This window comes from Gossypium hirsutum, chromosome A03, assembly GCF_007990345.1.
Source record: "Gossypium hirsutum isolate 1008001.06 chromosome A03, Gossypium_hirsutum_v2.1, whole genome shotgun sequence".
NCBI lineage: Eukaryota > Viridiplantae > Streptophyta > Magnoliopsida > Malvales > Malvaceae > Gossypium > Gossypium hirsutum.
Window position 1 is genome coordinate 103367364 of NC_053426.1, and position 144179 is coordinate 103511542.

Here is a 144179-nt window from a genome sequence, read left to right on the forward strand (position 1 = left end):
ACTTTTATGTAAAAAAAAAAGTACTTTAATATGCAAAAAAAATTAATTAAACCCCTTGGATTAAATTCAAACCCAATTAAGTCCCTGTCGTTAATTAAAATAGTCAATTAAGCCCCTCCGTTAATAATTTCCGTCATTAATCATATTGACTATTAAAATAAATTGGCGAACCATTTATGTGGTGACATGTGGCAACTTTTGGTTTAATCTAAATTATATTTTTTATAATTTTTATAAATTTATATGAATTTTATTTTTTTTAATAAATTTAATATTTTTTTCTTATTTTTTATTTTTAAATAATTATTATGATTTTTAATCATTTTATTGGGAAAATATTAGATTAAACTTGAAGTTGCCATGAGTCACTATCTGATTGGCCCGTCAATTTATTTTAACTACCAATGAGGTCAATAATGGAAATTGTTTACAGAAGGGGTAAATTGATTATTTCATTTAATAATAGTGGTTTAATTGATCATTTTAGTTAACAAGATGAGTGAATTTAATATAGGGGCTTAATTGATTTTTTTACATTTTGCTTTGGAGCTTTTTTGATATATAAGCCTGAATAATTTTTTTTAAAAAAAACTATCCCTTAGTAGTTGATTTGTTAGTATAATATTGAAATTAACTAATTTAATCTCCTTCTAAAATTTAAAATTTTATTTTATGTTTTCAAATTAAAATCAACTAAGTAACTCAACTTTAGCAATTGTCTAACAAACCCAAAAATCATTTGATTATATGATATTGAATTGTTCATATTAAGCCAAAAGTAAAAATAAAAAATATAATTAATTTTATGCTAAAGTACTAAAAAAGCCCCTTGAAAAAAATTTGAAAATCAATTATGCCCTTGGTTGAAAAGTGCAATCAATTTGACCCTTAATCCAAAAATAACAATCAATTGGACCCTCCGAATTGTCATTTTCATTATTTTTACAACTTTTTATACTTTCAATAAGTTTTTATAACTTTTTTATTAATTTTTATGGATTTTTTATCAATCTAATTATTTTTATATAATTTTCTATCCTTTCTAATTTTTTATAATATTTATTTAATATTTTCATTATTTCATAACATATTAATAATATTTTATAAAATTTAATAGTATCATTTTTTTAAATTTTATGATTTTTGATCATTTTGATAGATGTTCTATAATTTTTTTTTAAAATTATAATATTTTAATAAATTGTAGCTAAAATTTTTATAATATATTTTTTTCATTTTAGTCATTTTATATAATTTTTTATAATTTCTACAATATTTTTAAAAATTTTATAATTTCTTGAGAATTTTTATATAATCCCTAAAAATCAATTAAGCCCTTCACGTCAATATTTTCCACCTCAACCGCCATGTTAGATGCCATGTCAGCCATCTGTCACTTGCCACATCATTCGCCACGTCAACATTTAACAGTTAGTCAAAGGCCTTAACGAAAATGACAATTCAGAGGGCCCAATTGATTGTTATTTTTGGATTAAAGATTCTATTAGAATTAAATAACCCGAATCCTTATTTAAATAAAATACAGTGGTAAAATAAAATAAAAGAAGAATCCATATAGAATTACACTTCTTTTATTTTATTTTAGAATAAGGTTTTTTAAACCTTATTAAATTCCATCTATTTTATATTGATTAGAATAAGGTGTTTTAGTCTTACTAGAATATGGCTTTACAAGCCTATAAATAGACATAGTCTATTCTTTTTGTAATAATTAGAATTCGACATAGTAAATTTTCTTCTCTTCTACCCGTAGTTTTTTACCGAAAGGGTTTCCACATAAAATCTGTGTGTTTCTTTATTTATTTTTTTCACAAATTTGGTATCCGAGCTTCCGTGTTGTTCATCTCAATCATGGTAATGGCGTCTTTGAAGTATGAAATTCCGCTGTTGGATCGCAACACCAGATTTGCATTGTGACAGATTAAGATGCAAGCAGTTCTTGCGCAGATGGATCTGGAGGATGCTTTGCTAGGGATAGATAAGATGCCTTCGACATTAATAGATGAAGAGAATAAGCATAAGGATCGAAAGGCGTTAACACAATTACATCTGCATTTGTCCAACGAAATTTTACAAAATGTGATGAAAGAGAAGACCGCCGCTGCATTATGGAAGAGGCTAGAACAAATACGTATGTCGAAAACTCTAAAAAGCAAGTTGCATATGAAGCAGTGTCTTTATCTCATTATTTGGAGGAAGGTGTGTCTATACACGAACACTTAACAGTGTTTAAAGAAATTCTCTCAAACTTGGAGGCCATGGAGGTTCAGTATGATAAGGAAGATCTAGGGTTGATTCTACTTTGTTCATTGCCCCCATCTTATTCAACCTTTAGAGACACGATTTTCTATAGCCTCGAGTCTCTCACAGTTGATAAGGTTTATGATTCTTTGACCTCATATGATAAAATGAAGCACCTTATGGTTAAACCTGACTCTCAGGGAGAGGGTCTCATTGTTTGTGGGAGACAAGATTGGAATGCTGATGATGATCGTGGAAGGACACAGGAACGGAATCCTCTTGGTAAATCTAAGGGTAGATCGAAGTCTTCAAACAGAGGTAAAACTTGTAACTTCTGCAAGAAGAAAGGGCACATTAAATCTAAGTGTTATAAGCTATAGAACAAGATTAAAAGGGAGGCTGCGAATCAAAAGGGAAAACAACCAAAAAATTCTGGTTAAGCTGATGTTGTAGAAGACTACAGCGATGGTGAACTTCTAGTTGCTTCTGTCAATGATTCTAAAGTAAGCGAGGAATGGATACTTGATTCAGGCTATACCTTCCACATGAGTCCCAATCAGGATTGGTTTAAAACTTACAAAACAATGTCTGGAGGTGTTGTTTTAATGGGAAATAATGCTGCGTGTAAAATCGTAGGTGTTGTAACAATTAAAGTTAAGATGTTTGATAGAGTTGTCAAAACACTTAGTGATGTACGACATGTTCCAGAATTGAAAAGAAATTTAATTTCGTTGAGTACTCTTGATTCAAAAGGGTACAGATACACAACTGAAATTGGAGTTCTAAAGATTTCCAAAGGTTCTCTTGTTGTGATGAAAGGGCAGAGAAAGACTGCCAAGTTGTATGTTTTGTAGGGTTCTACTGTTACTGGTGATGCAGCTGTCGCTTCCTCTTCCTTGTCAGATGATGATATTACGAAACTTTAGCATATGCGACTAGGGCATATGAGTGAGAATGGCATGAAAGAATTAAGCAAAAGAGGACTTCTTGATGGGTAAGGAATTTACAAACTGAATTTCTGTGAGCACTGTATTTTTGGGAAGCAAAAGGAGTTAGATTCACCAGAGGAATCCATATCATGAAAGGAACGTTGGAGTATATTCATTCTGATCTGCGGGGACCATCCAGAGTGCCTTCTAGAGGTGGAGCTAATTATAGGCTAACCTTTATTGAGGATTTTTCCAGAAAAGTTTGGGCGTTCTTCCTGAAGCAGAAAAGTGATGTGTTTTCTACATTTAAGTCTTGGAAAATTATAATTGAAAAACAGACGAAAAAACAAATAAAATACATTCGTACAGACAATAGCTTGGAGTTCTGTTCTGATGAATTTAGTAGATTGTGCAAGTCAGAAGGGATCGTGAGACACTTGATAGTTCGCAATACTCCACAGAAAAATGGCGTTGTAGAACGAATTAACAGAACAATCATGGAGAAGGTTCGATGAATGTTGTCAAATGCCAACTTACTAAAGTCATTTTGGGCCGAAGCAGCCTCTACTGAATGTTTTTTTATCAATCGATCTTCATCCATTGCCATTGAGAAAAAGACTCCACAAGAGGTATGGTCTGGTAATCCTGCTAATTATTCTGACTTAAAGATCTTTGGGTGTCCTACGTATGCTCTTGTTGATAATGGAAAATTGGAACCGAGATCCATTAAATATGTTTTTCTTGGTTATAAAGTTGGTGTAAAAGGGTATAAGTTATGGTGTCCTGAAAATAGAAAGTTGTGATTAGCAGAGATGTTATTTTTGATGAAACTGCTATGCTGCCTAACTTATCTCTTAAAGACTCTTCCAATAAAGAAAATCAAAAGCAGGTGGAGCATCAGATTAATACAGAGTCGACTCCTTAAGCCAGTACAAAAATTGAGAATAGAGTTGTTTCTTCACCTCAATACTCTATCGCCAAAAACAGAACTAGAAGAGAAATTAAACCTCCAAAGAATGCTGAGGCTGATCTAGTTGCTTATGCTTTAAATGTGGCTGAAGATATAGATGCGAATCAAGAGTCATCTAATTATTCTGAGGCAGTTAGTTGTGAAGACTTAGAAAAATAAATGTTTACTATGTAAAAGGAGATAGAATCACTCCACAAAAATAGAACATGGGATCTTGTGAAACTTCCTAAAGGTAAAAAGGCTGTTCGTTGTAAATGGGTGTTTAAAAAGAAAGAAAGGTCTCTAGGAGTTGAAGAACCCAGATATAAAGCAAAGCTTGTTGTAAAGGGTTATAGTCAAATTCCAGGAGTGGATATCACAGGTGTGTTCTCCCTAGTTGTTAAACATAGTTCGATTCGAGCTTTGCTTAGTATCATGGCCATGCATGATTTGGAGCTTGAGCAGTTAGATGTAAAAACTGTATTTTTGCATGAAGAACTTGAGGAGGATATTTACATGCAACAACCAGAGGGTTTTACAGTCTCAGAAAAAGAGGACTATGTTTGTTTGCTGAAAAAGTCCCTTTACGGTTTGAAACAGTCACCAAGACAGTGGTACAAGAGGTTTGATTCCTTTATGACTTCCCATGATTTCAGAAGAAGTAGTTTTGACAATTTTGTTTACTTTAAGAAAAACAGTGATGGCTCTTTTGTATATCTACTTCTTTATGTTGATAACATGTTGATAGCTGCAAAAGATAAAGGAGAGATAAGAAAGGTCAAAACCCAACTAAGTGAAGAATTTGAGATGAAAGATTTAGGACCAGCAAAGAAGATACTTGGAATGGAGATTCTTAGAGATAGAAAAGCAAGAAAATTTTACGTAAGTCAGAAGGGGTACATTGAGAAAGTTCTTTGCAGATTCAATATGCAGAGTGCTAAGCCTGTTAGTACTCCTTTAGCAGCCCATTTCAGACTTTCATCGGCTTTGTCTCCACAATCATATTATGAGATTGAGTACATGTCACATGTTCCATACTCTAGTGCAGTGGGATCTCTCATGTATGCTATGGTTTGTTCACGTCCAGATTTATCATATGCAGTTAGTGTAGTTAAAAAATATATGGCGAATCCCGGTATAGAACATTGGAAAGAAGATTAGTGGATTTTAAGATATTTACGAGGTACTACTGATGTTTGCTTATAGTTTGAAAGAACTAGAGATGGATTAATTGGGCATGTTGATGCTGATTTTGCTGGAGACCTTGATAGAAGAAGATCTCTCACAGGTTATGTATTTACAACCGGAGGTTATGCAATTAGTTAGAAAACCACTTTGCAAACTACAGTCACTTTGTCTACCACTGAAGCTGAGTACATGGCGATTACTGAGGCTTGTAAAGAAGCTATTTAGTTGAAGGGACTATTTAGTGAACTTAATGAAGACCTTCAAATCAGCACAGTATTTTGTGACAGTCAGAGTGTCATCTTTCTTACAAAACATCAAATGTTTCATGAGAGAACAAAACACATTGATGTTCGATATCATTTTGTTCGTGATATTATTACTCGTGGTGATATTGTTGTGAGCAAAATTAGTACTAATGAAAATCCTGCAGATATGATGACTAAGCTACTTCCTATAACCAAGTTTGAGCATTGCTTAGACTTGGTTGGTGTTCATTGTTGAAGTTAAACCCTGAAGAGGTTTTATGGAAGAGGTGGAGAACTTGTTCGTTGAGAGTTCGCGATGAAGAATTTGTTCATTGAGAATTTGTGTCAATGTAGAGACTGTTAGAATTAAGTGACTCGAATGCTTATTTAAATAAAATACAGTGGTAAAATAAAATAAAAGAAGAATCCATATAGAATTACACTTTTTGTATTTTGTTTTAGAATAAGGTTTTTTAAACTTTATTAAATTTCATCTATTTGATATTGATTAGAATAAGGCGTTTTAGTCTTACTAGAATATGGCTTTACAAGCCTATAAATAGACATAGTCTATTCCTCTTGTAATAATTCGAATTTGAAATAGTAAATTTTCTTCTCTTCTGCCCATGATTTTTTCCCGAAAGGGTTTCCACGTAAAAATCTGTGTATTTCTTTATTTTATTTTTTTCAGAGATTCATTTGATAGCACTTTTCAACAAAAAACCTCAATTGATTCTTGAATTATTTTTTATGGACTTTTTTTAGTATTTCCTCATTGAGTGATGACTTACCATCCGCTAATTATCATTCGCTAATTAAAACAACAAAACATTATATTACTATTATAAATCCTGGTTTAATCTTATCTATCAAACATGGTTCATCTGTAAAAGATATTTATGGGTCAGAGATAATTACGTATATTTCTATTATAAATCCTAGTTTGAACATAGAAGCATGGAAATGAAGATCTCAGAGTATAAAGATCGTATTATTATACTGATTATTATTGGGACTACTTTCGGTTTTCCTCTTCTATTATGGAGTGCATTATTGATATTGAGGTATTATTCTATCTATATGGTTGAAACGTTATAGCATTATGGTTTGTAATCTATCTGATGGTTGCGGTTTTGGTATAGTTCAAAGCTTTGATGTTAATAATTGAAATAGCCTTATAATATATAATCCCTTTCTAGTTCTCGTGATAAGGGTTGACATCTGTAAAAGTGTAGATAGTGGAAGATTGAGCTCAAATTTATACATTAGTTTTCATTCTTCAGGCAATCCCGAATTATGTCAACAAGTCAATAACGAGATTTCATAATTCATTTTAGTTAATTCAGTTTGTGGTAATTTTCGGTTGGTATTCCGAGAGAATTATGATATATGGTATATCTGAATTGTCTTGACAACAAGAAGAAGGGATTATTCTAAAAAGTTATTACCTGATAGATAAATTTGATTCAATTATTCTAATCAGAGTAGGTTATTCATTTGAAAGGTTAATTGAGTTATACGCATTTGAGTCTATCCTCAGGTCCGAAAATAATTTTTTACGCATTCACTAGTAAATTGACGAACCGTCAGAATGAGGGATTCATATTCTACTAGACAAAATACAGAAATATATCTATTAGATTAGATATAATTGGGAAATGGTATTATGGATTATAGTTGTCCTGATAGTTGAAGCTATTGCGCTTGTATTAAACAATATTGCATAACGCTTTTCATATAAGCAGAAATAGATATAAGTTGAAAGATTTCAGATGCAGGCATGCCAGAAGCATTAGTTAAAGTTTGATAATTTGGGTTTCTCGGTTATGTTTTGGCGGAAGATTATTGGGAATTTCTCGATAATTGTGTTATTAATGATAAAGATGTGATAGGAGAATATCATGACCGTTCAGTTAAATTTAGTAAATGTAAAAATGTCAAAGGATTTCCCGCTAGCATTTTACGGAATAATTGTTCTTTGGTATGGAGATCACTCTCGAAAATTGGCATGATGTTAGTGGGAAAAGGAAGAACTGTATGCTTTTGGTCTGAACACAGGTGGAAATTGAAAGTGGAATGAATTTGCAAGTTACTTTAGCTGGTCAAACATCCTACAAATTGTAAGCATTCAACCACCATTAAGCTACCAATAAGTTTGTGGATAAACCACAAGTATTTGCAAGTTAATACGCTGTCCGTAGGTTGTAATGTAACCACTCCAACCTGGCCTAAACAATAGACCTGAGCCGAAGGGGTCACACTAATCACCACAATGATCCTGTCTTTTTCAAATCTACTCTCAATTCTAAACTTGCATTATAATAGTAAATAGCTCATATTAATCAATTAAAAACTAACATTAACTCAACAACAGAAAATAAATAAATTAACATTCTAAAATCATTATTAATAAATAATGTTAAGTATAAATCATTCCATCTATATAAAGTCTTATTAATAGCATGCATCCTAATTAATGTAATTGAAAGTATTTGGCTCATACCACGATTTTTAATAAAATGAAATGATAATCATAATAATAATAACTCTTTGGAGAAAACAAGCCGAGACCCTCCGCATGTTGAGTCCGCGTCCTAGTCTATTAGGTTATTTAAAAAGAAGGAAAATAAGGGGAGTAAGTTATAGAAGCTTAATGTGAGTCCCTTTACAATAAACCAATTCAATTTTCGAATATGTATAGTAATATCCAACAAATCCTTATTTAAAACAAATCATTAATTTTTGGGATATTAAAAATTCTAACCCCCCTAATTTGGGATGTTATAGTGAATGCACAATGTGTTTGCAAATAAAAGCTGCTAGTAAGTTTGTAGACAAACCACCAATGTTTGTAGATTATTAAACTGTCAGTACTTCCTCCTTTCAGTCGTCTCACCCCATGCAATGCAGTATGACATGCTAGTAATAATATAATACAAAAACAATAGACGTGCTTAACATGTATTCAGTTCAACTATAGAAGTAGGCATGCTTAACATGTATTCAATTCAACAGTAACAATAGACATGTTTAACATGCATCTGGTTTAACATGCATCTGGTTTAACATGCATCTAATTCAACACTGACAATATACGTGCAACCAATAAGATAGTGTTAAGAATAACAATATCAATATATCAGAAAGACAATAACAATAGACATGATATATACACATATCATCATTAATCACTAGCAGTTCAATCATTTAGTCACAATTTCTAGCATGCTCATAATATCAAGGACTCAATCGTGTGAATAAAATTTCTAAAAATAGCCCGAGGTTCATACAGGGACTAAACTAAATAATTCACAAAATTATGGGCAAAACTTTAAATCAGAGGTCACACGATCATGTGAGAGGCTATAGAGCGTGTGGAAGGGTTACATGACCCTGTTGCCAGGTCATGTAACAAACTGTGGTTGTGTGGCAATTGCAAAATTAACCTACAGGAGGGACACGACCATGTGGCAGGTCGTGTGAAAAGTTCTTGGTCATGTGAGATTCAAACTAGCTTCAGGTTTGCAGGGCACATGGCCATGTGAAGGGTTGTATAGTCCACCCATATGAGAGACCGTATGGCCCTATTCCTAGTCATGATTTGTCCCGATTCGCTTGTAAGAGAACACACCTTTCATCAGGATCCCAATTGACATTCCTCATGATCAAATTTGATTTGACACACCTAAAACAAGTCTTTCAAATGACGTTATACATGAGTTAACAATGGATATCAAGATTCAACAAGATCGATAGAAGATTTCGGCAAGAATCGCAAAAGATTGTGATCAAATTAAAAGATTAATGTGGATCGATGCTATTGCGAAATTTACGAGCTCTACAAATTGAAACAAGTGTATTTACCAAACTTGGATAAAAATAATTAGATGCTATCAATGGTGTAATCGATAATTTGGAGGGAAAATGATTTGAACGGGATTGATTTTGATTCAAGAAGCAAAAATAATTTCAGCAATAGAAAGAAATTATGATGCAAATAAGAGGATGGAAAAGAAATAGAGAAAATAAGGTAAAATTTTGTTTGAATTGGAAAAAAGAACAAAAATTCAATTGTAATTAGGAAAAGAGGGACTAAATACCTAGGGTTTTCAAACCCTATAGGCGGCATGGTAATTTACCCTATGTTTTCGAATAAAATAAAAAGAATGCATTTTGGGGATGGAATGGATTAAACTTAAGTATGAAAGGGGGAGAATAAGCATGTTAACCATTAGGTCTAAGCCTATTTCTTATTTAGTTTTTACTCCAAATAATATTTATTTTAGTATGTTTTTTATCCTAATTTGCTGAAAATTAAAGAAAAAGAAATGGGAGAGAAGTAGTTTGTGCTTAAGACTTGGAAGGCACTAACTACTTAACCATCAAGTCTAATTCATTTATTGATTAATTATTTTAATTAACCCCCTATATTTTGGGACATGACACAAACTACATGAGTGAACCAAGAAATTCTAATTGAAATATAAAATTCAATTGTGTTGAAATAAAATATTAATAGTTTTACAAATTTTAATGATCAAATTGTAAAAATTTTCAAATTAGGTGACTTAACTACAAATTTTAAAAAATAAAATGACCAAAAGTGTAACTATTTAAAACACATTTTAAAAAAGTTCTTAATGATACTTGGAAATAAGACATGATTATTTCAATAGTATATACAACGTGTTTATTTTTTCTTTTGATAGAATATAACATGTTTCAATATATATAAAACACATTATTTAAATATTTGAAAGTTTAAATTAAAATTTTAATGGGGAATTTTATATATATATCAAAATATTAAATACATTTTAAATTTAAATATTTTAAAAAATAGTTTAGTCAATCATTTTAATTATATCAAAAAATTTTAAATATATATTTTAAATTTCATATTTTAAAAGGTTATTTTAGTCAATTGGTTTTAACAATTTTAGAGTTGAATCTTATATGTTAGAAGATAGTTTTTTTTACAGAGGGAGTTTATTTTAACTAGTGCTTTAATTTATTTTCCTTAAAAATTATAATATTAAAAATACAAAAAATATCTTTTATAATAATATTTGAATTTTTAAAAGAAAATTTTTAAGTGTTTTCTAACTGAGTTTTATAATAGCATTGATTTTTTTTTATAATATATTAAAAAAAAACTCTTGTAACAAATTTTTTTCTTTTAGAAAATTTGGTTTTCAATTCTCTTCTTAACTAATTGATCTTTAGCCCCATTACAAGAAAAATGTTTTTTTTTTGTGATGTTTTAAAGCGTCACAAAAAACCACACAAAAAAATCATACAAAGATAGTTTTTGAGTTTACATGACGTTTTGGGCAAAACATAAAAAACGTCATACGTGAATAGTAACTAAAGGTCTTTGTGATGCTTTAAAAATGTCACAAAAGTGCTCTTTGTGACAATTTTAAACGTCACAAAAAGTCACAAATCTCAGTATAAGTATTATATTATCTTGCTTTTATAATGTCATTTGATTATTTATTGTAATGCCTTAGTATTTTAGTGATTAGTGAGGATACAATTGGCATATCATAGGGGTCATTAGCACGCCTATGTTAGAAGATGTGGTTTTAAACTGTGGTTAAAAGGTGCCTTCAGGCGTAGTACTTATGTGCGTTATGAATCCATTTCTAGGGTGTTCGAATGGATGCACTTCTAGGGCAGTGACTTAGGGTGATCGGTTGGGATCCCATGTATCTGAATTTTGTCTTGCTAATGTTTATTAATGGTAAAATGAATTAAAATTTTGATAATAAAATTTTATTATAAACATAAAACTCAATTTGTGAAATAAAATGATAAGCATTAAGGGTGGAGACTCGTAAGTAACGAAATGTGATATGAACAATGTGTTAAAAGACTTGGCTAAAGAGGAAATGAAATGACTGTTTAACATTTACTAACTTATGCATAAATATAAATGAGTCGTGTAATTGAAACTACTAGAGCTAAGTGGCTAAATTATAAAAATTATGAATAACTCAGATAAAAAGGTTGTAGATATAATGTTATAAAGGAAAGTTTGCTTTAAGAGAAAGAAGATCATAATTGGAACCACTCTAGTTATGTATTGAGAATAAATAAAAAGAACTAACCCAAAGTGGCTTGAGTACTAATGTTGTGCTAAAAAGGAATATGGAATGAAGTTCCCTTAACATATGATTTTGAGTGAACCCTTGCATAAAATTTATAAACGACTCAAACTAATAATGGTTGGGCAAGTTAGGCTAATCTTTGAGTACTTACTAAGCTCCCTGAGCTTGCCATGTTAGTTAAATTAAACGCGTAGGTGAAAACCTTCCCGTGGAGTTGGAACTAAAGGCATGGAAGCATCACATCACCACTTGAAGAGTGTATAGGTTGAACCATTAATTTTGTGTTAATGATGGCATGTACATAAAGCATAGACCCTTGGAGTGTTTGTAATTATTTGAGCTATGTTGACAAGTAACAAATGTATTAGAATTGGACTATCTATAAATAATATTTTGATATTTGAGTTTGTTGAGCATGTTCTTATGTTGAATGTTGTTTAAAAATATCATTTGAATGTGTTTGAATAGATTGTAAAAATTATGGATATGTTATGAAAGTGTTTAGGTATGTTTTTGAATGTTTTTGGACTAAGTTTCAACTTCAAGAGCCCAAGGTTCAATATCGTTATTATAGGTATCGTGTAACAGCCTAATTTTCAGTGGTATCGGAAACAGTGATTCGAGATCACTAAATCTGACGAGTAAGTTTGAAAATTTAATAAATTATGTTTATGAGTCAAATGTGATTTTAGAAATATTTTTGAATTAGTGAATTTTGTGAATTAAAAGAATTTATTAGGTAAATTGGGTCGAAAACGAGGTACCGAGACCTCGATTTCATAAACCAAGCCGTAAATATGTTTATAAATATTTACGAAGTATTAGTGAGTTAGTATTCGTTAGAAAATTTTAACGTTTTGATAGTTAATTAATTAAAAAGGACTAAATTAAAAAAGGTGCAAAACTTGCTAAAATGATTAAATAGCTCAAGTGTTAAATGAAAGAGGACTTAAGAGGCAAATTAGCCCAAAAATGATAGCTTGGGCGGCATGGGCTGAGAAAAATCACAGAAATCAGGTGAAATAAGGGTAAAATTGAAAAAATTAAAAAAGTTAACTTACAAACGAAATAAAAAGAGAATTCTAGAGAATTTTTCATAATTCTCAGCCAAAAACACCAAGAGCTCAAAGAAAGTCGTGGAAAAGAGAAAATAGTCGATTAGTCCCTGAATTTTCTACAACTTCTGCAAACTATTCTAGGTAAGTTCATATGGTTGAATTTTTGTGATTATTTGTTAAAATAGAAATGATACAATGTATTATTTTATATGTTTGTTATTAAATTATGATTATTACAAAAATATGAGATTGGATTGAAAGTTCAAATTGAGTAAAACGTAGGATTGAGTATGATTGTTTCGTATTACAAGATGAATTAACGGATAAGACCATGGTAAGACCATGGCAAAGCGTTAAATGTAAGACCATAACTGGGCTATGGCATTTTAGTGAAAAGACCCTAACTAGGTTATCGCATCGTGAACGTAAGACCATGGTTAGACTATAGCAGTATTTGTACAAGTGTAAGACCATAGCTAGGCTATGGCATCTTGATGATAAGACCATAATTGTGTTATGGCACTACGAGTGTAAGACCATGCGGGGCCATGGCAATACACGTGTAAGACCATAGTTGGATTATGGCATCAAGTAAACAATGTACTCAAATCAGTAGGACGTTCTCTAACTTGACAAAGATTGGTAATTGTTATATGGATTAAGTGATAGAATTTAAGTAGTCATTGGTTTCAAGCTCAATCAAGTGAATTCATCATTTGAAATTATGAATGGCAGGGAATATTAGTGAAATAATTGTTTAATGATTTGTTATAGCATGTTCAGTAAGATTTACATTCAAAACCTATGAACTTACTAAGCTTCTATAAGCTTACTCTTGTGCGTTTAATGTTCCTTGTAGATTGACGTTAGTTCGGAGGATCGGATCAACACATCGGCTCACAATATCCAGATTTCTCCGATAGATTTTGTAATATAACCTATGGTTTATATGGCATATATAGGATTAGTATAGATAAGAGTTAAACTTAAAATATGGTTGTGAATGATACATATATGTATGTTTGTATACACATACTTAGTAGTTGATTTTGGCATAACTATGAATGAGGTTACTTCGGTAAGTTCTGGATAAATGAGTTTTATGATGATATATTTTGTATAAATTATGATTTTTGACTTGCATTGGTTGCCTGTTTAGGATATATTGGTATATGAGAGTGTTCTGTGTAGGTTGATTTTGTAAAGGGTAAGAAAAGTGACCTTAAAATGGCCTATTTTCATCTACCGGCGAAGACACGGGCGTGTGTCTCATTCGTGTGTGACACACGATCATGTACATGGGCGTGTAGTTTGGCGATGTGTCCCCTGCATCTTAAAATTGAGAAATAGAATGCTCAAAATTGAGCACACGGGCAGAGACACGGGCGTGTGTTTCAGCCGTGTGAGGTACACGGTCTAACACACGGGCGTGTGACCTGTCTATGTGAAACCTGCACTTAATTTTCGAAAAATAAATTGACCACACAGCCTAGCACACAGGCATGTGGATTGGCCGTGTGACCTATGTTAGGGAGTTACACAGGGTAGGACACAGCCTGAAACACGGGCATGTTAAAAAGGTCACATGGGCGTGTCCCTTGACCACACGGGCGTGTATGGCCTACACCAAGGAAAAAATTTAGAATTTTGCAAAAAATTCTCTGAGTTCTTGATTTAGTCCCGACTTGTTTCTAATACTTAAATTGGGCCTTGAAGGTCCATTCAAGGGACGACATGATTAGTTTCAATTATGAATAATAAATGACATGAATTATATGTAATTGTTCTTTAAACTCTGATAATGCTTCGTAACCCTGTTCCGGCGACGGAAATAGGTTAGGGGTATTACATACCGAAATAGGGCAAGTTAATAGCTAAAAACTATAGTACAAAGGCTAAATATCAATACCTTGCTTCTAGGTATCGATACATAGCCTTAGGCATCGGTACCTAGGGGTTATGTACTGATACCTAGGCCCCTTCTAATCACTCTCGAAATGTTTTGTGAGTTCTAACTCCTATTGAAGCTTCTTCTTTTTTTTTTATCCTAGACACTTCCAATCGCTCTTGAAATGTTTCTAAATTACACTAAGTTGTTTTAAAGGCCTTCAAAATAATTTCACCATTATAATTTTATTAAACTGTTTTGAATTTTAAAGTTTTTGATAAACCCTACCTTTCTAAACTTGAAAGATATTGATTTAAGCTGATAAATATTGAAAACTTGTTTTGTGCCACAAACGTTTTCCATATGTGTTGGATGACCCGAATGCATTCAAGTTGAATCTAAAACTTTATAAAGTGTTTAAATTGACTTAAAGCACAAAAACCATACTGTGAAAGAAATACTTTTATAGAAGTATCAAATTTTGTATGAGTTTTGGAAACGTCACAGTAGCACCTCCTATTCTCATCGATTGTCAATATGGGTGAAAGGTGTTACAATTTGGATCATTCTTAGTTGTTACATTTTTCGAATTTTGAAATTTTGATCTTAATGCAAATGATAGTCGTTAAATCCATTAATTATTTTTTGAATAGTATGTGGAAATAACAAGCCAATATAGTATTACACATGTGATAATAAATTTGTCTCGTCAAATTTTAAAAATAGATGAACTTAATGAATTTAACAGTTATCATTGAACAATGACTAAATTTTTTTTAATTTAAAAAAATAAAGAAATAAAAAATAACTAAATTAAAATAGAGAAATTAAATTCACAGTTTAAACATAATATAAGGACGAATAATATAATTTAAACAATTAGAATTTACTTCAACCTTGTTAATGTGTTTTTATTAAACTCAACCTAAGGGTTTAGTGAAGATATTCAAATTATAGGAAGTAAGTATATTGTAATGTGTATTTTGCTATTTATAACGATCTTATTGGACTATGATATTGGTAATGATGAATTAAATTATCATAAGCTCCATTTAATATCACCATTATTATTATGAAAGTAAACAACATCGAGAAACCAAGTTATAGTCAAAGTTGAAAGCAAAAAGCAAAAGCGAAAGAGAGATGATGGTCCAGAGCTACTATACAACTTGTTCCTTCCAATAAAGAGAAAAAAAGGTACAACTTGTTTTTAATATTTTAATATTTGCTTTGGTAAAGCAAACAACTTCCAGAAACCACACCCAATTATCCCTTAATTCAATCAAATGTGTCACAAATATATTAACTTAAATTGTTTTAACTCGATTAATATTAATATTATGTTAATATAAATTTCTTTTTATAAATTGAGAAAAAGTTATAAAAAATTTTAAATATCATATTAAAAAGAATAAAACCCATAATAAAATTATTAAAAAAAATTTAAGGGTAAGGTGGCAAATACCATTTTTGTTTTTGCTTTTTATTTAATACATGATTAAATCTTGTTATCTCAATAAGATAAATTTAAATATTTTTCAATAATTTTTTTTATTTTTTATGATATGAAATTTTTTTATTTTTACTAATTACAAATAATTTAAAGTTAAAATTATAAAAATTAGTAACTACGAGTTGTGGAATGATGATTATTTTCTTCATCTTTTAGTCATGTGGTCTGAGGATGGATCACATTTTGTGATTAGTCATTTACCTCTTCACAAATTATCAAAAACAAAAAAAATATTAATCACAAAACAAACTAGTAAATATTGATTTAGAAGATCAACATATTGTATTAGTAATATGAATAAACAATGAGATCGATTCTTATGAGAAAGCATTGACAATAAGTTTAAATACTCTAGTAATCTGATTAGACATTGTGGTGGCAAGGTTAAAATCAATGATTAGCGATGAATTTGGATTCAATTATAGCAATGAAGGTGAGGTAGGAAAAAATCTCAAAACAACATAAATTTTGGTTTAATGTGAAATGTTATATATAAATTTTAAAATTGTGCAATTTATAAATAAAAATTTGGTTTGATTCAAATTTCACAAGCTACTAATACAATTATCGATATAGTTATCATTTTATGTTTACATATCGCAAACACAAAGAATTATATTTGCCCAATATAAAAATAAATCAATGTAGTTTTTTTCTTTAAATATGTAAGATTGAATTAAAATTAAAGTTTCACGTATACATTTGAATCACAATCAAAGTTTATACATCAAATCGTACATTCAAACAAAATTCATGTCCTATTATAGTGATAAGAAAAAATGATCATGAAAGATATTATATTAAATTTTTTATATAATAGAATTCTTAAAATTATTTAACATTTACAAAAGCTAACAATTATAAATTATTTTTTATAAAATATTTAATAATAAATTAAATTTATTAAAAACGATACTATTGTTTCAAATAATATGTGTTTTATTTACTTTAATTAATTTATATTAATTATATAATAAATATATTCGTAAAAAAATAAATTTATGTATTCATTGTTTAAATATTTTGGTATTATATTATGAATAAAATAATGAAAAAGTAAAGATTTAAATGGATAATTTTATCCTATAATATTGTCTTTCTAAAAGAAAAACTTGGTAAAGATAATTATAAAAGATTTCGGTAGAATAACAAAGTGTTTGATGAACAGATAATGAATAGTTGGATCTATATCCATTTATCAAATAAAGTAAATGAACAGAAACGAAATTTTAAAGCACATTTATTAAATCAACTAAACATCAACAACACTTGTTCAATTTATTTATATTAGTAAACAAGTTTGTTTGTATTTGACTAAATTTCCTTTAATAAATTATTTAAAATTTGTTTAAAACTTATTTATTACTTGATTATTATATATTAAAAAATTTATTTTATATCTACAAAATAATGTATATATATACGTATGTTTATTTATTGTTTGTTTGTTTACTTATTATTCATTGACATTATTAGTGAACATGTTCAATCATATGCCTGTGGATTTGTTCATTTAACTTGAATGAACAAATATAAACATACATATTTTTAAATAAATAGATACAAATGTAATTTTGAAAATTTTAAAGAAGATGAGTTTAAAATAAATAAACATGGGCAGATGTTTATTCGTTCAATTTTGGTTCGTTTGCAATCCTAGTGGTGTATTTGGGGTATTCAACGGATCTCATTGGGATGTTTCTTATACAAATCATCGAATTAGTTTTTAACATTAAATTCACTTCATTGAAGGTATCTGACATCTAGAAGGACATTTTTTTCTTCTATCATCTTTTAGACATTTTAATTTCCAGCATCATATTTAAAATAGACATTTTTACTTTTCATTGCAATTTTGATAATAATACCAAATACTTAAAATTACCAAATCATACTTTTCACATCATTTTTCTACAATACTTTTCAAAAAATATATATTTTTTCAAACTGAGCTTTTTTAAAAGCAACTCCCAATAATAAGGGCAATGCTAAACTGACACTAAATAAAATAAAAAGAGCCAAATTTGGTAAAAATGCCGATTTTTAAAGAAATTTAATTATCTAGGCTAATTTTTGTAATATTTATTGAAATAGATTGATGTTGTAGAGAAATTGCGAAAACGCGGCTAGAATGATGCGGTTTCAATCACCTTTTGACTTTTTTTTTGACAAATTATCTCTTTTGATTAGATAGTAAAAGTTAGTGTTTTTATCATTGAGTCTTAGGTATGATTTCTCTATTACTCATATTTGTATTTTTTATTTTATGTTGCTTTAAGTTTTTTTATTTTTATTTAATAAATATATTATTTTTAAGTTTTAAATTTTAAATTCATTATTTTATTAATAACTTTTTATTTAAAAAATTAAATAATTGTTACAAATATAAAATCAGCTTATTCTAATAAATATCACAAAAATCAATTAAATATCTTAAAAAATCGGCATTTCTTCATAATTGAGCCAGTAAAAACTATCGGTGATGATGATATCTGCTTAACTTGTTTACACAAATCTGAAAAAGAAAAAAAAAAAAAACGCAAGCCTCGTCAACGGTGAGCTTCACCTCTACGACAACGGCGTGAGCCTTGGATCTTATCTTGGCCGTCCGACATGCACCAGATTGAGATTTAGTGTGGAAGTTAATGCAGTTAATATAATAAGGCGTTACAGAGAATTAATTGAGGAAGCGAGGAAGACAATATTATCATTTTTAATAATAATTTTACCTCGCAGTACGCAATACTGTAAATAGTACACGTTACAAGCTTTTTCAGCTCATCCAGCTGGGTCAGCTCAATCAACCAGAAAATTAGAAAGGCCAGTTAATTAACTTCTTAATACCAATAAAACCCTTCATATTTCCCATTAATTACACCTTCACCCTCTTCTAACCTCTCTACTGTGTTTCTACCTAGCACTACTATAACCCTCAGCTCACGCTAAAGCTTTGAGGGAGAAAATCTCTTTCGCTCCCGCTCCACAGGGCAAATCATGGCCAAACTTTCTTCCCTATTCGCACATTTTTTGCTCTCCTTTTTGTTCTTCTCTCTGGTCTTAGCTATTCCAAACCCTGATTTGAAGCCATTAATGGACTTCAAATCAGCTGCTGACAAGTCCAACAAGCTAACTTCGTGGAACTCAACCACTCACGTATGCACCTGGAGCGGAGTCACCTGTTTCCGGAACCGAATCTCTCGGCTCGTACTGGAAAACCTCGACCTGACCGGCTCCTTCCAACCCCTTGCTTCACTCACCCAGCTTCGTGTACTTAGTCTAAAGCAAAACCGTCTCTTGGGTCCGGTTCCCGACCTTTCTAATCTCACTGCTCTCAAGCTCCTCTTTTTATCTCACAACCAGTTCACCGGTGAGTTCCCAGCTTCGGTTACCTCGTTGTTTCGGTTGTACCGTCTCGATCTGTCGTTTAACAACTTTACCGGTGGGATTCCCGTGACGATCAACCGTTTGACTCATCTTTTAACGCTCCGGCTTGAGGAGAACCGGTTTTCAGGGCCGGTTTCTGGTTTAAATCTTCCAAATCTCCAGGATTTAAACATTTCTGCTAACAGGCTTTCTGGTGAAATACCCGAGTCTTTGTCGAGTTTCCCAATGGCGGCCTTTGGTTCAAATACAGCTCTTTGTGGAGCTCCATTGGAGAAATGTAAGAGCATTGAGAGTTACCCGAAAAAACCAGGATCCGACGGGGCATTGGCGTCGCCGTTAATGCCAGGTCGAAACCCAACTGTTATAGCTTCATCCCCAAGCTCATTACCAGCAAGTGGAAACCCCAACAGAACCCCGAACTCTCAACGTCGTCATAATGCAGGCAAGATAAGCCCACTCGCTTTAATAGCAATTATATTAGGCGATGTTTTGGTTCTGGCTTTGGTATCTCTCTTGCTTTATTGTTACTTCTGGCGAAACTACGTTGCAAAAATGAGAGACGGGAAGGGTTCCAAGGTGCTTGAAGGAGAAAAAATCGTCTATTCTTCGAGTCCCTATCCAGCACAACCAGGTTTCGAGAGGGGAAGAATGGTGTTTTTCGAAGGGGTTAGGAGGTTTGAGCTGGAGGATTTGTTGAGAGCTTCGGCGGAAATGTTGGGGAAAGGTGGGTTCGGGACGGCATATAAAGCGGTATTGGATGACGGAAATGTGCTGGCCGTGAAGAGATTGAAAGATGCAAACGTGGGTGGGAAGAGAGAGTTCGAGCAACAAATGGACGTTCTGGGAAGGTTGAGGCATCCCAATCTGGTTAGCTTGAAAGCTTACTATTTTGCCAGGGAAGAGAAGCTGTTGGTCTACGACTACATGCCCAATGGTAGCTTGTTCTGGCTACTTCATGGTACGTTTCAGATGCCTTGTTCCTTTATTTATGAATAGGTTCTTTCATTTTCCGGTATTAAGTTGGGAAACATTTAGAAGTTTTAAAGCTCAATTCATGCAAAATTAATGAGTCTGGTCGTTATGGTGGGTGGGTGGAGTAGCCACCGCCACCTGCCAGATACATTTGTAGGTGGATGTATGGTGGGTCAGTTGTCGTTAGTACTGGCCTAAGCTGTTTGATTACGGAAGTCTTGATTTGGTTGAAATCCATTAACAATGTCATCCCGCTGCCTGAGGAAGAGTGAACAGTTTAGAGTCTACTCTTAGAGACGAATAGCGGGTTTGTTCTGGTTTGGCCTGTTTGGTAACTTCACACTGCCCTCTGGTAGACAATTATGTCTTCTTCACTTTTTCTTTTTGTTCTTTTCCCAATGACAGGCTTTGGCTTTTTTTTTTTCCCAGCGAATATGACCAAAAAGTGATACGATAGACACCGTTTGATCATGTAATAACACCTACCAGGGTGTCTTGATCAAAATCATCAGTTCTTCATCCATCACTTTCTTGATATGGATTGACCTACCTGACCCACCTGATATATGATCCATTTTACTTGCATGCAAATTTCCGGGATTACGACCTTTGTTTTGTAGCTTTAAGCCCTCCCCCCCCTTCTCCACAACGCCTTTTATTTTTATATTCCAATTTTTTAATATAGAATAGTATTAACCTTTGTTTCTTTCCCAACAGGGAACCGAGGACCTGGGAGAACACCATTGGACTGGACTACAAGGCTCAAAATAGCAGCCGGAGCAGCTCGTGGCTTGGCTTTTATTCACTACACATGCAAGGCTCTTAAACTCACCCATGGTAACATCAAATCCACGAATGTCCTCCTTGATAAATCAGGGGATGCACGCGTGTCAGACTTCGGGCTCACCATCTTCGCATCACCCACCAACAATGCCCCAAGATCAAACGGCTACCGTGCACCGGAATTATCATCTGATGGTCGGAAACCCACCCAGAAATCCGATGTGTACTCCTTTGGTGTGTTGCTACTTGAGATACTGACAGGGAAGTGCCCTTCTGTAGTGGATAATGGTGGGGCAGCAGTGTATGGATATGGTGGGCCCGTGGATTTGCCCAGATGGGTACAGTCTGTGGTGAGGGAAGAATGGACGGCGGAGGTTTTCGATTTAGAGCTAATGAGATACAAGGACATCGAGGAGGAAATGGTTGGGCTATTGCAGATCGCAATGGCTTGTACTTCCGCATCACCTGATCAACGGCCTAAAATAAGCCACGTAGTGAAGATGATTGACGAGATTCGTGGGGTAGAAGTGTCACCGAGTCATGATCAAGCACTTGACTCGGTATCCGACTCACCTTGCTTGTCTGAAGACACATGCGGCGGAGCTGTTAGCCAGTGATTGTTGCAAGTTTCCCATCAGTTAGGTAAAAAAAAGAAAAAAGGCATTGAAGTTGATGTAAAATCACATTTTTGCCCTTTGAAACTTAATGTTAGTTTTGTGCTAATTGAAGAGATTAAGAATATTAGCAAATTTGGATTTAATTAACATGAGCTGGCATGGCAGTGGAAGTGGAAGTGGAGAGAGCGCAAGAGTTATAGAAAATTCTATTGTCAGCATAAATCATGGAAGCATACTTAAATGAATTATTATTTTATAATTAGAGATAGAGAAGATGAGTTTACCATCAATTCGTACAGTAAAAAATATTTTATATCTGCTGCTTGGCTGGAGAATCATGAAAAGATGGGTCCGCTTTTTTACTTTGCAGTGGATTAAGAAGAAAAATGAGGGTTTAAAGGTATAGTCGGACCCTTATCATTTGAAATCATTGAAGAATGAGGGAAATTGTATGACTATGCGACAGGATTTAACCATAAAAAGATATTGGTTTCGCCAGCATTATTAGACAAATCCGCATGTGGGTCTGGCTTGATGTATGAAAAGTCTAATCATTTGCTTTTTAGTTGATTTAGTATAACAAATGGGGTAAACGGAAACATGATGAAAATATTTTAGACATTCAACATTATCATTTCCAAATCTATTTAACAAATTATTATGTAAGAAATTATATAAATATATAATATTTTATTTATGAAAAGTAAGGAAAACATTTCGTCAAAAAGAAAATGAAAAACATGATTTCAGCAGAATTTAATATATTCACAAGATTTACCCTATAGTATAACAAAATTATCAATGTGGTAATCATAGTTTCAATTTGTCTAATTTGGTACCTATACTTTTGTTCTGTCTAACCTTTTGGTACCTTACCCTAACGGTGCTAAATATTGACTTGTCAAGGCACATGGCCGAATCATGAGCTGCCATGTGGCACTATGTCAAGAAAACAATCAACTAGTTAGAAAAGTGGACTTCAATACAATTATACCATTTCTCCTTTTTAAAAGGCAAAAAGAGAAAATTAGACATATATGCCACTTTTAAAAAATATTTAGGGTTTTAAGTTGTCTTTTCTGAAATTTATGAAAATAGACCGTTTTTGCGAGATGCTAGTGCCACATGGCAAAAGCGGTAGATTTATTTTAAAAAATAATGTTAAATCAAGGACAATGGCTATTTGAAAAAAAATCCCCGACGGCTAAATTTTTTTTTTCTAATATATACCTTCTACACTTATGATTTTTTTTCGTTCAACCTTATTAATCTATCCTTTCAACTCTTTTATTCTTAGTTTTCTATCCTAACCTCTCAATTTTCTCTCAAATTCTCCTCTCAATTTTCTATCCTAATCATTTGTAATTTCTTAAAGATTTTATTCAGCGTCCAATTACAAATAGTAAGATTATATTTTTTATATTTTTATTTTAATTAATATCATTATTAAGTTGTCAATATTATTATTTTTTAAATTTTTTTATGTTTATATAATCAGAACGAAGATCGGATTATCGAAACATATATACACAATTTAGTTGCATTGGAAATAGTGGTTTCAGGACCACAATTCCAGCAAGTGAGTCAAATATTATTTATTTAATATTTACAAGTATTCATTAGTGTCATCTAAAATTTTGGTTGAGAAATTTTATCGTTTAGTTAATTAACTAAGTAAAAATGATTAAATTGTAAATACTAAAGAAATTAGTTTCTATTAATTAAAGGTGCTAAATAGCTTTAGAAATTTGACTTGAGGGCTTTAGGTGGTAAATTTACCTATTTCTTTATTAGTGGACGATTTTGGTGTTGTTTTATAAGAAAATATGTTTAATTTTTAAAGGGTAAAATAGTAAATAAATGAAATTAAAATAAAATACATGATGGAATAACAATCATTTCTTTTATTTCACTTACTCAAAAATTGATTCACCATTGTTGAGAAGCAAGAAGCTTCAGCCAAGGTTGTTTTCATTGTATGATCAAGAATCTCAACGATCGAAGGACGTATTAGGAAAAAGAAAAAATAATGATTAGTCCCTGATAGTTGAATCACTTCGACATGTCAGTTCATGTTATTTTTATAGTTATCATTTTGTTATAAATTGTTGTTATTTATAGTTATATAAATTTCTGAAATTTGAGTTGGATTATGTGGAAAAGAAGTAAATTCTGAAATAATTTCGATAGACTAAGTAAAAGTCTCATATATGAGATTTCTGTTTGATTCTCAACCCGGTCGAGCTCCAGCACTTGTTGTGGACTCTGATATACATGTGACATAGGTTTAGCCTGGACCAGTAAGCTATTGTCGTTTTAAATGTTTAGCCTAGACTAGTAACATTACATGTATATATAGCCCGTCAGGCTATTTTTCTATGTTGTCAATGGTTTAGCCCGGACGGGTAACCTAACACTTATATTTCTATACTCGACTAGCTCGAATGAGCATTAAATGTTTCCCCTACTCGTGTATTAAGTTCTTTTACAAAGTTTCATCGGAAACATATAAAAGGATGTACAGTGTGAGATTTTCTCATAAAATTGGACAAAATACGAACTCTGAATATCTGTTTATTATTTATTAACTCAGAATTGTTGAATTATGTTGTGATAAGGTTAATACTTCAAGTGGTTATTTATAATTAACTATTAAATAATTAAGATAAGTTATTGAATTGAATTGTATGAGCTTACTAAGTATTGTATATATTTACTTCTATTATTATGTTTTGTAGATTTTGGATAACTGAAATGTATCGATTGGATCAACGGAGCTCATATCTACTATTATCTTATATCAGAAGATTTTGAAGTCTTGAATTGTGGTTACTTGTGGCATGTATATAGGATATTTATTTTGCAAATGTTGAACATGTTTTCATACTTTAGTTGTAAGTGCACTTATATGCAATTTTGATGCATGTATTTCATATTTGGCACTTTGGTAAGGTGTTGATATAAGTCATGTTTGAATGGTATTTTGGATGCTTATGTGGTAACAAGTTTTGGTGTGCTTAATGTTAGTTAAGATTCTAGAATGGATGAATTGAATGGTTGATAAATTTTGATTATATATGGTGTCAATGAGGGCACATTGATTAGTCACCTAGGTTGGATGATTTGGTATGATTTAGGCATGTTTTAATGTGTCTTGAATAGGTAAAAATGATTGGAAATGGTTTGGCTTGGTACCTAAGAAATAAATGATGTTTTTCCTTATTTTGGAAGCCATTTTAGGTGCACATGGCCTGGGATACGAGCTGTCACACAGCCATATGCCACACTTGGCTACACTACACATCCACGTGGCCTATTAAATTTTTGGGGTAGGTTTGTCCCACATGATCACATGTTGCTACACGGCCTGGAAACACTGCCATGTGACCCTATTTCAAATAGCACACAATTTGACATACAACCTGCAACACAACCGTGTGACCCTGAATTGAATTGCACACAGTCTGGCACACGGTCTAGCGACACAACCATGTGACTCTATTTTCAAACTATACACGATTTGGCCATATGACTATGTTCCAAAGCCACATGACCATGTGACTACTATTTTTAATTTTTTGACATTTTTTGTTTTGTTTCAAATTAGTCCTTAATTATTTCTAGATTGATTTTTAGGTTTAGTAAGCTCGATAAAAGACCTGTAATTGTATATACATATGCTATGAATGATGATTGGTTTTGAATATTTAATATTTAAATTAATAATTGGATGGTTTTATGTTGTTGTTTGATTTGTTATGTATTGTAATACTTCGTAACCCTAATTCGTTGAAGTAGATGGGTCAAAGGTGTTATAGAGATTCTTACATGTTTCCTAAGAATTCAAAAATGTATCTCGTCCAAATTTTTAACAAATCGTAATATCTAGCACGTCAAAGTGACATTGATAGCTTTTGCAACGGTTTAGATGCATGAATTTGATCGAGTGATGCGCCATTTTAGGTTTTTGCAAGCTATTCTACCCTTACCTCATAACCTCAACAAACTTCACAAGATTGACTTGCGAGGGAGAATCGATGAAGATTGACCTAAATTCCGTACCAAATCTATCTACTTGTAGAAACATAGACACAATTTTATACCTATGCGCAAACCAATTGTCAAACTGGATTTGGCGACGTCTTCGAATTAAATGGCATGGTTTAAACTTCATGGTATGTCATATCCATTATTAGATGAGGAAAAGAGTAGACAAATTCGTCGTAGAAGGCCAACACGATACCATATGAGGTCGTGATCAAGAGTATATGCATTGAATCCATCATCATCAGCTGCAACCCCAAATTCTATATCAATAGATGTACCTCCCGATTAGTATGATTCATATTTTTCTAGTGCAATTACAAACCACGTGTTTTTCACACGAGTTCCAAATTATGCATTATACCATGCATCAACACTTTCTCCAGGATTTTTTTGCACCCTCTCTATCCGCAGAAACAAATTACACGCTACTGCCATCAACAACACCAATGTATTTGTCATCGCCTACAATTCCAACATTCTATGCACAACCAAGTTATTGGACACCATAATTTCTCCTCCCTTAGTGTTGCAAACATCGCCAGAATCACTGTTATTTAAAGGTGAGTCATATTTGCAACCACCTACTAATACAATCGATAATATACGATGGCAACCTAATATGCAAATGCAGTCAAACACCGAAGATGAAGATGAAGATAACATTAGAGATGAAGATGAAGATTGTAACGACTCGGAAGTCAGTGGTGTCGAAAAGTGTAGTTTCAGAACCCCGATTCCGTAAACTAGACTCATAAATATTTTTATTAAATAATTACAGAGTTATACTAGAAGTAAATTAAATTTAGGTTAGGAAATTTCGTTGAATTAATGCTTAATTTAAATACATGGACTAAATCACATAAGTGATAAAAGTGAAATTCGCTTAAGAAATTATAATTAGAATTCCAGGTAATGGATTTATATAGTAATTTTTCCATTAAGACATTAGTGGTTGGTTTCTTATTATGTTTGTAATAAAAAATTAGTTTAATTAACTATTAGATAAAGGTTAACAAAAATAAGAATGTAATAAAATAAAAACAAAATAAGTGAGTGGGATGAAAGAGAATTAAAATCTCTTTACTCTTCTAAACTCACGAAAGCTAGAGGAAGAAGAAGAGAAGTTCGGCCATCAAAGGTGATAAACCATAATATATACATATTTTTACCCTATCCTTGGCATATTTATGGCTGATTTTTCCTTGTTTCATTGAATTTGATGTTCCTAATACTTTAATTTCATGTTTTATACTCAAGAGAGCTTAAGATAACAAAAAGAGCGAGAAACAGGCCAAAAATAGACAAATTGGGCCTAAATCAGTGTTTCACACGGCCTAGGCACTTCCACACGGGTGATTCACAGGCCCGTGTGTGACACACGGGTAGACCACATGCCCGTGTGTCATGGCCGTGTCGACACTAAACCAAGTCAGAATTACACACGGCCTGAGCACCTTTATACGGGCGTGGCACAAGGCCGTGTCCCTGTCGAGCCCAAGTCTAATTCTACTCAGAAAAGGCTAATTTTGAGGGTTTGGAAGCATTCCAAAGTCTACATAAACACCCTAGAAGAGGATTAAATAGGATACGGAGAGTAGAACGCAGAAAACAGTCAAGGTCAGCCATCAGAATCATCCCGGAAGCAGGATCTCCTTCAAGACTGAAGATCGTCGTTCAATTTCTACCGAAGTTTTTGAGTTTCTTTATGTTTCGTTGTTTTCCCAATATTGAGATGTTTCCCTCTATTGTTATGAACTAAACTCCCTAAATACCTAAGGGAGATGAAACCTAAGACGAATCTTATTATTATTTGAATTATATGATAAATATTTGTTCTTATTCTTAATTGTGAATTTAACCCTTGCTTTAATATTCCAGGATATTAATTCAGGTTTTTGATGTGCTTATTCAGAAGAGGAAAATTCCTTATTTAAGGGTAGGTCGCCCATAATTAAGCGAAGTTGCATGCAATCCTAGAGATAAGACTACATAAATCTTCCGGATTAGAGTCAAATCTAATAAGGGGATCCATAGATCGAGTTAATGCGACAATAGGGGTCAAATCTAATAAGGGGATCCATAGATCGAGTTAATGCGACGATAGGGGTTTTAATTAGAAAGAGATTTCGATTAATCAACCTAGAGTCAGTTATTTTTAGTCTTAAGAGATATATTAACATAAATCAGGGATTTCTACGGATTAAGTCAAGTGAATAAATCGTCTAATTTAGAAGTGATAAGTGAAGTCTAGGTGGATTCTTCCTTAGGTATTGTCTTTTCCATCGGTTTTCTTAAAGTATTTTCCAAATTTTATCTCTGTCTTAATCTTAGTTAATTAGATAGTTAATTTTAGTTTTTAAAACATCCGTTCGATTCTCAGGCTAGATAATAAAAAGATAGTAATTACTAGTACTTTTAGTCCTCGTGGATACGATATTTCTGGTCTCACCTCAACTATACTACTGTTCGATAGGTGCGCTTGCCTTAGTCGAATTTTTAGTTAGTTTTATGACCATCAAGTTTTTGGCGCTGTTGCTGGGGACTAAGATATTAGGAACGCTTAATTTTTATTATTTTAGCCATTCTTTATTTTCATTACAATTTAATTTTGTTTTTATTTACTAAATTTTCTTTTCTCTACTTCTGGCAGGTTTTTATAGTTTGTGACTAGAAGAAACCCGTCAGGACCTCTACTTTTTGATAGCGAAATCGAAAGCACTGCTCGCAGAAACCGAAGAGAAATAAGGCGAAGCCTACAATACATAGAGAAAGATCGAGAGGCTGATATCCATACCACAACTGAGGAGATGGCTGATAATCAGAATAATCTGTTACCTCCTGTGGTTGCTACAAATCCAGTAAATCAAGATCCTGCTTCTCGTACTATGTATGATTATGCTAAACCTACTTTAATAGGAACTGAATCGAGTATAGTTAGACCTGCTGTTGCTACAAATAATTTTTAAATAAAACCTAACATGATTCAAATGATACAACAGTTTGCTCAGTTTGATGGTTTGCAGGACGAGGATACAAACACTTATTTAGCAAATTTTCTGGAATTCTATGACACTTTTAAGATCAATGACGTTTCTGATGATGTTATTCACCTTCGGTTGTTTCCATTCTCATTGAGGAATAGGGCTAAACAGTAGTTGAACTCGTTACCGCGAGGGTCAATCACCACTTGGGAACAAATGACAGAAAAATTCTTACTTAAATATTTTCGTCGGCTAAAACGACTAAATTAAGGAATGATATCTGTTTTTTTTAGCAGATGGATCTAGAAACTCTTTATGATGCATGGGAGAGATACAATGACTTATTGAGAAGGTGCCCTCACCATGGGTTACCTCTATGGCTGTAGGTTCAGACTTTTTATAACAGTGTGAACCCCTCAACAAGGCAACTGATTGACGGAGCCACTGGTGGAACTTTAAACAACAAAACACCTGAAGAGGCTTATGAATTTATTGAAGAGATGTCACTGAATAATTATATGAGAACAAAGCCAAAAAAAACAGCTGGTGTTTACAACCTCGACGCGGTCACTATGCTCTCTAACCAGGTAGAACTTTTAAATAAAAAGATTGATGGTTTGTATGGTTCTACTCAGGTACATACAGTGATGATGTGTGATTCAAATGGAGGAGGAGTGCACAATACAGATTATCCATTCTTCAACCCTAGCATCGATGAGGAACAAGTCCACTATATGGGTACTAATTTTAGACCTTAAAATAACCCATATAGTAAAATTTATAATGCAGGTTGGAGGAACCATCCCAATTTCTCGTGGGGTGGTTAGGGAAATCAAATGCCACAACATCCTCTAGGTTTTCAACAACCACCTTACCAACAAGAGAAGAAACAGAACCTTGGAGAGATGCTTACAAAATTCATCTCGGTGTCGGAAACTTATTTCCAGAATACCAAAATAGTGCTTAAGAATCAGCAAGCATCAATTCAAGGGCTCGAAACTCAAATAGAACAGCTTGCTAAGTTGATCTCTGAATGACCACAAGGTGGCGTACCAAGCAACACTGAAACTAACCCAAGGGAACAACTTCATGCCATTACTGTGCACAATGATGAAGGGTTAGTTGAAGATAAACCGAGCCCGAGGTAAGAAAATGTGGTGGATAATGGTAAGATTGATGTAAGTAAAAAGTATAAACCTCGTGTGCCATACTCCAATGCGACAAGGAAAGACCACACGGATAAACAATTCGGTAAATTCCTTAAACTATTAAAAAATTACATATTAACTTATCGTTTATTGAAGCTCTTTCGCAGATGCCAAATGACATTAAATTCTTAAAGGAACTCTTGGCTAATAAACGGAAGTTAGATGATGCGTCGCATGTGGAATTAAACGCTGTTTGCTCAGCCATTCTACAGAATAAGATACCCAACAAGTTGAAATATTCAGGGAGTTTTACGATTCCTTGCTTAATTGGTAGTTTGAATATTAATAATGCTTTGGCAGATTTAGGGGCGAGCATTAATGTCATGCCCTATAAAATGTCTAAACAACTAGGTCTTGGGAAACCCAAACAAACTAGGATGAACATTCAATTGGCAGATAAAATAATTAGATTTTCTAGGGGTATTATTGAAGACGTGCTGGTCAAAATTGATAAATTTATATTCCTAGTTGACTTTGTTGTTCTAGACATGGACGAGGATAGTGACGTACCTTTAATTTTAGGAAAGCCCTTTTTAGCAACTGCTAGAACTATCATAGATGTTGGCACAGGTGAATTGATACTTCGTGTGGGTGATGACACGATTAAACTTCAAGCTCGTGATTCTGTTAAAATATCTAGTAATTGAGATGATTGTTTAAGTTCTATTAATTTAAGTAATGTTGCAACTCGAACTTCTTTTCAGGAAACCCCTAGGAAGAACGTGATGGAGCCACATTCTAATCCATGCAACAAAAATAGAGCGACTTATAAAGAACGAAGGCTTCAGCTCGATGAATTAGACGAATGGCGAACACATGTCAAGGAGAAACCAAAAGCACATGATAAATCAAAACGGCACCACGATAGGCGTATGAATGAAACAATGCAATTTAAGGTCGGGGAAAAAGTATTGTTAGATGAAAAGGACCTTAGAATTGCTACTTTAGAACACAATACAAATAAGACGATTCCCTTCATGGTACTGAATATTTTCTCACATGGTACAGTCGAGGTAACACATATTGACTTCGGAACTTTCAAGGTAAATAATACTCGACTCGGACCTTATCTTGATAAAATTGATAACAGAGATGAGGAGTTTCAAGTCCTCAACCCAACGTGACAACACGAAATTGAGGAAAGTCGAGCTTAGACTCTAAATAAGCACTTCGAGAGGCAACCCGAGCACTAACACCCTAACTAGTTTATTTTAGCTATTTTTCGTATTTTTTATGCAGGAACAGTGACCCACACGGCCTGGACACATGGACGTATCCTTAGCCGTGTGGAAATAGGGCTAAAAAATCCCCAAGTATTGAGCCACACGGCCTGCAATAGATCTACACGGACGTGTTCTAGACCGTGTAAAAACTGGAGCTAAATTTTTAATTTTCAGACAAGTCAGAGAGTTACACGGGCAAGGCACACGGCTGTGTGTTCGATCACATGGGCGTGTGGGATACCACATGGGCGTGGGAGAAGCGAACAACGAAGGACACGACCGTGCGGTACTGCCGTGTGACGATTGGGCATTCAATTTTCGTAATTAATAAGGGCTAAACTTAAGCCACACGACTGTGCCCCTATTTTAACCCCTAAACCCTAATTTTTTCTCTCTTGTATTTTTCATCCTACCTTTCTCCTAGCCGCAGCAACCCTTTAATCCCCCTAATCCAGCGACCTTTCACTCCCCGTCTGGCCACCATCATCCCTTTTCACCTTCCCTTTCCTTTCATTTTCTTTCATCCCCATCTCTTTCCCCCTCTCTTTTCACTTCTTTCCTTCCTCTCCTCTCCTTCTCCCTTCACCCGTCCGAACCCAAGATCTACCCCCACGCCTCCACCACTACCCCGTGATGCTGACGCATCTGATGATGAGAACCTCTGAGTCTATTTATTTTATTTCTTTTTATTTTTATTTTTATTTTTCTTTTATTTAATTTTCTTAAGACTTATGTTTTATATTTTGAACTATGTTTATCTTAATGGTTATTATCGAGTGATCCCTTAATTCTCTTCCACAATTGTGTTTATTTTCTTATTAGTAACTCAGAATCATACCTTTCATTAGCCTTATCCACAACTCTGGCTTTTACTATTCCAATGATTTCATCCAAAACTTCAGGGTAGTTTCGCTTCTCTCCCTCTCTTCTGATATTATGCTTATATTATTATCTAACTTTGTACATTGAGGACAATGTACATCTTAAGTGTGGGGAGGTTATTTATGATTATCAGAAAATCCTTAAATTTTTATCTTTTTCTCAAATAAATCTCTCATATTACTATTAGAATAAATTTAATTGATTTATGATTTTTATTTATATGTTTTGAATTAAATTGTAATAACCCAAAATTCATAGGCACCGGAAAAGTGAGTTATAGGGCATTCGTCTTAGTGAAATAAGTTTGAAAATAATTATTAGAAATATTTATGAGTTTAGTGGTGTGTCTAATTAGGTTTTAATTAGGTGAAATTAGGTTAATTTAGAGTAATTAGTAAAAAGGACTAAATTGAATAAGGGGTAAAATTTTAATTATAAAGTAATAGAAAGTAGAACGGCAAAAATGGAAATTAAGCCATTTGCAAAAGATGAGGCGGCATATGTGTTAAAAAAATCTAAGATTTTATTATTATTAATTATTAGTATGGTTTTATATTAAATTATTATTATTATGGTTTCATATTAAGTTATAATTATTTAATTGGTATTATTATTAAATAAATTAAATAGTAGACAATTGTATGTGTAATAATATTTATTTGTACAAATGTAATATATTTAATTGATATTAAAATAGATATTTATTATTATTTTTATATTAAGTTAAAGATATTTATTAATTAAATAATTAATTTATGAGATTTTTGTTTGACAAACAAATTGAATAATGACAATTGTAATAAAAATATTGGTACATTTGTAAGAAATAGATATGTACACTTGTAATAAAATAATTAATTTGCTTAATATTAAGGTAAAAGATATTTGTTAATTGAATAATTAAATTATTAGATTTTTGTGTGAAAAATAAAATAAATGGTGACAAATGTATGGTATTGATGGTGTACACTTATGTGTATATGATTAAATACTTAATAGATATTTAAAATAAATATATTATAACATATGTTAATTAAATAAACAAAGCAAATAAAAGAATGAAATAAAAAGAAACAAAGAAAAGAAAGAAACAGAGAAATTCGAAACAGAGCAGGAAGAAAATGGGAAAGAAAAGAAAAAAGAAAAACTAAGAGTTTAAGGTTTAAAGCTTTGATTGGTAAGTCATTTAAGTCCTTTCTATTTAATTTTGATGTTTTAGAAGCTTTAAAACAAGATTTTGATGAAATTAAGTTGATAGTTCAAGAGTTCACATGTTTCCAAATAGGGTTCATGTTGGACAAATTATGGAATTAGGGATTTAATTGAATGAATTCTAAGTTAGAATCGATTAAGGGATTAAATTGAAAACTAGGCTATAAGTTTTATGTTGTAGGGACTAAACTAAAGAAATTTCAAAATTAGGAAAATATGCTGGAAATTTTATAGTTAAATATGAGTTTAGACAAATTTTGAATAGAAAAAGAGAGTGAATTGGATTAAGATGTATAGTATTGCATTTATTTTTGTTTTACATGTAAATGTACCGTAATGACCGGTAATACTCCGTAATCCTGTTCTGACGATGGGACGGGATTAGGGGCATTACATTTAGTGGTATCAAAGCTAACCGGGTTTAGCCGATTCTAGGATTAAGTCGTGTATTGAAAGGAGTCAAGAGGTACATGCCATTTTTATGTTAAATTTGAGTGGGATTGGATGTTGATATATATATACTGATAAATTAACTCTGTTTTATAGTGAGTAAAAGATGTCTGACGAAAGTATCGATGAAACTAATCAAGAAATGTACAGTAGAGATAAATCACTTGATATAAATGAATTTGAATCCACAACCCCAAGTGTAAACCCCGTAAGTAATCAACCACCGAATACTAGAAGGGATAATACAGAAATATTTAGAATGATTGCCGAAGCTCTTCAAAGAGCGGTAGGAAGTATGCCTGCTACTACTTCTACCCTGCTACCCGACAAGCCCCTATTAAGGAACTAAAAAAGTATGGAGCTACAGAATTTTTGGGATTAAAGGGAACTGATTCAACAACAGCTGAAAATTGGTTAGAGACTACCGAGAGAATTTTGAAGCAATTAGAATGCACACCACAGGAAAGTTTAGTATGTGTTGTTTCTCTGTTACAAGAAGAGGCTTACATATGGTGGGAATCAGTGATTCAGAATTTACCAGAAGAACAGGTAAACTGGGAATTCTTTCAACGGGAATTTCAAAAAAAGTATTTGGGAGAGACATATATGGAAGATCAGAAACAAGAGTTTTTAATGTTGAAGTAGAAGGACATGTCTGTAGTGGATTATGAACGAGAATTCTTGAGACTGAGCAAATATGCAACTGAATTTTTACCGACTGAAGTTGACAGATGCAAGCGATTTCTAAGAGGACTGTGAGATGAATTCCAATTGCAATTGATGCCTCTATGGATTACAGAGTTTGTAAACTTAATAGAAAGAGCTAAAATGATTGAGCAAGTACTAGGGAAAAGTAAAAAGTCAGAAACTGCCTGTTCAATTAGAAAACGTCCTGGAACTGCTAGTTCAAGTTTGCAAGTCAAACGATCGAGAGAATCTCGGGATAGTGGAAGATTCAGTTCAAGATCAGAAAGAGGAGATCGAAATCGAAAGAGACAGACTTCTGTATCTACTGGAAGTATCAGAAGCCCAGCTCAGAACATTGAAATTCCAGAATGTGAATATTGTGGAAACAAATATAGGGAAGAATGTAGAAAGTTAACTGGGGGTTGTTTCCGATGTGGTTCCACTGATCATTTTGTAAAGGACTATCCGAAGATTGGTAAGGCAACACCAACGAAATCACAAAGATCTGAATCTGCTTCTAGAGGTCGAGGGTCAGGCCAAAGTGGCCCAGTTGCTAGATGAGGTATTAGAAGAACTAGTGAAAATGCTACACAGCAATCTGAAGTAAAAAATTCAGCCCGAGCATATGTTGTAAGAACTCGAGATGAGGGAGATGCCCATAATGTGGTGACATGTATATTCTTATTACATTCAGAACCCGTTTATGTTTTAATAGATCCGGGACCGTCACATTCCTATGTCAATACAAAACTGGTTGAGACGAAAAACTTAAAACCTGAATTGTCTAAAGTAACAATAGAAGTGTCTAGTCCATTGGGGAAAACTATGTTAGTGAATCAGATATGTTGAAGATTTCCGTTAATGATTCAGGATAAAATCTTTTTTATTGATCTGTTGATCATGCCATTTGGCGATTTTGAGATTATACTGGGTATGGATTGGCTATCAGAACATGGATTAATTTTAGACTGTAATAAAAAGAAATTCATTATTCAGAATGAAGGTGGTGATCAGATTAAAGTAAATGGTATTCAGACCAGTGGGGCAGTTCGTGTTATTTCAGCAATTAAAACAAGTAAGCTTCTTAATCAAGGAGTGCTGTTTTCTTAGCATATGCTATTAATTCCGATTCAGTTGAGAGTCAGTGCAGTAAAATTCGAACTGTATGTGAATTTCCTGATGTGTTTCCTGAAAAATTGCCTGGATTACCCCCTGATCTAAAGGTAGAGTTTGTGATTGAAATATACTCGGGTACAAATCCAGTGTCAATATCTCCATATAGAATGTCACCTACTGAGTTGAAGAAGTTGAAGGTACAACTGCAAGACTTATTGGATCGAGGTTTTATACGACCTAGTACATCACCGTGGAGAGCTCCAGTGTTATTTGTTAAAAAGAAAGATGGTTTGATGCTGTTGTGTATTGATTATCAACAGTTGAATAAGGTGGCTATCAAGAACAAATACCCGTTACCTCATATTGATGATTTATTTGATCAACTAAAGGGAGCTTCTGTGTTTTCAAAAATTGATTTGAGGTCGGGATATTATCAGTTAAAAGTAAAGGAAAGTGATGTACCGAAGACAGCATTTCTTACACGGTATAGGCACTATGAATTCTTGGTGATGCCATTTGGATTAACAAATGCTTTAGCTGCTTTTATGGATCTTATGAATCGAATTTTTCAACCGTACTTGGATCAATTTATAGTAGTTTTTATTGATGATATTTTAGTATACTCAAAGTCTAAAACTGAACATGAGCAACATCTCCGAATTGCTTTGCAAATATTAAGAGAGAAATAATTATATGGGAAATTGAGTAAGTGTGAGTTTTGGTTAACGGAGGTTGTATTCATTGGTCATGTAGTATCAGCAGATGGGATAAGAGTAGATCCAAAGAAGATTGAAGCCATACTTTAGTGGAAAGTTCCCAGAAATGTCTCAGAGGTACGTAGTTTCCTTGGGTTGGCTGGATATTATCGAAGGTTTGTGAATGGATTTTCAAAAATAGCTTTACCGATGACAAAGTTACTGTAAAAGAATGTACCGTTTGTTTGGAGTAAGCAGTGTTAGAAAAGTTTTGAAATGTTGAAGCAAATGTTGACAGAGGCACTAGTGTTAACTTTGCCAGAATCAGGAAAAGATTTTGTTGTGTACAGTGATGCTTCCTTAAATGGTCTCGGGTGTGTATTGATACAAAATGGAAAGGTAATTGCTTATGCTTTACGGCAATTGAAACCGCATAAATGTAATTATCCGACAAATAATTTACAATTAGCAGCTGTGATATTTGCCTTGAAGATTTAGAGACTTATTTATACGGTGAAAAGTGCTACATTTATTGTAACACCCCTCGCCCCTATCTGATGCCGGGACAGGGTTCGAGGTGATACTAGATTAAACTCAACCAACTATATAAAATCGGGCCGTAAAATTTTAATCAATTTAAAACTTTTCATTTCACATACATTTTGTCCCTTAAACGGGGTCACGAGGCCCAAAACATGCATTAGAGACGGTTCGAGACTAAACCAAGAACTTAAGAAAAACTTGGAAAAATTTCATGCTTTAAGGCTTCACACGCCCGTATAGGTATAGAACACACGCCCGTGTGCTAGGGACACGCCCGTGTGCTAGGGACGCTTGTGTCCCGAACCCATGTCCAAAAAACTTGGACATTCTGCCAATTTGGTAATGAACAAATTGGAGCCGCACGGCTAAGGCACACGCCCATGTCCTATGGCCGTATCCTTCATACGGCTAAGACACATGGCCGTGTCTCTTGCCCGTGTGCTTACTACCATGCATACTGAATTGAAAAGCTTAGGTGCAGGGGACACACGGCGGGACAACATGCCTATAGGGACGGATCGTGTGTCACCCACGGCCTAGATACATGCCCATATGGATAAATACAAGGCTATTTTCCAAGCTATTTTGTCCCCCTCACAACATATGCACGCATACTTATACAATAGCATACAACATGGCAAAATTAGATACTTAAAAATTCCTAACATGTCATGACCATGGCAATTTCACATGCAATAGATATCATATATTTTACTCACATCTTTACCACATTCATGCCATAATCATTATAAACTCATCACGTAAGTCCATAACATATGCATGCATATTTAAAACGGGTTTACAACCCCATAACCAAAATAAGCCAATACATTTGGCTAAAATAATATCACATACTCGAATATTTAAACTCCTATACATGCTATAGACTCAAAGTACTTGAAATCACTTACACCAATAGCGATAGCTCGACAGTGTGATAGTATCTCTGACGAACTCCAACCCGAGCAAACCTGGCAACCTTAGAGAACATGGGAAAAAAAAGGGGTAAGATTTACGCTTAGTAAGTTCATATTAAAACAATAAGCAACTCATTAACATGTTTTATCCAAGTTCAGAACATATTCTCAAGTCCTGATAAGCTGTCTTCTTGTACAATAGTCAATAAAATATTTATTTCTGGAGCCAAAAAACTCTAAATTAAGTTTCATTAATTTTCTTTGAAACTAGACTCATGTACCTTTCTACCATAAAATTTTCAGAATTTTTGGTTTATCTAAATAGTACAGTTTATTCCTCAAAGTTACCCCTGATTCACTGTCTGATAGTTCTGACCCTTCTGCACTAAAGTTCAATTATCTCATAGCACAGGACTCAAATAATGTTCTTGTCTATTTCTCTTGAAAATATACTCATTAAGATTCTAAATATATAAATTATAACTCATAAATATTTTTTACAAATTGTAATGATTTTCTCAATTCAGAATAGGGGATTTCGAAGTCATTCTGACTCTATCTCACACAACTTCAAATATCTCATTATAGGAAATTATTTTTCCTACATGGTTTCTTTTATAAGAAACTAGACTCAATAAGCTTTAATTCCATATTTTATTAAGCCTCTCACTCATTTTTCACTATTTTTAGTGTATTTTCAAAGTAGGACTATGGCTGCTGTCCAAAACTATTTTAGTGTAAATTAACGATGCTAAGTTTATCACACCTAATTCATTTCCACCACATTGGTAAGGTTACATATTCATACATCATAAGTATAGACCTATAATCACAAGGTCATCACAAAATCATTCTCATAGGCATGAATAACCTATTTACATCTTCACCAAATGTGCATCATAAACTGAAATCATTTCTCATGAGCTTGGCATACATACCTGTGTTACTCAACATGCTCATATTCATTCCCTACTAATCATATAACATGAATTGAATTCACATCTCGTCCAATTTCATGTAAGTACCTGTACCACTCACAATATGGTCATAACCTTTCTCATTTAGCTTAAACCGTAACTTTCACTGTTGAACCATTTGGAAAGCTATCGAATATTCACTAAGCCTCAAACATAGGATATAATGCCGATGCCATGTCCCAGACATGGTCTTACACTAGCTCTTACATATCTGTGCCGATGCGTGTCCCAGACATGTCTTACACTAGCACATCTCACCGCCGATGCATGTCCTAGACATGTCTTACACTGGCTCACATTTCGAGGCCGATGCATGTCCCAGACATGTCTTACACTAGCTCTCGTCTTAATGCCGATGCCATGTCCTAGACATGGTCTTACACTGGCTCTAATAATGTGGCCGATGCATGTCCTAAACATGTCTTACACTAGCACACACACATCGCCCAATGTCATGGCATGAATATCAGTTTATTCCTATGGGTCAACCGGGAGGTTTCTCTACAGCAATTCTCATCATACATAATCATTTCCACAATCAAGCAATTTATGCTATATCAATTCAAATACTGTAATAACGATGTAGTTATATCATTTACATACGACTTACTCGTTTCTATGGGATATCATATTCCATTGAATTTCTAATGTCTTCTACCATCACGTGAATGTTATTAACTTTTGGCATCACTTTCATCATACTTAATATCATCAACATATAATTCAATATAACCAAAGCAAGATAGATTCAAGTATATTAACAATAACATGGATAACATGCTTATTTAGCCATACAAACTTACCTCGAAACCAAATTAGTAAAAGAGGCCTAAACATCAATTTCTCGTTTTTCCTCGTTCTAAGCCTGAATCTCGTTTTTCATCATCTACAACATCACATTATAACACATAAAATAACATCAAAATAATTTTCTCCGGCCTTGGAATAGTGGTTCCAAAACCACTGTTTCGACTAGGCCCAAAATTGGGCTGTGACAATTCTTCCCCTTTTAGGGATTTTCGTCCCTAAAAATCTTACCAGAAGGAGTTGCTTTCAACTTTCACGAGTCACTTTCACCTTTTTCTCATAATTTATAATTCATCTCAGTCTCATACTTAGGATTCTCTACCTTTCCATAATTGCGGACTAAACCTCGGAGCTCAATTCGAAATACTGAAGACTGACATTCTTAGAACTATAAACTCAGAAACATATAACTCAGTCACATCTGTCGAATAATATATCTGTACATACTAAAACAATCATGCGGACTTCTATCATCAATCTATCAAAATTCAACTTGCATCCCTCTTTTTTCTCGGGGATGAGAGATATCCCGATACGAAATTCATAACAATCCTTTCTTATTTTCTTCCCACTATCATCACTGACAGTAATAATCTCGACTACATTTGATATTCGGCTTTACCCTGTAGACAATTCAACATCCTTTGGAAGAATAGACAAGATGCTGCTGTAAACTCTGTACCCAATTCTCTGTATAACCCAGAGTTTCTCAGTGCTCAAATCTTACTCTGAAATAATAGTAACAGAAACCAGAAATCAAATCCTCCTTGCAATTCCAAATTAAAAGTCGAATCATGCTGTACTTGTTTAATTTACCACTTATAACCCCATTTCTATACTCTGGTCATCAACTGTTTAGAAACTTTACTAACATGAATCAAATGATTCCACTTCATAGATGTGGTCTCTTTATTAATCAGGACAACTTTACTTATAACAACATCTCTCGAATGAGAGAAATCCAACTAATATGTTTCTGTATCGTATTTTCAAGAATAAAATTTCTTCATCTCAGACTGTACGTGTACTTACCCGTAATTGCACAACATTATTCCCGAATCAAAGAATAAACTTAATACACATGGCTTAATTTACCTTTGCTGATAATATTCATTTACGCGAAGATTAGAGAAATCCAAATACTAGAAATTCCACACTCCCATAGTCGAACCAGTAGCATAATCATAATAGGCATTGTTATCGCATGTAAAAAATACCTTTAAAGATGAGCCAGACTGATAATTCTCGAAATAAGAATAATAGGAACAATCTTGATAAAGAATTCCAAGACATAACACCATACCAGAAATCCGAGAATATAACCCTGAAAAAAGTAATGAGGAAAATCTGGAAAATCTCTCAAAGAAAACCATAAGGAAACTACCATCTGTACGCTCTAGAATTCCATCATAACAGAGATAATATATTTCCCGCATATATATATAACCATAATCAATAGAAACATCAAAATGGTCTCATCTGAATTTTCACCATCGACTTCATTCCGGCATATCAGAAAAGAATTCCGAAGAGATAAGAAATGTTGGTCATAACTAACCAGATTAACAGAGCTTTTTAATATCACAATTGCTAACATTCTTATACAATAAAATTTTCACTAGGAATGAACAACCATACATATTCCCAAGGATAGAGGAAAATACAGAATACTCAAAAGAGAGAGATAGCTAAAGTTTTACTTAATTGAATTCGTCATACTCAGACATTTTTGCAAATCCGATATCATTCCTCTGATTAATTCTGTCATCACTAATCCCATAATACTCCATTATTGCACTCTTTAGTTTCACATTTGCAAGCTTATAAACATATCTCTCTTGAATTTCCTCATATAACTCTATTCTGGTAAGGGGGTGAAAATTGTAAAGCCTTTAAACTTTCGATTCTCACACATATACACATTTAACAACAACATAGTATCATGCACATCGATTCAAACATTTCAAATTTCCAATTTGTTATGAACAAACTTTCACATATCTTAGTAACACATGCAACTTTATTTCATATGAATACTAGCCAAACATTAGTGAACTTATCACAATATAAATTTTCATTTCTTTTACTCAAATTACCATTAATGTCTAATCAAGTTCCAACACTTAGCCTTAATTTACTTACCAACATTTACCAAATTAGAGAACGTCTTACGATTTTGAGTACATCATTCAATTGATGCATAGTCCAACTATGGTCTTATCCGTCAATTTATAATCGAACGATCGTACTTAATTCCAGCGTTCTACTCAATTTGATCTTTCGTTTCAGCTTTCATGCTATTATAACATTTATGACATCTTTAATTCAAAGATTTAAGACATCTTTAATTCAGAGATTTAAACATAAATGTCAATCACATGTACATACTGATTACACATCATTAAACAGAAGTACTTATACACATATTCTGTCATTTCGAGTAAATTTTTCTTTTCATAATCACTTGGCCAAAAGAGTTGGGCACATAACATCATATGAATACTAACATGCATGGAAAAGCTTATCACGGCTTATCTTTCATCTTATTTCATGTTTCCATATTCTTTAACTTATGATTATCACATATTGAGTACTAATTCATGTAAAAAAAACATGAATCTATTTTCATACCTTTCCAAATTTCAACATATCACAAGCACGTTTCAGTCATCTTAATATTACTTCTATCATTAACTAGATTTGCTCGGTTGGAAGTCTTTCTTGTCTTAGCAAATAGTTTCGTTAGAGCCAGGAGGTATCACACTATCACGAGTAGTACTATGGCATGTATAGCTAGACGCTCTTACGCTATATTAATCAGAGAACTGACTAAACCATACTCTAATACCACTAAATGTAACACCCCTCGCCCATATTCGACGTCGCGACAGGGTTCGAGGTGATACCGGACTTAAACTCAACCAACTATATAAAACTAGGCCGTAAAATTTTGATCAATTTAAAACTTTTCATTTCACATACATTTTGTCCCTTAAACGGGGTCACGAGGCCCAAAACATGCATTAGAGACGGTTCGAGACTAAACCAAGAACTTAAAAAAAACTTTGAAAAATTTCATACTTTAAGGCTCCATACGTCCGTGTGGGTATAGAGCATACGCCCGTGTGCTAGGGATACGCCTGTGTCCCAAACTCGTGTCTAAAAACTTAGACATTCTGCCAATTTGGTTATGAACAAATTGAAGCTGCACGGCCAAGGCACACACCCATGGCCGTGTCTCTTACCCGTGTGCTTACTACCATGCATACTGACTTGAAAAACTTAGGTGCAGGGAACACACGACTGGACAACACACCCATAGGGGCGGATAGTGTGTCACACACGGCCTAGACACACGCCCGTGTGTCTACCCGTATGGACAAATACAAGGCTATTTTCTAAGCCATTTTGTCCCCCTCACAACACATGCACGCATACTTATACAATAGTATACAACATGGAAAAATTAAGCACTTAAACATTCCTAACATGTCATGACCATGGCAATTTCACATACAATAGATATCATAGATTTTACTCACATCTTTACCACATTCATGTCATAATCATTATAAACTCATCACGTAAGTCCATAGCACATGCATGCATCTTTAAAATGGGTTTACAACCCCAAAATCAAAATAAGCCAATACATTTGGCTAAAATAATATCACATACTCGAATATTTCAACTCCTATACATGCTATAGACCCAAAGTACTTGAAATCACTTACACCAATAGTGATAGCTTGACAGTGTGATAATATCTCCGACGAACTCCAACTCGAGCAAACCTGGCAACCTTAGAGAACATGGGAAAGGAAAGGGGTAAGTTTTACGCTTAGTAAGTTCATATGAAAATAATAAGAAACTCATTAACATGTTTTATCCAAGTTCCCAACATATTCTCAAGCCCTGATAAGCTATCTTCTTGTACAACAGTCAATAAAATATTTATATCTGGAGCTACGAAACTCTAAATTAAGTTACATTAATTTTCCTTCAAACTAGACTCATGTACCTTTCTACCATAAAATTTCTAGAATTTTTTGTTTATCCAAATAGTAAAGTTTATTCCTCAAAGTTACCCCTAGTTCACTATCTAAAAGATCCTACCCTTCTACACTAATTTTCAATTATCTCATAGAACAGAACTCGAATAATGTTCTTGTCTATTTCTATTAAAAATAGACTCATTAAGGATTCTAAACATATAAATTATAACTTATAACTATTTTTTTAAAATTTATGATGATTTTCTCAAATCAGAATAGGGGATTTCGAAGTCATTCTGACTCTATCTCACACAACTTTTAACATCTAATTATAGGAAATTCTTTTACTTACATGGTTTCTTTTATAAGAAACTAGACTCAATAATATTTAATTCTATATTTTATTCAGCCTCTAACTCATTTTCCACTATTTTTAGTGTATTTTCAAAGTTGGACTATGGCTGCTGTCCAAAACTATTTTAGTGTAAATTAACGATGCTAAGTTTATCACACCATATTAATTCATTTCCACCACATTGGTAAGGCTACCTATTCTTACATCATAAGTATAGACCTATAATCACAAGGTCATCACAAAATCATTCTCATAGGCATGAATTACCTATTTACATCTTCATCAAATGTGCATCATACACTGAAATCATTTCTCATGAGCTTGGCATACATACCTATGTTACTCAACATGCTCATATTCATTCCTTACTAATCATATAACATGAATTGAATTCACATCTCATCAATTTCATGTAAGTACCTGTACCACTCACAATATGGTCATAACTTTTCTTATTTAGCTTAAACCGTAACTCTCACCGTTGAACTATTCGAAAAGCTATCAGATATTCACTAAGCCTCAAAAATAGGGTATAATGCCGAGCAATGTCCTATACTCAATATCATCAACATATAATTCAATATAACCGAAGCAAGATAGATTCAAGTATATTAACAATAACATGGATAACATGCTTATTTAGTCATACAAACTTACCTCGACACCAAATTCGCAAAAAATGCCTAAACATCAATTTCTCGTTTTTCCTCGTTCTAAGCCCGAATCTCATTTTTCATCATCTATAACATCACATTATAACACATAAAATAACATCAAAATAATTTTCTCCGGCCTCAGAATAGTGGTTCTGAAACCATTGTTCTGACTAGGCCTAAAATCGGGCTGTTACAGTTTATACTGATCATAAAAGTTTGAAGTATTTACTTTCTCAAAAATAATTGAATTCAAGACAATATTGGTGGATAGAAATTTTAAAAGATTATGATTGTGTTATTGACTATCATCCAGGTAAAGCGAATGTTGTAGCTGATGCACTGAGTAGAAAGGCTGCAGTTGAATTAAGAGCAATGTTTGCACGTCTCAGCATTACCGATGATGGAGGTTTTTTGGCCGAATTGAGAATAAAGTCGATAATGTGTAATCAGATCAGGTCAACACAACTGACAGATGACAAATTAATGAAGAAAAGAGAGATAGTACAGAACGGTACAGCAGGGAATTTTAGTATTGATGAAAATGATTGTTTGAGGTTTCAGAATTGGTTCTGTATTCCAACTACTTCTTAAATAAATGAGTTGATTTTTCGAGAAGCTCATAATAGTCAGTTTGCATTACATCCTGGACGAACAAAAATGTACCGTGATTTACTGGAACTGTGTTGGTGGCCGGGTATGAAGAAAGATATAGTGCAATATGTGGCTAAATGTTTAACATGTCAGCGAGTTAAAGCTGAACATCAGGATCCGACCAAATTACTTCAGCCTATTAATATTCCTGAATGGAAATGAGACTGCATCATAATGGACTTTGTAACCGAGTTACCGTTATCAGTGAGCAAGAAAAATGAAATTTGGGTAATTGTTGATTGGCTCACAAAGTTAGCTCATTTTATAGCAATTAGAACAGATTGGTCATTTCAAAAGTTGGCAGAAACTTATATTCAGGAAATTGTGAGACTACATGGTATTTCTGTATCGTTAATTTTTTTCCGGGATCCACGGTTTACATCGAGGTTCTGAAAATAGTTGCATGAGTCTCTCGGTACACGACTTTATTTTAGTACGGCTTTTCATCCACAGATTGATGGATAGTCCGAGCTAGTTATTCAGATTTTAGAAGACATGCTCCGAGCTAGTATCATTGATTTTGAATTAGGTTGGGAATGTTATTTACCGTTAGCTGAGTTTGTATATAATAATAGTTATCAATCAAGTATTCAAATGGCACCGTATGAAGCTTTGTATGGTCAGAGATGTCGATCACCAGTGTGTTGAACGGAACTGAATGAAAGAAAAATGGTTGGTCCAGAATTGATCCAAGAAACAGAAAGTATTGTTAAAAAGATTCGAGAAAGATTAGAAGTAGCTTTTGACAGGCAGAAATCGTACGCAGATCTGAAACGACGGGACATTGAGTATTTAGTTGAAGACAAAGTATTTCATAAAGTCTCACCTTGAAAGAAAATCTTAAGATTTGGTCGGAAAGGTAAATTGAGTCCATGATATATTAGACCGTATGGGATTATAGAAAGAATTGGACCAGTGGCAAATCGTTTAGCTCTACGTCCTGAACTACAAAAGATTCATGATGTTTTCCATGTTTCTATGTTAAGAAGATACCGATCAGATCCATCTCATGTGATTTCAACTGAAGATATAGAGATTCTACCTGATTTGTCATATGAAGAAGAACCGGTTAAGATACTGGCACGTGAAGTAAAGGAATTACATAATAAACGAGTTCCTTTAGTAAAAGTATTGTGGAGAAGTCATAATATTGAAGAAGCAACGTAGGAACCGGAAGATACAATGAGATCATAGTACCCCTATATCTTTTCAGGTAAATTTTGAGGACGAAATTTATTAAGGGGGAGAAATGTAACGACCCAAATTTTAAGGTTATCGGAAAAGTGAGTTTTTGGGTCTTCGATTCTAAAAATTAGATTCATAAATATTTATTAGAAATATTTACAAAGTTAAGTGAGAGGTTAATTATTTTAATTGGTACAAATGTATGTATATATATGAATTTACTTATTATTTAAGAAATAATAATTATTAATTATTAATTATAATAATATAATAGTTAAAATAAATGAAAGAAACAAAATAGAAAAAGAAAGAACAGAGAAGGAGGAACGAAATAGGAAAGAAAAAGAAAAGAGAAAAGAAAAAGGAAAAATTAGGGTTTTGAGGTTTGAAGCTTAATTGGTAAGTCAATTTGATCCTTTTTCTTGCAATTTTTTATGTTTTTGGAATCCTAGAACAAAGCCCTAATTGAATTATGTTGAAATTTAGGAAGATAGTGCATTTTTAGATGTTGATTAAGTTGAACTATTGACTAAATTATGAGAAAAAGTAATAGAAATTCAAGTTAAAAGTGGGAGAATGATTAAATTGTAAAAAGAGATATAAGCTTTGTAATAGTAGGGATTGAATTGAGAGGATTCTATAATTAATGTTTTATGCTGTAAAATTTAAGAGTTGAATAGTTTAAAGTGATAATTGAATGAAAATATAGGATTTATTTTGAAAAAAAGAATGGTTATGGTGGAATGACCTAATTGGAAATTATGTAAAAGTTACATGGAAATAAAAGAGTGTGTTATTAAATAACATACATTGATAATTTTAAATGTTAATTTTTATGTAGCTAACGTAGCACCAAAAAAGTTATCGAAAAAGGGAAAGGAAAAAGTGAACGAGGATATCGAATAAACTCAAAATTACGATTTGTATTTCTATAAACTGTGCTTAATAATTTAATAAATGTAATTATTATTTTTAATTGGTTAGTATGTATGATAAATGATGTGATAGAAATTGTTACTGTTTCTGTATCAAAATGAGATGATTCAAATACTCTATTAACAGTGTTGGGCTAAGTCGGATATAGTTGGCATGCCATAGGATTGGAAGTGTTCAGGGATATTCCGACTGTGTATCGATGAGACACTATATGTGTCGACTACTGTTACTATTTCGGATTCGTTTTGAAGAGGTACTCTGTACCTGATTGTTACTGTTACTGTTACTCTTACGTGTATTCCGACTTTAGCCGATGAAACACTGCATGATATCCCGGTCTGTAGGTTGAATCCGTGTATCCGTCTAGGTTCGAGTTATGTTAATAGGGGTAAATGAAAGTATTAAAGACCGACTGCTATTGATTATGTAACTGTGACTGTTATACAATTGTTGAAAGGTATCGAATGGTATGAAATATATATAAAGAATTTCTTAATTACATTTAAGAGCTATAAGATGAAGGCAAGAGATTAAGCTATTAAGACTATAAAAGTAAAAGTTTTGAGTTATAATACATATACATGGCTTGTTATTGTTCTAAGCATTAGTTTATAGAAATACCACTGAGTGTATACTCAGCGTACGATTTGTTTCCGTGCGCAGGTTAGGTACAAAGTAACTAACGTCTCAGCATCCAAGCCAACTCCCGAACTCAAGTACTTGGTGAAGTTTCTTGTCTTAAAGAATGGCATGTACCAAGGTTGTTTTGATGTTAAATTGTTTATAAGTGAAATTAGTGAAAAATGTTAGTAGATAGTTAATGGATGTAATGAGTGTGTTATAATATAGTCATTTTTTAATTGAATTGAATGGTAATTAAGTGCAAATTTTGAAGTAGTTTGTTTAAGGATTATTGAATATAAGTGTTAGACTATGGTATGATGGTTTAATGAGTATTAAGTGTGTTTATCATATTTTGGATTGGTTGAAAGTTCGAATATTAGATTGCTTGTTGTTTAAAGTTTGCAGGGTTGGTAAATTTGAATTATAAAGTTCATTTGGAGTCCACATGGTATGTCACAAGGGCGTGTGACCAGACCGTGTGAGACACACGGCTTGCACACGGGCATGTTATTAGGCCGTGTGTCCCCTGCACCTAAAATGCTACAAACATGTTGCCACACGGGCTGAGCACACGGGCGTGTGCCTTGGCCGTGTGAAATTAATTAATTTATAGGTGTAAGTCAGAAAGCCCTACGGGTTGATGACACGGGTGTGTCACATCAGCCACACGAGCGTGTTACACCAGCAACATAGGCGTGTGGTACTATTCAAAGGAAAAAAAATTAAAATTTCATGAAAAATTTTCTAAGCTTCTGGTCGAGCCCTGGTTTGTTTAAGATGTTCTTATTAAGTACTGTGGGCCCATTAAAGCTATATTTAGATGTATAGTATTGCATTTATTCTTGTTTTACGTGTAAATATTTGTTTTACGTGTAAATGTACTGTAATGACCGGTAATACTCCGTAATCCTGTTCCGGCGACGGGACGGGGTCAGGGGTGTTACAATTAGAAACTCACTAACTAAAGTTAAGATTTAATGTCTTGCATTTCTGAAATGAATATGGGCTTATTCATCCACCATGTCAATGATTTTGATATTATATGATTTTGGTAGATGCATCTACAAAATAATCACATATGTGTTATTAATTTGCAACCTGTCGTTTGCAAGATTACTTGTTTAAATAATTAATTTCAGATCATGTAATTAAGACAATTCATCTTGCTAATGTTGGTGAGTTTACATCCCAAGTTTTCAATGATTATTGCATGTCAATTAGGATAAAAGTTGAACATCCTATAGCTCATGTTCACACACAAAATGATTTAGCTGAATTATTTATCAAATGCCTCCAACTAATAGTTAAATCATTACTTATGAGAACTAAACTTTCTATTTCAGCATGAGATTATGTTGATTTATATGTTTTACGCATCAAGCCAATAAGTTATAAATACTCCCCATTACAATTGATTTTTTGTCAAAAGCCAAATATTTCCCATCTTACAATTTTTTAGATGTGCGGTATATGTTTTAACTGTTCCACCACAACGCACAGGTCATAATAAGAGATTGGGAATGTATATTTATATGAGTCTCCTTATAATATTTTTGTGCAATTAATTTGATATTTAATTATGAAATGAGTTGTCAGTTTTTCCAACATTAGGGGGATAGAAACAATAATTTGTAATGAGTTAGGGGGAGAATAATTTGAACCAGAAGTTCATTAAGGATAACTCATTACAAGTTAACTGTTAGATGTATTTACAAACTTAATGAGAATAACCAAGTGTTATATACCATCTAATATTTTAATTTGAATCAAAATCCCAGTAGGACAATCAGTTAGAATAAATAATAGATTGATCGGTTCCAAAGATGAAAATTATTCTAGATGGTCATATAGTGGAGGCGGGTGCTCCAGAAGAGACCCAAGACATAACTAATAAGTAAAATCTCAGAAGAGATTCAGGTACCTGAAACTGAATTTTAAAATAATGAAAATAAGAGATCTCAATAAGTTATGTCAATTCGAGAAAATGTGGAACCGAATAATAAAAGTGGTCGACAATGATTTTGCATGCAGTATTATTATAATGAAATAAAAGGAGGATCCTGAATAAATCTATTGAGAAATATAGATATAGAATAAATTGATTAAAATAGAAAGATGCAACTTATGTACAATTAAATTTGTGGAGTTTTTGGACCAGTAATCCAAATATCTAAAGGTATAAAGCCAGTGAGGGTGCAATTAAAGTAGTTTTGCAAAAGCGGAATAAAAATATGAATTTTTTCGCTAAGTCCTGGCATTGATTATGAAAAGATATAATATTCTTTTGTGGTGGATGCAATAACCTTTAGATATATTATTAAATTTACAATTCATAAAAGATTTAACTTGCGTCTAATGGATATTGTTACATCCTTTTATGAATCACTATATAGTAAAGTCTATATTAAAATCCTTGAAGGATTTAAAATACTAGAAGCATATTGAAGTTCTCGGGAAATTTTTCATTTATATAAATTGAAATAATTGGACATATGTGGTAAATTTAACTTAGTCAATAGTAGTTGAAAGAGGATTATAAAATGATCTAAAATACCTATTTGTATTTTTATAGAAGGATCATGATTAAAGTTTGCTATGATTATTGTTAAAATTCCTGAAGAGATCAAAATATGTTTCCCCAAAATTTTACCTCACTCGTGATTTTCAAAAGAATGGTGGTATAAATGCTTAGCAATACATTCAAATAGTCATTTGAAAAACTAGTATTCAAGATTGAATACGTAGAATATAAGAAAGTATGTTATGTTTTCATGAGGGGGAATAAATACGCGTTGGACTCTTTTTCCCTTAACCGAGGTTTTGTCCCATTGGGTTTTCCTGGTAAGGTTTTTAATGAGGCAGCATATTATGCTTATTATAGATCGTGTACTCTTTTTCCTTCATTAGGTTTTTATCCCACAGAGTTTTTCCTAATAAGGTTTTTAACGAGACACATTATCTACCAATGGACATCCAAGGGGGGTGTTATGAATATCTTATTAAGTGGATATCCATCATGATAAAGATAAAATTTTGATATACTTTAAATTCTAATAGTTATTAGAATTAGATCTCTATTTTTTTATACTTCTTATGCATATAAATAGGGACTCTAATGAAGTATTGTAATCATTCATTTGATTAATAAAGTACATTCTCTGTTGCTTTCATACTTTTTTTGTTCTTTATTCTCCCATCTCTCTTTATTTTATAAAAATATAAATATTTAATTTAGTTATAAAATTTTATTAAATCAATTTAAAATAATTAGATTTTTATATGATAAATATAGTATGATTTTGACAAGTGGATGGTGATAAAAATATACAAATGTAATAATAATATGTATACAATTGTAACATAAATATTTAATTACTTTTTATTTAAGTAAATAGATATTTATTACTTATTATTATTAAGTTAAAAGATATTTATTAATTAAATAATTATATTATAAGATTTTTATGTGATAAATAAATTAAATGATGACAAGTCTATTAATAAAAATACATACATTTGTAGTATATGCAATAATTATTAAATAGATATTTATTAAATTATTGTTATAATAATAATTATTATTAATATTATCAAATAAATTGAATTTTGACAAATTTAGGGTGGAGATAAAATACATGTGTAATAATATGTATAATACAATTGTAATACATGTATTGTTTATTATTGTTTATTAAAATAGATATTTATTATTTATTTATTGTTATTAGATAAATAATTTTTATATAAGATTTTTATATGACAAACTAATTAAAATGTGACAAATGTAATATAAATATTTGTTAATAAAAATATATTTATTATTATTATTATTATTATTAATTAGTATATATATAAGAAATGAAACAAAGGATAAAAGAAACAAACGCATTCGAAACAGAGCAGGAAAAAGGAAGAAAGAAAAGAAAAAGGAAAAACTAAGAGTTTAAGGTTTAAAGCTTTGATTGGTAAGTCAATTAAGTCATTTTTACTTAATTTTGATGTTTTAGAAGCTTTAAAACAAAGTTTTGTTGAAATAAAGTTGAGGTTTTTGAAGTTCATAGGTTTTTAAGCATGGTTCATGTTGAACAAATTGTTGAATTCGGGATTTAATTGAATGAATTTCAAGTTAGAATTGATTAAGGGATTAAATTGTAAAAGAAGCTATAAGTTTTATGTTAGATGGAATAAATTGAAAGAAACTTGAGATTAGGGTTTTACTATGAATATTTGATGGTTAGGGTGAATATGATTGGAAATTGAATAGAAATGAAGTATGAATTGAGTTATAAAAGTAAATGAGTTAATTAGGATCAAATTGAAATCAAGGTTTGAATTAAATAGAAATTCAATTATTTATTGTGAATTAGTGTTGTATTAATAGTATAAATTATTTTAATTTTCGTAGCTAACAAGGAAACTGAGGCATCTACCTCGAAAGGAAAGGAAAAAGTTGTCGAGGAGTAACCGAATAAATTTAGGTTTGTATTACTATAATTCAAGTTATTTTTATTAAATGTTAAATTTTTAATTATATGTATGGTAAGTAAATTATGAGGTAAGTATTAATATGGATTTGAAAAGGAAATTGAATTTATAATGGATAAGTATTGATATAGAATTGTATATTGATGAAAAGTGAAATTGAATTGATTCGTAAATGAATTGAAAGTGATATTGAATTGAGAAAGTGAATCGAATACCCTATTAACTAGTCGGGCTGAGTCGGATATAGTTGGCATGCCATAGCATCGGAAGTGTTTAGGGATGCTTCGACCTCGAGTCAATGAGACACTGGGTGTCACTATATTACTTCGGATAGATTCGATGAGGTACTGGGTACCAACTTACTTCGGCTTGGCCGATGAGACACTAGGTGTCAATTATTTGCTTCGAACTATATGATGAGGCACTGGGTGCCATACTGGAGTGTTTGGTTGGATTCGTGTATCCGCCAAAGTCCGAGTCTGTTAATAAGGGTAATTAACTGAAAGGTTAAACTGAATAAAATGAATTGGTTGAGCCATTGAAAAAAATGTGAAAATGGAACGTGAAAAAAAAAATGTGATTTGAATGTGAGTATGAGAATGGAAAGCATGAACCAATGGTTCATGAGATGGATATTGGCTCAACATGAATGTATATGATTTCAATTGTTTATTAGCTAAATTGAATTGTATGAATATATTGAGAATGACAAATTTATATTTGAATTGGTTTAGTAAAAAAAAAGAAAATAAATAAATAAAGTTATATGAATTAATGATATGATTATTATGTTTATAATTTGAATTATGGTAATACCTCTGAGTATAAAATACTCAGCGTACGGTTGTTTCCGTGCGCAGGTTAATAGGTATTCAGAGTCTCGGTTCAGCATCCTGACGATCCCGACTCCAGCGCAAAACTCGGTGATGTATTCTTCTTTTGGTAAAAGTGACATGTACATAGGTGTTAATTTGGTCACTTTAAAATGCTATATAATTTTTGTTGTAAAGAATGATATTTGGTATTTTGGTGTTTAAACTAATGAAATGGTATGAAAATTTATATGATATACATGGTATAATTGGTGCTAAATTTAGAATGGATGAATGAAATTCTAATTTAATTTTTAATGGTAACATAAATGTTCATAGAGTAAATTATCAAATTAATGTTATAGGTATGATTTTAATACGATTAAATGTGAAATTGCATTGGTTGAAATATTGGTTTTGGACTGGTCTCGGTTTGAAATTGTAGGGAATGTTAGATATTTATAAAGGGGTTATATTGAGTAAAAAAAAAATCCTTGGAGCACCTGAACAAGTCCTGATTCCTCTCTAATACGTATTTTGGGCTTTGAGTGTCCAATTAAGGGACTTTATAATTATTTTATAATATAATATGTTTGATAATTATTTGAATATTAATCGTAAATTGTCCGATTGTCTGGTAATGCCTTGTAACTCTGTTCCGACGACGGTTTAGGGTTAGAGGGTGATACATTCTAACAGATCTTTAGCATCAATGTCAACATTAAGCATGTGTAGTGGAGGTTCATATGCCGTAAAATTTGGTTGGGTTCCTTTTGCATTATGTGAACCTTCATTGTTAGAGTCACTCCTTTTTGATTCAATAAGAAAAACCTTTAGTTCAAAAAATAATGCAATTTCTAAATCTTAAGCCTAAACTCATCAATATTCATTAATTGTCAAATCAATCAATATTGGTTTATATTAATGAAAGGGTTTAATTAATTTTACTTTTTTTCACCAACAGTTTAATTGATACATTTTTCATTAAAAACTCAATTTTACTTTTAAATTTTTAAAGAGTTTTTAAACCTTTTGTCATATGATGACGTTTCACCATTTGAATTTGTATTAAAAATTATGGCATTTAGTAAAATAAATACTTTTGTTGAATATTTGTTGTATTTAATACATATTTAATATAAAATTACTTATTTAATGCCAACGCCACCTTAAAGATGTGGTTAAGGAATTTCTAATGGAACCCAAGAATAAGGATTCAAACTTTAGTGTTATCATTTCCTTGCAATATTATAACTGTCAAGAGAAAAACTTATTTTAATTTTGGTGTAATTATAAATTTCATCCCATACTTTATAGAAATTGAGAAATTAATCTTTTTATTTTAATTTGATAGAATTTAGTCTTTTTATTTTACAAAAGTTAATAAATTAATCCAATTGTTGGCATACACATAAACTTGAATTGTTGATTTTTATTAATTTGTTTATAAATGGTTGAACTGTTAATTTTAATAAGTCTGTATAGGGCAGGAATTCACTTATATCGATGTAAAACTAGAGTAGTTTTATACACTTTAATAACTCTTTTTGGACGATTAATATTTTAATAATCTATCTGTCATATATCATGTTCCATTCATATAGATAATGCATACCAAATTGAGAGTAAATTTAAAATTTCTATCTATCTTTTAATATAAAAAATTTTTAACCATTAAATATATATTAATATAGGTAATATTTTAAATTGATATAATAGAGATATCAGATCAATTCAAAAATTTACATGCATGATAAGTAAAAATATTTTAATAAATTTAACGGTTAGATTATTAAAATATTAATAGTAAAAAAATATTAATTTTAGTTTTACTTCATGCAAGTGGATCTCTCTCCCTTATATATAAATAGTAGAACAACTAATTTTCGAGTAAAAGATTTAAATTGAAAGTCCAAGAGTGTTATCTAATTGAGCTAAATTCTTAATTTTTATAAAAATAGAAGGACCAAATTGATTGCTACATAATTAGATTTACATTATTTTTTATAGTTTTATATAAACCTGATCATGGATCAGGACACTCGTCTAGGCTCGAAGGTCAACTAGAAAAGTGGGAGGATTTGAGAAAAAAGAGGCTCGAAAAATAGGTTTTAACAAAAAATAATGTTCGTTTTCTAAATGAGTCGGGCTTTGAGAGGATTTTATGGTTAATTTTGTTACTAGTTTAGAAGTATTTACTTGTTAAATTGTAATTAAGTTTGTGTTATTTAAGTACAAAGATTTTTTTAAATGTATTTTTAATTTGCTAAGAATTATTTATTTTAATATTTTTAGTGTATATGATATATTATATTTTTAAAAATTATTTTTTATATTAAAAAAATTAATACAAATAAAAAAGTTTAGATTTAATATTTTTAATATGGGTCTGAGTTTACATATAATTTATAGCAATTCTAGAAAATGGGTTTACAATTTTGCAACCCATCCGACCTATAATCAAATATAATTCTATCAAATATAATTCTATGGATCTAACTGGTTAAACCGATTTCAAGTAGTTTTACCGGTTTTTAAAACAGAAGCCATACCGGTTCAAGCGCGTGGGACCTCGAAGACCTGCAAATCTATTTGTTCTCCTCGAAATTTCCTTCCTTTGCCAGTAAGAAAACTCTCTCCTCTCTTCCCCCCCTTTTTTTTTTCCCATTTCGTTTTTCTTCTCATCGTCAATTCCACTCCTGATTAAACTCTGTTTCCGCTCACCTAAAATTCGATCTCCACCAACATCGCCGTCGCCATGGCCTCCGCGTCCTCCTCCTCGGCGACAGTCACCAACATCATGCTAGCAATCTATGAGAAAAAAACCAATTCCATCGACCTCTACCGCCCTCTCCGCCAATACATATGCTTCACATACTCCGAACGCGAAGCCGTCAACCTCGAAGATGACCTTTCCACCGTCAAAACCCTCCGCTCTGACATCGAACGCGTTCCCGACCCAGCCCCAACAACCCGACGCGACCTCCTCATCTCTTACTTCAAAGCCCTATGCCTAATTGAAACCCGTTTCCCAATTTCCTCCGATAGAGATCACATCAATTCAATCCAATTCACTTGGTTTGACGCATTTAAGCAGAAGCAAAAAGCGGTTCAACAAAACATCCATTTAGAAAAAGCCGCCATTTTGTTTAATCTCGGGGGTGTTTATAGTCAGATTGGCTTGTCTTACGATAGGGCTACGGTGGAAGGGAGGAGACAAGCGTCTCATGCGTTTATCGCGGCGGCTGGGTCGTTTGCCTTCCTCAGAGATAATGCGTCGACAAAGGCGTCCATGGGGAACAGTACGACTGTCGATTTGTCTGTGGAGTGTGCTGGGATGTTGGAGAGGTTGATGTTGGCTCAAGCTCAAGAGTGTGTTTTTGAAAATACCATCGCTAAAGGAAGTACTCCTGGAGTTTGCGCCAAGATTTCTAGGCAGGTTGGTTTTTTTTTTTTTAATCTTATTTTTGCTTTGGACCTGATTGACAATTGGAATCTGTATTTTTTGGGATGAATTAGTATATTTTGTTTTGGCGAGGGCTTATCAAGCACATGAGGTTAACTTCTAATTTCTAGTTTTTATGAAGAATTAAAAAAAAAATCATTTTTTAAGAATAAATACTTTTTACTGATTAGTTATATTAAAATTGGTTTTGCATTTTGATCGTTGGGGTTGTTTTTGATTAATAGTTATTTTTGCTGTATACTATTTCCTTTTTTCTTTTTTGAAGTAAAATCAAATCCAAATGTGAATCCCATATGATTTTGTTCATTACTTCTCAATACACTAATCATTATCATTCATATGTGTAGAATCCACTTACTAATTGTGAAAGCCATACTTATGATTGGTGATTCATTATGTATTAGAAAGTAATGCACTGAGAAGTATTGGAGATTATGAATGTTGCAGTTTTATTTATTAGAAAGTAATGGACTAAAAAGTAATGGAGCTTTAGTTATTTCACTTGAGGAATCATTTGCACTAGTAGAAAACTAAAAACACAGAGCTATGTAATTGTTCTTTCATGCTTACTTGTGGAATTTGCATTATTTTTTTATTTAGGATTAATGCGATGGTTTGTAGGTTGGATTATACTATGAGGAAGCTTTAGCCGCATTAAATGCAGCTCCTTTGAAGGACCATTTTGAAAAAGCATGGATTGCACATGTGCAGCTTAAGGCAGCTCTTTTTTATGCAGAAGCTTGCTATAGGTATGGTTTGGAGCTACATGAGAAGGAAGAGATTGCAGAAGAAATTGCCCGTTTGAGGAGTGGAGTTAGTACTTTAACTGAGACAAAGAAATCATCAAAAGGGGCTCCTGCACAGCTTCTGGATGCAATTAGCAAGTTAGAAGTTAATCTTAATCGCAACCTGGAGAGGGCTATGAAGGAAAATGACAGGGTTTATCTTATGAGGGTTCCTTCTCCTAGTTCCTTACCTCCTCTCCCTGCATTTTCGATGGTGAAGTCGATGCAAATGAATGATGTGTTGGATGCAAGCAAGGAGAAGATATTTGCAAGTCTTGTTCCTGACAGCAGTGCAAAGGCTCTTTCCAGGTATACTGAAATGGTTGATGATGTCATCAGGACACAGGCTGAGAAATTGCAGCAAGGAAGTGAGCTAACCCGTGTTAGGCTTAAGGAAATGGACTTGCCAGATTCAATTCTTGCTCTGGAAGGGAATTTTAGTCTTCCAGAAGATCTTAAGAATGAAGTAGAAAAGGTGCAAGCTAGTGGGGGCCCAGCTGGTCTGGAGGGTGAGTTACAACAACTTAGGGATCTAAGGAGGGTCAATCAGGAATTGCTGGTACAGACTGAGGAGCTTTTGCAGAAAGAAGCTGCAGAGGATGCTCAGTTTAGAAGTCAGTTTGGAACACGATGGACCAGGCCACAGTCAAGCACTCTGACAAAGACTTTGCAGGAAAGGTTAAATAAATTTGCTGCTAACTTAAAGCAAGCTGGCGAAAGTGATGTTCGAATTGAGCGTTCAGTGAGAGAGCATGCTTCACTGATGTCAATCCTTAACCACAGACCGGTATGTTGAATTGTTATTTGTTGTTTCTGTATTTATGCAATACAAGTTAAGTATAAGTTATTTTGCCTGGTCTTTGAGGATGCAATTGATATTAGTTTGCTTCCTTTAAATTGGCTGGTACTGCTTTTTGCATACTGTTTCGATTGTGAATATATGTGTGTGAAAACCTTGTTGCTTATTCTTTTCAATAACATAACTGAAGTGATGGATTGACTATTCTTTTTTATGGGTATCCTTTTGCTTATATGTTCATATTCTGTTATCAGATAGAAGCTGCCCTACCAAGTCTTTCAAGGCCAATAATGTCTTTGGATGCCAATGAAGATGCTATAGTTGGGGCCCTGAAGCAGAGCTTGGTAATTTCTACTTTTCTAATCCAAAATTTCTTGAGTATTTAGCCTATGCTTCAGTTTTCCCCTCAAGGATCCCATACCCCGAGGATAAAAAGAAAAAAGGATAGGGCACAAAGTGAAAAGTGTTATTTTATCTTATGTTACTTTTGCACCCTTAAGCTACAAAGCAAGTCATTGAGTTGATATTGTCTTTTTCCTGTTTTACAAGTCAAACAAATTTTAGTTTTATGTATACAACATGGTTAATATCTCCTATATTTTCTTTGCAGAGGCAATTAGAGACTCTAGGTGCTCAGAGGGCGGGCCTTGAAGACATGCTTAAAGAGATGAAAAGAAAGGTGAAGTTAACTGTTTGTGCTATGTATTTTCTGCATGCTTTTCTTATTATATATCACCTTAACCAGTGTGCTAGGCATTCTGTTTCACTGTTATTTTATCTAAATGGTACCTGAACGCGTTTAACATTATAATTCCATGTGTAGGCATAACTTTAATCATTTTTTTCAAGCTGTATGAGGAGAAATCTTCTTATACATTTCTTGAGGGAGGGGAGAGGGGTATTATTTAACTACATTTATCCTGTTGGCTGTTTATTGAATCATTGCAATTGATGTTCAATCTGAAGAGAGGGAAGAGATCTTCGAAAAGTGGGTTTTATGATCCAATAAATAATCGAGCCTATTTTATCTCTATTTCCTTGAAAAAGGAGATCAACCCTTCTTTAGATGTGTAGTTTCTATTCTGTGATTCTCTGTTGTTTTGATTCTTTTGACATACTATGATGATCTAGGATTATATCTGTGCCTCCTGTCCCTTGTCCCATCCCAAAAGTTGGACTTGAACACCTTTTTCCCTCTCATTCCAAGCACCATTTTTTCCTTGAAACTTTCCGGTTTGCATCTGAAAATTATTTTCATCAGTCTAAATTCGCCTTGCTGTAACTTCCCAGACACTTGTCTGCATAAATTTATTAAATTTTTACTAGCTGAAACAAAAGCAAAAGAAGCAGTCCCTTCAGCTGTACTTGTTCTTGTCTATTACAGAAAGAAAAAGAAAATCGAATGCCTTCCTTTCCGTTGTCTCTACACCTCCAGCAGCAGACTACTTCTCTTCTCTCTTGCATTTTTCTGTATTTTTTGGTTCGCTTGCCATGCTTTCCCATTTTCTCTTCTCTTTTTTCCCACTCTGCGTGTCAATGCTTTCATAAATAAGCCTGGTGGTCTGCCAGTCTTCTTCTTCTTTTTCTCTGTTTTTCTTTCTTTTCCTTTTCTTTCATCTCCTCTCAATCCTTTATTTAAACCTGTGAACCTGCTCTCCCTCTCTAAAGTTTTGTTTCTTTTTTTTTTTTTCCCTTCATTGGCCCTAAGAAATGCCACTTCCTCTTGCTATTTCCTTTGATCTGCAATGTTTGGGTAAACTTTGAATTGGTATTTTTTTTTTTATGTCTTTTATCGTTTTTGATAACTAGATAAGAAAAAGAAACATAATACGAACAAGAACTAAACTAATGTCCAGACCAGCTGAGATTTATTCATTGCTTGAAATTTGTGCAAGCAAGAAATCTCTTTCCCAAGGATGAAAATTTGCTCTCATGTGATAAAATCTTGATTTGTGATTGAATCTGTGTTTTGGAACTAAGCTTAGGTCTATGTGTGGGAAATGTGGGTCATGTGATCACGTGGAGGTGTTTGATGGATTGTTTCTATAAGAGATTCCAGTTCCAATGGTGATTGTTGGCGTTCCAAATTGTGATTCATTGAGCTTATAGGAAAATGGGAAATGAGGTTTTATTTCATGCTTGTGCTTTCCTTTCTATATTTGAAAATCATCAATTGCTGAAAGCCTATTTTAGGGTTGACATTCATGGTTTTGCTGTCAAGTGTGGCAATGATACCCGATGGTTGGTATGATTCAACAGTGTTTCTACAGTAAAGCTTTCCCCCCGTTTTTGGGCTCCATTTTTTTTTTGATATGAATAATAAAGTATTCATTTAATGACTTACCAGACACTGGTTAGCATATCTTGCCAACTAGCAATTTAATGGCTGGCTAATTGTTCCTCACTCAGAAGGCGTTTTAGATACATATTGGGAACATGAGAATTAAAATGTGATGTTTTGCTCTGTGAGGATGAAAACAATATTTGGTTCTCTTATTGGATGGCTGGAGCAATTCACTAGGGAAAGAAATTCAATTGTGATTTTGGCACTATTGTTCTTCGTTGAATGTATTATGGAAGAGAAATTCTTGATGTTGTTGTCTTTTTGCTTTAGAAGTGATCGCATCAAATTTGTCTTGTCTGACTATTTCCTTTCCTCAAGCTTTCTCTTTATATTGTTAGACCTTTCAGGCTTCATATTGGCATAAAATTATATTTCATATCAGTTAATGCTCATTTAAATTGCTTGTTTGTCTAGTTTCTGTTGTCATAGCTCAGTTATTGGTATTTGTCATACACTTTAGTAGTCTTAGATGATAAATTGGTGCAGGATGACATACTACCTAAGTTGATGACGTCCACCGGCTCCTATGAGGATCTTTTCAGGAAGGAGATAGCGAAGTATGATCACATTTGTGAGGAAATTGCCCAAAACATTGAGGCACAAGAACAATTATTGATGCAAATTCAGGTCTATTATCTCTTCTTTTTATTCTTTCGTGGTCCTTTGGATTTTCTCAACACAGCATATGATACTTCGAGACAACTGTGTTTTAGTACCCTGAATAGAATGTTCGATAATTGATTTTAAAGCTAGGGATAGTTTGTAGTCAAGTGAATATCACATATTCTCATTTTCCTTGTCATTGTTTGGCCCCCATAAGGCACTGGAGCATATGGTTCACAAGACACTTTTAGTTTTAATGGTAAAAGGAAGTGGGCCCTTCATTCTGAGAGTGGCTGTGATGTTTGCTCCATGTTTCTGGTTGCATATAATAACTCCTTATTTATCATTGGCATCCTGAATAATAAACTTATTTATATGAGCTGTCATAACCAAAGAAAAGAATATTTCTTGTGAATATTGAAAAAAAAGTACTTTGATTAATTTGAGTACATTTATTGGAGACATAAATATGCCATCTTTTGGTTCTTGCATAATCTATTTTTGGAGTGAGAAAGTTTCTGTGTGTCATTTGTTTGGTTGCCAGTCCACAAGCTATGCCTTGCCTTGCTATGTCTAATTCAATCTTGGACTATCACACATTCAAAGTCACTTTTAAAATTGTGGCATAGTATCCTGAGCCATTTGGTACCCTTAGAACATGGGGTTTAAAAATAAAACTGGAAAGTTTCAGTACCATAGTTTCTTTAAACCCTAAAAATATGTTTATTGTATATTTGTCCTACTTGTTTTATTTAAGAAAAATAGTTTTTCTTTTTGGTAAATTTATAAGGATAGAGATAGACTTGGTTGCATTAACTTTGGTCCTGACATGAAGTTAATTTGCACTAGTTGCTTTCTGCTTCTAATGCTGTATTTTGGATTTTCGTCTTTGCTGATTATTAGGAAATGTACCCTGAATGATTGACGCCATTGTTTGAAATGCCTTCTGCAGGTTCAGAATGAAGAGTTTGGTGCTGTCTTTAATCTTGAAGATTATAAAGGTATTAAAAACCTATTAATTGTTTTAAGGGAATCTCAGATGCATGCATTGTACTTTTTGTGCTTGATGTGTCTGGCCCAACACTGAAGATCTGTACTGTATGGTTTGTCTTAATATGTAATTCTAATTACATTGCACAGATTTTGGAACCAGTACTTGTCTAAAGTTCTATTAGTTATAACAGTCATGTCCATTATTTAGTGTGATGATTTGTATGGTTATTCAGTCTTTAATTTTTTTTATGTTTGCAACTTTGTATTGATTTTCTGACAAGATCTGTTGTTTTATGCTTTATATCACTATTTATTTCAGCATCACGAGAGAAGTGTTACAAACAAATTCAAGCAGCTTTAGCCAAGTGTAAAGAAATCAAGGAAAATATTAACGAGGGCCTAAAGTTTTATGTTACTCTTCAGGTAAGCAATTTCACATCTGGTACTGAGGGCAGTATGTTAAGGTCATTATTATTAAGTTTTTCATGCATATATATTAAAAGTGCTGCTTTTATTCAACAGGATGCAATCAATAATATCAAGCAGCAATGTAGTGATTTTGTGATGACTCGAAACATCCAGTGTCGAGAAATGATGGAAGATGTTCAAAGGCAAATGGCAGGTTTCAACTTCCAGGACCGTGAGAGCACAGGGCCGTACCCTTCAGTTGGACAGCCACGTCAAAATCCAAGATCCAGTACACAGCAACTAACAGAATCTCAGAGTATATCCCATCCTTCACCGCAAACCCCTTATTATAGGCCTCCTGAGCAGCCAATGCAGGGGTATGGTCATCCTCCTCCCCCATATACTGCCCCACAGCAACCATCTCCTTACCATGTTCCCCCATCAACCGGTGCTCCTTATCCTCCCCCACATGCCCAACAACATGCACCCGTTGGCCATGAATACGGCCAACCTGCCTATCCTGGGTGGCGTGGGCCATATTATAATGCCCCTGCAGAGCAATCTGGGTCTCATCCTCGACCTCCATATACCATTCCAAATCCGTATCATCCCCACCAAAGTGGCTATTATAAGCAATGATCATCTAGTCCAACCTTTCTCCTTTATAAATAATATTTTTTAATCGTGATATATAATGATTTACTGTATGTTGTTTTTTTTTTTTTTTTTTGCTTCTTACCTGCTGTGCAATGGATATTGGATTCACGTAGATCTTGTCGTGTAACATATTCATTTTGGGCATTTGACGTCTGTTGGTATTCATTTTGGGCATTTGACGTCTGTTGGTCCTAATAATTTGTATGTGATGGCCTGATTTTCTTTCATGCTTTTCTATATGTCAATGACTTTTTTTTCCTTATTGTAGGGATCCTAACGATATTAGCACCATCTACGGGTTCATATTTTGGATTATTTTGTTTCTATTTTGGTCTGTTTTTATTTAGTGTAAATAGCTACCTAGTCATCACAGTTTAGCCGTCTTTGAAGAGAATTTACTAATGAAGAATTCATAGTGAACGGTTTGACATTTGTTTTAATGTTGAAGCTCCAACTTCGTTCCATCGATTTCTTTTTTTCAGTTTTTAATGTAGTTTTTATTTTATTTATAAGCATTTTAAAAAAAATATGATTGGGCTTTGGAAATATTAAGAGGTAACGATAAATTGTCTTGAAAAGTATTGAAAATATAAAAAAAAAATCAAATTAAGATTAGTAACTATGAAGTTGAGAAGAATAGGCGACATAAACTGGGCTTAAGACAGGTCCAAATATTGTTACGCTGGTTAATAATATATGCGTGCATATGTGAGAAAAAATCGACCCATTATGAGAATTTCAATAATTAAAATATGATTGTTGGATGAATAATCACGTAGAACCAACCTAAAAAGAAAGTATAAAAGAATATGATAAATAAATGGGGCAAAATTATTAAAAAAATTATAATAACTTGGAATATAATATATTAATAAATAATAAATAATAAACAATACAAACAAGATGAAACATGATACAAAGGAAGTTATAACATAACATAATTGTACGGCAGCCCCTCTGAGAATTTAACATCTATTTAGTTTTTCAGAATTAGTCTAAATGTTGAACTTGAATTATTGATTTTTACTAATTCTTTTTTATTTTTTCATATAAAATGGTTTTGCTAATTCATTTCATGTCAATTACGTCTAACAATTTTATCCAAATAGAGACTAACATCTCAAATTTCATAAAGCATGAGAGCCAACTTCTTACAAATTAGAGTAGAATGACTAATTTATTAATTTTCGTAAAGTAAAAAATAAAAAATAAAAAGTTATAAAACAAACATCAAAGTTTATATAAAACAAATCAATAACATATAAAACGGTGAAACTACCTAGTAGCTTCTTTTATTCTAGGGATTGGATTAAATTGAACTAGCCCGCATCAATTTAATTTATGTATTATTAAAAAAAATAAAAAAAAGAGTTAACATTTATTGTTTAACAATGTTAATATTTTAAAAGTTTTTATAGTTCTTTTTCTTTTTCTTTTTTTTTTTTAGATTTGTAAATTCATGTATAAGGATTAAATTGATCTAATCTTTGTAATAGAAATACTTAACAGGGAATTTTACCCATATCAAACTCATGAATTCCGGCGACAATATTGCTCCCAATTTTATTTCCTTCTTTTCAGATTCCCAATCCCATCTGCATTCTTTTATTCCTACAATATATCAAAATCCATGGATATGATTTATGGGTATGGAGAAGGAAAGTCTGAGACGTTGAATGATCCCAAGTCTAATTTGATGAATCTGACAAATAATAAGGTTTGAACAAAAAATCTCGATTTACGTAATTAATTTTAATTTTATGATAGTGAAAAATATTTTAAAATTTTAAAGAGATAATTATGAAACAAATAATTAAAATAAATAATTATTGTATATTTGTTGTAATTATAGAGAGTTTGGTTGAATTGAAAAATCAACGTATGTGAAGGTTGAAAATTTAGGTTTGACAAAGATTTGAATGTTGATAAATTAAAATAAGAAAAAACATTTAATATCTAAATAATTTAATTTATGAAAAAACATTTAAAATAAGAAAATAATTTAATTTATGAATAATAGTTAACGTTTGATAAATTATTAGAAATCCATAAAAATCAAAATAAAAAAAGTTTAAATATTATCACATATTAAATAGAACACGTGTCATCTTTTAACAATATATCAATCTGAAGCCCAGCATTTGGATACAAGGGGGGGAGAGAGAGAGAGAGAGAGCGAGAGAAGAAGAAGAAGCAAAATTTTGGTTTTAAGAAAGAAATGCGTTTAAGAAGAGATTTAAACGCCTCACCCAAATAATATGATTACTCAGGGATGGTCTGAAGCATGGGACGCCAAGCCTTCCTCAACACCATCCTATGCCTAAACCCAATCCACCCTGCCCGTGCCGATCCCGCTTCACCTCCCAACCCATTCACACCGCCAAGTTTCGTCGCCACTTGAACGTCGCCCTTCCCGCCAAATTCCTCCTTCACCACTTTTCCTTGGTCCTCCTCGTATCCTCCTCCTGATGATACGAATAAATCCTTCAAAGTGCGACCACTTAAATCCTTGTCGCCCTTCTTTTTCTCACCTGAAATGCCGAAGAAACTCTGTGGATACACCATTTCCCGGCAACTTGACGATTTGCGACTACCGCTTCTGGTAAGAAGCGTTCGGAGTGTGGTTTTAGGGCGGCGGAAGTTGAGGAGGGGGCTCGTCCTTGGACTTCGTGTTGGGCTTTGGGTGACGCCGCATTGTGTCGCCAATAGCTTGAATTTCTGCAGCGTCGTCATATTGGTTTCAGGTTGGGTCTGTGTTGAAGGGTTATATGGGGAAATTTTAAGTGAAGTGATTGGGAGGGTTTGGAATTTGAAACTTTGGCAGCAGAAGGATGGATTGAGATTTTGGGGGGGGGGGTATTGGTTGCTTGAAAGCAAAAGAAAGGAATCTATGTTGGAGACTTTTGCATGCTTTTTCTTTATTAATTTTCAAAAGGGAAGTCTTTGAATAGAATTTTCTTTTCTCTTGGAAGAGGTGAAAAGGTAGGACCCAAGAGCCAGCCCAGAGGCTGCATTTTCCAAGAAAATTCTAAATTTATACCCACTTTGGTCTTTCGATGATGACTGGAAACCATTTATCATTTTTTATATATTTATTTAACAAATTTATATTAATTAATATAATATCTACTTGAAATGAAACATTTTAGTATAATGAATCCAGATCTCATATTTTTTTCTACATTTAAAACATACAATTTTTTTTTTCTAAATGAAATGCTAATTTCATCTTAAATTGTGATTCAATTCAATTTAAGTATTAATATTTATATTAAATTAAAATTATAAGGATACTATAAAAGTAATCATTTTAGCTCTCTATTAAAATTATTCGACTCTTTTAGCCATTAACCTTGTATTTGTCAAATCATCGCAAAAATGAATAGCAAAATATAATGTTTATTAACTTTATTAACATGACATGCACATGAACTGCCATGTGGATGCCGCCATGTCAGCAATTAATTATTTTTTAATATTTTAAAATTTTAAAAATTAATTGCTAATGTGGCATACATGTAAATGTCATGTTAGCAAAGTTAACAGATGTTAACTTTTCCATCTATTTTGGAGTGATTTAATAAACAATACAAATTTAAGGATTAAAAGAGACGAAAAATTAAATGGATGGCTAAAATGACCCTTTTTTTTATGAATTTTTATAATTTTTAAATTATTTACATGACATACGAAGAGTTTTTATTATTCTAAATGTGACCTACATTTAAGTCAGTGTTAATTATAATTGTTATTTAGGTTTTACATAACCCTGTCATTGTAATTAAAAAAACATATTTTATAATATTAGGAAATAGTGATTCAATCTCTTCCCTAACCAAAGCATGAAACTCTATTGTCATAAAATGAGAGGCACGTGAATCGGGCATTTCATCTCCTTTTCCACCGCACATCTCCTTTCTAGAAAGAATAGAATCACGTGTCACCCCTTCGAGGCACCAAAAACAACACCGTCCACTCCTACTTACATTTTCTTAATTTCTACCTTAAAATCATACATTATATTTTTTGAAAATTATAAATCTAGTGTAACTTTTTTTTTACTTTTCAAATTTTAAAATTTAAGTTAAATATTAAAACGGTTATTTTTTTTGTTAAATTTAAGTTGATTACAAAATTATTATTTTTTAATCACATGACTATTAAGTAAGTATTTTTTTTATTTCAAAAATATCATAACAATAAATTTAATAAAAAATTTAAACAACATTAACAATTAGATCTGAATTTTGAAATTTAAAAAATAGAGATTAAATTTCAGTACAGGGATTGAATTCTTAATTTTCAAAAAGTATAATGAGCTATAGCATATTTGAATCTAATTTCTATGTTCTTCATGCTTGAACACCTATGCTATTGTGAAATTTAGTATCGCTTCAACACAAATCACTACATTTTATTTTTATTAATATATTCAAAATTTCAAACTCATCAACTTCAAAAGTGATCAAATCAATATCATATTTTAATTTAGGTTTAAATTGCTTTACCTAGGAGACAATCATGCAACAAACTCTTATTCACCTATCAATTTTCCCTTTCTCAAAATAGAACAAGACATAAGATCGGATATGTGGCATACATTTTACTCAAATACAACCTCAACAACTCTAAACCACTACCTCTAGAGGCTCTTCACACTATTCACATTGTGAACCACTTTCATTTTAATGATTTTCTACACTTCTTACAGCGTGAACCATCACTCTTATACTATTATACACCTTATATAACTTAAACATGATTATCTTTAGGAAACATATGCAAGTAATATGCACATTTGTTACACCTTAATTAAACATAAAATTTATATTAATTGACGTACTGATTTATTTTTTTATATAATTAATTTAGAATTAAAATTAAAATATTCTAATAAAATTATCCAAATTATGGAAGGAATGAAAACATTATCTATAAAATATTAAAAATAATTAAAACAAGTTATGTTAAATGATTGAAAGAGGTGAAAGTAAACTCTTTTCCAGGAATTTAGGCTGAGTTTAAATTTTGGATTCGTTATTGTTGAGAGAGTTTTACCTAAATATCACCTCTGACCCAAATAAGTTTAGCCTCACATCATAAAATGGACGAAGGCAATTATAGTAATTCTAAAAATAATAAAAAATTTGTTACACCACAAAACAGAAACTAACACAATAAAATATACAAACATGAATAAATTAAAATTTGAGTATAATTTTTCTTCTTCCGTTCATACGTATTTTATATTTTATACATTCCACATATATTATATGATATATGAAGTTAGATAAAATTTCATGTGATTCAGTAAACATGATAGAAATTCAATTCTATAATTATTAGATTGATTCGTAGGATTCGATAAAGAAAGAGAAAAGAATGAAATTTTTTTGAGAAATGGAAAATTCAAAATGCTTGGGGGGAAATGTGTAAGGTTGAATCAGATACAAATTGGTGACAAAAAATTTTAATTGGCTTAAGATATCTCATGTAATATAAGCAATCCAATGTCCATGCTGTTGTTGTAGTTTCACCTCAGAACAGACTTTTAGCGGCGTTTTTTTTTTTTGCCTTCAAAAACGCCGCTAGAACTATTAGTGGCGTTTTCACAAGCGTCACAAAAAGCACCGCTACCTCTAAAGACCATAATCTTTAGCGGCGCTTTTTTTAAAAATGCCACTATATAATAGACCTTTAGTGACGCTTTTTTTACAAACGCCGCTAAAAAATATAAACTTTAAAAAATATATTTTAATTAAATAATATTTATTTTCCATGATATATATTATATTATGTTTTATTTTTGAAATTTGAACTTTGAACTTTGAACTTTAAACTATACACAATTTTTTAAAAATCATTTATATGTAACTCAACAGAAATTATGTTCAAAGATTCGTTGTATCACTAAACAAAGAAAAATGATTTACGCAAATAAATAAAAGACAAGAGAAAATGAAGGTTCTAATGAGCAAACTATTTTATAAGCAATCAGAAAGAATAGTACAGGAAATTCTTAGTATCCTACTTGAAGAAAGCATTGGAAAATCTAAAGAGGATTAGAATGAGTACAAGGAAGCATCTTTAAGTTGAACCATTCTTGATGTTAGGTTCCTTGCCTGTCTCAGGGAGAAAACACTTGCACACAACAAGGACAAGATGTCCTTTTCTCCATTTGACTTAATCACCCACATTCTCTCATACCCTTTCTCCCAAGAGCAATTCTTCAAGTTCTTCTCTTCTTCTCTCCAATTCCTGCATATAAATGTCCATGAGATTATGGTATTTGATGAGAAAATTAGTTCACAGCTGTGATACTCAACTCAAAATCACAGTTCTGAAGCCTTAGCTCAATTCCACCCTAAACTATATTTTATCTCCTACTGTTGTTTAACGTTATATAGAAATTATTCTTTAGTTCTAATATCTAAAATTACAAGAGCAAAAGGCAATATCAGGGTTTGATGAACAGTTAGATTTGACTAAAAATACCAGTAAATCCAATAAGCCCTAATTATAAATCTAAAAATTTGAAATCTAACTTTGGAACAAATTATAACACAAAACTAACAACAAAAAACACAAAATAGACAAACAATCACACAGCAAAACTAGAGCAAATACAAGAATTTAAAAAAGAAAAAAATGATAAATCGCAGCAAAGCTAAAAACAAGTAGCAAAGTCAAACTACGCAGGCAATAAAAAGAAAAGAACTAAAATTTTAAAATTTAAAATAGTACAGGGCCTAAAATTAACTAATTCGAAAAGTATTGGTCAAATTAAAATATAAGAACTAAATGCATAACTTTCGCAAAGTATAGGAACTAATAATAGAATTAACCCGATATCTTTCTGTTGATTTGAAGTTTCTATCTACCTTTACCAATTCTAAGCACATATAAGATGGAGATGTCTAGATTTAATTTTGAGTCTTTTTGTGTTCGCGTTAAACTTTTTTGCTTACTGTTCCAAAAATAGTAGCAGAAAAAATATTCTAAATCCTCTATGTTACTTGGCAAGTAATGAATTTCGGATCAGTTATTATTTGATATAATCTTCGATTTGAATAAAACTCGTAAAATCGATAAAAACATTTATAATTATATAAAAAAGAAAGTAATGTGTTCAATACTTAATATTTATATTTAAATATATATTGTAAGTAATTAACACTCAAACATGAATAATAATTAATCATCCGTATTTAATTTGATCCAACCTCTGCGAGGCAACTCCATTTAACCAAAGTATTACAACTGCTTCTTGACATCACAATGCTAGTGGTCCAAGCTTTTACTCTGCTTGGCTTTAAGATGAGAAAGCACTGGAGTTGGAACATGGGCATCCATTTATTTTAGTGGGAGTTGAACCAATGGACAGAATTCATGCATACTTTGCAGTCTCAGTTCTAATCCAAATTACTTGATTTGGAAAGACTCTACCAGTGGGGATATAAACTACTGTTGATGGCATACTCAATTAAGGCACCTATGGTTTGCCGATGCAACTAGGGACAACAAGCAAAGTTTGCATTTCAATCACTCTTCAATGCTTAAATTAATAGTTTTTGTTTAAGAAAATGAATAAAGAGAGAAGATCATGAATAATTAACAGAATCAAAAGGAATCCTTAGAGACCTTTTAATGTTTATCTCCTCAATGAAGATCATGAGTATTTTTTAAAGTTATGCATTTAGTTCTTATATTTTAATTTGACCAATACTTTTCGAATTAGTTAATTTTAGGCCCTTTCAAATAAAATATCGATATCCAATGCTATTAAGTGCACAAGTTAAATCAAGATATCAGGCAATTAAACTAAAAGATATAAATTACATTATGCAAGTAGATTATGAAAGAGTAAGACAAACCTTTACTTGCTTTACGTATGGAACAGGAACAATGAACTCCCCAACATCCATATCACCAATGGATCGTGAAAGTTTCATATGGGATGACTTCAGGTGGAATGGAATATAATGGAAGTAATGAAGTGTAGTTTTGAGGGTCAAGGTAAGAAGCAGGAAAAGTATAAGGCAGCTCAAATGCATTCCAGTAGCATTCAAGACCATCTGCAGCAGCAAGCTGAGTCTCACTCTCAGCTTCAACTGTTTTTCTTTCATTCATTGGCACATCAGTTTGCCAGTCGAAATATGAACTCAAAACCATGGTAAGTAGCTGTTGAAAATGCTGCAAAAAAAGAAAGAAAAGAAAGAAATTATATTACAGGAGACCCAAAGTAGCAAAAGATTACAGAAAATAAAAAAAGGATAAAAGAGAAGCTTAACATACCTGAAATAGAAGAAGAAAACTGTGAAAAATCAGTTTTAGTGCTTATTGACTACCTGTTGAGTTTGAGATAGGAAAGATTTTTAGAAGACCAAACTTTATACAAAAAAGAAACTGTAAAAATTATATAAAAAGCTAATAAAATTTTAGCTAAAATAAAAAACTTCAAGATTTTAATATTTTAGATTTAAGTATATAGTTTCTTTTTCTAAATTTATTTAGGTTGTGTTTTTTTAATTTTTAAATTTAAAGGTAACATAAAAATATGAAAATAAAAATACCAAAAACGTCGCTATTGCTCTGTGTTTTATAATTTTTGCAACGTTTTTTGATAAAACGCCGCTAAAACCCTATTTTCCCTGATTTCTTATCTGAAAATTCTTCAGGTCGTTTATTCATCTATAATTAAGAAAGATGAGGTGCAGAAAGCAGGAAAGCCTGAAATAGGATCTGCAGAATATGAACATTGTTCAAAAATATAATATTGACTACTCCCTTCACTATTTACATTTCCTCTATAATACGGCAATGACAGTTGAATATAAGCAGCATAGTAAAGAAAAACATTCATTCACTGGAATTAGGTGTAGTTCTCTGGCTAATCCATTTATCTGCCACAGAAACTGGAGAAGGTGGCAGCTGGATATTTTTCAATAATACAATCTGATCACCGATTGGCGGCGAAGGAGGCTGCCCTACACTCATCGGCACCTCACTATCAGAGTGTTCCTCCTGTTGCACATTCTCCGACTCGTAAGCTTCACTTTTTATTCTCTGTAGTTCCTCCAAAACCTCTTCCATCGAAGGCCGCAGTTCTTTCTCTTGCTGCAAACATCGAAAAGCCAACTCTGCAACCAAAGTCGTCATCCTTGCAACTTGTTCACATGATTTGTACCCAATATTAGGGTCAATCAACTCATCAAATGCACACTTTTGAATCTTGCTAATTGCTAAATTTGCCAAATTGATTTCATGCCTATGCCTGTTGATATCAACAGCAGGCATTGATGATATGAGTTCAATGAGAACGACTCCAAAGCTATAAACATCGCTTTTTTCAGTAAGCTGGTAACATTGGTGATATTCCGGGTCAACGTAGCCAGGGGTCCCTTGTGGAGCAGTGGAGATATGGGTGACATCATTGGGGAACAAACGAGAAAGCCCGAAATCTGCTACTTTGACAGAAAAATTTTCATCTAGGAGAATGTTGTTAGTCTTAACATCACGGTGTATGATATCAGAGGCATGGAGATAAGCTAATGCAGTTGCGGTTTCTATTGCGATGCTCATTCGAACAGGCCATGCAGGCAAACCGGACTGTGCATGATCACCATGGAGATGATCGGCAACGGTGCCATTAGGAACAAACTCATAAACAAGGATAAGTTCGCGGCTACGGCGCGAAGTGCAACCATAGAGAGAGACCAGATTTTTGTGGCGCAAGCGGGTCAAGATTTCTACTTCGTTCATGAACTGTTCGTGGCGTCTGTAGTTGTGTTGGTAGAGTCGCTTGATTGCAACTTCTCGCCCATCTCGGAGTTTCCCTACACGAGACCAAAGGGGAGAAGATCAAATCATGAAGGGCTTTGATAGGCCAAAGGAGACATGTAGTAGTATGGATGGGGAGCGTCATACCAAAATAGACAGTCCCAAAGCCACCATCACCGAGGACTTTGTCATCTTCAAAATTATTGGTGGCTTCCACAAGTTCAGTATAGGAGAAGATGGGAAGTCCAAAGCAGACAGTAGCGTTGTTTTCAAGGTCCGATGTTGAAGAGAGATGGGATGGAGATTTTCCTCTGAGAAAGTTTGAAGAGGCAGGTCGACGCCGGACCACAAAGATGCAAAATATCAGTATCATTACTGTGACTGAGCCTCCAATTCCTACGTAAATCACGACCTACTACTTTTAGGAATTTAGATTAAAAGGTTAAACGAATAAAATTTAAGGTTGGTTAAATTGAGTTTGTATTTTGAAGGAGTTATCTCAATATGAATATTTTATTATAATATCAAAAAAATTCTGAAAAAAAAAATTAAAATGCCATAAATTAATTAGAACCATTAAAAAAAGGGTTTTTTTTGTATAATTAATATTTTGACAATCCAATCATCATATGAATTATACTTATCAAGTTTGGAGTATATTAGACTTTTCTAACTATTTATTTTATGTAAAAATATTTCAACCGTTAAATATATTTTAATATAGATAATATTTTACATCAATATGGTAGAAATACAGTCATATTAATAAAATTAATGGTTGGGTTGTTAAAATATTAAATGTACAAAAAAAATACGAAAATATATCAAATTTATTTTAGTTTATGGAAAAAAAAAAGATGGGTATGGTTATGATAACCATAATGATACTGGTGATAAATATGATTCCATCTAAAATGTTTCCAGCCCTAATTTATATTCATGGTTATATAAATCTTTTAGTAAAACCTTTCCTGCTTTATCAGAATTTAAACTTGTATTTCCAGTAGCTTCTTATTGGTTATGATAAATTTAATTAGCAATAATAAAAAAGTATGTTCAGTACTTTATTTTATTTTTTGCCAGAAAACAGAGTTGAGAAAGAGAGAGATTACCTAGTCCCAGCTTCAGTCCCAATGTGTTTGTTCCTACAAAGGAGTAGTATGTATGTATGTCAACATTTATCCCAAAAGCAAAAGGAAAAAAACTAATGCACTTTGTCAGTGTATATGGGTAATTCACAAGTCAAAACCTAGTCACCTTTGTTGTATAATCAACCGTGAAGGAGAAGAAAAAAAAATGCAGCAGACTCTGTAATGTCAATATTAACAATATCGAAATGATGGATTGGATATACCTTTGGTACAGTAAAGCCTCCGGTTCCTACCTAGAAATGTATCGCCATTCCAATTGGATATATCTTTGGTACAGGAAAACCTCCGGTTCCTACCTAGACAGGTACCGCCACCCCAATGACACTCCTTACAAGGCTTAGATACGTTAACTTTTATAGATACATAGGGAGTTAATAAAATAAACGAGTGAGTACCGTTTTTCGGTGGAGTATTGGTAAGAGGGAGCCGAACAGTGGAGCAAGGACAAAGCCTTGATAATCTATGAGTTTTGCATGTCTCGGGTGGAGGATAGTATATGGTATAATTGTTGCAGGCAGTGTGGTTGAGTTGCACTTGTTCTAGAAAACTAGCATTCAAAGCGGTTTTGCATGTACACAAGGCAATTGGGCCGAAAGTGACATACGGAAGATGGGGTAAAAAATTCTTCATGGACAGACGACTACAATCCCTGTTCCTCAGTTGCTGAACAAGGCTTTCGTCGTAAATGGTAAGGGTGTCGGCTTGGGAGATTTTATGAATTCGATACCATTGTCCTACCCGGTCTAGCTGCACACTCGGATTGGTTCCATTGCAATCCTTAACTACAAACAACCCGCACGCCGGGCGACTCTCTTCAGTGTATGGGAATTTTAAGTCACCAAGAAGATTTCCGCACTGGAAGCTAACTGGGCAAGGTTCAGCTGAGTGAAGAATCAAGAATTGCGAGAGAAGCAGCAAAATCAACAAGGGCATGACATCAGCCATTTGAAGATGACCCAACTTCTCTCACTTGAGCGTTTTCATATAGTATTACTATTTATTTCCTTGGTGCTTCAATAAAGATAACTGACCACAGAATGTGCACCCAAAAAGGCTTGACTAAGAAGGATTGGAAGACCAGGAATGTGGGGTTCGACACTTGGATTGCATTAGAAGGGCAAGTGTCCTTTTAATTGCTCCGCGTTTGACTCGCGTGCAGACAAACCCGAGTACTATTTCTGATATCAAGCATTATTTGCAGCTTGTTTGAAACGTTCAGGAAAATGGTCCAGACATAACCAAGCCTTATTGGGACGCTGGTGTGAATGGATTTATGAAACGAAAATTCAGATATTGCGGCCACCCAAGTCTACCTTGGAATATGTTTTTCAAAGCCAAACCAAACTGAACAACCTGTTAATGGTTGGTCTTTGGGCCAGAAGTAGGGGATGGGTTAGAAGGGAAGAGGGAAAAAGAAGAGCGTTTTCATTACTGAATTCCATTCCATGGGGGTATCCACAAGAATTCGAAGCCAAATGTCAAAGTTAGTTTTATGTAAAACATTACGGTGTCACTAGAGAGCAAAGGATGCTTCTTAGGTTACTGAAGAGTGAATCCATACCGTTAAATATTAATAAAAATGGAGTGGTTTGAATTCGGATTCATGAGCACTAGGGTTCAAACCACCATCCATTCTTATCCACGGATTTTTCCTATCTCTTCAAATTAAGGGAGACTATTTCCTATCACCCAAATAAGACTATCGTTGAATTATTAGTATGATTCTCTAATAAAAATAAAAACCACATTTGTTTTATGTGGTTATTATTAGATTTATTTATGAATCGCATTAATCACCCAAACTCTAAAGTTTATCCGAAATTTATGAAAGTTTGAGTAAAAATATTAAGTTTAAGTAAAAAAAATTAAATCTATTTTAAATATGGGTCAGGCTCAAATCTTGAACAAGTCTATAATATGGTATATTATGTTATTTTTATATATTATGTAATGTAAATATTAAGATGACTATATATAAAATTTTAATAAATAAAAAATATTTTAAATTATTAAATATTAAATAATTTAAATATATTTTTAATTTTTAATAAAATAATATGGTTGAGCCTAAAATAGGTTTGGATTAACTATTTACAAATATGAATGGATTTGAACAAAATTTTAAACTTATATTTCAAGCCGAGTTTAAATAAGTATAAAGTGTGTTAATATATGTGTATAAAATGTGTTAATATATATCATGCCTAAGCCCAACCCAAATCTGATTAGTGCCTTTAACACCTCTAATTATTTCCTACTTTGGATGGGTGTTGTAGATCGATGGCTAAAGAGTGTTGCACCCGCAAAGTTTTGTCCCCTTGCTCTGCAAAGAGGAAAAGGGTGTCTCTTAAAACCACTATAGAATAGAATCATTAAAGAGTGAAATAATGAATTTTATGTAGATAGAACTATCATGGTTTGATTCGAACCCATAACCTCTAACATATAGATGATTTATAACTGGTTTAAATCTAAGAACAAAATTATTCATCACTCCTTTTAAAATTAAAAGTCATGAGTTCAAACCATGCTATGAGCTCAATCTACATAGAAAACTATTTCAGCGATTCTATTCTATAGCTGTTTCAAGAGATGCCTCTTTGCTCCCTACAAACAAACTGACAACTTTGTAGGTGCAACTCTTTAACAATTGCTCTACAACACCTACTGAAAGAAAACAATAACGAATTTGTGTGTTGTTTCACCTCAACAAAAGTATATGATTAAATATATTAATAATAGTTTGAAAGAGGTGAAAAATTAAAAATAAATTTTACAAATGCAATATTGTTATATTCTAAATGAAATCATCGTGTCCGTTTTATGAAAAACAAACAATTACATCGGAGAACAATAAGACTATACAAAATGATATTTTATTTTATGGTTTGATTAGGTGAGATGAAATCCGAAGAACTTGCGTTGGTTTAGGATTGGAAAACAACTATCCACACAATGCTATTTCACACCATTGTGTCCGTCCATCACAAAATCCTATATACCAACTCCTAATTCAAAGTAACTTTGCTACAAATCACCCAATACCGTACTACCCACACAAGGCCAGTAATATTAGTTCCAAAGGTTCCTCTTAAAGCATTAAAGCCGAACTTAGGTTTTTATTATTGCGGTTATACGGACCACTTTTTCTACAAACTGGATTCCGGAGAATGCTATTTCTTTCTAAATTTCCAACTTTTCAATCAACTAAGGACAGAACAAACTTGTTCTGTTTTTCCTTTTTTCTATTTTAAGTTAAAATAAAAGGCGTGAGGATAAAAGGCAGAGTATAAAAACATGTTTGCTCCAAAAAACTATCCTTTCATTGGAAATTCAATCTTGTACTATGTGGGATCCGCCTACTGGCTGCTGCTTAATTAGAGTGGGGCTAAAGGAACAGCAGACTAAGCAGCCGGAGAAGGGTTTGGCTCATTTGTTGTTATTGTCTACTAACTTTTAGGGAAAGCTATGCAAGTAGTTATCAGAAAATGAAAGTCTTTATTTTGGTTATTTAATTAAAAAAAATTATAATTTAATTATTAAATTATTCGAAAATTTCATTTAAGTTACTGAATTATTTAAAATTTTTTATTTAATTCATTTAGTTATGAAATTTTCTTTAAAGAAAAAAAGTTTCATTGGCAAGTTTCAAGTGACGATTTAACGACTGGTGCGATGGATAATACTTATCGAGAAGTAGAAAAATATACTTTTAAATCTAAGTTAACCTGACGGTTAGTGTTGGAAATTAGAGAAAAAATTATTTAAATTTTAATTCATAAATTTGTGATGTCTATAATTAAAAATTGAATTATAAAAGAGAAAAAAAAATAACTTTTTGATTGGTGCAAGCAACACAAATAGAGAAAGCCATATAATATCGATTTTTTCAGTTTAATGATTTAAATGAAAACTTTGAACAATTTAATAATTAAATTGTACTGTTATTTTTAGTTAAATGACTAAAATAAAAGTTTAATCATAATTTATTGATTAATATGTAGTCATTAAATATGATTAATTAATGGACTGTATATGATTAGTGTATTGAAATGACCAAAAAAATACTCTGACAGCATCTCGACCCTTACCATTTCCGGTGAAAGGAAATGGTCAATGGCAAATGTTGAATTACTTAGAGACTATGCATGAAATAACAAGAAGAAAGAGATAGAGAAATTCATACCAGGAGTACAGTGCCAAGCGTGAGGCCTGTCGGGGCAAAAGCACTTGAAATGGTAGGTACGATAATCGAATCCACACTTGCCACCAGACTTCTCGCAAATGCTGCAGTTGCTCGCTATCCAGTTCAACACAAACCCTTTATTCAGTAGACCTTCAACATGTAATCTATTTCCTTGGTCACAACCCACAGGCGTCTCTACCCTTTCCTTGCAATTTTCTGAAGCAAACTTCAGCTGCGGATCGCTATGGAACAGTGCCAACGTTGAATTAGTTTCATTCTCAGCAGGACAACTAATCTTGTGCGGTGAAAGTATCGGGATGGAGGTTAAGTTGCAATTAAAGAGAAAAACTATTTTTGTATTCCCGGGAGGAAGCTGGTAGCGGTCATTAGGCAAGGATATGTTTCGGATTTTATGGTTACAAATGGAATCTCTCTCAAAACGAACAGCTCTGGAAACGAGGAAAGATTGGTTGGGATAAAAGATGTCATCGATGCTATAGTTGCCATCACCCAAGCTGAGAATTGGCTTTGTGTTGTTTCTGCAATGGATTTCGAATCCTGGATAACCGCATCTCGGGTCATCCCGCCCCTGGATGAAGAAAGGGAACTTTATGTTTAGCTTACCACAATATCTGGGCACACTGCAGATGGTAAAATTTTCGTCCACTGCAAAAGCTGTTGTGGGCAGGAAAATGAAACTGAAGAGTACCAAGTTTAATGCCGGGAGGAGAGGTGCTGCAAGGTCAATGGATCGGATTTGATTCATTTGGGAAACTGGGAAGTGTGATGATGGGGGAAAGAAGATAAGCATTTACCATGAATATATTATTATAAAGAGGAAAAGTGGGTGAGGGGACGTGGGGGGATTTCTATTACTGTGTGATGTAGATTACACCTCCTTAATACCATCCACCTAGCTGCCTGCAATTGGTTGGATTCTGGGGTAAAGTTCTTTTTGAAACTTTAATTCCATTCCATCTTTTTCAATTTTATTTATTTATTCTTGGTTATGTCTATACTGTATATTTAAAATAATAATAAAACCAAAAGTCCAAGAGTTGAATCAAACTTTGAACTAAGGTAAGGCTAATCGTTACGTCATCTCCGATTGAAAGAAATTGATTAATAACAGATATTAAAACAATAATATGATTTGATGTCATATAGATATATAAACTTAACTATTGGACCAATGTGAGTTTATAAATATTATACTTTGCACAAGCTAAGATGAAGCCATTTTTATGATTTAAAACTTGAGATTGTACCATTTAGAGTAAATTATATTATTAGTTACCTTGTTCTTGTTTTTGTTTTGGTCATTTAACTTAAAAAGTTATAATTTAATTACTGAACTATTAAAATATTTTCATTTAAGTCATTTAGTTGTTAAAATCAATGTTATATGAATTTCTTTATTCGCATTGTTTACACCAATCGTAAGTTTTTTTTTTCTTTTTTTTTTTTACAATTCAATTCTTTTTTCATGAAATAGCTTTAGACGTTACGAATTTACAAACTAAAATTTAAATTTTTTTTTAAAATCTGACACTGACTGTCAAACCGCTTGGATCTAAGATATGTTCTTCTACTCATCAATGGCTACAAATCCATTGTATCGATAGTCAAATTATTATTTGGAGCTTGCTGATAGAACTTTTTTAAAACAAAATAATAGCTCAGTTACTTAAATAAAAACGTTTAAATAATTTAATGACCAAATTGTAACTTTTTTAATTAAATGACCAAAACAAAAAGTTAATTATAATTTAGTAATTGATGATATAATTTACCTAAAAATTTATGAATAGGAAAATCGTTATGATCCGGTCATGATGAATTCGAGAAGTGGAGCTTAGATTTTTCTTGGTTGACTTTGTTTATTGAGTATTTTCAAGTGTCAATAGATTAGGAGGGTAGATTTTAATGTTCAAAATGGAGTCTTTAACTCCGAAAACTTGAGCAAAAATTGTCCAAATGATCAGCCTTATATCTTAGATCGTTGAATTGAGTTCAATAATGGCCTAATTGGGGCCCCTAGAAGGGAAGTTGCACAAGTTGACCAACCAAGTGGTTCGCCTTCTTTAAACACTTGAATATATTTTGCACTTCCATTCCTCTTTACCCTAAAGAAATATTGAAAATTCAGATACACTTGAGTGTGAATTTGATTTAATTTTATGTTGAGCCTTTTAAATATAGTCTACTTTTATTACTTAATTTACTTTATTTCATTTAATATATTAATATTTAATTGTACTCTTGAATTTTGTAATTACATTAAAAAAAGAAAAGAATTTAAATAAATGACAGGTGTTTTCAAATATTCATAAATAAGTTATTTTTTAGAGAAAAATGTTTTTCTCAAATAAAAAATTAGCCAAAAAATACTTTATTTCAGAGTGTTTAATTTCTATTTTTAAGAAGTATTTTTAAAGTATAAATTTTTGACGCCAAATCTTCATTAGAGAACGAAAAACAAAATTTTGTTGCCAAGACACGGATTGATTGATGCACTATAGGGATTAATCTAAGAATTGAATGCAATACCTAAATGAGATTGAAAATTGGGTAAAATGCATTTTCTTTCTAAGAATAGACTAATTTCATATGGCGATGCCCTTTGATTTCTGAATAATAGAACCTACTTTTGTTTTCATTTCTTTTAAACGAAAATTACTAAAAAAGTTGAAATTTTTAAAAAATAATTTGTGGAATATAAAAATTATTTAGGAAGACAATAAGAAAATTGTTTTAAAATTAAAATAGTTGAAAACTTTTCGTTCATTTTTATATCCATATTATCATTTTAAGTTTGATTAAATTAATGTTATGAGTCAATTAAATATCAACTTAGATAAAAAAAATTATAAAAATATCTTTTTATAATTAAAATAAGTTATATTATATGAGAATATTTTAATTTTTTTAAACCCAATAAAAAATTTGCACGCAATCGGATTTTAACTTATACTATTTGTATCAATAAAATTTTAAATGTGCCACTAAATTAAAGATTTATTTTAATATAATATTTACATTTTAATTTTATTACGTGTACTTTATTATCTCCCTCAATTTTATATATTGATAATGTTATTGATTGAGTTGACATTACAATTCAACTCGAAATTAACTCAAGATTGATAACAATACCATGATAAATAATTGTAGTGTCTTTAATATTCTTAGTAAGATATATTAATTTGTTTAAATTTGTTTTTACTCACAATTTAAACTATTTCTTTATTTTAATATTGTATATATTTCACGTATTGTTACTAATTAATTTCAAACCATGAATTTCGTTATTTATCGTATGTCATTTTTAAATTAATATTTATGTTCTAAATATATAATTTTTACACATACACATGTGATAAATTTTTTATTTAACTTTCTTTTTACCTCGTGTTTAGTGTAAAATATTAATTGGATAACCTAAGCTGCAATTCAGTTACATGTTTGTACTGTGCTAGGGTACTCAAAGCCCTTTACTTTAGTTAGTTACAGTTAAGTTAAAAATAATAATTAGAATTAATTGTAAAGATGAGATTAAATATTATAGTAATAAAATTAAAATTAATTACAAAATATATGTTTGGATTCGAATGCAACAGTGATAGTGAGATGAAAATTTAAAATGATCATTAAGGACATTAAATTAAAATTAGTGTAGGTATATAATAAAAAATTAAAATTAAAAATAAAATTATATTGTATTGTATTGTATTAAATAATAAAATATTAAATTTACATTTAAATAGAAATATATTATTAAATTTTATTAAAATTTTATTTATATTTATTAATAAAATATATTAAAATTCATCTAAAAATAAATAAAATATATTAAAATTATTCTCCAAGATTCCATCTCACCATGACTAAAAGAGGATTTAATTGTTGTGTGAATCGATTGGAAATTTTATTAATAGATTTCTTTGATTACATATGAGATTATTAAATTAGTATATGAATGAAAAAAATTTGTGTATAAAAGTAACATGGATTTGATTCAAATAATAAAGTTGACACTTTTAGAGATAAACAATGTATAAGTAGTTTTCTAAATTTATTTTGGTTTTAAATTTATTTTTATAGATTTTATATAAAAATATAAAAAGACATAATACCCTCATTAATATATTTGTTATTTTATAAAAAAAAATCGTCATTTTCTAATTGAGTTAATATCAAGTTTGCTTGTGATACCAACTCGAGAATCTAATAATATCTATTGGCGATGGACACTCAATTTCAACTCAATAAAAAAAGAAACTATAGTCAAATATTGTGAATTTAATAGTGTTTGAGTTTATAAACAAAATTTGTATATTGATGGTTTATTATCAATAACTTCTATATTTAGAGTTATTTTAGTATAATTTATGTAATATTTTAGTTTTTAGGTTAGCTTTTATTAGATTTTATAGTTTTTTTTATAGATTAATTATGTTTATTCACATTTTGGTTATTTTTCATTTTTTTAGAATTAGTTTGGATATAATTGTTATTTCCATCTCAATAGGTCTAGAATGAAGAATGAAACAGATAGAGCTTTTATAAAATTTGGCAACAAGTAGTCTGCTCTAATGGAATTCTTTGTTCGAAAATAAAAGCAGAAAATTTAAATGTTTCATGATTACAAACTTTTGAGAAAAAAGAAAGAGTAAGAACTCATTTGGAGGCGAAAAGAAAACTCTCTTGCATCAATGAAACTTTAAGCTTGCCATGACAAGGAGATCGGGAGAGCTTAACACAAATTCATCTTTTCTCTCTCTAGATTATTTTCTTTTACTTTTTATTGACGTAAGGTTATTTGAATTTCTTCTCTCTCTTTTTTTGTGGTATTTTCGCAACTTAAGATTAACTAAACTCTATTTTAGTGGAGTGATTATCGATCCTATATCTTAGTTAATTGATTGTTTTTCTCTTCAATTATTTTAATCTATGTTAATTAATTGTTAATCAAGTGCTTATTTAATTTGCTTGCTTCATCATCAGGTTGTAACAATTTTGATAATCTTAAATTATCTTGGAAAAAAAAGTTAGGGTTGAAATCTAGATTGAATATATTAGGATTAACCTTAGTTGTGCTGATGAATGAGTTAATTTGTAGCTAGGATAGGAATATTCCTAATGCCCTACTCAACTCAATAGGCTTTGTAATACCGTCTCTATCGCCGGATTAGGGTTACGGGATACTACAACAATTAACAAATAAAAAATGTGCAATTTTAATTTAAAATTTAATTAAAACAATTGTTAATAGACAAGTGTTCATATAACATGATATTCATACCAAAAACAAGCTTAAATCGAGTTTAAGACACAAAGAGTTAGACTCAAGCATGAAAAATGACCAAATTATAAACTTTTCAAATCTTGCACAAAGTATCGATATCTTCATAAGAGGTATTGATATTTTGTTATTAGATATTGATACCAAATTAAATATCAATACCATTTTGACATACTGCAAAATTTAGAATAAAAAATTGGTTCAAAATTTTTTTATAGATACATTTTTAGAGGTATCGATTTTATTAAAGATTTATCAATATTAGTGAAAAATACCAATACCAATTTGACATTCTGTCAAAATTTAAACTGTTCATTTGGTTTGGTATCGATACCTTGATTCTTTTTATCGATACTTTATTCAAAATGGTTAAAAATCATAAGTTTAAAGGTTCAATTCATGCTCAAATCACCTACTACTTTTAAGGATACATACACATCTCAACTTAAAAATACAAGTCTTTAACCCAATTCTCTTATGCAACTAGCATGTAAATATCCATTCCCTAAACTTATTTAAGCGCACCCCAAAACATATCAAAGCATGCTACATATTTAAATCTAACCAATATGCCATAAGGCACCATCACAAACAACATTCAAACTTATCATCTAAAGTCATTATCTAGCCAAGTTCAAACATAACAAGACAAGATCATGTAAAGTAACAATTTAAAATAATTTCTTGCACCAAAAGATAATCAATAAACAAATCATATTCATTAAACTATTTACTATCAAGATGATCAATACAAGTAACAAATCATGACATTCAAATTTCACATTCAATCTATGATTCACCACATTATTTGTCACAAACATTCAACTTATAGATATATTAGTACAAAACATACCACTTAATATGAACATTAATATACTAACACAAGATACTCCTATTACATGCCACATATACCCAAAATCAACGTTTTCAAAGTTTACCGAAAGATAGCTGGATAATGTGATCTTCAATTTGATTCGATCGTCTGGTTCCGCAAAACGATATCTATAAGAAAACAAGAAAAAATGACACAAGTATGCTTCTACGAGTTTAGTAAGTTCACAGGTTGAAATAATATAACTTATTGTATTTTTATAGTTTAGTAATTAACAAAGTCTTTAACTAACATTAACCCTGTCAATCACAAGCATTCAGGAAGTGTGGATCATATATACGAGTTGTTTTAAACATACCACTTGTGCAATATCAAACATTATCATGTCATGATATAACATCAAAAATCATGAAAACATATACAAGTCATCAATAAGAAATCATATCCAGATATCATTTACATATCATCAGCATGTCATTTAGCCATTGAAAAATATGCCCAATGAACGATATAAACAGATACAGATACACGGTTGATGGTTAAAAAACTAACTATGAATACGAAAAAGGCAAGTACACCTATCGAATAATAGTATAGCTATGGTGAGTAGGGAATATCGTATCCATGAGGACTAAAAGTACTAGTAATTACCATCTTCTTATTATTTAGTCGACAAATTGAAATGATTGTTTTTAATCTAGATTTAAAAATCTAATTTAACTAAGAATGGAATAGAGAATGAAATAGGAAAATAATCGAAGATAACCAATGAGATAGACAATACCCAAGAAAGAATCCACCTAGACTTCACATATTATTATGAATCTGAATTAAACAATTTATTCACTTGTGTCTTGATCCATAGAAATCCCTAAATTATGCTAATATCTCTTTCGAGAGTAAGAACAACTGACTCTAGGTTGATTAATTGAAATCTCTTTCTAATTAAAACTCTTATTGTCACATTAACTCGATCTATGAATTCCCCTATTAGATTTGACTCTAAACCGGTAGATTTATGTCATCCTATTTCTAGATTTACATGCAACTCCACTCAATTATGTTAGATCTACTCTTAAACAGAAACTTTTGGTCCACTAAAATAAGCACATTAAACATGAATTAATATCCCATAAATATTAAAACAAGAAATAAGCATACATAATTGAGGACAAGAATCAAGTATTTGTCATGTAATCAGAAATCAAATAATAAGATTCATCATAGGTTTCATCCCCTAGGTATCTAGGGAGTTTAGTTCATAATCCTGAATAGAAACATCTCAAAGTTAGGATAATCACAAGACATAAAGAAACTCAATAAAACTTCGAAAGAAATTAAACAGAGATCTTCGATCTTGAGGGAGATCTGCTTCCAAGTTAATTCCAATGGCATTCTTCGAGTGTTTTCTTCAAGCTTCTCCAATTACTCCCTTAGGTCTTTTTCTAATTGGTATTTATAGACTTTAGAATGCTCAGAAAGCCTAAAATTTGGGTTTTCCCGCGTATTTGTGAAGAAGGGTGCTAAATAGACATGGGTTGGCACATGGGTTTTTGGCCAGCCCGTGTGGAAATACCCAGGTCGTGTGGATCCTGAAAATAGTTCTATTTATCCGATTTTGACTCTTTTTTGCTCCTTCTGCTCCCAAATGCTCTCTTAAGTATAGAAACATGAATTTAAAGGATTAGGAGCATCAAATTCACTAATTTGCATAATTAATCATCCAAAAACGCATTAAGAATGAGATTAAAATATGTTACTTTTATATCTTATCAATGTTTATCCACCCAAGACACGCTAGAATGCTCAACTGAGCCAATTTAACCAAGAACACACTTGGGCACCAAGTGCCTAGCTTGTAGGCTAACATCCCTCCAGAAACATGCCAAAATCACTGTAAATATAACTCGGTAGTTCACAACAAATGCTAGACTCCGGTATATTCAATGTATAACAACAAGTCAAGAATCATCATCTCATCACATGTTAATCCTGTACAGCATGCAAAATAACCTAATGGCATGCCAATTGTATCCTATCCTATGTTCATCTGGACTCGATACACAAGATTGTATAATACATTACAATTTAATCACTTTCTCACCTTGTATCAATTTGTAACAGTTTAATTATATAAATATATACTCAACAATCCATAATTCACAAGTCAATATAATATTATAAATTATACAAATTAAACTGTATGAACTTACCAGGGCTAAACTGCAGGGATAGAAATATCAATGACTAATTAGCAATTTTTCTTTTCCATGATTTTCTATCGATTCTTGATCTATACGATAATTTATTTCAATTATCAGTCCCAAGTACATTATAAAAGTCCGTTTGATGCATATGACTTTTTTATTGATATTTTTCATAATTGCCTTAAATTTTTACATTTTATTCAATTTAGTCCCTAAAATCGAAACAAGCTCATTTTTTCCTTAATTAAGCCCAAAAAAATTATGTCTAATTCATTATTATCCTAAACTTACAAGAAATTAATGCCATTTTCAACCATTTAATAATTTAGTCCCTAAATTCAAAACTATGTAAAATCACTTTACAAATTAGTTTTATTTTAACATCAAGCTTTAAACCCAAGCATAAACATAAAGAAATCTACAAGAAGAACAATGGAAATTTTTCAATACTTTGACAGTTTCACAAAATAGTCCCTGGGCTAGCTAGATTAAGCTACAACGATTTCAAAAACATAAAATTTATAAGAAATTGGTTCAAAACGGACTTACATGCATGAACACTAGATAGCCAAAATTCCCAAGCTCACTACCATGGAGGTTTTTAGGGGAAAATAGCCAAATAAAGAAGATGGATGCCACTTTCTTTTGTTTTTATTATTTTAACCTTAGTTTAATTTAATAATAATATTATAAAACACCAAATTTTAATTCAATTCTTTCAATTAACCGTCCATATTACTTAGTTATGGTCTATTTGCAACATAAATCCTCCAAATTTAACTATTTAAGCCATTTAGTTAAGAAAAATCAATAGCAAGCAAGTTTTACAACTTTTACGATTTAGTTCTTTTTTCTTTAATTAACTAGCCAAACGTCAAAATTTCAAGACCAAATTTTAATATGACACTAACTACCTCGTAAATATTAATTTTAAATAATTAATATTTACAGACTCACACATCGTAAATGTGGTCCTGAAACCATTGTTTCCGTCACTACTGGACAACGGGCTATTTCAAGCCTGTTCTTAAAGACTTAATCCAACTTGCCTAGCATATGAGTACAATTAATGAGGAATGGGGATTAAATTAGTTAAATTCTAGAGGGGTATGGTTAATGTTGTAATAACTTGATTTTTGTCGGTGTCGAAAAACCTGGTTTGAGATTAAATTTCCTTAAACTGAGATGGCCCAAGTATTAAATTGAGAAATTATGAGTTAACTATGAAAATATAAAATGATTTATTTAATTGATTAAAGAAAATAATACAGTGATTAAATTGTACAATAGTTAAAACTAGTTGAAATTGAATTGGATTTGAGTAGGGGTTTAAATGGCAATTAAATCAAAGCTAAATAATAATCTAACCATTTATTTATTAGGACTAGCAGCCTTGGTGAATCTTTGCGTTCATTGTTTAGATTAAATATTGGCCTTTGATTTGGTTTTAATTAGTTAATTAAAAATTAATTATTTAGTATATATATATGTTAAGCTATGGGGGAGAGAGAAGAAAATAAATCGCTTCTCATCTCATCTTCTCCATGGCCATACATTGAAGGAAAAAGAAAAACAAATAACCTTCCCATTTTCGGTTTAAAATTGTCCAAGGTGGGAATGTTTTATTTCTATCCTCTTTATTAATTTTAGTAATGGAAAATTGGTGAATTTAACCAATGCTTTAATTTAATTATTGTTGAAACTAATTCAAATTCTCATTGTTAAATTCATGGAGAATATGGAAGTTTAGAGAATATGGGATGATGAAATCAAGCTTGTATTATGATGAAATCATGTTAAAATTTTAATAGAAAGAGTTAATTTGAGCTTGGATCGAAATTAAAGCTACTTTGTTAATTATTTGCTATTAAGGATCAAATTGTAAGGAATGTAAACTTTTTTGTTTAAGATTATAAATTAGTAGCTGAGGTCCCTATAATATAATTATGAAGTCGAATTTAAATTCAATCAAATAGATAGTAAAGTACAGGAATTCAGATATTAGAGTTTCAAAGAAACTAAAATGAAAGATTTAAATAATTTATTTAAGGATGGATATTAATAGTGTTTCTAATGTCATTGAACAAGGCTAAGTACAAAGATGAAACATCGAGGGACAACGAAAAAACATGCATGAACAACGAATAAAAAATCCAATTTGTGCTAAAATAATTCAATTTGTGCTAATATAACTTGTTTCCCTTGCATAAACTTGATAATAAGTTAAATTGAAGATATTATTATGAAATGATAATTAAAAATATTAAATCTATTACTAAGTTCTGATGGTTCAAATATAATTGGTATAATGTTTGTTATCTATGTGTGTGATTAGCTACAATATTATAAAAAAAATATAATGATTCATATGATATTAAAATCTAATGTGATCTTGGTCAAGATGGTATGATATATATATTATTTAGGCTTAATAAACTATTATAGTGAATTGATGTTGTATATATAATATTTTGATGATTCTAGAATGATTTATGTATATTATGTGATAACATGATATTGGTTGAGTTATTGAGATGAGAAACAGAAATGTTACTATTTCTTGGTGAATTGACTATGATTTGTTTGATATAATGAGATGGTATGATTTATAAGTGATATTGTTATACGATTAGAATACATTGTATTAAACGATGTCAGATGTAGTATGGTATAGTTGGTATTCCAATTAAGGTCTATTGAGTCCTGGAGACTTGTTAGAGTTATATGCTTTTGGGCCATGCACTTACATGCCTTGTTATGTTGGATTTACATCCTAATTTGATTGTAAAACAAGCATATAAAAGCTCCCTAAGTGGCCAAAAATTGATTCGGGACAAAAGGGTGAAAATCAAAACCAATTAATGCTCGTCGCGACTACAGGGTATCCCACGTTACGACTACCATAGCTCGTTGCGACCTCAAGAGGTTTTCACATCATGACATGGCTCATTGAGTATCCCTCGTCGCGCACACGCAAATTACAACGTCATGACGTGACTCTCTGAGTAGCCCTCATCATGACGTTGAACTTGCAACTTCAAAACATGCATTTTTTACTCCCCAAGCACTTTTATACACTTTTATAAGTTATACCCTTTCTGAACAACAAATGAAAATTTTGCAATTATACATTTATCGACCCTAAACATTACTCGAATCATCATAAAACAACTTCAAACATATCCCAAATACAAAGTTTACAATGAAGACCATTACCGAACAATTTCATCATTTAGAACCTTATATAATATTCTCAATGAGATCTTATGTACATGTAAAATCTAATGCCCAAAATTTAAAATCCATACTTTCTCCAAAGCTTGAGATGTGATGAGATGAGTTGGAGTCGATCTTCACCTTTACTTCAAAACGATCTTTACCTAAATGTTTGAAAAGAAACATGTTAAGCTCACGAGAGCTTAATAAGCATATCAAGAATCACACCATGTATTAAAATTAATTTCTTTCTTAATTACATATATAAACATATATACTACTATTTTTTCATTCAATCACCTTATACAAAATTTGTTTCCACAAGTTATAAATACTTACGCCACATTAGATTCACCTACCTCATATTGCTATTGCCCAATTATAGAATTAATAAAACACGATAGGATAAATGAAAAAATCGATAAGATGCACTGAAGTGCCACTATTCTTCGCACAGATGTGCAATATCACTTTACACTGAAGTGCCACTCACTTGCACAGTAGTGCCGCTTTCACTTGAATCGTAGTACCATTATCGCTAGCACACTTAATCACTTTCCTAATGGCATGTCATTTACATCCTACTAATTCACATTTTGTCTACATGGGCATTTAACATACACAATTTCACTACATTCATACAACATTTAAGAATAGTTCTAACTTTACTCTTTTTATGATTTATTCTTTTTTTTATACACAATCAACTATTATCAATTCTCAAGTGACATTTATTTCATCACTATTAATTTCTATCACTGTTTATTTTACCCATTTAAAATTTTCACTTCTTACAATTTAGTCCTTATTTAACAAATTCATTACATATACACATTTTCAATTCACCATATAAATATATTCCACTTTCAAATAAATTTTCAAGTTCAAATCATAATTTTTTAATTACCAATGTATCCTATGAGTATAACTAAAGCAAACTATCAAAATTTCATTTAGGGTTTAGATTTTTTTTTCGAAGTAAAATTTTTGATATACTTACAACAAAAATTGCTTGAATAAATTCATTTCTTCTTTCTTCCATCACCCATTTACTATTTTTTTTGTTTTTTTAACCAATTGCATGCTCACCATTCTTCGCATTCTCTACAATAACACAAATACAACATTAATATCAAAACAAAAGTTACATGCTATTTTCATACATTTTTATGAGATAAATATGAAATCCTAAAAGAAACTCCATAATCTTTACCTTCTTTACTCAAAATCCCTAATTTTTCTTCACCATTCTTTCTCCTCCAAAATGGCTATTAGCTAGCTTTACAAGATGATAAGTTTACTATGAAGTTGTCATGCAACACCCAACCCATATCCCTCGTCGAAACTGAGTTTTGGAGTTTATAGATCAAACAGACATAAATTTTAAATATTTCATATCATCAAAACAAGTCATCAAAACATCATTTTAATCCAAATTATAAATATACCAAATCTAAATCAATTTGCCTAGTTCATGAGCTCTTAAACATTGAATTAAATTCACATGCAGCTATCTAGATTTAGTTCAATTGCCCATGCCATAATATGGCTTAAAAAACAAATACATATTTATATATATAAAACAACCAAAATTAAACTTATAACATCATTACAATCAAATCACAAAATAACTATTATTTAGACACCCTAGGTACATGCCGACACAAAGGATAAATATCACCACATTTGAGTTCGGAATCGTTGTTGGATGTTAAATCGGTGATCAAAAGTTAAGTACCTAACCTGCACACGGGAAACAAAACCGTATGCTAAGTAAAAACTCAGTGGTATTTCTATAATCCGAATATTTAAATATAAGAAATTACAAATATACAATTGAAATATAAACACATATTAATATTTAATTGTTACAACAAGCATATCATATTTCATTTGTTTCACATATATCTCAATTCTCATATTTGCTCTATAAATAGCTTTTCACAATTTATTTCACATTTCATTATACAATTGCAATATTCATTCCATAGTCATTTCATGAGTATATAACTCATATATTTCATATATTTGCAACTTATTTCACATTCTATTTTCAATTCACTATTTCATTTCCATTTCTCATACCGTGTCATTTCAATATCAATTATAAAATAACGCGACCCGAACTTGGACGGATACACAGATCCAACCAAAACACACCAAATTTGCACAGTACCTCAGCGGATAATTCAAAGTAATAATTTGACACTGTAACAACCCGATTTTGGGCCTAGTCGGAACAGTAGTTTCGGGACCACGAATTCGACGTAGTAAAACTTGTTTTTATTACATTTTATGGTACAGTTTTATCAAATGATTTTATGAAATTTTCTTTTGAAAATTTTGACGTCTTAGCACTCAATTTAGCAAAAATGACTAAATTCTAAAAAGTACAAAAGTTGAGTTCTAGATGCTAAAGGTGTCAAATTGTTATGAAATTTTACATTGAAGGTCCTTAGTTGGTAATTAGATAATTTTTTAAGTTAATAGACAAAAATGGACATGGGGTACAAGAAATTTCTTATTTTATAAAAAGGACATTTTGGTAATTTGTTAATTAAAGATAAAATAGGTAAAATAAATGCAAATTTAGTCCATCTTTGTAATAGCCTAAATTTTCAGTGGTGTCAGAACAGTGATTCAAGATCACTAAATCCAACAAATGAGTAGAAAATATTATTAATTTAGTGAATATAAGTTAAATGTGAAGTTAGGAAAATTTTTGAAATAGCGAATAGTGTACTAGAAATAAATATTAAAAAATTAGAATCAGAAACGAGGTATCGAGACTTTGAAAATTTTAAACCGAGCCGCAAAATATTTTTGTATATATTTATGGAGTGTTAATAAGCTAGTATTAAAGTTTCGTCAAGAAATTTTAAAGTTCCGATAGTTAATTGAATAAAAAAGGACTAAATTGTAACAAATGTAAAAGGCAAATAGACCCAAGGTCTATTTGGGCTAGACGGAAAGGGACATAAAATCAGCAGAAAAATTGATGAATTAAGGGAAAATTGGAATATTGCAAAATTTACTTAATAAAGTTAAGACTAAAGTGGAATTATCTAGATTTCTCTTTATTTTTCTGCATTCTCATCAGCAAAAACACCATAGAAGGGTTTTATTAAGCTGTTTTTTTATATTTTTACTGCAAGTAAGTTCAATTCTTGATTATTTCATGAAATTTTTGTGTTTTTGTGACTTTTACAACTAGGTCCACTTGTTGAATTCATTAGTTTTTGATTCTATGAAAGAAATTGAAAGTTTCTATGAATATCTGCTGGAAGTATATGATGATTTAGCATGGAATTAGAGCTTTAAATTGTTTATATGCTGATTTTATTGAAAGAATTGAATAGAAAGTGAATGTTTGGGACCTAACGGTGAAAGAGTTTGAAGTTAGGGTTTTATGTGGAAATTCTAAATTTAAATAGTTTTAAAATAACTTATAATGTCCAGGTAAAGTATTAATTGAGAAAAAATTAGTTTAATTGAGGGGTTAGTTGAGTAAGGACTGAATTGTATGAACTGTGAAATTTGGGGCAAAATAGAAATCAACATTTTTCACTAAAACAGTTTTGGACAGCAGCAATAGTCTAATTTTAAAAAATCACCAAAAATTGTAGAAATCGAATCAGAGGATGAATAAAATATGGAATTAAAGCTATTTTGAGTCTAGTTTCTTATAGAAGAAATGGTGAAAGCATTGGCATCATAAATAATGAGATATAATAAATTTAGTGAGACAAGGTCAGAATGATTCCGGGTTCCCCTGTTCTGACTTTGGAAAATCATCAAAAATTGGATAAAAATAATTATGAGCTTAAATTTACATGTTTAAAATTATGAATGAGTCTATTTTCAATAAAAAGAAATGGTAACATCATCTGAATTTCGTACGAGGAAATAATTAATTTTTAGTGAAGAAGGGTCGAAACTGTCAGATAGCAGAATAGGGGTGACTTTAAAGAATAATCTGTACTTATTGGCTAAACCAAAAATTCTAAAAATTTTATGATAAGAATATATATGAGTTTAGTTTCAAGAAAAATTAGCGGATCCTAATTTGGAGTTCTGTAGCTCAAGATAAAAATAATTTAGTGACTATAGCACGGATGGACAACATTGAATATACATAGGTAAATAGTGAAATTTCAGATAATGTTACTTATAAGCGGGTTATAAACATTAAGGAGGTGAAATAGAATGAATGTGAAGTCAATACTGATAAGTGAAAAATTTTACATTATAGATCAAGAAATCGAGGATAAACGAGGAAAAGAGAAAATTCTGGAATAGTTCCAGAAATCTCTACAACTACTGCAAATTGTTCCGGGTAAGTTCGTACGGTTAAATTATTAAATTTCAATATTATTTTATGAATGGTATTAATATTTATGTATGTTAATTGTTGAAAATAAGTAAATTATGTACAAAAGTTACGAAATTGAACTGAGTATTTTGGAGGAACGGAACGCAGGAAATAAGTACGATCGTTCAGTGAAAAAGATGAATTGACGGTAAATTACCCAAGTAAACCAAGATTCAGCATTTGTTGCGAATTCTTGTGTTTGCTTTTTGTTTAGCTCTTACGAGCTTCCGTTAACTCATATGAGTTTCAGATAATGTAACAGCCCGATTTTGGGCCTAGTCGGAATAGTGGTTTCGGGACCACAAATCCGACGAGGGAAAATATGGTTATTATTATATTTTTATGGTCTACAATTTCACGGAAAATTTTCGTAAAAATTTCGTTCGAAAATTTCGACGTTTGGGCACTCAATTTAGTCAAAAGGACTAAATTGTAAATAGTGCAAAAGTTGAGTTCTATATGTAGAAGTATCTAATTGATATGAAATTTTAAATTGGAGGTCTTTATGTGGTAATTAGACCATTAGTTAGTTGATGGACAAAAATAGACATAAGAAATGAGAGAAATAGATTTTTTTTAAGTGGGGGCATATTAGTCATTTGGTAATAAAAAAAATAAAATGGGAAAAAGATGACAAAAATCATCATCTTCCTCATTAGTTGCTGCCGAAATTTGAAGGAAGCCATAGCTAAGGTTTCTTTGCTTTCTCAAGCTCATAGTAAGTGCATCCTAGCCCCGTTTTTAATGTTCTTCGCATTTTTGGAATCCTCGTAACTCGGTTTAGCTTATTCTAGCAATAATTCGTGTTAGGGCTCATATTTGGAAAAATACCCATAGGTGAAATGTGTTTATTTTGCTGTTTTATGGTGGAATATGAAGCTATAAATTATGTTAAACAACTTTTGCTAAGCGATTTTAAGCGAAAACGGGTAAATAGGCATAATCGGTAAAAATAATTATTGTTCATAAGTGTATGTTAGAGTGAGAATTTGATGTTGCCATAGAAGGGAAAAATGTTCAGCATGTCATAAAACCTAAGAATAAGTGATGAAGTTTAATTTCCAAGCTTGGGGACAAAAGTGTAATTATGCAAAAGTTTGGGGGCAAAATTGTAATTTTTCAAAAAGTTGGGTGGTGGATTATTTTAATGAATGTGAACATTAAATGAGTTAAATTTGCTATTATAGATCAAGAAAGACGTGAAGATTATCTCAAACGAGGAAAAGAAAAGATAGTGGAGTGAAGTGCAATATTACGATATTTTGCACCGAGGTAAGTAAACACGTGACTTGATGTATTATTTTGACATTAATTGATATATGTTGAGATTTATTTGGAATTAAAATAAATGTTTGGCCATATCCTAAAAATGTTGTTAAATCGGGAAAGGTGGTAAAGGGTTGCAATATATGATTTATGGGTTGAACACTCGGAATAAGCCGAAGTATGTTGTACATAAAGGGGTTGCTGTGTGCTGATTCCCCGATTCATTGGTGGTGCTATGTGCGATATCCACCGTATCTTTGAAATGTGAAAGGGGGTTGCTATGTGCTGATTCCCCCGAGGGGTTGCTAAGTGTTGATTCCCCAGTTCATTGGTGGTGCTAAGTGCGATATCCACCGTATCTCTGAAATAAAAAGGGGGTTGCTATTTGCTGATTCCCCCAAGGGGTTGCTAAGTGCTGATTCCCCGATTAAGTGGTGGTGCTAAGTGCGAGATCCACCAATAACGGTTAACATTCCGAGTGCTCAACGAAAAAATGTGGAAGGTGAATATTTCCATATGGTGGAAATTTTTATGGGGCAAATATTGAGTTGGATACTAAATCGAGATGGGAGAAAATATCAAAAACGAAAAAAGGAACGATTTAGTTATAAACTGTGTTGAACAACAGCAGATGGGTAACTTTGAAAAATCACCATAAATGGTGGAAAATGAATGGGAAGCTGAATAATATATGAAATTGAAGCTGAATGTGTCTATTTTCATATGAAATAAATAGAATAAGCAAAAGAGTTGTATTTTTGGAGATATCTGAATTTTACTGAAACAGGGCTGGATTGATTTCGGGATCCCCTGTTCTAACTTTGGAAAATCACCAAAAATTGTACAAAAATAATTATGGTGTGAAATTTATATTCCTGGATTCCTTATTGACTCTATTTTTAATAGAAACAAGCGAAACCATTTTTAAAATTTTGTACAGAGAGTTAAGTGAATTTTTTTGAGGAAGGGTCAGAACCGTTGGGCAGTGAAACAGGGGAAGTTTTAATGAATAAACTGTACTAATTGGCTGGGTAAAAAATTCTGAAATTTTTATGGTGAAATGGTATATGAGTCTAGTTTCAGGGAAAATTTACGAAACTCAATTTGGAGCCCTGTAGCTCCGGATAAAAATAAATTAGCGACTATGACGCAGAAAAACAGTTTGCTGGAAATTGCCTAAACAATGAAGTTATTCATGAATAAGTTTATATTTTGGTGTAGTTATGTGAGTAATTACTTATTTATCATGTGTTTACTTACTAAGCTATATGCTTACTCGATTTTATTTTTCCCTTGATTATAGTGACTTCCGACAACTCGGAAATTTGGAACGAAGTCAGACAATCATCCACACTATCCTTCACACTTGGGGTATTTTGCTACTATCGTTCCGGAAAATTATGGCATGTATAGACGACCTATGAAATATGGAATCATCATGTAAATATATGTTATGGTTTGATTTAAAATGTGGTGTTCATTAATAGTTAAATTGTGAGTATTATTATAAATGAGTTTGGTTGATATATATATTGGATTGTGATTTAAATTTGCAGGAGGTTTAAGCAAAATTAAGCAGAAATGCTGTCGAAATTTTTTTTAAAAAACTTAGTAATACCTCATACTCTGTTCCGAGCCGGAATACGAGTAAGGGGTGTTACATTTTAGTGGTATCAGAGCTACGGTTTAGTCGGTTCTCGGACCAATAAAATATGAGTGAAAGTCAGTCTATACATGCCATCAATATATTGTGATAGTGTGATGATTTCTGACAATTTAAAATTTTGTTTTATATAGTAAATGGATCCTAATCGAAGTATGGCAGATGATGTTGAAAGTAACACGCCGGTTCCCGCACAAGGGACCGCGCATGAAGAGAGTAGACATGAGACACATGGACAGGATGAGGCTCGAGAAGCCTTCCTCCGAATGATGAGTGATTGGTATACAGAATATGTCCGTGTAAATCCGAATGTTCCACCTCCTCCACCCCCTCCTATTCCTCCGCCGGTCCCCGTAGCTCCACGAAGTGCTGAATTGGTGAGATCAAGTAAACCACCCGTTGATAGAATTCAAAAGCATGGGGCTGAAGATTTTAGGGCCAATGTTGATGATGATCCGGAAAAAGCCGAGTTTTGGCTTGAAAATACTATTCGGGTATTTGATGAATTATCTTGCACCCCTGAAGAATGTTTGAAATGTGCTGTGTCTTTATTGAAGGATTCGGCATATCGTTGGTGGAAAACATTGATATCGGTGGTTCCAAAAGAAAGAGTTACTTGGGACTTCTTTCAGGAAGAATTTAGAAAGAAATATGTAAGCCAACGATTTATTGATCAAAAACGCAAAGAGTTTCTCGAGTTGAAACAGGGCCGAATGTCCGTAGCAGAATATGAACGGGAGTTTGTTCGGCTTAGTAAATATGCCCAGGAATGTGTGCCTACGGAGGCTATTATGTGTAAAAGATTTGAAGAGGGGCTAAATGAAGACATCAGATTGCATGTTGGGATTTTAGAGTTAAAAGAATTTGTGGTGTTAGTTGATCGGGCCTGTAAAGCTGAAGAACTGAATAGAGAAAAGAGAAGGGCAGAGATGGAATCTCGAGATGTAAGGAAGAGGACAATGGGCAGAACATTTCAATCTCATTCGAAGAAGTTTAAAGGGATGGATCCACGACCAACTGGTTCAGTTGGGTATTCACGCAGAGACCGAGGGAGGTCGTATTCTGGAGCTACAACTCGAGCTACCTCTGTAGCAAGTGTGGGCAATGTAGGAAACACCCGGCCTGAATGTCAACAGTGTGGCAGGCGACATATTGGTGAGTGTTGGGGATTTAAACGAGCTTGTTTCAGGTGTGGTTCCCAAGAGCATTATGTAAGAGATTGCCCTGAGAGAAGAGAGGAAGAAAATTTGCCAAGAGCTGGATCGGGTGATATTGTTAGTAGAGGGAGACCGCCGAGAAATGTGGGAAGCAAAGTCAGTGGTAAAAGTGTGATGAAAGATGCAGCTGGAGGATCAGAAATTAGAGCGCCTGCCAGGACTTATGCCATACGTGCTCGAGAGGATGCCTCATCTCCCGATGTGATTACTGGTACATTTTCTCTTCATGATATAGATGTTATTGCTTTGATTGATCCCGGCTCTACTCATTCATATGTATGCATGAAATTGGTATCTAGTAAGAAATTGTCTGTTGAAAACACTGAATATGTAGTTAAAGTATCAAATCCATTAGGCAAGTATGTCTTAGTTGATAAGATTTGCAAGAATTGCCCCCTGATGATTCAAGGTCACTGTTTCCTGGCTAATTTGATGTTGTTACCTTTTGATGAGTTCGATGTTATTTTGGGGATGGATTGGTTGATATTGCATGATGCCAAGGTGAATTGTAGACAGAAAATTCTTGAATTAAAGTGTGAAAATGGTGAAATTCTCCGGATTGAAACAGAGGAGCCGAATAAGTTGCCTATGGTGATTTCGCACATGTCTGCTCAGAAATACTTGAGAAAGGGATGTGAAGTTTATCTTGCTTATGTGTTGAATACTGATATAACTGGGTCGAAGCTTGAATCAGTGCCGGTAGTCTGTGAATTTCCAGATGTATTTCCAGAGGAATTGCCTGGGTTACCTCCGATTAGAGAAGTTGAGTTTTCTATTGATCTGTTACCCGGTACTGCACCGATTTCTATTGCACCGTATCGAATGGCTCCGACTGAGTTGAAGGAATTAAAAGCTCAGTTACAAGAGTTGACAGATAAAGGATTTGTGAGACCGAGTTTTTCTCCTTGGGGTGCTCCTGTGTTATTTGTGAAAAAGAAGGACGGCTCTATGAGACTTTGTATTGACTATCATCAGCTCAATAAGGTGACCATAAAGAACAAGTATCCTTTGCCGAGAATTGATGATTTGTTTGATCAATTAAAAGGGGCAACAGTGTTCTCCAAGATCGATCTGAGGTCTGGTTACTATCAGTTAAGAGTTAAAGAGTCTGATGTGCCGAAAACCGCCTTTAGAACAAGGTATGGACACTATGAATTTCTGGTAATGCCTTTTGGGTTAACAAATGCTCCAGCTATTTTTATGGACTTGATGAACTGAATTTTTCGGCCGTACTTGGATAAGTTCGTGGTGGTGTTCATAGATGATATTTTAATCTATTCTCGGGATGAATCTGAGCATGCAGAACATTTAAGAACTGTGTTGCAGATTTTGAGAGAAAAGAAATTGTATGCTAAATTCAGCAAAAGTGAGTTTTGGTTTCGTGAGGTTGGATTCTTGGGACATATAGTTTCAAGTGAAGGTATTCGGGTTGATCCAAGCAAAATTTCAGCAATTGTTGATTGGGAGCCACCAAAGAATGTGACAGAAGTTAGAAGCTTTCTGGGCTTAGCTGGGTATTACAGACGCTTTGTCAAGGGATTTTCGATGATTGCTTCTCCTATGACTAAGTTACTGCAGAAGAATGTCAAGTTTGAATGGACCAATAAATGTCAACAGAGTTTTGAAAAGTTGAAGGCATTATTGACTGAGGCGCCAGTGTTGGTGCAACCTGAGTCCGGGAAGGAGTTTGTAATTTACAGTGATGCATCGTTGAATGGTCTTGGGTGTGTGTTAATGCAAGAGGGCAAAGTAATAGCTTATGCTTCGAGACAATTGAAACCGCATGAGAAGAATTATCCGACGCATGATTTAGAATTGGCTGCCATTGTTTTTGCTTTAAAAATTTGGCGTCATTATTTGTATGGTGAAAAGTGCCGAATCTTCACTGATCATAAGAGTTTGAAGTATTTGATGAGCCAAAAAGATTTGAATTTGCGGCAACGAAGATGGCTCGAGCTAATCAAAGACTATGAGCTAGTGATTGATTATCACCCCGGGAAAGCTAATGTGGTTGCTGATGCCTTGAGCAGAAAATCTTTATTTGCTTTGAGAGCTATGGGTACGATGTTAACTTTATCTGATGATGGCTCAATGTTGGTTGAATTGAGAGCTAGACCATTATTTCTTCAGCAAATTCGGGAATCTCAAAAGAATGACAGTAAATTGCAAGCCAAGAGAGCTCAGTGTGAAGCAGGTGTTGACTCAGATTTTCAAATTGGTTCAGATGATTGCTTGATGTTCCGGGATAGAGTATGTGTACCAAGAAATGATGAGTTAATTCAGACCATTTTATGTGAGGCACATAGTGGTGACTTGTCAGTTCATCCGGGTAGTGTGAAAATGTATAATGATTTGAAGAAGTTGTATTGGTGGCCAGGCATGAAAAAGGATATCTCGGAATTTGTATCAAAGTGTTTAATCTGTCAACAAGTGAAGGCTGAGCATTAAGTACCATCGGGTTTACTTCAACCGATAACGATTCCAGAGTGGAAGTGGGATAGTATTACGATGGATTTTGTGACAGGATTGCCTTTAACTCCAAAGAAGAAAGATGCTATTTGGGTAATTGTTGATAGATTGACAAAGTCAGCTCATTTTATTCCGATACGCATTGATTACTCACTTGACAGGTTGGCAGAATTATATGTTGCTGAAATAGTGAGATTACATGGGGTGCCTAAATCTATTATATCGGATAGAGATCCGAGATTTACTTCGAGGTTTTGGATAAAGTTGCAGGAAGCCTTGGGTACAAAATTGAATTTCAGTACTGCGTTTCATCCGCAAACTGACGGGCAATCGGAAAGAGTGATTCAAATTCTTGAAGATATGCTCCGGTGTTGTATTTTAGAATTGAAAGGCAGTTGGGAGAAATATCTACCATTGGTTGAATTTGCTTATAACAATAGCTATCAGTCAAGTATACGAATGGCACCGTATGAAGCATTATATGGGCGTAAGTGTAGAACTTCTTTATATTGGACTGAGCTCGGTGAGAACCGGATTCATGGAGTCGACTTGGTGAAAGAAACTGAAGAAAAGGTGAAAATAATTCGTGACTGTTTAAAGGCTGCCTCAGATCGGCAAAAGTCGTATGCGGATTTAAAGAGAAAAGAAATTGAGTTTCAAGTGGGTGATAAAGTGTTCTTGAAAGTATCCCCATGGAAGAAGATTCTGAGATTTGGTCGTAAAGGCAAACTAAGTCCACGTTTTATTGGACCATATGAAGTTACCGAGAGAGTTGGCCCTGTAGCATATCGGTTAGCTTTACCGCCAGAGTTGGAAAAGATACATAATGTGTTTCATGTGTCGATGTTGCGACGTTACCGTTCGGATCCTTCACATATAGTTTCCCCTACAGAGATTGAGGTCAGACCAGATATGACTTATGAGGAAGAACCAATAAAGATTTTGGCTCGGGAAGTCAAGCAGTTAAGGAATAAAAGTGTATCCTTAGTAAAAGTATTGTGGCAAAAACATGGGATGGAGGAAGCTACGTGGGAACCGGAGGAAATTATGAGGAAACAGTACCCAAATCTCTTTTCCGGTAAGATTTTCGGGGACGAAAATCCTTAAAGGGGGAGAGTTGTAACAGCCCGATTTTGGGCCTAGTCGGAATAGTGGTTTCGGGACCACAAATCCGACGAGGGAAAATATGGTTATTATTATATTTTTATGGTCTACAATTTCACGGAAAATTTTCGTAAAAATTTCGTTCGAAAATTTCGACGTTTGGGCACTCAATTTAGTCAAAAGGACTAAATTGTAAATAGTGCAAAAGTTGAGTTCTATATGTAGAAGTATCTAATTGATATGAAATTTTAAATTGGAGGTCTTTATGTGGTAATTAGACCATTAGTTAGTTGATGGACAAAAATAGACATAAGAAATGAGAGAAATAGATTTTTTTAAGTGGGGGCATATTAGTCATTTGGTAATAAAAAAAATAAAATGGGAAAAAGATGACAAAAATCATCATCTTCCTCATTAGTTGCTGCCGAAATTTGAAGGAAGCCATAGCTAAGGTTTCTTTGCTTTCTCAAGCTCATAGTAAGTGCATCCTAGCCCCGTTTTTAATGTTCTTCGCATTTTTGGAATCCTCGTAACTCGGTTTAGCTTATTCTAGCAATAATTCGTGTTAGGGCTCATATTTGGAAAAATACCCATAGGTGAAATGTGTTTATTTTGCTGTTTTATGGTGGAATATGAAGCTATAAATTATGTTAAACAACTTTTGCTAAGCGATTTTAAGCGAAAACGGGTAAATAGGCATAATCGGTAAAAATAATTATTGTTCATAAGTGTATGTTAGAGTGAGAATTTGATGTTGCCATAGAAGGGAAAAATGTTCAGCATGTCATAAAACCTAAGAATAAGTGATGAAGTTTAATTTCCAAGCTTGGGGACAAAAGTGTAATTATGCAAAAGTTTGGGGGCAAAATTGTAATTTTTCAAAAAGTTGGGTGGTGGATTATTTTAATGAATGTGAACATTAAATGAGTTAAATTTGCTATTATAGATCAAGAAAGACGTGAAGATTATCTCAAACGAGGAAAAGAAAAGATAGTGGAGTGAAGTGCAATATTACGATATTTTGCACCGAGGTAAGTAAACACGTGACTTGATGTATTATTTTGACATTAATTGATATATGTTGAGATTTATTTGGAATTAAAATAAATGTTTGGCCATATCCTAAAAATGTTGTTAAATCGGGAAAGGTGGTAAAGGGTTGCAATATATGATTTATGGGTTGAACACTCGGAATAAGCCGAAGTATGTTGTACATAAAGGGGTTGCTGTGTGCTGATTCCCCGATTCATTGGTGGTGCTATGTGCGATATCCACCGTATCTTTGAAATGTGAAAGGGGGTTGCTATGTGCTGATTCCCCCGAGGGGTTGCTAAGTGCTGATTCCCCAGTTCATTGGTGGTGCTAAGTGCGATATCCACCGTATCTCTGAAATAAAAAGGGGGTTGCTATGTGCTGATTCCCCCAAGGGGTTGCTAAGTGCTGATTCCCCGATTAAGTGGTGGTGCTAAGTGCGAGATCCATCAATAACGGTTAACATTCCGATTGCTCAACGAAAAAGTGTGGAAGGTGAATATTTCCATATGGTGGAAATTTTTATGGGGCAAATATTGAGTTGGATACTAAATCGAGATGGGAGAAAATATCAAAAACGAAAAAAGGAACGATTTAGTTATAAACTGTGTTGAACAACAGCAGATGGGTAACTTTGAAAAATCACCATAAATGGTGGAAAATGAATGGGAAGCTGAATAATATATGAAATTGAAGCTGAATGTGTCTATTTTCATATGAAATAAATAGAATAAGCAAAAGAGTTGTATTTTTGGAGATATCTGAATTTTACTGAAACAGGGCTGGATTGATTTCGGGATCCCCTGTTCTAACTTTGGAAAATCACCAAAAATTGTACAAAAATAATTATGGTGTGAAATTTATATTCCTGGATTCCTTATTGACTCTATTTTTAATAGAAACAAGCGAAACCATTTTTAAAATTTTGTACAGAGAGTTAAGTGAATTTTTTTGAGGAAGGGTCAGAACCGTTGGGCAGTGAAACAGGGGAAGTTTTAATGAATAAACTGTACTAATTGGCTGGGTAAAAATTCTGAAATTTTTATGGTGAAATGGTATATGAGTCTAGTTTCAGGGAAAATTTACGAAACTCAATTTGGAGCCCTGTATCTCCGGATAAAAATAAATTAGCGACTATGACGCAGAAAAACAGTTTGCTGGAAATTGCCTAAACAATGAAGTTATTCATGAATAAGTTTATATTTTGGTGTAGTTATGTGAGTAATTACTTATTTATCATGTGTTTACTTACTAAGCTATATGCTTACTCGATTTTATTTTTCCCTTGATTATAGTGACTTCCGACAACTCGGAAATTTGGAACGAAGTCAGACAATCATCCACAATATCCTTCACACTTGGGGTATTTTGCTACTATCGTTCCGGAAAATTATGGCATGTATAGACGACCTATGAAATATGGAATCATCATGTAAATATATGTTATGGTTTGATTTAAAATGTGGTGTTCATTAATAGTTAAATTGTGAGTATTATTATAAATGAGTTTGGTTGATATATATATATTGGATTGTGATTTAAATTTGCAGGAGGTTTAAGCAAAATTAAGCAGAAATGCTGTCGAAATTTTTTTTAAAAAACTTAGTAATACCTCATACTCTGTTCCGAGCCGGAATACGAGTAAGGGGTGTTACAGATAACCCTTTTGGGGTTTTAGTTCAGCTCTGATGAGCTTCAGTTAGCCTTCGGGCTTCCGTTTAGCACTTATGTGCTTTAGTTAGCCTTCGGGCTTCCGTTTAGCACTTATGTGCTTCAGCTAGACTTCGGGCATCAGATCACGATGTACTCAAATCCGTAAGTCGTTCCTTAAATGGACAAGTTGGTAAGTCGTAAATGTAACGTGTGGAAAAAGAAATGTAAGTAATGTTATCATTATTATTGAGCTCAATTAACTAATTTTTAAAAAAAAATGAGATTATGACTTACAGGATGAAAGTAACTTACTTGAAATGTCCATATGATTTGAATTTTGAAAAACTAATATTTGGTAAGATTTATGGTTAAAGCCGACGAAGTTACTAAGCTATAGTCAGCTTACTTGTAATGTTTATTGCTTATTGTAGATTAACGGGAGGGTCAGAGAATCGGATCATCACGCTCAAGTCACACTATCTCGATTTTCTGGTAAAGTTTGTTATAAATACTTTAAATTGTTTATATGGCATGTATAGGAGCTTATATGTCTATGTTTTGTATTAACTCATGAATATATTAGTTAAGTTAATATAAGTTGATATATGATATGAATGGAAATTAACTAAGATGTTTAAATACTACTTGAAAGTATGAATGGATATAATGTTAGATAAAATAAGGATTAGTGATATTGTTATGAAACGAATGTGATTTGAATGAAGATTATATTTGTTGAGTTGTTGTTGTGTTGAATTGGTTGCAAATTTGAAATTGCAAGGAATGTTAGATGTTTCTAAAGGGGTTATATTAATTTTTTTAAATAAAAATAAAAATAATAATTATATTACGAAAAATTTTTGGAGTACTTGAATAAGTCCTTATTCATTTATAATACGTGATTTAGGCCTTAAGGGTTCATAAAAGAGACATAATGATTTAATTTTAATATATTTATTGTTTATTCATGAATTGTTTGTAAATTAACCAATATGTTCGGTAACGCCTCGTAACCCTACTTCGACAACGGTTTGGGATTAGGGGGTGTTACAATCTTCTTCTTGCTTGGCCGAAAATTAAAGGGAGAAGACATAGCTAGGGTTTTTTCACTTTTCAAGCTCGATGTAAGTTTGTTATTGTCCCATTTTTAATGCTCTTTACCTTTTTGAAGTCGTTATCACTCGATCTATCTATTTCTACCATTAATTTGAGAAATGATTAAGGTTTGGGTTTGACCCATGTTAGATATGTGTGTATTTTGATGTCTAATGGTAGAAAATATATGTTTGGTATATGATAAACAACACTTGTTAGGTGATTTTTGATGAAAATGTCAAAAGGACCTATTTGTAAAAATGTTATAAAATGTGTGTAAAACTGTGATTAAATGAAAATGTGGGTTGTTATAAGCATGAAAGAGGTTCGACTAGGCTTGGGTCTTGAAGAAATTGAATAGATTTCAATTTACGAACCTAGGGACCAAAGTGTAAAAAGGTCAAAGTTTAAGGGCAAAAACATAATTTTACCATAATGTTATTTTTGAACTTAATTGAGTAATGTGAATAATAAATGAGTTAAATTTACTATTATAGATCAAGAGAAACGAGGTTAGGACCTAGATCGTTGGAAAAACAAAGTGTTTGACGATTAGGTCTCATTTCTACTATTTTTGTACTGAGGTAAGTTCGTATGTAAATAATATATTGTTTTAATTATGTTTTAAATGCTTTATTATTGTATGAATTGTGATTGACCATTGGACGTATTCGACAAAGTTACGACAAGCGTGAAATCCCGGTTGAACTTTAGGAATAGATAGGATACAAATGTCATGACATTAGGGTTATTAAGACTACGTGTAAGACCATATCTGGGATATGGCATCAATATGAGACTTCGTGTAAGATCATATTTGGGCTATTGGCATCGATATGAGATTACATGTAAGGCCATATCTGGGATATGGCATTGACATGTTACCATGTGTACGAGACTCCCGAGTATCTTTTAGTATCCCTAGTGGTTCAATGGGTAATTTAACGAGTATGTCAAAGATGAATTGTGTGTAAATCCAATTCGAGATGACTTAGGTCTGTACGTAAAACTCATATGTAATGAGCTCGTTATGTAATGAACCCTCGTTAAGGTTATGATTAAGTAAGTTTGACTATGAGATTTATAATAACATTTATGTTAATTTACCTCATGTAAATTGTATGTTAAATATGTGTTTATGATGCTTATTATTTGCATAGGAACTTACTAAGCTTTATAGCTTACTCCCCTTTCTTTTCCCTTGTCTTATAGTGTCACCAAGCTAGCTCAGATTTGGGGATCACCGGAGACTCCATCACACTATCAACTGATTATTTGGGTACCAATGAATTCAACATTTTGAGTTATGGCATGTATAGGGACTTGGTCATTTTGTTATGTGTCATAATTGATTTGTCCAAATGTGTTGGCTTACATTGGTTGATAATTCATTTTGTAAATGGCCATTGAAATTGACTAATATTGGTTTAAGTATATATGCATATGATGATGTTTTTATGGATGTGGAAATTTGCATGGTTTAAGTTGATAAGTATGTGATGTTTGTATGTGGTAAATGGTAGCATGTGAATGATGTGTGGATGTCTTAATTGTGTCTGAATTGATTGAATGTAATTGTTTGGATTGATGTTATGTTTTGTTGTATAGGTGTGTGCATAAAAAGAAGACTAAATGGCTTGGTAAATAGTCTTGTTTTTGTCCACACGGGTAGACACACGGGCGTGTGTCTAGGTCGTGTGTGACACACGGCTTGCCCCATGGGCGTGTGTTTCGGCCATGTGTGTAATGACCCGAATTTTTACAGTTATCAAAAAAGTGCATTTTCGGGTCCCCGTTTCTAAAAAATAGATTTGTAAATATTTATTAAAAATATTTACGAAGTTAAGAGAGTGATTAATTAAAGTTTAATGAAGCAAATTAGCTTAAATAAAGGATAATTAGATAAAAAGATTAAATTGAATGAAGTGTGAAAGTTTAATTATAGAATAAAGAAAATTAAAAGGACTAAATAAGTAAATAAACCAAAAAGAGTGCCAAGTGTATGGCAAAAACAAAATACAAGTATAATAAATATAATACACACATTTGTAATACATATATTTATTTCTTATTATTTAAGTAAATATTAATGTATTTATTATTATTAAATTAATATTATATGATAAATAAATAAAAAGTTGACAAATGTATGGTATGTATAGTGACATGTGTGATACTAATATACATACATTTGTAAAATACATGTATATTTACTTATTATATAAGTATATTATTAAATTATATATTATTATTAAGTAAAAGATATTTATATAATAAATAGATTAAAGAAAGACAAATGTAATAATATATGTGTATACAAATGTAAAATAGATTTTGGATATTAAATAGATATTTTATTATAGCTATTATTAAGTTATTATAATATATATATATATATAAAGAAAAAGGAATAAAAAAGAAAAAGAAAGAAAGGATGAAACGAAACAGAGAACAGGGGAAAGAAAGAAGGAAGGAAAAAAAGAAAGAAGGAAAAAGGGAAAAATTAGGATTTCAAGGCTTGAAAGTTAAATAGGTAAGTCAATTTAGCCCTTTTTACTTAATTTTGATGTTTTGGAAGCTTTGGGACAATGTTTTGATGAAATTAAGTGAATATTTTGAAAGTTATTAGATTTTTAAATATTGTTCATGTTGAATAAAAAGATGAATTAGGGGTTAGATTGATAGGAATTCAAGTTAGAAATGAAATAAGGATTGAATTGTAAATTAATTCATAAGTTTTATGTTGTAGGGACTAAATTGATGAAATTTCAAAATTAGGAAAATATGCTGGAAATTTAATAGTTAAATATGAGTTTAGTTAAAAATTGAGTAGAAATAAAGTATGAATTAAGATAGAAAAGCAAGTGAATTTAGTTAGGATTAAATTGAAATTAAAAGTAGAAAATTAACATTTTGCACTTAGACTATTTTGGACAGCAGCAGTAGTCTAAGTTTTAAAAATCACCAAAAATTGTAGAAATTGAATTAGAGGATTAATAAAATATTGAATTAAAGCTTATTGAGTCTAGTTTCTTATAGAAGAAACGGTGTAGCAATTGAATTGTAAATTATGAGATATAATGAATTTTGTGAGACAAGGTCAGAATGAATTCGGGTTCCCCTGTTCTGACTTTGAAAAATCACCAAAAATTGAAGAAAAATAATTAGAGGCTTAAATTTTTATTTTTAGAATTAATAATGAGTATATTTTCAAGAGAAATCAATGGGAATATTATCCGAGTTCTGTACTGTGAGATAATTAATTTTTAGTGAAGAAGGGTCGGAACTGTCAGACAGCAGAATAGGGGTGAATTTAAAGAATAAACTGTACCTAATGGCTAAACTGAAAATTCTGAAAATTTTATGGTAAGAAAATATATGAGTCTAGTTTTAGGGAAAATTAACGGATCTTAATTTGGAGTTCCGTAGCTTGAGTTATAAATAATTTAGTGACTATGACACAGATAGACAGCTTGAATATTCATAAAAGTAAATAATAAAAATTATAGATAATGTTACTTACAAGTGTGTTATATACACTAAGGATGTGGAATGGAGAGGAGGAGGAGGAAAAATATGTATGAATATTCATCTAGCATGGCTAATTTGCATGTTTTAGGCTCAGGGACTAAATTGAATAAAAGTAAAACTTTATGGGTAATTTTGTAAAAATGTCAGAAATGACCAAATTGCATGAAATGGATTATTTTATTATTTAAATTACAAAATTGAATGAAATTATTAATTTAGTTCAAGATGGGGGGAAACATGTTTTAGGGATTAAATTGAAAAGTGTTGAAATTATGGAAAATTCTGATATTTTATAGAATTCATGGAATTTTTATCAATATGTATGAGAATAATATCTAGAAATAAGGATTAAATTGTAAGAATTTTATTTTCCTGACCCTAAGGATGAAATCGTCATTAATTAAAAGTTTAGGGGCAAAATGGTAATATTTCCTAGAGCATTAATTAAATGCATTAGAATATGAAATGAATGAAAATGATGATCAAATTTATTTATACAGATCCGGACGACTCAAAAATGAGACTTGATCGTGGAAAATAAAAGATATCGGATTAATGAAATTATAAACACAAACAAGCAATGGGGTAAGTTTGTGTAACTTGAATTGTATTTTAAATACTTGAAATATGTGGTTATGTGATGAAAATATGATTTGAATGTTCAATTCATGATAATTGATGAAATATTGCTAATACTCGATATAAATTGAAAATAAAGCCCGATTGAATGAAAGGAAAATTCGATGGATCTCTGAAAAGGAATTGACGGTAAAAAGGATCTAGCCCGGATGGGTGATCCTATTCTGATACAGCCCTCCCGAAGAATACGTGTAAAATGGATTTAGCCCGGACGGGTAATCCTAATTAGGGTCTGAATTTAGTCTGGACTAGTAATTCAGATCCAAGCTCATTAGAGTAATTTTCATTGTAGGGGATTTAGCCTGACTGCTAATCCCAACAATACTTTATGAGTTTATATTACAGGGGATTTAGCCTGGACTGGTAATCCCACTGTAAGGATGAGGTTCGCAGGAGTGTGCTCTCTGATATGAAATGTGTAAGACCATGGTTGAAAGATACCATGGCAACTTGATATAAGACCATGGTTGAAAGATACCATGGCAACCTGATATGAAATGTGTAAGACCATGGTTGAAAGATACCATGGCAACCTGATATGAAATGTGTAAGACCATGGTTGAAAGATACCATGGCAACGTGACATGAAATGAATAAGACCATGGTTGAAAGATACCATGGTAACCTGACATGAAATGAATAAGACCATGGTTGAAAGATACCATGGCAACGTGACATGAAAAGAATAAGACCATGGTTGAAAGATACCATGGCAACATGACAGAAAATGAATGAGTAAGACCATAGTTGAAAAACACTATGGCATCATGTCAAAGATAAATAAGACCGTGGATGGGAGACATTATAACATCTATTGAACAATTGATATTCAGGTAATACTTATCAGATGACGAATGGTTATATGAAATGGTTGTGTGAAATGTTTACAAGAACTGGTCATATGGAAATATATGTACAAAATAGTTGTATGGAATAATTATGAAGATAAATAAACAAAATAAGTATAAGTACATGGAATATAATTTATGTCAAGTTTGATATAAACTATTACTGGAATAAATATACATAAAATATATGGAAATGATGGAGCATGAAATATTGATATAATGAAATGAATGATATATGCTTATGAAGAAACAGTAAGAGCATGATATGTTTCATGACATGTACATATATGATTATCTTTGATATGTTGATACAAGGAAATTATGTAAGTTGAGACTATTAGTAAACTCAAGTGCGATAAGTAGAGAAAATAAGTATATCAATGTTGAATTTAGATGAAATGTGTGCAAGTATACTAACAATGATGTTGTTTGCCCGTATCCATTGCCGGAATAGGGTACGAGGCATTATCGGAGTTTACTGAACATTTTCAGATAATTCTGAGTCATTTATTATTCATATTTTAGAAATAATCATAACGTCTCTCTTTGGGCCCTCGAAGCCCCAAACATACATTAAAAACCAACCGGAATTAAATCGGGATCATAAAAAAAATTTCACAAAATCTTAAATTTTATTTTCATCTAAGTACTTACCATTTCAATACTTCTTATAATTAAACATGTTACCGTTCAATCAATAGCTTGACACTTGTCTAAGCGTCAAACAACATCATTGTTAGTATACTTGCATATATTTCATATAAATTCAACATTTATATACTTATTTTCTTGACATGTTACACTTGAGTTTAATAATTGTCTTTACTTACATAATTTCCTTGTATTAATATATCAAAGATAATCATATATGTACATGTCATGAAACATATCATTCTCTTACCGTTTCTTCATAAGTATATATCAATCATTTCATTATATCAATATTTCATGCACCATCATTTCCATATATTTTATGTATATTTATTTCGGTAAAGTTTATATCAAACTTAACATAAATTATATTCCATGTACTTATTCTTATTTTGTTTATCTATCTTCATAATTATTTCATACAACTATTTTGTACATATATTTCCATATGACCAGTTTTTGTAAACATTTCACACAACTATTTCATATAACCATTCGTCATCTGATACATATTACCTGAATATCAATTGTTCAATAGATGTCATCGCGTCTCCCATCCACGGTCTTATTTATCTTTGACATGATGCCATAGTGTCTTTCAACTACGGTCTTACTCATTTTCTGTCATGTTGCCATGGTATCTTTCAACCATGGTCTTACACATTTCATATCAGGTTGTCATGGTATCTTTCAACCATGGTCTTACACATTTCATATCAGAGAGCACACTCCCGTGAACCTCATCCTTACAGTGGGATTACCAGTCCAGGCTAAATCCCCTGTAATATAAACTCATAAAGTATTGTCGGGATTACCAGTCCAGGCTAAATCCCCTGCAATGACAATTACTCTAATGAGCTTGGATTTGAATTACCAGTCCAGGCTAAATTCAGACCCTAATTTGGATTACCCGTCCGGGTTAAATCCATTTACACGTATTCTTCGGGAGGGCTATATCAGGATAGGATCACCCGTCCGAGCTAGATCCTTTTTACCGTCAATTCCTTTTCAGAGATCCATCGAAATTTCCTTTTATTCAACCGGGATTTCTTCCCTTTTTTATCAAATATATCAATGTTCCATCAATTCTCATACAATGAATATTCAAATTATTTTCACATCAATAACATACATTTCAAGCATTTAAGAATATAATTCAAGTTACACGAACTTACCTCATTGCTTGTTTGTGTTTATAATTTCATTAATCCGATATCTTTTCTTTTCTACGATCAAGTCTCATATTTGAGTCGTCCGGATCTTTATAAATAAATTTGATCGTCATTTTCATTCATTTCATATTCTAATGCATTTAATTAATGCTCTAGGAAAAATTACCATTTTGCCCCTAAACTTTTAATTAATGGCGATTTCATCCTTAGGGTCAGGAAAAATAAAATTCTTGCAATTTAATCCTTATTTCCAGCTATTATTCTCATATGTATTGATAACAGTTCATGAATTCTATAAAATATCAGAACTTTCCATAATTTCAACACTTTTCAATTTAATCCCTAAAACATGTTTTCCCCCGATCTTGAACTAAATTAATAATTTCATTCAATTTTTTAATTTAAATAATAAAATAATCCATTTCATGCAATTTGGTCATTTCTGACATTTTTACAAAATTGCCCATAAAGTTTTACTTTTATTCAATTGAGTCCCTAAGCCTAAAATATACAAATTAGCCATGCTAGATGAATATTCATACATATTTTTCCTCCTCCTCCTCTCCATTCCACATCCTTAATGTAGATAACACACTTGTAAGAAAAATTATCCATAATTTTTATTATTTACTTTTATGAATATTCAAGTTGTCTGTCTACGTCATAGTCACTAAATTATTTATATCTGGAGCTATAGAGCTCCAAATTAAGATCCGCTAATTTTCCCTAAAACTAGACTCATATATATTCTTACCATAAAATTTTCAGAATTTTTGGTTTAGCCAATAAGTACAGTTTATTCTTTAAATTTACCCCTGTTCTGCTGTCTAACAGTTTTGGCCCTTCTTCACTAAAAATTAATTATCTCCTCGTACAGAATTCGAATGACGTTCTGTTTGTTTTTATTGAAAATAGACTCATTCAGGACTCTAAAAATATAAATTTAGGCCCATAATTATTTCTATCCAATTTTTTATGATTTTATAAAGTCAGAACAGGGGAACCCGAAATCATTCTGACCTTGTCTCATAAAATTCATCATATCTCATGATTTACAATTCCATTGCTTACATAATTTATTCTATAAGAAACTAGACTTAATAAGATTTAATTTCATATTTTATTCATCCTATAATTAGATTTCTACAATTTTTGATGATTTTTCAAAGTTAGACTACTGCTGCTGTCCAAAACTGTTTTAGTACAAGATATTAATTACCATGTTATAACACCCTTATTTTCTTTTTCTACACCATTTCTCATCACTTTCTCTTATTTTCTCTTCACTAACATATCAAGAACATAAGACCTTATGTAAGAAAACTCTACTATAACATTATTTCCATGCTTTGTCAATAATAACAAACTTAAAAACATATTGAAATCTTGATATACTTACCTTGTTCTATTGATACTAATCTTTAACTTGATTTTCTCTCTCCTCCAGCTTCTATTTCTTGAATCAAACTTGATATTCTAACTCCCCATGGTCTCCTTAATATTTTTCTCTCTTAGTAGCTATGGAAATTCTTTTGATTTCTAGGTGAAAATTATGAATTTTTTGTGGAATGACCAAATTGTAAAGAAAACAAAATTTCTTTCTTTTCCTTCTCTTCTAACGTTGGTTGCATGAGAAAAGAAATGTGATGTTAATTCTTCATCTTTCCTTCCTTTTATACTAAATAAATAATAATATAATAATAAACATCTCATAAAAATATTAATAAAATAATATTTATCTAATTAATTAATTTAAAATATCATCAACATAATCATTACATTCTAGAATTCTCTCTCTTACTAATTGACCATTTTGCCCTTCATGATATTTTAGAATTCCATCCTTGAGTCATCACTTAATTTGGTAAAATTGCGATTTAGTCCCTCATAATTTTTCACCTATTCAATTTGGTCCTAATTCATCAATTTTTCTTGATTTCTAGATCATTCCACCCTTAAAATATTTGAACCATTAGTCCTTCAACTTTTTATATTTACACTTCAACCCCTTAAATTTTGAGTATTTACTCTTGTGTAACAAGACTTTTCTCATCTTTGCAATTTAGTCCTTTCTTGAATTAATATATCACAATATACTTCCCAATATTGACATAACTCAAAAATTCCCTTTTTGTCACTTTATTTTCTTATTTTACTATATCATGGATAATATTTTACTGTAAAAATTTTCGGGGTATTACAGTGTCCCTGCACCCTAATTGTTGTAAAATAGAATGCTCAGAATTGAGCACACGGGCAGAGACATGAGTGTGTGTCTCAGCCGTGTGGATGACACGGCTTCAGGCACAAGCGTGTGCCCTGAGCGTGTGAAGTCTGCACCTATTTTATGAAAAGTCATAAATTTTAAATCGACCACACAGCCTAGCACACGGGCGTGTGACTTGACCATGTGACTTCAATTTGTTCTTAGGTGACAAACAGAGAGTTACACGGGTTAGGAACACGGGGCGTGTGTGACTTCAATTTATATATTGTTATAAAAATATATATTTTGTTGTGTATCTTGCTGTATTACTATCATGATTTTCTTAAAAAGGTTTTTTGTCATCATGCCCGTATTATGTCGTATTCATATTTGTCTGTTTCTATGCTTCCTAGTTTATAGCATTTTCTGGGAAGGTGTAATTCTTTACTTGATGACTTATGTCTCCGTCGCAAATCGATTGTCTTGTGTCACAGTTCCTATTTATGCAAAAATGCCATGCACGATCTAGGTATCTGAGTGTTTATAGTGATAGTTTTGAAGTGAATCAGTTGCTTTGTATTAAATTTTATTTACGAAATCGAGTTGCTTCCTTATAGAGCTGAAATATTAGACTTGGTAATTATATTTGTTATTAACCTAGACCGAAGTTAAGTGAAAATGCTAACCATGTTGCTGGCGCTGTTGCCTTGCCTCCTTTCTCCGCCCCTTTCATTTTTGCTTCTTTTTTTCTTTGTCTCCTCTCCTTATTTTGTCTTGAGAAACAGATTCCTGTCTAAGCAAAAGATTTTCAAAGAACCCACCTTTTTCCTTTTTTGTTTTTTTGGCTTAGTAGTTTGCTAGCAATTTTTATTGTTTGATAATTGCCTCAACTAAAATTATATAAAATATTTTATGTTATATTAAATAATTCCCTTTATGATAGGCAACAAGGTGAGGACACTGATAGTGACTTTAGGGACTCCTGCAGTGATGGTAGTAGTGATTGTGAACCTGAAAGAGGATCAAACCCTTTTAGAGAAAAAAGGAATCACGCATGACAAGTGAGATGTCTCCTAGGATGGATAGATTGTCCATGGGAGATCAGCAGATATTTCGAGAAGACTTATCTAGCGATGACGACGGTGAATCTGTCAATTCTCAAAATTGTTTGATTTTTGAGTAATTTGAGCACGACCCTTCATGCAGCTGAGAACCTTTAGCTGACAAGGTTAGTATATGTATTTCCATCCTTCTCTCTCTCTCTCTCTCTCTCTCTCTCTCTCTCTCTCTCTCTCTCTCTCAGCATGGTGTCATTTAATATCTGAATCAATGCCTTTCTCATTTTTGGTCACTTCCTAAACTAAATGTATGACAACAGATTGTAGATCTGGCCTTCCAGTTCCCTGAACTGAAGACGCTAAAAAGCTGTGATTTACTATCTTCCAGCTGGATTTCGGTGGCATGGTATTATTATTTAGTTTTCTTAAAAGTTATTTTTAAACTGGTGTTTGCATATGTAACTGACGTGTTCCTCTGACATTATCGTAGGTATCCAATTTACAGAATACCCACTGGATCTACGTTAAAAGATCTAGATGCTTGCTTTCTGACTTACCATTATCTTCATACACCGGTAGGAGGTACTAAATAATTTCATTTTGAAACTTTCTTCTTTCCTATTTGTGAACTAAGGAATATGCTAGGCTTTCTTGTTAAGTTATATTTTCCAGCTTTCACTTGTAAATTGTAAATTTGAATCTTTTACGTCTCTAGCAAGTGTTAAGTCTCATAATGCATAAGTACTTTAAAAATATGAAAAGTGATTTTAAGGTCCTCCTGTTTGACTTTGAAGTAGTTATCTTGCTCTGCCTGAAAAAGTCCTATTCCTAGTTCATTTGATATAATTTTGTGGACAGAAATGCCTTTTCATAGAAACTTTTGCTGCTTAATGTTAACCAAAATACTGATTGCACAACCTGGTGTTTTACAGACTTGCCATTAATCACTAATAGTTTGTGCTTGCATAAGCTCCGAGAGCACCCATGTAATGGCAAATAAACCTCATCTGTTGGTTTTTTCTAAATATTTTAAGTGGACAAAGTGATCAGGTACCGGTTGTAACAGGTCTCAATAACATGGATGGTGGTCTGAAGAGTCAATTGCCTGTTTTTGGTCTTGCGTCATACAAGTTTAAGAGTTCCTTGTGTACACCTAATGGAGCAAGCGATGGTCACTTGGCGAACAACGTCTTTCAGGCTGCTGACAGTTGGTTGAGAAGACTTCTTGACCATCGACCAGATTTCACTTTTTTTTTTGCCGCAGGTGATATTTAGCTATATCTGTAAAAGTAGTACCCCTAGCCATTCCAAAATGGAAATGCAACCGTTACTTGTCAAACATCACCCACAAATTACAGTACTTCAATTTTGGAGGTCAAGGTCAAAAGTTCAGTTTGGGGTGATTGTCTTTTGTAACAATTTATGAAAGAACTGGGGAAATTTTTTTTAACACAAACTGCCTCGGGAGAAAAGTTGGAACAAGGCATTAGAGAGGCAGCGAATGGAAAATTTTCGATTTAGAAGCCTATGGAGAGCAGAGCTGAGGTCGAGCCAAGGTGAGTCTTGCTTGCTATCGGTATATGTTAGTTTCACGCGGGCTTGCTTTATGTATGAATTATGAATAAGCCAAAGAAAACCAGGCCTTGTCCCTTTGTCCGGATGACAAAATATAGAATCTCATGTTTTACTTGACATAATGAAGGGAATTTTATTAGGATGGTTGTTTCCCTAATATGTATCGTGATGTTTATTTTATATTAATTTCATCTCTGTTTCTTTGGCTATCCATAACACAATCTTAATCCTTTTATTAGCATGTTTTTAAGTACAAGTACCAATGTCACCAGCAAAAAATATTTATGTTAATTTATAAACAAATCTTATGCTGACATGTCGGGGTTTAATTGGTTAAAGCTTTTAACCTAACCCATATTGTAACAGTATTAGTGCCAAGAATCACAGTGATAAATGATTTGATAATATAGGTGTGAAATTGGAAAAATAATGATGGTAATACTTTAAACACCAAAAAAAGGTCACAATCACAAAGCATATTGCCAGCTTTAAACTTAAATATCTCTTTTGGCGAGCGGCGTTATAAGTCAAAAAGGTGGTATTATTTTTTATAAATTTGCACTTAAATGCGTTTGGAATTATTGGAAAAATAATGCACCCCAACATAGGCAGCTCCCATAAAATTATCCGTAAATCCAGAGATGCAGTGAGCAACTGGGAAAATCGAAAATCCAACAACGTCGCCGTCTTTCATCAATTGCGGTTGAGGACAAAGGGAAAGGATCCCATCATCTCCTGCTCGGCTCTATATGCTGTTGCTGAATGGACCATCAAACTATCGACTAATCTCCCAAAATGGAAAATTTGTTTTTTAATCAAATAATGTATTCCGCAAGCATCCAAAAAGCAAAGCAGCAGGTAATGCCCCCACACCATTTCCTTTTCAAAGGAATATAACAAGGGTAATCATCTAGTATTTTTTATTTTATTTACCTGTGCGGAAACTAGTCATGTCAACTGAATTGGAGAGGCATGTAAGGACCTTATACTTTGAATGCATTTAAATTGATCATAGACACGAACATACAACCCTGATATGGAACAAAAAACTTGAATTTCAAGATATCACAAGCAAGGTATTATACTAGTTCCAAGCACAAGTAAAAATGACGGATTATCAAGAGATTGGGGGCAATCGTTTGTTTTCAATACATTAAAATGATTATGATTCGATTCCAATCACGAGCTTAAATTCTGTTACTTCTAAACATGAGCTCAAACTATTTATTTGAAAAATAATGTTTCTAAATATAATTTAAATTGTTTATAAAAAGAAGTGATGCTTTTAAGTACGAGATTAAATTATACATCACAAAACATATTTTAAACCATCTCTTAACTCGATCTTTTAAAATATGAGGTTTCATGTCAAGTTTACTCCAAATGAAAATTATATAGCTTTTAAGACATTATTCAAAATTTGTAAATCTTGTCCAGATGGTTCAAAGATGAATTTAAACTTGAAGCGAAATCATTCATCCAAGATTAAGTATTATTATTGGATTCAAACTCTTCCTAAACTCATTTTTCAATATTCACATTTACAATTAATGTAAAATATTTAAATAACTTGACTCACTTGTCACTACAATAATAATTTATACTACTTATTTCTTTCAAAAGAGTTTACAAAAACAAATCATAAATAATACATATTAAATCAATTAAAATTAGAATCAATTCAATATAAAACACATCAAACTCGAAATAAAAATATATTCAACTTAAACCAAAATAAATTTTAAAAAAATCTTAAACCATCAAAGTTGGAATCATTGGCAACAATATTATTTGTTATACTTACATATAATATATATATTTTTAACGTTTATAGATTTTTATCATATTTGTTATTTTTTATATAATGTCTAAAATCACGAATAACCTACCTCAATCCTTAAATATGAGGATAATACATTTTAACGTAACTAAATTTACATATTTCTATACTGACAATAATATAAATGGCAATAACATTAAGAGTCAATGAGACTTAGATTAAATATCTTTAAAAGGAGTAAAATTGTGAAAATATGGTGTAAAGTGTTAACCAAAGCACTTTGACAGATTTTGAAAAATACTAACAATGTTTGAATTGAAAAAGTAAAATAATTGAATTATAACGTGGAAAAAGAAAAAGACATTTTACCTCTTTCCTTTCTTTTGTCTTCTTCTTAAACCTCAAAGAAGAGAACCCCCATCTATTTAGCCCTCCTTTTCCTTTCCATTTTCCCTCCCTTTAAGGCTTAACCTCAACCCAAAAACTCGTAACAATGGCCATGTCCGTCCCTATTTTAGCCATCATCTTTGCTCTCCATCTCATCGCCTTCGTCTTCGCCGTCGGCGCTGAACGACGCCGTAGCTTCGTACCCACTCTCACTCTCACTCTCATTCTCGCTCTCGCTCTCACTCTCACTCTCACTCTCACTCTCTCTCTCACTCTCACATGTGAAACTGTAATTTTCTGTTGTTTTAACTTAACTAGTGGTTTTTTTTAAATGAAGGCTAAGGTGGTGCCTGATCAGTACGACGAGAGGACCTACTGCCTCTACAGTACGGATGCGTCGACGGTGTACGGACTATCTGCTTTTGGTCTGCTCCTTCTTAGCCAGGTTGCTGTGAACGGCGTTACTAGATGTCTCTGCTTTGGCAAAGGCCTTGTCTCCGCCACTTCATCCACCACTTGCGCCATCTTTTTCTTCGTTTTCTCCTGGTAAATTTACCTAAGTCAAATCTGATTACCTTTTTTTTTTTGTTCTTTTTCTACCACTTCGATATAACATATTTTTACTTGCTTTGCCTGAGTTCATTTTGGAAGATCTATCTAGTATTCTTGTTAGTAATTTAGAGGAACAAATTTTCCAGTCTAGAAACTGATTATCTAGATTATAGGCTTTCTGAAATGGAAATGGTTGGTTTTGTCTGGATGCGCTGCAATTTCCCCACTGGTATAATCAATTATTCACGTGTATGGAGCCCACAAAGTTAACTTAGAGGCTAACAGGTTGTACAAAGATCCTAGCTGTTGAATTACTAATGCTTTATGATACTTGCAAAGTACAGTATTATGCTGTTGTATTTATTAAATTTGATAATGTTTCTATTCGTTGATTTAATTGAGAACATTTTTATTTAATGGGCTTTTGATTTGCATTTTCAATCTTTAACAAGCTAACCATTCACAAAGTTTTCAAAGCCAATAGACTGGTAAGAAGTATATTTTCGTCTTAAACCAATCAAACAAACAAGCTGTAACAAGCTACAGCAACTAAGACATAGAAACATTTATGCCGGGCCTCTCTTCAAGTTCTATTAATTTTATCCATGTCTATTTTGGTCGTGGTTTTCAATATTTTATCCAATGCAATACCAAAGTTTTCATTATTCTAACATGTTAAGCTATCGATCTGCTTCTTATGTGGCTAATCTTTGTCACCTTATCTTCTTTAAGAGCCATCTCAACTTGGAGGTGAATATCTAGTTTCTAACCACATCTTTCTTAGCCTTACCACACATCCCATCTTAACGTTTGCAACTTCGCTATACTTGTCTCTTGTATATGTTGCTTCTTGTTAGCCTAACATTTCATACCATGGAAAAACAAGATTGGTCATTGATAGTAGTCAAATAGAACTTCAACTTCAAACACAGCTGTATTGTGATCATAAAAAATTCCAGTTGCACTCTCCTAACCTTTGAGCCTTTAGTGTTTGCGTTCACAACTAATTTGATGTTTATGTGTCCCCTTTCGCCTCTGTAATTTAATCCTACTGTCTAGGACATGTCTCACTTTCTTATGTCTCTTTGGAATGAGCATCTAAACCTAGAAATCAATTTAGCTAGCTATGCAACAAAACCTCCCTACCCTTGTGGTCATAAAGTAGTCTTTTTTGCTTGCGTTTATTTCAGTCTTAGCCAGAGTCCTTTAATAATTTTTTCATAAAATTGAGTCAAAAGATACAACTAAATCCAGGATGGTCTTTCCTGCCTTGTATCTATCCCCATAATCATATTCTTTATGACCACTGTCAACCCCATTACAACTAAGCCTTCCATGTTCATGAGAATTACCTCCAATTGAAATATTTTCTTCTTAGGTATTCCTAGCACCACTTTATCTAAATCCTCCTAAATTTTTGCTTGCTAGCATAATCTTTAAGCCCATTTATACACTGCAAATAGGCATCAATAATGTTTTAAGCTGTCTCCTAGTATGAGTTAAAATGAGAAAAATCTTATCACCCCCATTCTATTGTCAATAATCTTATCAACCAACTGATGACTTTAAAACTAAATCTTATCACTTGGAGATACCATTATTTGACCCCATTCACAATATGGGCAAGTATCTTAGTATCTTTAGTGCACTAAAACCATTTTGAATGTTTGAGTTTGTTTTCTAACAAAATATGAGCAATGAATTAGGTTAAGCTTTTTGGGAGCTGAGGCATGTTTACTGGCGGGATCAGCAAAAAATGCATACCACACCAAGTACAGAGGAATCTTTGGCGGAGAGAACATTTCATGTGCTACACTGAGGAAAGGCGTATTTGCTGCTGGAGCTGCTCTAACTTTGTTGTCATTGGTGGGATCAGTCTTCTATTACTGGGCTCACTCTAGAGCTGATACCGGTGGATGGCAGAAACATCAGAATGAAGGCGTTGGCATGACAGAGCAGCCTCCTGAATTTGGTAAGGTCTGACTCTATTGTGCCTCACGTCGTTTTAATTCCCTAAAATTTTGGTGGTATCTGTCAAGAGAGGTATTGATAGATCAAGAATGAATAGACTAAATGAGCTTATGGATGAATATAAGTTGTGTAGCTTCAAAGATAAATTATATTATATAGGATGCTATCGTTGTTAATATTTTACCTACTTACTTGGCCACGTTTTCAATGATGATATGGTGCCTTTCTCAATATTGCTGCATGTTAATTACTCTCAATCGTATAGTCATCTTTAATCAATGTTTTACATTGTTTGATCCAGTCATACAAGTACAGTAAAAAGTGGCACATTGTTTCATTCTTCACTAATATATACATTAATAATAGGTTATATCTGCTGTTATCTTTTTTTGCAAGTTTTGCTTTAGATTCAACTATAACTAAATTAACCAAATTAGATTTAGGGTTCATTTGTTTACATATAAAAGATTTTACGGAAAATGTTTTTTACATTTTCCTGTGTTTGTTTCACAGAAAACAACTTGATCAACGGAAAATGTGTCAATGTAAAATAAGTCATTTTTCTTGTAAAATGACTTGTCCCTTTAAGAAGCGTAAGTCATTCCTTGAAAAGGAGCTCTTTTATATATAATTTTATTTTTATACAAAAATTAATTTAAATCAAGTTATATATTTTTATATTGATAATAAATTTTATTTTTATTTTTAAAAATATTTAAAAGTATTAAAATATTATTTTTTCAATATTATTAAGCATACACATTTAATTTTTTATATTTAGTCATATAATAAATTCATTAATATAATAAATATAATTTATTATTTTAATAAATTATTTAATATTTTAATTTTATTTTAAAATTTTTTTTTAAAAATAATAGTTTTAAATAATATTATTTACATATTATAGAAAATATTCAATATTAATATTTTAATAATAAATATTTATTATAATTATAAATACATTAATAAGAAATGTTTTGTAGTATAAAGGTTAAAATATGTTATAAGTTTATGTACATTTTGTAGATTTGCAATTTAGTCTTCGTATTTTTATTTTTAAGAATTTAGTCTCTTTACTTTTCAAATTTGAAAATCAAGTTCAATTGTTGACATCGTTAAATTTTTTTGTCAATTTTGTTGATGTTGCATTTTTAAATAAAAAATATTTATTTGGTAGTCATGTAATTAAAAAATGATATTGTAATGAATTTGAATTTAACATAATATAATGTAAAGTATAAAATTATAGATAAAAATAAATTTAATTAAACAATGAAAAATTGAGAAAATCTCAAATGTATGTTTAATTGAAAACAACTTTTATGAAATATTTTAAGAAATTTACTAAACAATAGAAAATATTTTATATAAATTCATCCAAATACTAAAAAATAATATTTTTTAAAAAAAATTATTTTATAAAAATTATTTTTAAAAATTATTTTTCAAAAATTATTTTCAATTAAATGGAGCCTAAAATTATTTCAGTTTTTCTGAAATGTGGAACGTACTCCTTTTGTATGGAAAGGTCAGGGGAAGCAATTGAGAGTTGTCAATGAAGGAATGGTATATGGAGACGAGGACCTCGTTCAACTAATTTTATACAAACTCCAACCGAAGGAAACTAAAGTTGCTATAATTGCTGCAACTAATTCCTAAAGTAAAATGGGAAATTTTGTTGAGAAAAAAAAAAGATGTACTAAAATTTGTTTTTTTTTTAAATTATAAAATTAACCTAAAAATTTTGATTAATTATAAAAATATTTATTTTATAATTATGTACGTAATTGATCTAAAATAAATAGTGAAAGTTTGTGGAGCTAAAAAGATTATCGTCATTCACTTGTCATGTCAACCAATCATTGGTTGTTAAATTAAAAAAATTAATTTTTTGAGTGGAGCTAATTTATTTGATATCGCCTGTATAAATATCAAAGAAATATTAATATTTTTTAATATTTCGGGGTTTAAAAATAAATAATAGTGGTGGAACCATAAAGAATAATATTATCAGTGTCAGAATTTCTTTTAAGTGATTATATTTTAAAATTTAAAATTAAAATTAAAATTTTATTTGATGAAGTAATAGAGAATGGGGCCGCCAACTTAGACTTTTTTTTTTTTGTTTGTTTGTCTTCATTTCCACATTTATGTTTGTTCCCAAATCTCATAATTGAAAACCTTGAGTTTTTCATTCATTTGCTAAATTTTTTATCTGGGTTTTGAATCTAGTGATTTTTAAAAATGGCTCCAAGTTAAGTTGTGGTGACCATTGAGAAGCCTAATAAGTTCTCTTTAGTGGAAATCAATGGCTGATATTCAACTCTGCTACTCGAGAAGCAAAAAGCAGTGAGTCCCAAACAGTTCACATGGTTCCTTTCCCTCAAAGCTAACAGAGTTTTTGCTTGTCTGTCATGGCTGCCAATGGCTTTGAAAACCATGTATTTATCAGTCAAGAAACGCATTGCATTATGTGATGGGATTGAAGAAGCCAAAAGCAGAAGATTGTATACATTCATCAAACTCTTTCTTTTTTTCTCTATATTTGCTTTGGTTTTAGAAATCTTTGCTTATTTGAAGAAATGGAATTTGAACATTATTCAACTATGCGAGGTTCTAGGTCACTTCCAATTGTCGTGGCATATAAAAGGTAGTAATGTAATTCTTTATAGCACTATCAAATAAAATAATAATTTTAATTTTAATTTTTTGAAAAATAAAGTCTGAAAGTGATGGCATCATTCTTCATTTTTTCACTAAATAAAATATTAATATTAATTTTAAATTTGAATTTGAATTTTTAAAAAAATAATCACTTTAAAAAAATTGACATTTTAAAGTAACAGTGCAATCCTCTATGACTCCACCACTATTATTTATTTTTAAGACTCCGAAATATTGAAAAATATTAGTTTTTTTTATATTTATACAAGTAGTGGCGTCAAATTTGATTAGTTTCATTCAAAAGAATAATTTTTTTAACTTAACAGTCAATAATTGATTGACATAACAGGTGAGTGACGTATATTTATAATTAATTAAAATTTTCTAACCATTTTTATAAAAAAAAGGCCTAAAATTTCTTCTGTCAATCTCCTCTACTTGAGCTCATATCTGTCAACAGCCGTCAAATCTAGGTAGACAATAATTTGTTATTAGGCTTTCTTGTCCATTTTCCTGTTGTTTTCTATCCTCCCCATGTTAGACTCTCATGTTTAGCAGATAAATGGCTACTGCTCATATTCATAAGATGTTATATTTGACAAAATCATAGATAACCCCAACTTTATTGCAAACCATCTAACTGAATCATAATAATTTTAGGTTTATTTTTTAAATTTGGGTTTGGTCAAAAATGAGCCTAAAACTTAACTCAGATTAAAAATATTAAATTCAAACTCGATCCAGCTCGTTTATATTAATTTTTTTAAATTATATTTTTATATAAACACAATTTTAAAAAATATAATATTTTAAATATACTAAAAATATTAAAATAAATATTTTTTAACGATTTGAAAACACATTAAAAAAAAGTATACTTAAAAAGCCAAATAACTCACTCATACTACAACAGGCAATTTGCTAGTGTAAATTTCATAAAATCCCTCAAGGGTTAAGACGAAAACAACTTTTCAGGTTCATCACAACATTCAAAAACACCCAACCTGAAGCACAACCAGAAGCTGTCTGATTTCAGCTAAACATACATAATACTATTATTATGCTACCTGCTAATTAACTAAACATTACCATCAAATAAATTTTCTAACTACTACTTTCCCACCTTTCAGAAGGCTTTCAATTTCTTTAGGAGCGTTTAGCCCCATTCTTCGAGTTGATTCGGTAGAATAGAGGGAAAAAAAAGTAGACATGTAAATTAGGCCGGATCAACTCATTTTTCAAGTCTATATTTTTATTCAAATTCTCTTATTTTTCATGCATATCTTTGAACCTAAATGGATGACCTGACTCATGATCAGATCTAACAAAGTTACTATTGAAATTTTTTTAGATACATTTATACATCAACTAAAATACCATAACAAATCAAAATAGAAAAGATTAAAGCGTTAAACAAACTGAATTTTGTTGAACACGATTTAAATAAAACCAAAATAATTTTGATTGTCGGTTTTCTTTTGATCAAACAAAACTCCCTTTTTCAACCAATTTTTTCATAGATAAATTTATATGACCCATCAAAATACCAGATTAAATAAAGATATAAAAGCAAATGTCAAATTAAAATATGCTAAAAAGTATAAAACATGAAAGAAGAAAGTTTGAAACCAAAATTTTTGCATAGTGCCAACTCTGCCTTGCCTTGAGCAAATTGGACAAAGAAAGCGGCAAACTCGAAATTTTGACAAACTGAATTGAGAGAGTCATGAATGCATTTGATAACGAATATCTACTGTCATGTCCAATATACACCAAAGCTTTAATATAAAGTGAAATGGGCAACACATATTACAAGAATAACAAGAAATTATAGATTCATGACATGCTTATTGAGTCCTAAAATAAAATAAAAAGCTGCTACAGTCCACAGCTTCTCCTTATTTCAGTTGAGGATATATCCATGCGGAACCTTTCAGCTGGTATTGGGACAAACATGTCTTTCAACACTTCGGGAACATCAAAATCCTCAAGAACCTGCGGGAATAGCACAACTATTAAAATAACTACGATACACCCTCCTTCCACTTTGAAATATTGACAAGTTTTGTGCTAAAATCTATGATTTGGATAACTAATATGAATAAGTATGTGTTTAAACCAATATTTCTGATGCTTGGCATACCTTAAAAGTACCATCAACTTTCCGACCAGCCACAATGAAGGTGCATCCTGTTCTTTTGCATCCAGAGAGTGTCTCTATCATCCTATCATAGCTCCCATCATAGTATTTAGGCTGCAAGGTAAGAGAAATAAGTAGCAAAACTTGACATACTCTTCAACAATTCCAACCTAACAACATCTTGCATCAAAATGAATGTACAACCCTGAATGCATTTATTCAGGTCACTATCTATGGACTAAATGTATATTATATTTCACTGTTTAAATATAGCAAACTCATCAAACTTCTGAGGAATATGATAAGGTTCCATAAGACTTGGTTTCTAAAAAGCAGCCAAATCCAATAACGATCAGTACTTCTCATCTGCACTGTCCCCAGCAGCAATATTTAATGGATAGCAAAGGGTTTGGAGCAGTAGTACAACCCAAACATCCAGTTTTGTTTTATTAGTCCATCAGATACTGCAGTATCTACCCTAAACCATGCCCAGAGGAACAATTACGTATATAGTTTTCTGCAATATTTTCATTTAATTCATATATCCCTAATAGCTAATTCAACATCCAAGGCAAAGTAAACATTTACCTTTCCCTGTTTCCAAAACTACAAAAGTAAAAAGCCAGCCTTTTGATGAGTTTAATTATGCAAACTACCATTTTTTGCCTTATATTTTCTAGTATTCTCTTATTACAAAGTTACTTCACCAGCAGCAACAGCTAGAAAATATAATAGGGTACCACTTTACTTCTCATCAAAGATGAAACTTATAGCATTTTTTTTTCAAATGATTCTCAAAAATAAGTTCATCGCAAAATATTTCTGTATGATGTTTTAGTACATTTCTGCATTTCTGCATTTTCATAGAAAACAAAAAAAGAAGTCTAGTTACAGACGGACAATACATAATGAGATCAAAAGGTAGCTAATTCAACAAGTTGTCTATAGGAACGAAATGGCAACTTAAGCTGTGCTCAAGATTATCTGAAACCAATCTTCTCTATATTGTTTATGTAGCTCAAATATGCCTATAAGAATGTTAAGTGTTCCCTTAACACTTAGGTCTTGCTCCCTAATCATAAAATAGACCATTATACTGATGTTATCACTTAGGAGGAGGATTATTCATGAAGCTCTCGATTGAAAAAATTATGCATAATTATTTTAACAGAAACTTTGGACTATAAAGTGTCATGATATAATGTCATAATATTTAAGGAATTCAAAGTGTCATACATTGATAAGCCTCACTGCAGTGTCAGCACCAATTACAAAAGCACTACCCGGAAAAAGTTCAGCTTTCTTATAGAAATAAGGCTGATTGGAAATTATTACTGTCTTTCCTGCCATTATAGAAACACAACCACTTATTCATTATTATAAAAGCTGTAAAATCAAAATAATAGCAATTAGGGAACCCTGCAAAAATTGTATATGATTCAGAATGCAAGAAAAAACTGATACAACATACTGTCATCATTTTAAGAAATACAAATTTCTATATTAGGAAGTTCAAAAAAAATAGAAAAAGATGTAGACAACCAAACGCCTGCAAGTGCCTTGACTATTTCTACTTGTCACCTTGTCTGCTCACCATGCAATAAAATCCTTCAGTATATGAGAAAATTATGTTCAGATACCTTTTTAAAAGAATATGCAGTGTAGTTAAGGAACAAAATATATGCTACTTATAACATGTTATAACCTTAAGAGGGCATTTTGTTCAAGGAATCTAAGATTACCTTTAGTAATAGAATTATGGGAATTTAAGATTATGGGATGGAATGTGGGGTATGTTACATTACCTTATTTGCTTCATTTGGCTGGAATGTAAGATTTTGATGTTTGGTTGACGGAATGTAAAATTAACTAAAAACACATTTTACTACACTGTCCTTGTTATAGAATTTGTTTTCTTTAACAAGTTTAGTTAGTCTTCTTTTTTTGTCTCAAACTCCATAAAATTAAGATAAATTATGACAATTCTTGTTTTTATGACAATTCTTGTTTTTATTACAATCTATATATTAATAAATAAGATATGATGTTGAAATCAATTTATAGATTATAATAATAAATCTTAATTAATATTAGTAATAAATAAATCTTTAGAGTAAATATTATAATTATAATTTTAAAGTATGACATTTACTGTTCCGCTGTTAAGAAAAAGAGAGATTTTTGTTTTTAGTTCGGCTTAAATTTTATTTACAAACAAAAGACGAAACAAATTAAAATAATAAAAACAAAAGATAAATTGATCCAAAAATTAATATTACGTCCATAATCTAAGATAACCTAAGAAATGGGTGGTAGTGAGATTATATGCCCTATATTTTGGCATATTAACACTATTTGAGAATGTGAGATTACTGGGTGGCCGAAATGTTGCAAATCCTAACAACTTAATCTTATTCCAAAATGCGAAGATACAGGATGTAATGTTACATTCAGTGAACCAAATGCACCCTAAGTGTTAACTTTCACATTCAGTCGAAATCCAATTTAACTTCCTAGGAAACCAACTACATTAATATGCATGCTATAAACTAACAAATACGCATAAACTCCTTAATGAAAACATCTAGCCATTCCAATATGATTTCCTAACTCAAGATCCAAGCTCACTCCTGCAGCCAATTATCTTTTTTTCCCCTTAATATCACACAGTTTTCACATTCAAGGAATCAAAATTTCCACCACATATACATTAAAACTTCAGAGAGTTTATAAAAGTAATTAGCCTCACCAATTTTTTCGAACTGCATAACACGCTCTTTGATTTGTGGTATTGACAATGGAGGTTTGTCAGCATTAATTGCAGATAATTCAAAGCACGGATACCCATCGCCACAAATGCTGCACCATAATGAACCTTTAATGAGTAACTTATCATGTTTGGTCTAGAAACTTCACTAACTAGGCAAAAATGAGTGTTGGAATGTGTCATAAAGAAGGAAGAAATGAGAGGCCTATCAGATCATTGATCCTAAACTTCAACATCCCCAACAGCACAATTCACCTATCCTTTCATATATATATATATAGACTTGGAGACTACAAAAGATGAGGCAAAGTGCATATCCACTAGCAAGCTAGAACCGGTTTGATGAAAATGACCTCTAAATTATGAATAGACAGCCCTCTGAAGTATGTTTCAGAGACTACAAGAAGTAGACAAGTGCATATCCAGTTACCAGCTAGAACCAGTTTGATCAAAATGGCCAAAAGCAACCAGCTTCTAAAGCAAATGAGATCGTGAATGAATCTTAACCGAATTAACAATTAATTTCTAGAACACATTCACAAACCTAGTGGCAGCTTCCAAGAGCTTGAGGTGACCATCATGTAACGGATTAAAGGATCCAGGGAGTATAATCTTCCTATCACCATTTGACTTATCTGTCTCAGCAAAGCAGTTTCCATACTGTAAATAACAGATCAAAAGATATACTTCAAAAAGAAAGGGGAAAAAAAAGGTGTCAAGATAAATTGTAATTGAGATTAATTCAGCAAATATTGAACCATACCACTTGAAAACGGATAAACCTTAAAGCAAATTTGCCCATTTATAAGTTGCTCTAACTCCTTATCTTCATCAAAGAACCTTTCACATTCATCCGCAACAACATCAGATTCAGTCAACTCTGAATCAAATGTTGAAGAGACTTTGCAGGCATTAGCGATCGCCTATAGCCACATTAATGAAACCATTAAAATATACAACAGGTGCTGAAAATGAAATAAAACTATACTTCCTTTGTCTCAATAAAAATGTCATAATTGACATTTTTGGGGTAAAAATTTTTAAATTTTGATCTAAATTATATTATATAACTTAATTAATTAAATTTTATAAAAAAATTATATTTAGAGACTACTTCATTGAAGGTTTTTATGACATTTTCCCAAAATTTTATTTATAATAAAATTTAAAAAATAAGAAGTCAAAGTTGAAAATTTTTACTATTAAAGTCATATTGTGACAAATTTAGTGGGACGGAGGGAGTAGTATTTATCAAGAGATGTAGCACGACAAACAACAACTCAACAATCATCAGGAACTTTTCTTTTTCTACCTTTTCAAGATATTTTAAGTATCAGTAATTTATTTAAAAAATTAGCGGATAAAATAAGCATTTAGTAATAGATTCTTAAAACATATATAAAAAAATAATGTACATGTAGATATCACACACCTTCAGTAGGAAGTAACTTGAAACCTTCTCTTCTTGATCTCGACTCCTCAAGCCCTAAAAGACTCGGTATCAGATAAGAGAAATGCAAATCTAGTGTACAAGAGCTAATTTTTAAATAAAAATAAAAAATAAAACAGTAATTACCTTTGATAGAGTAACTGTGGATGCCCAATGTCGGTCAGAGGTTCTTGTTGACAAGTGAAACCTACACATCAAAAAAGGGAGACTAACAATCACCTTAACCAAAAAATACTATCAAACCAAGCAGAAGGGCAAGTCAAAAGACCATTATTACAACTTGGCAAAGCATTATTCAATCAAAAATAGTACAGTCACTTAACCAAACTGTCAATGGGTCATTACATATCAGTTAACAAACGGTAGATTTGAAGAAACATACCTATGGTCTCCCTGTTTCGGACGGGTGGTAGCCAAAGAACCAGTAAACCCCACACCAAGAACTGGAGAACCTATTCAGATGGTTGAATATAACCCCATGTTACACAAACTGGCCATGATACAATTAAAGAAGTAGAGGCTGCTCACTTTTGCAAATACATTTCCAATTCCCTCTACTATTTTACTCTTAATATAATCAACAGAATACTTTAAATATCTAGATTAGGAAAAAGACAAGCAAGGATTCCAAATTTCAACAGAATAATTTAAAATTACTGCGCAGTCTCCTAGAAAATTAGAGAACAAGCATTTCCAAACTTACGATATTTCATGTTTTATCGATCACTTCTAGAGTGAAAGTGGGGATAGAAGATAAAAAGCACTTTCGAAAACTAGATAGGAACTTCAGAACCTGGAGAAGAAAGCTTCAGCGCGCGATTATAAGCGAGCAAAGCCATTTCATCGGCAGTTTGTTGACTACAATATTTGGCAGGAATCTGTACCGAAAAATCTGATTTACTAAATATTATTTTATGAAAGAGAAAAATTTTAAAAATGGAAATCCATTTTCAGATTGAAAAAAAGAAAGAAAGAAAAGAACCTTAGTGAGTAATTGGATCATGGACATTCTGGAGTATGGCACAACAGCTTCCAGCACCGTATTTGAAGCTCCAGGAACTGACATCAACAACCCCAAGGCCTGCTTAAAATAGTGAATCAATAGTGATAATCATTCAGATCAAAATCCTTATTTAAAAGAAAGAACTAATTTTGGAGATAGAAAGAGAGATACGAGAGAGGCGCCGCCGGAGAGATAGAGGACGGCCTGCGTGGGAGAAGAGTGGATAGATTCCACAACGGCTCTTATGCAAGCGTCCGTCATAATTTTTATTTCGTCTCCGTCAGTCGTATCTCCAATCCTCACTTTCGCGGATTCAATTCAACGAACATTATCATTACCATCTGGAAAAGCCTATTAATTAAAACCAAACGAGGGATGATTGGTTTCGGATTGGGCCTTCGCAAACACATTCTAAACAATAAAAATAAAAGCCTATTTGCATGGTAGAAGACTGTTGGGGCTTCTTGTACTTGTCACTACGGTCATGTTTTATTTGTCATTGCACAAAATGAGGGCTTTTCGTTTCTTCTTTCTTGTTTTCTGGCGGGCGGGGGGTTTGGATGAAAGTAGGCAAATGCTCACCGTATCAGCATTCAGAATTTGGCTCATTCTAGGTGTTGGTACTTCAAGATTGTGGTGATCAAATGTCATTTCAATCATGGTGGTAGTTTCCACACTAGTTTCAATCATATTGGACGGTGTGCAGTGTTAAAAATCGAAACAAATATTATTCTTTTTTGCATTGAAATCAATTCCATTAGCTCCTTCTAGTTAATTTAAGTCACATCATCCGAAACATGGTGCACTAGGCACCACATGAATAATATTAAATATATATAATTTTTAATTATTTATTATTTTGTTAAAGATTTAATTGAATGTATGAATCAATAAAAAATTACTTTTAAACTTTAAAGCTTTTCTTCAAACGTACTTTTACATTTAAAATATAAAAACTAAAATATTATATAAAAAAACTCCCTCTTATCAAAGAAAAATCTCCACTCACCCTTCAATTTTTTTTTCTTGTTAATTTTGAATTTATTGAATAATGTATTTTTATGTGTAAAGTTTATTGATGAGTATTTATATAACTGATAAATATTGTAAATTTAAAATTTATTTAATATTATGTACTTACATTTATAAATATTTTTATGTATATTTATCAAATATGTTATATCAAAATAGACAGATATCAATACGTACTAATTCCATAAAAACTTTGAACCCACCTCTTTGAATAGCCAAAATTGTAAGGTGATAGAAAATACGAATTGCCTCCTATAAATATGATTAATGACAATAACTCACTTTTTTTGGCAAACAAGAGTAAATAGCCTACTTCTTTATTGTTCTTGAGCATTTAAATCATTTTAAAAATGACATTTCGAAATTCTACATTTCAAGCCAGAAATCAAACATTCATATGCTCCTTACTGTGTAACTTGAATAGCATAAGTAAAAGTCATTTATAGTGACTAGATATAGGTGACTCCAATTAATAAGAAAATACATAAGCTATAAGAAATTGAATTGCCAGTAAATCCAAAGCAAAAGCCTAGGGAAATTTGAAGGTCAAGTTGCTGAAAGCCCCACGCGTGTGCTGAAGAGCACAATATAGGAGGAGAGATTGATTGATAGTACAAAACAATCTCCAACACTAACTAAAAGTAAGGGAAAAGAAGTGACGCTTGCAGATATTCTTGAGACCAATTCAAGAGCATTGATGAGAACTGATTGGTCTTACTACAAGCTTAAGTAGACTGAGATCATTATCAAGGACTTGGAGGACAAGACCAATGAATGTAAAGAAAATGCCTCTGATGAGCTCAAAAGTAAGGTTAAATAGAGGGTTTTGGAATTACTTGAGTCTAGATACTTTAATGGATGGCAATAGGAAATCCATATTGAATTTTATGCCCCACGTTAAAGGAAACCTTAGTGAGTTAGATCGAGAGTTTGCAATTTTCCCAGCGACATTGCACAAGGCAATGAAAAACTTGTAAATTCAATGTTTTATAACTTAAATATTCAGGGTGAGTAAAATATCCTGGAAGAATTTGAAATATTCATCAAAGAAAAAGCAAGAAAAAACAACAGGTCTTCTTCAAATTAAGAGGGTTATCATGTTTAAAGCTCAAATAGAAGTTGAAATGGTTACAAGAGAAAGGAAGTATTAGAACATGTTGCACATCTACACCAATAGAAGTAAGGAAGAGGAGGAGGAGGATAGTTATCATTTTGAGTTAATTGAAGCTGCCCCTACCAAATTAATGATGGAAGTCATAAGGAGCTAAATCTGGTCCTTCTAATTTTATTAATGATGGTATATGAATAGATGTTCAATCAAAGGAAAACGAAATTACCTTGACTATTGTTTTTGAGCCAGAGGTTCTATATACATTCATTGGCATAAGGATTTCTGTAACACCTTATGCCCAACACTATCGTAGGGTTCGAGCTACAATATGTCACATTCGCTGCCGAAGCAATTACGATCGATTCACATTTAAAATATACAATTTAGTGATCAGATCAAACAAATATGAATTCAAAATGAAATACAATCACTCTCGGGCTTTATACGAGCTTACGGAAGCTCTATAGATAACCCGAAGTCGAATTGGGACTAAAATGAAAATTTTCAAAATTCAAGACCGATATCATGATATGAGGGGGTTCCTCATCACGACGTGATATACTAATTTGGCCAAATGGCTTTCTCATCACAACAACGAAATTCTTATCGCGCTGTGACCTAGGCCCGTAACTCATCGCGACGACATACGTATGACATCGTGACGTCACATATTGAACCTACAATACTTATTCACAAACCAACAATTTTCCATACAAACCAAGCCTAGCCTTATTCCTATGATGATTTTGACAATATGTACAGTAACTACAAGTCCATATTACATCTTTATAGCACAAGGATCATAATCTAACCACCATATACATATTATATTATAATTTCAAGGCATAAGTAGCACTCTACTTCTCAACTTACAAATATTCCATCCAAATTAAACAATTCCCTAATGCAACCAAATTCATCCCAAACTATCACACTAATTTCAATATAATACTAACCCTTACTTGTAACGACTCAAAATTTACAAGTATCAAAAAAATACATTTTCGGGCCACCGTTGTCGTAAAATGAATTTGTAAATATTTATTAAAAATATTTACGAAGTTAGTTGTGTGATTAATTAGATTTTGGTTAAGTGAATTAGCTTGAATTAAGATTAATTAGGTGTAAGGACTAAATTGAATAAAGGGTGAAAACTTAATTATAGAATAAAGAAAAGTCAAGGGACTAAATTAGCAATTAAGCTATAAGTGACAAGTGTGTGGTAATAGTGAAATACATGTGGTAAAATAAAATACATATATTAATTAATTATTTACTTATTATTTAAGTAAATGATATTATGTTATTATATTATATTATATTATAATATATGGTAAAATAAAATACATGTGGTAAAATAAAATACATACATTTCTTACACATAAAGCCCAAGTTTGTGTTACCTTCTCAACAAAATCCTGAGCTTATAAGCTCATTCATATTCTAGGTGACGTTTAGCTCATTATCACTTCAACTTAATATGTCATCCTAAGTTTCCCGATAACGATGACTTTCTGTACAATTCCTACCATCTCAGGTTGCCTGGTAGCAATGGTTTTCTCAATTCAAGTCTGTTATTCTGTATAACACCCCTTGTCCGTCTCTGTCACTAGATTAGGGTTATAGAGTATTATCGCACATATCAAAACAATTTACATCATTAAACCATTCATTTATTAACTTAAATAACAACATTCGAATCTACATGCATTCATAGCATAATCACATTTACGGGCCTTAAAACTAGCTTGCGGGGCCCTAAAAACTAATTTGAATCAAAATAGAAAAATATAGAAAAACTTGAAAATTTTGGAAATAGAGGTCACACGGCCGTATGGCCAAGCCGTGGGGCTCAGAAATATGGTCATGTGGCCAAATCGTGTACAATTCGAAATATGGGTCACACAGCCGTGTCTCAGACCGTGTGCCCATCCGTGTCAGTATTCGAAATAAAGTCGTACGACCGTGTTGAAGACCGTGTGCCAAATCATGTGTGTATTCAAAATGAGGCCACACAGTCATGTCGTCAGGCCGTGTAACTGTCTAAGATCGTGTGAAAAATCCTGTACTTAAAATCAAGAAGACACACGACCGTGTGACAGCCCGTGTGCACCTTAAAAAGCTTCCAAAACAAGGCAAACTTTCATCCAAACCTTAAGTACCAAGCTAACTCAAAATCAACTATTTCCATACCTCAAATACACATTCAAATAAGCTTAAAACACACCAAAACATACAACTTAAATGCATAACCAATGTGCCCTCATTGACATCACAATTCAATTGCCAAATCAAATTCACATTTCATACCAAACTGGTTTGCAATCAAAGTTTTCAAATACCTATAATAACTCATGCCAATTTCACCATTCCATTCAATCCATTCAAGTCTACTTCTACCATAGTCTAGTTATTCACAAGTAGCATTGAACAAAATGACCAAAACACATACATATAGACTTTTACAAGCCAAAAGCCAAGGCATATATATAAACATATGAACCAAAATCTAACTAGGACAACATCATTCAAGTATAAAAAAATACCACAAGTGACAAGTAACCAAAACATTTACAATTATCTATTACATGCCATATAAGATAAACATATCAAAAACTACCAAAAAAATATTCAGATAGTGTGATTCTTTGAGTTGATCCGATCGCTCGATTTCACAAAACATAATCTACAAAGAAATAGAAGAAACTATACGAGTAAGCTATACTAGAGCTTAGTAAGTTCAACAGTTAAAACGATAAACTTACCGTAAAAACATATAAATCACAAAGTAATAGTTAATAAACTATAATCATGTCAATTACAACCATTCAACATGTGAGTCTTTATATCAATACATATTATAAATAGTCTATTCAATTATACTAAATCATTTAATGTCAACTCATGTTAATCAATCAGAAAATGATAAACCGTAATTTATACATATTTTTACCTCATGTTTAACGCATTTTATGGATGATTTTTCACTAGAATTGGTGAATTCGATGCTCCTAATGCTTTAATTTCATGTTTTATACTTAGGAGAGCATAGGAGAGCAAAAGGAACGAGAACGGGCCAAAAATAGAGAAAGTGGGCCAAAGTACGAATTTAACACGGCCTGGACTTCCTCACACGGGCAGACCACACGGCCGTGTCAATCTGGCAGAATCGAATCACGACTCACACAGGTATAGCACACGCCCGTGCCATTCTAACAGGCTCGAACATGGCCTGAAGTAATCATACACGGGCATGTCCCTGCCGAGCCCAAGTTGAGTCCAATTCAGAAAAGGCTAATTTTGAGGGTTTTTTAGGCATTCCAAAGCCTATAAATACACCCTAGAGGAGGAGGAAAAGAGAGACGGAGAATAGGGGGTAAGGAATTACTCCAAGAAAGCCGATTGATCCATCTCAGAAGCCGGATTCATCATCAAGATTGAAGATCTCTCCTCAATTTCCCTTCAGGAGTTTTGGGTTTTCTTTATGTTTTGTACTTTTTAATCTTCTGAGATGTTTTCTTATTTAGTTATGAACTAAAACCCCTAAATATCTAAGGGGAATGAAACCTAAGACGAATCTTGTTATTATTTTCTGAATCGTATGATAAATATTTAACTTGTTCTTAATTATATGTTCTTAATTCTTGTTTTGATATCCCAAGATACTGATTCAAGACATGCTCTTATTCAGAGGAGGAATAGACCCTGTCTAAGAGTACATTTGTCATAATTAAGCGGAGTTGATTGCGCGCCTAGACATAGGGTGACAAGATTTTGCCGGATTAGGGTGAAACCTAATAAGGGGATCCATAGATCGAGTTAATGCAACCCTAGAGTGTTAATTAAAGAAAAGTCTCGGTTATTCAATCTAGGGATTAGACGTTATTAGTCTTGAATAGGGATAATAACATAACTTAGGGATTTCTACGGAACAAGTTGAATGAATAAATCATCCGATTCGGAGCCAGAATAACAAGTAAAGTCTAGGTGGATTTTTCTTTCGGTATTGTCTTAAGTCAATTGATTTTTCCCAAAAGCAATTCCCCAATTCTTTTCTCTGTGCATTCTTAGTTTAGATAATTAGTTAATTAAAACAAAACCTCTTTATTCTTAGGCTAGATAATAAAAAGACAGTCATTACTAGTACTTTTAGTTCCTTTGGGTTCGACAATCCGGTCTTGCTAAAACTATACTACTGTTCGATAGGTACACTTGCTTACATCGCGATAATAGTTAGTTCAAAAACGAGTAATTATAAATATTTAAAACCTATCACGAAACCACGCGATCAGAAATTCATATAGCCATTTACAAGATGAATTACAAATCATGTAACAATTGAAACTCTGCCTAATGAATGATATAACGGATACGAATATGCGGTTAACCATCTAGAACACACCAAATCACTCAAATGAGCTTAACCAACCGAGAAAACACCTGGGTACTAAGCGCCTAGCCCATAGGCTAACATCCCTTCGAAACACACCTGGGCACTAACTGTTATGCCCGAAGGCTTTACATCCGCATCTGGTAACACACCAAAATCACTGTAAATATAACACTATAATCCAGAATAATTGTTGGACTTCGGTATATTTAATGAACAGTAACGAATCAAATAATCATCATCTCATCACAAGTCAAACCCATATCATGCGCATTAAAACCTATTGGCATGCCAATTTTATCCTATCCTACATTCATCAAGCTCAATATAACATCTAATAACAATGTCCAATTAAATTACTTTATCGACTCACATCAATTTATTTCAATTCAATTATGTCAGAATATCCAACAATATCAAATCGTACTTAATATAAAATTTAATTTGTACAAAACTAAACCATACAAACTTATCAATGCTAAAATGCAGAGACAACGAAAGTTCAGGGGCTACTTAGCAACTTTCCCTTTTCCTCGGTTATCTAGTTGTTCTTGATCTATAAAATAGTTTGTTTCAATTTATTAACCTCAATTTCATATAATATTCAACTTAATGCATATGACTTTCTATTTACAATTTTTCACATTTGCCCCAAACTTTTACATTTTATTCAGTTTGATCCTTAAGACCAAAACATGATTATTTTCACAATCAATCCTTATACCCAATAAGCCAAATTCAATTACACCCAAATACAATCCACACATGCTGAATTTTTTTTTCAAGAAACCATGCCTATTTTAATTTATTTACAATTAAATCTTTAAACTTAAAAATCTTACAAAATCTCTTAAGAAATATTTCTTTTAACATCCAAGCATAGTAATCTACCATTAAACTTCAAAAACATATCATATTCATCAATGGCATCTTCTAAAAAATTTAACAATTTAAAAAATTAACTCCCGGGTTAACTAGATTAAGCTAAAACGATTACAAAAATATAAAAATTACTAAAAATAAGAGCAAAAATCACTTGCATGCACTAATCCAAGCTTTGTCGTGACTTAAGCTAGAAAAATGGTGTTTTCACTTCTTTAGAATCAGTGGATTGCTATGGGAGACGACAATATACTTTTTTTTGTTTAATTTTACTTAATTATTTAATTACTATATTACCCTTTTTACTAAACTTAAAGATTCATTAAAATCAATGCTACAACCGTCCACTTAATAAACACATGGTATATTTACCATTTAACTCCATTATTTTACATTTCATTTGTCATTTAGTACCTTTAACTAATAGAAATCAACTTTTGTAGTTTTTACGACTTAGTCCATTACTTAATTAAATATCTAAACGTTAAAATTTCTTAACCAAAATTTAATACAACACTAAGGACCATGTAATTAATATTTATAGACTGACACATTGGAATTGTGGTTCCAAAACCATTGTTTTGGACACCACTAGAAAACGAGCTATTACATCCCAAGTTGCCAGGAAATAATGACCTATCACCCTGGATTGCCCAGCAACGATGTTTTACCACCCAGGATTATCCGGCAATAATGATTTTCTCAACTCAAATATGTCATCTTGGGTTGCCTGACAACGATGACTTACCACTCCGAATTGCCTAACAACAATGGTCTATATAGCATTCTAGCCCTCATGGCAAATCAATTATCATATGTCACAATATTTCTCAATTTAATTTCATACCAATTGTCTAATATCAATCAAATTAATCCCTGCCTTGGCAAAAAATTGTAAATACGCCAAATCGTTTCAAGTTATTCATAATGACTTACTTCAACTATGTACATGGTAAAATAACATAAAAACGCAAAACCTAAATAGGTTTTAAGTCATAGAAATACATACTGTAAATTACGAGCAATTCGTTAATAGTTTTGTATTTTTCTTCCTTTTCGAGGAATCCAAATCGATGTTAGTTACAAATTAACATAAACACATAGAATTGTCAATAAATAGCTAAATTCACAATTAATTTTCATTTTATACAAACTTTTTAATTTATTCAATTTAGTCCCTAAAACTAGAACTAACATAACTTTCAATCTAAAGCTTCAAATTGAAATGTTTTTCACTATTAACCATTAGGAAGCTCTAATTTCTCATTTTTGTAGTCAATTTTTCAATTTATTCGGTTTATTCCCTAATGTACAAAACTATCAATTAACTTCACAATTTAGTCCATTGTCACCTCTAAACTTAAAATCTATCAATGTAACACCTAAAACTTATGGTAACTTCCTAAGACTTTAATGGTTTCAGAAATTAATACATGGGCTAACTAAATCAAGATCCCAAGACCTCAGAAACATAAAAATTATAAAAAAAGACTAAATTACACATACCAAAATAGGGTCGAATACTTTGAAGCTCTCCTTAGGTTTTTCTTTGTTTAGCTTCGGGTAGAAGATAAAAAGAGATGATGTGTAACGCCCCAAAATCCCAGATATTTATTTTTGTAAGTTTGTGACACAACTGTGTATCTGCTTTAGTGGTTAAGTGTTCTGGGTGTATGTGAGAGGTCCCAAGTTCAAGCCTTAGTTTAGAAAAACTTTTGTTTTTATTTAAAGTAAGCCTTGCACTTGTTTAGTAGGTTTAAATTTGAATGTTAGTAAGTTTGTATCAGAATGGGCTTGTTGGTCTGGTGGTTAAGTTAAGCGTCAGATTGTTGAAGGTCTTGTGTTCTAACTCCTGCGCGACTAAGGGATTTATTTTGCTGCTTCGGCCATGTGAGAGTTTGAGTAAAATGGGATTCTGAGTAGTGGATTTAGTGAGTAGAATGGGATTCTGAGTAGTGGATTTAGTGAAGAGGTTGATGGAGATAATTAAGGAAAGTTGGGTAGGGGAGTTATCTGAATCGGGTTCAATTTTTGTTTCCAAAAAATTTCGGTTTCCAATTTTTCTAGCGTTCTAAATTTAGTATCCTCTTCTACCGAATTTTAATTCCCCCTTGACTGCCAAATTTTACCCATCTTTTCTCTTTTGATTCTACTTCCTTATTAATGGAATTGTATCTTCCCCTTTTCCTCTCTATCATTTATCTGTGCAACACTGGTAAGTGGAATTTTGGTATATCTGTACATTGCATAATCTAAAGCACTAACCTGGGTTATATTGTCTTTTTGGGCAGCAGCGAATTCTGGAATAAGGGACTCGTCTTTCGTGGAGTTTTAGTCGAATTTTTTGAGGTGTTGTGGGTAAGATCGAATCGTTCAACGCCTAAGTTTCAGTTTCAGATTTGATAATTAGTCGACTGTTAAGTGTTTAATTAGGTACCTACTATTCAATTATAGGTTCTGGAGGGCTCAAGAGTGTTTTTGCAATAAAATGATACCAAGTGTATACCTAAAACACCAAAAACGGGGATCGGCGAAAAGTCAAAAAAGTATTTTGTCGACACCACACGGGCGTGTGGTAGATTGTGTGACGGAACACGGGCGTATGATCGATGAGCTAGACCGTGCATGCATGACACGGCCGTGTAATGGCCAGGTGGGTCGTATGTGACACACGGGCTCGACCAAGTTAGACCGTGTGGGAAACACGAGTGTGTGGGCCCATACGGTGCACGACACGGGCTTGTGGGATTCTAGGTCAGGTCGTGTGATCCAAACGGCCAAGGCTAATTTGGGCCGTGTAGGGCACACGGACGTGTGGGCCCACATGGGTAGATCATATGGGCTTATGAGCCCAATTTACTGATTTGTTTGCTAAGGTTGCACGAGTCACCCGAGTCGACTTTGAACCTACTGTGGGGTCGGTAAACAATGCTTTGATCCCTAATTGACTGAATAATATATATATGACTGTTTACTAAGCATGATTAAAACACTGTATTGATTATATGCATGACATTATGTGATAGCATGCCATGACTGTATGTTGTATTGCATGGGGATGGGATGATATATGTGGAGGAAGTGTACTAAAAGGCTTTAAGCCTAATATACTGGCAGCTCGACTGCAAACTACTGCCTAGTGCCGCTTCCGATACTATTTTAGAGTGTAGGGATGGTGGGTTGATTATATCCCCACATAAAGTTTAGGGTTGGACGAAGATGGTATGTAAAGGCTGGCTGGGTAGGACTTATTTACTGCATAATTTGTTACTATACTGATTACTGATACTGTAATGGGCTAGGGCCCAAATACATGACTGCTTCTGTACTAAGATGAGCTAAAGCCCTAAATGATACTGTCACTAATACTGAAAAGGGCTTAGGCCCAGATTGAGTTTATTTGTATACTGTTTGTTTGTTTGTACGGGGACTTACACACTGAGTTTACATAAACTTACCCCTTCTGCTTAATCTGTGCAGGTAATCCCCAGACTTGATGAATCGGTGCAGCGGAGGACTTGGCGTAGGCCATACAAACCTAAACTTTTACTTCAACTTTGGGTATTTAATTTTTAAGTATACTCTGGGTTACTTTTTATGTAAATTACGGACTTTCTGGGACTTTTACTTAATTTGGGTTATTATTTATTTTTATGGAGTTTATTTGTATACTGTTTGTTTGTTTGCACAGGGACTTACACACTAAGTTTACATAAACTCACCCCTTTTGCTTAATCTGTGCAGGTAATCCCCAGACTTGACGAATCGGTGCAGCGGAAGACTTGGCGGTGGCCATACAAACCTAAACTTTTACTTTAACTTTGGGTATTTAATTTTTAATTATACTTTGGGTTACTTTTTATGTATATTGTGGACTTTCTGGGACTTTTACTTAATTTGGGTTATTATTTACTTTTATGGATTTATAACTGCTAAGACGTTTCAAAACTCGGTTTTTTTCAAAAAGATAAAGTTTTCTCTAAAAACGCGATTTACTCAAAACAACTTTTAAAAGCTTTCGCAATGAAATGTGTAAAAGTGAATGACTAGATAAGTCACAATTTTGGGGTTAACAAGTGTAAACAAACGAAAAATTATTTTAGTGTAACAACTTACTTATAAACGCTACATGTGACATTGCCAGATTCGGCCATAACGTCTAGGCCGGGTTTGGGGTGCTACATTCAGTGGTATCAAAGTCAAGTTGCAAAAATTGGCTGTGAATTTCGGTTTTAAAAAAGGAAAAAAAGTTATTTTAACCAATTTTTGAATATTGGAATGTTTTTCCTAAACGTGTGGTACATCGAGTCTCCGACGCCGATTCTGTAAGTTCCCTATAACTGTTATATGCTTTTGACTAAAACTACTATAAGTAGTATATATTGAATTCACTATAGATAAACTATACTCAAAATACTC

At 32.2% G+C, this 144179-nt stretch overlaps 6 protein-coding genes, 1 long non-coding RNA gene, 1 other non-coding gene and 1 pseudogene across 10 annotated transcripts; 4 read left to right on the forward strand and 5 right to left on the reverse strand.

Moving 5' to 3' along the window:
* The first annotated feature begins 18834 nt into the window (after positions 1 to 18834).
* On the forward strand, positions 18835 to 22187 carry LOC107948242 (probable leucine-rich repeat receptor-like protein kinase At1g68400). The gene is made up of 2 exons (XM_016882720.2): positions 18835 to 20487; positions 21219 to 22187. Exons 1-2 carry the CDS (start codon positions 19140 to 19142, stop codon positions 21899 to 21901), a joined length of 2031 nt encoding a protein of 676 aa, XP_016738209.1. The 5' UTR covers positions 18835 to 19139; the 3' UTR covers positions 21902 to 22187.
* A 7005-nt stretch (positions 22188 to 29192) lies between these two features.
* On the reverse strand, positions 29193 to 29299 carry LOC121225551 (small nucleolar RNA R71). Its single transcript, XR_005923418.1, has one exon. It is a non-coding gene; the product is annotated as a small nucleolar RNA R71 (small nucleolar RNA).
* A 26613-nt stretch (positions 29300 to 55912) lies between these two features.
* LOC107948240 (vacuolar-sorting protein BRO1) lies at positions 55913 to 63625 on the forward strand. The gene is made up of 8 exons (XM_016882717.2): positions 55913 to 56784; positions 57433 to 58383; positions 58650 to 58739; positions 59006 to 59074; positions 61226 to 61366; positions 62295 to 62343; positions 62655 to 62758; positions 62858 to 63625. Exons 1-8 carry the CDS (start codon positions 56104 to 56106, stop codon positions 63380 to 63382), a joined length of 2610 nt encoding a protein of 869 aa, XP_016738206.2. The 5' UTR covers positions 55913 to 56103; the 3' UTR covers positions 63383 to 63625.
* Positions 63626 to 64234: 609 nt separating this feature from the next.
* Positions 64235 to 66398, reverse strand: LOC107948241 (uncharacterized). Its single transcript, XM_016882719.2, has 2 exons — positions 65650 to 66398; positions 64235 to 65011 (listed from the first exon to the last, which is right to left on the reverse strand). Exon 1 carries the CDS (start codon positions 66131 to 66133, stop codon positions 65663 to 65665), a length of 471 nt encoding a protein of 156 aa, XP_016738208.2. The 5' UTR covers positions 66134 to 66398; the 3' UTR covers positions 64235 to 65011; positions 65650 to 65662.
* A 2961-nt stretch (positions 66399 to 69359) lies between these two features.
* LOC107948239 (uncharacterized) lies at positions 69360 to 71835 on the reverse strand. The gene is made up of 3 exons (XR_005917936.1): positions 71696 to 71835; positions 71275 to 71593; positions 69360 to 69658 (listed from the first exon to the last, which is right to left on the reverse strand). It is a non-coding gene; the product is annotated as an uncharacterized lncRNA (long non-coding RNA).
* A 277-nt stretch (positions 71836 to 72112) lies between these two features.
* LOC107948237 (LEAF RUST 10 DISEASE-RESISTANCE LOCUS RECEPTOR-LIKE PROTEIN KINASE-like 1.1) lies at positions 72113 to 79386 on the reverse strand. 2 transcript variants are annotated; one of them, XM_041100188.1, is made up of 4 exons: positions 78518 to 79386; positions 74293 to 74325; positions 73328 to 73576; positions 72113 to 73236 (listed from the first exon to the last, which is right to left on the reverse strand). In XM_041100188.1, exons 1-4 carry the CDS (start codon positions 79326 to 79328, stop codon positions 72260 to 72262), a joined length of 2070 nt encoding a protein of 689 aa, XP_040956122.1. In that variant the 5' UTR covers positions 79329 to 79386; the 3' UTR covers positions 72113 to 72259. The 2 variants fall into 2 exon arrangements, with proteins under 2 accessions (XP_040956122.1, XP_040956123.1); XM_041100189.1 differs by lacking the exon at positions 78518 to 79386 and adding an exon at positions 74535 to 76232.
* Positions 79387 to 115921: 36535 nt separating this feature from the next.
* On the forward strand, positions 115922 to 117837 carry LOC107947774 (uncharacterized; annotated as a pseudogene).
* Positions 117838 to 119769: 1932 nt separating this feature from the next.
* On the forward strand, positions 119770 to 122549 carry LOC107948236 (uncharacterized). Its single transcript, XM_016882713.2, has 3 exons — positions 119770 to 119994; positions 120133 to 120341; positions 122054 to 122549. Exons 1-3 carry the CDS (start codon positions 119902 to 119904, stop codon positions 122328 to 122330), a joined length of 579 nt encoding a protein of 192 aa, XP_016738202.1. The 5' UTR covers positions 119770 to 119901; the 3' UTR covers positions 122331 to 122549.
* A 4151-nt stretch (positions 122550 to 126700) lies between these two features.
* LOC107948235 (uncharacterized) lies at positions 126701 to 132867 on the reverse strand. Of its 2 annotated transcripts, none has more exons than XM_041100192.1 (12): positions 132517 to 132867; positions 132325 to 132426; positions 132136 to 132220; positions 131725 to 131794; positions 131469 to 131529; positions 131325 to 131378; positions 130656 to 130815; positions 130437 to 130527; positions 129875 to 129984; positions 128362 to 128468; positions 127129 to 127239; positions 126701 to 126980 (listed from the first exon to the last, which is right to left on the reverse strand). In XM_041100192.1, exons 1-12 carry the CDS (start codon positions 132604 to 132606, stop codon positions 126864 to 126866), a joined length of 1158 nt encoding a protein of 385 aa, XP_040956126.1. In that variant the 5' UTR covers positions 132607 to 132867; the 3' UTR covers positions 126701 to 126863. The 2 variants fall into 2 exon arrangements, with proteins under 2 accessions (XP_040956126.1, XP_040956128.1); XM_041100194.1 differs by having other exon boundaries at positions 132325 to 132423; positions 132517 to 132861.
* Positions 132868 to 144179: the final 11312 nt, after the last annotated feature.

Coding starts and splice junctions, on each gene's coding strand:
- LOC107948242 (XM_016882720.2), top strand. CDS start 19,140: ATGGCCAAACTTTCTTCCCTATTCGCACATTTTTTGCTCTCCTTTTTG. Junction 20,488..21,218: donor CTTGTTCTGGCTACTTCATG/GTACGTTTCAGA, acceptor CTTTCCCAACAG/GGAACCGAGGACCTGGGAGA.
- LOC107948240 (XM_016882717.2), top strand. CDS start 56,104: ATGGCCTCCGCGTCCTCCTCCTCGGCGACAGTCACCAACATCATGCTA. Junction 58,384..58,649: donor CAATCCTTAACCACAGACCG/GTATGTTGAATT, acceptor TTCTGTTATCAG/ATAGAAGCTGCCCTACCAAG. Junction 62,759..62,857: donor AGTTTTATGTTACTCTTCAG/GTAAGCAATTTC, acceptor TTTATTCAACAG/GATGCAATCAATAATATCAA.
- LOC107948241 (XM_016882719.2), bottom strand. CDS start 66,133: ATGACGACGCTGCAGAAATTCAAGCTATTGGCGACACAATGCGGCGTC.
- LOC107948237 (XM_041100188.1), bottom strand. CDS start 79,328: ATGCTTATCTTCTTTCCCCCATCATCACACTTCCCAGTTTCCCAAATG. Junction 74,326..78,517: donor CGCTTGGCACTGTACTCCTG/GTATGAATTTCT, acceptor ACTCCTTTGTAG/GAACAAACACATTGGGACTG. Junction 73,577..74,292: donor GGGACTGAAGCTGGGACTAG/GTAATCTCTCTC, acceptor TGATTTACGTAG/GAATTGGAGGCTCAGTCACA.
- LOC107948236 (XM_016882713.2), top strand. CDS start 119,902: ATGGCCATGTCCGTCCCTATTTTAGCCATCATCTTTGCTCTCCATCTC. Junction 119,995..120,132: donor CTGAACGACGCCGTAGCTTC/GTACCCACTCTC, acceptor TTTTAAATGAAG/GCTAAGGTGGTGCCTGATCA. Junction 120,342..122,053: donor TTTTTCTTCGTTTTCTCCTG/GTAAATTTACCT, acceptor GCAATGAATTAG/GTTAAGCTTTTTGGGAGCTG.
- LOC107948235 (XM_041100192.1), bottom strand. CDS start 132,606: ATGACGGACGCTTGCATAAGAGCCGTTGTGGAATCTATCCACTCTTCT. Junction 132,427..132,516: donor TCTCCGGCGGCGCCTCTCTC/GTATCTCTCTTT, acceptor CACTATTTTAAG/CAGGCCTTGGGGTTGTTGAT. Junction 131,379..131,468: donor CCACAGTTACTCTATCAAAG/GTAATTACTGTT, acceptor CGAGTCTTTTAG/GGCTTGAGGAGTCGAGATCA.